General features: G+C 30.2%; 6 protein-coding genes across 16 annotated transcripts in view; 3 read left to right on the top strand and 3 right to left on the bottom strand.

Annotated features, from left to right (window-relative positions):
* The window catches only part of LOC116771019 (voltage-dependent T-type calcium channel subunit alpha-1G-like), a 21029-nt gene extending 14241 nt beyond the window's left edge, over positions 1–6788 (top strand). For both annotated transcript variants that reach the window (XM_061521291.1, XM_032662725.2), the window contains 13 exons: positions 1–23; positions 155–321; positions 392–506; positions 576–709; positions 1013–1161; positions 1465–1657; positions 1824–1973; positions 2111–2272; positions 2352–2570; positions 2706–2898; positions 2974–3543; positions 3840–4069; positions 4146–6788. The exon at positions 1–23 is cut by the window's left edge and continues 147 nt beyond it. In XM_061521291.1, coding sequence (XP_061377275.1) covers positions 1–23; positions 155–321; positions 392–506; positions 576–709; positions 1013–1161; positions 1465–1657; positions 1824–1973; positions 2111–2272; positions 2352–2570; positions 2706–2898; positions 2974–3543; positions 3840–4069; positions 4146–4922 — 3082 coding nt within the window. In that variant the 3' untranslated portion in view covers positions 4923–6788. The remainder of the gene's footprint in view (positions 24–154; positions 322–391; positions 507–575; positions 710–1012; positions 1162–1464; positions 1658–1823; positions 1974–2110; positions 2273–2351; positions 2571–2705; positions 2899–2973; positions 3544–3839; positions 4070–4145) is intronic.
* Positions 6789–66612: 59824 nt separating this feature from the next.
* LOC116773044 (uncharacterized) lies at positions 66613–67248 on the bottom strand. Its single transcript, XM_032665418.2, has 2 exons — positions 66949–67248; positions 66613–66807 (listed from the first exon to the last, which is right to left on the bottom strand). The coding sequence occupies exons 1-2, from the start codon at positions 67034–67036 to the stop codon at positions 66617–66619; spliced, it is 279 nt and encodes a 92-aa protein (XP_032521309.1). The 5' UTR covers positions 67037–67248; the 3' UTR covers positions 66613–66616.
* A 614-nt stretch (positions 67249–67862) lies between these two features.
* On the bottom strand, positions 67863–71590 carry LOC116772878 (luc7-like protein 3). 5 transcript variants are annotated; one of them, XR_009752592.1, is made up of 10 exons: positions 71298–71590; positions 70929–71124; positions 70733–70830; positions 70481–70632; positions 70235–70372; positions 69877–70110; positions 69611–69780; positions 69285–69370; positions 69016–69124; positions 67863–68313 (listed from the first exon to the last, which is right to left on the bottom strand). XR_009752592.1 is itself a non-coding variant. In XM_032665192.2 (9 exons), the coding sequence occupies exons 1-8, from the start codon at positions 71400–71402 to the stop codon at positions 69324–69326; spliced, it is 1140 nt and encodes a 379-aa protein (XP_032521083.1). In that variant the 5' UTR covers positions 71403–71590; the 3' UTR covers positions 67863–69124; positions 69285–69323. The 5 variants fall into 5 exon arrangements, 3 of the variants coding, with proteins under 3 accessions (XP_032521083.1, XP_032521090.1, XP_032521075.1); XR_009752591.1 differs by having other exon boundaries at positions 69016–69370; positions 71298–71589; XM_032665192.2 differs by having other exon boundaries at positions 67863–69124.
* A 432-nt stretch (positions 71591–72022) lies between these two features.
* Positions 72023–73156, top strand: LOC116776048 (charged multivesicular body protein 6-A). Its single transcript, XM_032669143.2, has 2 exons — positions 72023–72661; positions 72762–73156. Exons 1-2 carry the CDS (start codon positions 72359–72361, stop codon positions 73071–73073), a joined length of 615 nt encoding a protein of 204 aa, XP_032525034.2. The 5' UTR covers positions 72023–72358; the 3' UTR covers positions 73074–73156.
* Positions 73157–74794: 1638 nt separating this feature from the next.
* LOC116771253 (zinc finger protein 271-like) lies at positions 74795–88401 on the bottom strand. 5 transcript variants are annotated; one of them, XM_032663067.2, is made up of 22 exons: positions 87976–88400; positions 87657–87896; positions 87157–87304; positions 85700–85800; positions 83715–83786; positions 82754–82909; positions 82229–82432; positions 81809–81970; positions 81598–81728; positions 81296–81393; positions 80892–81030; positions 80567–80718; positions 79602–79769; positions 78895–79122; positions 78356–78536; positions 77681–77848; positions 77368–77535; positions 77110–77277; positions 76838–76998; positions 76579–76714; positions 76386–76470; positions 74795–76313 (listed from the first exon to the last, which is right to left on the bottom strand). In XM_032663067.2, the coding sequence occupies exons 1-22, from the start codon at positions 88033–88035 to the stop codon at positions 76200–76202; spliced, it is 3240 nt and encodes a 1079-aa protein (XP_032518958.2). In that variant the 5' UTR covers positions 88036–88400; the 3' UTR covers positions 74795–76199. The 5 variants fall into 5 exon arrangements, with proteins under 5 accessions (XP_032518958.2, XP_032518973.2, XP_061377160.1 ...); XM_032663082.2 differs by having other exon boundaries at positions 85742–85800; XM_061521176.1 differs by lacking the exon at positions 79602–79769.
* A 3858-nt stretch (positions 88402–92259) lies between these two features.
* LOC116772945 (extracellular serine/threonine protein CG31145) lies at positions 92260–143973 on the top strand. 2 transcript variants are annotated; one of them, XM_032665284.2, is made up of 12 exons: positions 92260–92495; positions 109946–109978; positions 122166–122495; positions 133240–133482; positions 135495–135619; positions 137234–137312; positions 139749–139841; positions 140470–140713; positions 141387–141467; positions 142161–142273; positions 142619–142759; positions 142943–143973. In XM_032665284.2, the coding sequence occupies exons 3-12, from the start codon at positions 122290–122292 to the stop codon at positions 143130–143132; spliced, it is 1515 nt and encodes a 504-aa protein (XP_032521175.1). In that variant the 5' UTR covers positions 92260–92495; positions 109946–109978; positions 122166–122289; the 3' UTR covers positions 143133–143973. The 2 variants fall into 2 exon arrangements, with proteins under 2 accessions (XP_032521175.1, XP_032521166.1); XM_032665275.2 differs by lacking the exon at positions 92260–92495 and adding an exon at positions 103846–104012.
* The last annotated feature ends 206 nt before the right edge of the window (positions 143974–144179 follow it).

The following is a 144179-nucleotide window of genomic DNA, read 5'->3' as shown; positions in this document are numbered from 1 at the left end:
ACGTGATCATATTGCATGTAACGGTATGTCAAAATATTTATTAGAAATGTGTTTAGCAGTTTTTTTAATAAAACCACGCATATATAATAAATAAAAAGAAAAAAAGGTTTGATTACATTTTAGTCCAACCATTGAAGCCTAGCAACGTTTTCAGGATCTAATCTTAGAAAAAATGAGTTGTTGCTGTCTTCAACTATAGTTATTAAAAATGACACACAATCAGAGATCAACAATAGACCAAAAACCCAGTTACCTGCTCCTAGAGTGCTAGCTACGCAAGCTAGACGAGTTTCTGCACATACAACTCCAATTTTACCAGATGTAAGTATTATGAAGTAACTTACTATCATAAAAGACGCCCTATCGTTATATTTCTGTATTTTATTTCAAGGTATCTTGGAAAGCGCCGGAAGTAGGAGCAGGATTTTCGTCTGACTCGACAGTAAGATTAGATGCTGTAAAATCTCCACATCATAGACTTTCTTTGACAAATGACTACCTTACGGGTAAGAAATTGCTAGAGTATTAAAGTAATTCCTTTTAAATGTTGTTATATGAGTAAAATTTGTTTATAGTAACGTCAGGTTCGGAAATCAAAGCAAGCAATTTGGCACCAGCAGTTGCTCCAAATGCACAAATACAGTCCAGAAATGAACCTGTACGAACGAGCAGTCAAGCCTTACCTCTCATTAAACAAATTAACGAGGAGGTACGTAATTAGATTAATAAATTTGTCTAGACATTAGTTCCAAAAACAATGTTACATACATTTAATTAAACAAATATTTACAACACAAAGGAATGTATAATAAACGTTCTAGATAATTTAAATGCCACTCATTGATGCATTTCGACCCTTTAGGAAGTCGTGTGGCAATTATTAAGATTGAGATCTTTATCTGTATTTACAATAACATGTCAGAAGAAGAGCTTTTTAATATAGTGAACTGAAATATGTATGTTATGAAAAGGGAAAGTTTTTGAGCATTTCACAGAAAAATGTTATTTTTAGGTGGCGATTAACAATAGTGTCTGCATATTTTCGTCTAGATTTGATAGGCGACGATTTCATTTTAAAGATCTTTTTCGATTTATGGAACCAACGGGATGTCTCAAGGAAAAAGAGGATTACTCTTTATACATATTCGCCCCCGATAACAAGTAAGGAATAAAGCAAAAAGTTTATCGAATTATTTACTTTACTCGATGTTCACGTGTACTGAAACGTAAAATAAATATTAGGCATCGTATCATGGTTGTATCCAATACATATTCCGCCTTTACTTACGCCTTTGATATACTTGGAGTGTCACAGTCTGTGTGGAATTCCAATTACGTGTCAGAGGAGATTGAAAATTCTGAAATAGGATATATTGCTACTTTCTTTATGAAACGAAGAATAAATATTGATTCATTGTTTTTTAATTATAAAATTTTTCTATTTTAATAATATTATTTTTACAGAATTAGAACACTTTGCACGTGGATGGTAACAAGAAGTGCGTTTGATAATATAGTTTTACTATTTATAGCACTAAATTGTATCACCTTAGCTATGGAGCGACCCAACATTCCCCCTGACTCTAAAGAAAGGGCTTTTTTGTCTAGCGCTAATTACGTCTTTACAGTCGTGTTCGCTGTTGAAATGTTTATTAAGGTATCTTCATGTCTACTTTCTCTGACCTTCGGTATTTTATAAAGATATTTTATAATAAACCCTTTAAAAGTAGATATTTAAAGCAATGTTTTAAAGAAGGTATCTGCAATATTTTAAAAATTATTTACACAAAAATATGTTACCAAATAAAAGAAAATATTCGTAGGTTGTCGCATCTGGAATGTTTTACGGGTCTGAAGCTTATTTTACTTCTGGTTGGAATATCATGGATGGTTCTCTGGTTATTATTTCTATAATTGATTTGTTAATGTCATTAGTGTCCGAGTCTAGTCCACGAATTTTTGGAATTCTAAGGGTACGTATATATCGATGCGAAGTGTTAATAATAAATAATAATAATAGAAATAAATAATGAAGTCTCTTCTACTATGTATATTTATTGTAACCCTTCCCAGTTGGTTACTTAAAAATTAATTTATCTTTATATTCCAGGTATTTAGATTGTTGAGATCTTTAAGACCCTTGAGAGTAATTAATAGGGCCCCAGGATTAAAGCTCGTCGTTCAAACATTGTTATCATCACTTAGACCGATTGGAAATATAGTTTTAATATGCTGCACGTTTTTCATTATATTTGGCATTTTAGGAGTTCAGGTAAAAATCAAATATTTTATGGTGATAATTTTATATTAATGTAGGATTTTAAACAGTTTCTTAATTCCATTTATTTTAGCTCTTTAAAGGTGCATTTTTCTATTGTGAAGGAGCAAGTATTAAAAACGTCAAAAATAAATCAGATTGTCTGGCTATTGAGGGTAATGTATGGGTAAATAGGAAATACAACTTCGATGACCTGGGTAAAGCTTTGATGTCATTATTTGTGCTTAGTTCAAGGGATGGTTGGGTAAATATCATGTACACAGGCCTTGACGCTGTAGGTGTTGATCAACAGGTAAGAAAATTAAACCAATTTTTTTTTCTTCAAATATTAAACTAAAAGTTTTTTTGTATACAAAGGCACAAAATATATATATATATATATATATAAATAATGAGATAAATTCCTATTGAAGATTTTCTTTTTCAGCCCATTGTTAACTACTCAGAATGGAGACTTTTATACTTTATTGCATTTATATTATTAGTTGGATTCTTCGTTCTAAATATGTTCGTGGGAGTTGTGGTAGAAAATTTTCACCGATGTAGAGAAGAACAAGAGAAAGAAGAGAGAGTCAGGCGGGCCGCAAAAAGGGCGCTTCAAATGGAAAAAAAGAGACGAAGTAATAAAAGATTTATAGAATAATAATAAAGTAATTACTGACTGTAATTCTAATCTACGAAATATTAATTTCCAGAAATGCATCAACGTCCATATTATGCAGACTACTCACAATACCGCCTTTTCGTACATAACGTAGTCACATCAAAATATTTTGATCTGGCAATTGCGGGTGTCATCGGTTTAAATGTTGTGACTATGGCTATTGAATACTATAGAATGCCACCAGCCCTACAATATGCACTTAAAATATTTAACTACTTTTTCACTGCCGTATTTATACTTGAAGCAGTTATGAAACTTGTGGCACTGGGCTTCAAAATTTATCTAAAAGACAAATGGAATCAATTAGATGTTATAATTGTAATACTATCCATAGTAGGAATAGTTCTAGAAGAATTAGAGACTAACATTATTCCAATAAATCCGACAATAATGAGAGTAATGAGGGTGTTAAGAATTGCAAGAGTATTAAAATTATTAAAAATGGCAAAAGGTATAAGGGCATTATTAGATACGGTAATGCAAGCTTTACCTCAAGTTGGAAACTTAGGACTTCTATTTTTTCTTCTGTTCTTTATATTTGCGGCATTAGGTGTTGAATTATTTGGTAGACTTGAATGTAGCGATGAAATTCCTTGCCAAGGTATGTGTTGTATAATGAGATCCAAGACTTTCGCGAGTATTCATTAAAATAAAACTAATATGTATCAGATTTACTACGAGAATTTTATTATTTTAAAAACTACACAATCCCGACGTTTCGGTGACTTTTCAGCAACCGTGATCGCGAGCAGACGAGATGTGATTATTACACAGTTTTTAAAAAAATAAAATTCGTGTAGTAATTCCGAAACATATTAGTTTTATTTTAATGTGTTTTATAATATGCATTATATTATCTTTAACGAATTTCCTATGTAACTAATCAATAAATTCTAGGTCTCGGTGAACATGCTCATTTTGCGAACTTTGGCATGGCATTCCTTACACTATTCCGTGTTGCAACTGGAGATAATTGGAATGGCATCATGAAGGATACTTTACGAGAAGATTGTGATAGTTCCGTAGATTGTGTACGGAACTGTTGTGTTTCAACGATTATTGCACCTATATTTTTTGTTGTATTCGTACTTATGGCACAATTTGTACTCGTCAATGTAGTTGTTGCTGTAAGTTTAATCTTTTACCATAATTTTTTTGTGAAATTTAAATCGAAAAACGATGTATATAAATTTAAACTTTCAGGTACTCATGAAACACCTCGAGGAATCACATAAACAAATGGAAGATGAAATTGATATGGACGTCGAACTAGAACGTGAATTAGAAAGAGAAGCGGATGATGAGGAAGATAGAGCTCTATGTCGAGCTTTAGAAGAATGTGTTTCTCCTCCACGACCTTTGAATAAGGTACCATCACTCCCAGCAAATTTCACTTACAGCGAACCCAAACAACAACCGATACCTTCACCTGCACGCAGACGTCGCACTTTACATTCCCATCATGCTTTGTTGCCGGCCGCTTTGCCTCAAAGACGAGCATCTCTGTCACCTCATGCATTTGGACGACGTCGACAGGATTCAACTCCAGAAACACCATATCCACCAGCGCTATACGAAGAAGAGGCACGATTTATAGATGCCGACGACATTGATGAATTAGAACCTGGTAGCCCACCACGACATGATTCCTTTTCCCAAAACCGAAGACAAAGAGTTGATAAAAGAAATTCTCTTCGAGGTGAAGAGGCCAGACTACTTCGACCTACGCCTATTTTGTTAGCAGTTCCTACAACAAGGCAAAGCCTTCGGCGAAATAGTTCAAAAAGAAGATCTTCTACAGAATCTGGAGCTACAAGCAGATTAAGTCAAATGTCAGTACAAACACCTTCTTCTCCGGAAGAAAATAATAAAGAAATTACTGAAGAAGAAAAAATTAGAATCGTTATAGCTGAACGAAGAAAAATAGATAATATAAAACCCGAACCGGAAGATGTGGAACTATCAGAGCGAGCTTCCTAGTCCAGGCGGGGCCGGCCGCTACAACACCACGAAGTGTATATATAGATCACACAATGTGATCTATTTCCAGTCCTTCCCATACCTACCTTCCAGACTAAAATGGGTGTGCTACGGAAAGTGTAAAGTTTGAACTCGGTTAAAACCAGTGAATGTATAATTATATATATGATTATATACATAAGTGATTTGCGTCTTGAAGTGACTACATTTCGACATCTCTTCGTGACCGATTGAATGATTGTATCCATGATCTGTTTGAGACATTTACCTTTTCTATTTCCCTAGAAACCTTTTGTTTTCCATTGCGGCCGGTTCGATTTCAAAAAACATAAAAGAGACTTCTTTACATTTAAGATTTATTTTAGATTATTTAGATAGTTGTTAGAACTAGTCAATTAGTGGTGGTGGGATGTTTTCTACGAGTGCTAAGGTTTTCTTAATGTGTTTAGATAATCTCTTTGTACGGTGCTTGCTGTTAAGATTTTGTTTGTTGTATGTAAAATTCACTTTTTATAAGTTTACGTCAACCTCAACGAATAATACGATTCTATTTTATATACTGTTTCTGTTAATGTTTCTTGTTTGCTTAAATATCAATACGGATGTTAGATTTAATTTACGTTTTAAGTACGGGTTTCGAATCATTGAATTTAGATTTTCATAAGTCAACGATTTGAAAAGCCTATTTATAAATTGTTTCACTGTTTAAATTAGTTTGTATGTACTCCTAGTAAGGGACTGCTTAGACTCGTAGCGAACTTTTTCTAGGTAGATCTATGTCAATCTTTATTATAAAAACGGAACCAAAACTTGGTGAATTGAATATTATCTTTTAAGACAAAATCAATATTTTCTGTAAAAAAAAATAAATCCTATTTTCATACAAAATCATGTACTTACTTATAAACTTAACTGGCGATGCGCACATCTTAGAAAGTAGTTTAAAAATAAATTACTGGATCCAACTTTCACTAATAGACTTCAAGTGTTAAAAATAAAAACTAGTGGTCTGAATAATAGATATGATTTAGATTAATATTGTTCATTAGCATTTTAATTTAATGCGGTGCCAAATTTACACTATTCATTAACAAATTTAATTCATAAATTAATAGTTTCTACAGATATCCCATATCTCTTATTTGATGACCACAATATCTAGTGTTGCAACTTTGTTAACGAAATGCCAGTAGTTTTTCTTAATATATAATTTATGATTATGTAGTTCTTATAATAAAGACGAAACTAGTTAGGGAAGTCAGCAATAAATTTTATACTTCAACTGTGCCTTTCCTATTCTATATATTAGCTTGAGAAATCGATGAAAATCAGACTCTGTATGTGTTGGGAGTCACCTAATGTAATATCTTATAATGACATCAAAGTTAATTTTGGTACACCACTTCATAATTTCTTTTACAAAATTGTTTTCTACTTAACATGATTAGGTGTTTATAAAATATTTCTAATTTCTAATATTGATATCATTTGTTTTTCGAGGAAACTTTATTATTATTCTGTCCCTATCCATCAAGTTTGTTATTTATTTACCTTAATTTAATCATTACGTCTTCCATCATCACGTATTGTAATTTTTTGATGTTAACAAAATAAATAAATTTTCTTTTTCATATCAAAAAAAGGAAAATATCATATAAAATGAATTGATTAAATGGAATTTAGTAGTGTTAAGAATAGTTATTTCGTGATAAAAGCAAATTTCGTGATAAAAACTTTAATTGTTTTTCGGTACCGACTGTGTAATAATAATTTTAAGATGTATGAACAATGTTCATTAGATGACACCCGTTAAATTTAGCTGGTGGTCTGTCGAATTATGAAAGTTACGAAATGTTAGGTTGAAAAATAAATATAAAAAACTCATCTGTGTTTCACTTCTCCCATATCATTATTTATAAGTATTGACTCATACTCTGATAGCCCGGTGAATAGCCACAAATCCATCTCTTTGTACTCATCATTATAAAGTTATTCTAGTAATTTGACAGAGAAAATTGGTATTTTGTAAATTGCTGAACAATATCAGTTCCATAAACCCAAGAGACGAGGTAATTGAATTTGGCTACAATCTGCGTGTCACGTCAGAGAGACCTCGTAACATTTACATAATTTCTTGTTGTTTTGAGCCATTGTATGATAATATAAAGTAATTTGAAATTTTTACAAAGAAATCACTCTACAAGAACACGTTACAAAATGCAATTCACATTTATATTAACACTGTGTAAGCTGATTGACTGCTGTGCAAAAAACTCTTACGAGGTAAAATTAATAATTTTAATTGTTTCACTAATAAATGTTGACACATTAAGTTTCCTTACAAAATAAGAACAGGAAATATACTTAAAGAGTGAGAAGAAGCAGTCTCTAAATTGCGACAACTATTTTTATAAGTAATTTGTTCTGTTGTCAGACAGTTCGGAGCCATCCTCGCCTTGACCCACAAACAAGTCTAAAGTTCGTCCGGAACGCTTCTGGCTATTGGTTTCCAGCCTCATATATTTTATCTTTATAGGGACAGTGAATGGCTGCTCCACATTGAGGTGTCCTTCATCTTATAAAAATATACACAATAGTAAATAGGCCTAGTGTATAAAAACATAATAAGGGTTAAAATTATCACTTATACATTTGTATGCTACCTCAACATAAAACTTAATTAAAATCTGTAGCATAGTTAGTATACAAAACATTTAATAATGCAATACAAAAATCGTATTTTATTTTAAAAAATCAAGAAAAATAATTAATGCATTGAATAGTAAATGATAAAATAATTAAATTATCCATTTCTTAATGTGAATCAAACAAAACAATTGATTAACATTTGGTAGGATTAATTAGAAGTTATAGCTTTAGTTTAGCTGACATAGACCGTTTAAATTCACATCTTCTGGACCAGTTTCAAAGAGATATTGAAAGTAAACATTATTTGTAACAATAAAACGAAAAATCATTTCTAAAAATACACAGTCAAATAATAGTTCATTTACAAAGAACGGACACCGGAAATAAACAAAAACAAAAGGGAATACCAAAGTGAATTTTGGGGAGAAATGTTTTATCTCTTGTTTTATATCTTTCGAGCCATCGCCTCTTTTGCTTATTGAAAAAGTCTAGTTACGACTGGTTACTGATCTGTAACGTGTTTAAGGTATAAAAAAAATTATGTAAATTATGAAGATGTAGACCAACTACTAATAATTACAATATGGTGTTGCGAATACAAAATTTTCTGCCTTCTATTTTATAAAAAAATAATGTGTATGTATCGGAGAACTTGAAATCTATTCCTAACAGATGGTTATAGTGCCGTAATAACCAGTATGATCCCTATTACATCGAAGTTTAGTAGTAGATATCCAAGATCTTTCCATTAACGCGGTGATTACGACTGTCCCATCTGAAAAGGGTCCAGACATGACCGTATTATAGCCCATCTATACCTCAATTTGCTGTTTACGAGCAGTTATTTTGATGATTTTTCGATTTTATTCATAGAAAAATTGTGTAATATAGAAGATATGCACAAGATATCGTGTTTATATTTTACGGTTATTAAACAAATATTAATTATATATTTCATATTAAATAGAACATTTTCATTCAATAATTCAAAAGCCTTGAACGCAGATTGTAGCGATTAAATTTCGGTAATTATTATTGTACATAAAGCCACAGAATACGGATACAAATGATACAACAGTTCGTAGTAAACAATTGTCTCGTACAAGGAAGGTCCAGTTCTTAAGTACGGTAACGAACTAAAACGAGAGATAATAAATAATTGCCGAAACTTAGGTTATTTTAAAGCGGTCTTGTTTAAAGTTACTTAAATTTACTATTAGCAGCAATGTTTGATGTATATATAATAATAAATATATTTATGAACAAGAATTTTAATTACATAATTTCAATTTTTTTTTTACCCGAGTATTTTTTTTATTTTTACATAAGTTTTTATTTATCTTAATCTAAAATAACCGGCTAGTAATTTTTAGATCACCCTTGCAATATGGTTATCAAGTTAAAACGCTTAATGGGTATAGCTCTCTAAAATTTAAAGTAAAAACTTAAAACATTATAACAAACGTGTGAAAACTGTTTCAAATACGTTATTACAATATTATTTCCTCTTCAACTTATTGTATCAAATGGAAATGTAATTATAGCATACATATTATATAGAAGCTTGTCGCAAAAAATATGTGCAAATACTTTTCAGCCTACTGAAAAGTAACCGAAACATTGGGAGTATGTAGTTTTTTATAAAAAAAACAAATCCCGCGTAGTTTATCCGACAAATACTAGTTTCATTTATATAGGTGCAAATATTCGACCATTTTAATGTTAAAATCGATCCTGGTATTTATTAACTTTATATGTATAAATGTTGTGATATGGCTTATGACGTTATAAGGCCTTAATACAAACTGAAGGGTGCATGACTATCATCCGCTCTGGTGCAAATAAAGCTAAAGAAAGCAACATTTTCTATCCCAGTAATAGCCTATTCACTCTTTGCTTTAAAACACCTAAATTGTAAGTAGAAGGACACTCAAATGCAGACGTACTGTGTCAATTCATTGCTAAGCGTATGAGAAAAGAGGAAACAAATAGTTTCATGCGGATGCGAGGAAGATATTGAAAAGAATGGTCATCTACCGTGCAAAATATTCGCCCGATAGATGGAAATTAAGAGTAAAAATAAAGAGCATTTATACTTTTAAAATCATCACGTCAATAAACACACTCAATAAATTATTTCAAACTGAAATACAAGTTAGAATGATATGTAGTCTTCTTCTTTAAAATGTATACAATATATTTGAATATAACCACTTGATTTCCATATTTCACGCTACTTTGTCTTAGTCTAAAACAAAAGTTCTTTCACAATCTCCTCCACGATTCAACGTTCATTTTCTTCCACATTTAGCTCTATTATTAAAACTTTTTACTCAAATTAAACTGAAAGGAGTGGTTATAATCCAACGTGATGAGATTTAATTATTTCTTAATTTTACTATAAGTAAGAAATTTAAAAAAAGACTTTACTTAAATTAAAATAAATTAAATTAAGCTATGAAGTTATAACTTGTTAGATAGTATATAAAATAACTAGAAATAGAAAAAAAAAGATATCATAACTCTAAAGATGATGAAAAAAATAATGATATGCAATATAAAACCTCTTTGATGACCAATCAATAACTTAAATTTAATTCTTATTAGATAAATATTATGCAGGCCGCTTCCGACCGCACCGCTTGAAAGTCGATGAGTGAGGCTTATGTCCAGCATTGGACCTCACGTGGCTGAAATAGTAGTAGTAGTAGTAGATAAAAATTTTAACCAATTTATATATTATCAAAGTGGTATGTTAAATCCCTAAAGCGGACCATTATTTTAATTAATAATTAAAATAACTTTGACAACAGCGAAATTCCATTGTCTTCTTCAATTTTGCATACCGAATAATTCGTAATTACACGTGGCATTTCAACAAATGACCTTCAGAAATTCCCATCTCACATTTTTCACTTTCTGAAAAGTATCTCATGACGACAAACACAAGACATCATTAAAACGATAACGAGGGAAAAGTGTAAAGTCGTATGAGTGAAAACGCGCATAGTTTCTAGTCATTCAAAACTTCTTGGATCATTGAAAATATTATCAAGCGATTCTCCTTTAAGTGAAACTTGAGTGATTTAATCGTGGATTTAGTTGATTCAGGGTGAAAAACAATCTTCAAATCCTCTTCAACTTTCATCTTTGTAAGTTAAGACATGCAAAATCACTTACTAAGCATTTTATCTCAGCACAAAAAGTATCAGAATTTAAATTTTACGTATGCTTACCGAAATCCAGAAAATATTTTAAAATTGATATCTTTGCCTCTAATTAAAAACGAAGAAAACATTGCATTATATGTTCTGTTAATATTATAGAATACTTCTATCTTAGTATTATTTTTATTTTTATCTTTATTCCGTAAACACAAATTACACGAAAATAAAATATCACACTTTTTTTACACAAAATCGTGCAAAATTGTTAAGGGCATAATTAATATCGCTTTTGGATCACAATTGATATGAAACACAAAGCTTTAATTAAATTCGTTTGTTTTAAGAAGGAAAACACAACCTGATATCGCAAACATTTTAATTAGAATCCTTTGTTTAATCAATTTTATGAAAACAGTTATCCAATGCTAACTTCATTCGTTACTTCGTTTATATGTTTCGAAATCTTCTTTAAACGTATTCTTTCACTATATTATATTATGTTATATTATGAAAAACGAAACTATTTCAAGCACCTTTTACCTACTAATTAAAAAGTCGTTTTTAAAATATACTTTCATAACGTCATTTACCAATAATCTTATTTCAAACGCTTTTAAAGTTACTACTAGAGGAGTGACGTCTTTTGACATAAAAAGTCTCGAGAATGTCAAAGTTTTAATCTGGTTAATGAGCACAGTAATAAGAGCGGATCCCATTCACTAACTTTCATACAGACACCGAGCTGTGGTATACTGTTCGTTATATTCTCATACATAACTAATTATAGCCAATGTGTTAAATATTTTTGAATAGACTTTTTGCTTCTTTTGTTGAATAATACATTTTCAACTTAATTTCAATTCTTTTTATAATAGATAAATTAAAAAGTCCATTCAAATCAATAGCGTGTTTATGTGAATAGTGTCATTAGATCGGGTTTGAAATCAATTAAGCAACAGGTCTCATCTACAGACGTTACTACAGTATTGATACAGTGATCGAGAACGGTTCCACGAACCCATTTATAATGTAGGAAGTTTTCCTTAATAAATATTTTATTGCGGTTTTAATTTGCCTGTACTAGTTAAAATTGTTTTAGCTATACTAAACTGTTCTATAACAAGAGCTTTCATATAATTATTTCTAGTCATAATAGTTGTTCCGTCTTGATATATTGTAATATTATTATAAAATATTATTATTATTATTTAAGATACATTTAGTAGTATCGTGTTAAAGAGTTGAAACAGGCTTCCCTGCAAACTACGTTGTGATCTATTAATAATTTTTCAAAGCATCTTTTTGTCTCGACGGGAAATTGATGAAGTGGAAAGCTATCAATAGAACTAACCGCCATCAATAGAATTACTTACAAACATGAAGAAGGAATTACATTGTTAAAAAAAACGATTTCCAGACAGCAGATTTCACGTGATAACTTATATAAGATATTTATTAATCTAAATAATTTAATTATAAATAATTATTAAAATAATTACACGTACAAAAAACAAGTGCAACCTTTGAATTACGTGAAATATATTTTTATTTATAAAGCTCACATTAACTTAAGATGACTGAAAATAGTTTAAAATAAAACTCAATTATGTTTGTTGATACTCAAATCAAATATTCAGCTACTAAAAAAATCACTTTATTCATACATCGTGTATTATGTGTTATTTACCTATAAAAAAACAATCTAGCCTATCCTACGTCATACCTTCTAAATGTACGTAAAGTGATTTGCTTGTGAAACATCATTTTGACAATTCTCCCCTGGTAGAATGCCCCTATATTCCATGGTTGAATGTGCCCTATGGTTAAAACACTATTTACGAGCGAGCGACACGGTGATAACTCATTGATAGCGCTCAAAATAAGCCTTTGAATTTCTGTGGCTACACCGACATTCTCTGCTGCATAAACAGTCATGCTCCAGTCATTTCTAAATGAAAATAAATATACGTGAAGAAATTTATATTACCATGCAAAAGAGAAAAATTTTCAAAGAAAAAAATACAGCCGACTTTAAATAGGAAAGTAAAGGTTAAAAGTAATTGCTCACCATGAGTAATAGTCACTTTTATCTAAATAATCAGAAATTTTTATTATCATTTTATAATTTTTCAGTCTTTTCAATAAATATCTGTATAATTATCAATAAATATCTGTTCTGTGGTCAAAGATTGTCTTGTAAGGTGATTTTATTTTCATTCTTCATTATTTTTATCTTATATATTCTGTATAGCCTTTTAACTTAATGCTTTATTGCCGTAAATATTTCTTGTTCTTTCAAATTAAGTACTTATCCTAGGTAAATAATTTTGTTCTTAAAACGTGGTAAACCAATTACACTAAGCATAATACGCCAAATTAGAGCACACGGTGTTTTTATTAAGTTTCAGGGTAAAAGTGATAAACAACAAGTAAATGTGACACAAAGAAAATTCAAAAAGGTAATAAATAAAAATCTCCTATTCCAGGTTTTAGGATGTGGACTTCACCTTATAGAGCCTGTTTTCTGAAAGATAAAGTATGGTTTAGCAATGTCGATGAAGTCGTCTTTTTGCTAGAAGTGGTATACTTTTCAAGCTTACCCAGTATATGATTCAGTCCCACTAACAGAGAGTCCATCTTTAAATAGAGATGACACCAAACCACTACTTTTAACGTATATACTTCGAGGCACATACAATACCTTTCTTACTTTCCCACAATTTCCTCATTCCCTACAATATTTCTATGAATGATAGAAGAGCAGCATAAAAAAATACATATATATATTATACTTACACATTACAAAATTAAAATCGTGACATTTATCATTAAAAAACTTACATTGTAATGAAATAGAAAGTGTCAACAGACTTTTAATTAAGACTATTGGTATGTATAATACATTAATTAAAAGACGGTAGCATTTTTAATTTTCTATACATTAGTCATTTAATAATACTAGAATAGAAATGGAAAAGAAAACAATTAACATTACATTTCGAATTAAAATCTCTAACATTTCATTTTCCTACAACATGTTTTATAGTTTGTATTATGTCAAACAGCTTACGGTTCCCAGCTCGTAAAAAGAAATTTTGGGAGTTGAAGGGCCATATTTCTATGGTAAAAGGCCAGATGTCAAATATAAAAATGAGACTTGTGTCTACCGTAAGTATAATTTTAAATTAAATAACTTTATTAACTCTTGAACTTATTTCGTTTTTTAACAATAACCGATCTTGTGGAAATCTAAATATGTTTCAGATATTCCCTATGCTGATAGAAAAGGAAACACAGTGTAGACTTGAGATAAAAAGATAACGTAATATTTAGGCTATTTTTCATCCTTCATTGTTAAAACATAATGGTTTCTTTGAAGTAAAAATAGTAAATAGATTACATGCTTTTAAATAGGCATGAAGAAATATTTCGACAATTATGTATACTTAAAAGCTTTCGTAATAAGATTTATTCAGCTTTTTTAACACGTAAATCTTAAGTTTCTTCAGAAATTCAGATTACCTTAGGAGTACGTATAAAATAAAATAAATCACTATGTCGAAGGTATGTGAGTGAAAACAAAAAAGACTTTGGAACACAAGACCGTCTTAAGAACTAATAGAGTATTATACATAAAAGCCTACCTGAAAGCTTGGAAAAGGTTGACCTGTTGCTGAATCGATTCGACACTACGAGTGGCGCAAACTCCCCTCGTTTTATTCACAAAACAGCCAGTCACTCAATGACATCTAAAAAGATCATTATAAACCTTATTTTAATATTCTGTGCCCTTAGTGTAACGTGTAACAGATAAGCGATACAAATTCTACTATAATTCTTTACTTCTATTTACTTTCTTGATTAAATTAAGTCTTACAATTTTAACTTTTATAACAAGCAGTTAAAAAGTTTCCATGCTCAACCTTGTTAAACTAAGCAGAGTTTCACTTTAAGTAAAATCATTACTAGTTTAAAAGTTTTTAATAATGAGGAAGGAATTTAAATGAATAATGCAACATACGAAATAAAAAATAAATAGTAACGTGTCTCGATATATGAAAAATATGTAGTTCTCTAGGACATAGCACGAGCAGTTACAACATACACACATGCGTACTTACACTTCATATAAAAGGAACTTAATATTGTGTACTTCTTTAGTATCACCTAACTCTCATGACACCTCAGCAAAATTACTTCAAATATATTACGTCTTCATATTATATGCCAAAGTTTTAATTTAATTTAGAAGCACAGAAATTTTACTCTTCAAATAAGACTTAACAACGCGCAAGAAAAAGTTATTACAAATGACACAGATTCGTAAGACGAAACCACGAAAAATCTTAATATTGACATATATTAACCAGAAATGTATGGAATTAAGGAATTACATAGAAGTCCTAGGAAATTTATGAAATAAATGCTTTCTTTACAAAAAATGCTTTATTACTTAAACACGTTGCTATATAGGCACACATACCGTAAACGTAATATAACCTTTTTTTTGTATACAGAGGAATGTGCTCAACACATATAAAGCCCTGCGGGGGCAGGGTTGTTTTTATTATATGGGGCATTATGTGGGGATGGTTAAAAACTACCTCAGAAGGTGGCAGCCCGACTCACTAAACCTCCGTGAGTTCCTGCGCTCAGCGAAATGGACGGGGCTGCGGGATCGAAAAATTCACCATAGTCTCGTTAGCGGCTGTCCGTACCTCAAACCACTGCTGTGGAAGAGATACTTCACTATACATATTTTCGCCTCTTGAAACCCTATAGAGGCGCACAACAGCCAAAGACCTTAAATTAAAGTATTGGTGGCAGAAACCCCGTCCGCCAAGTATTAGTCCTCTCAAATCATAATATAACTTAACCTAACCTACCCTCCCCTCATCCCGCTGTCCTCGCGTACCAACCAACATCTCAAATGTTTTACATTTCCGATCGCTATTTAGGAAATATATAGCTTTCCTATGAAATCTTTTATAATATAATTTATTTTACACACTTCCGTGCGATTTTAGGAATTACATACATTTCCTAGGAATTTTATATATATATCGGCGCAATACCTTTTATTTGAAAAATCAATATTTGAGGGTAGTTGAAATTATCAGGTGTCATCCGCATAATCATCTGCGTTGGTATAAACAGAGGCGAGAGTACAGATTAAGTGGAGTCTCGCTCGAGCCGTTGGAGGGATCGGACCTCTTCGAAGTAAGGGGTTCGTCAAACCGTCTACTCTTAAATACCTAAGAGCCTGATGAGAGTCAAGTATAAAGTCATTGATGATGTCAGTTATGCTGACGTTGCTCTTTTTAAAAACCATGGCTTGGACTGGATATATATTGACTCACAAAAGATATATTCCTAACTAGCTGTAGCCGAGACTTGGTCCGAGGGGAATAGTGTCCGTTGGCAGCATTTTTTTATATATTTTAGATTTCGGTTTATTTTAGATTATAATAAACAATATATAACAATATAACTGTAAAATATACAGGATATGAGACCCATGGCCATCTAGAATCAAAACATACAGTCCCCTAGAATTGTTAACACGTAACAGAGCCACATAAAGCTAACCGTGAGAAAAACAGATAAAATTTAGGATTCACACCACCACTTTTTGTGTTTGAGCTTCGGCTGTATTAATAGTCATCGCAAAATATGAGGTCACTGGAAACTGGACTCGTTTAAAACTAAACGGAGAATTGTTGAGATTCAGAGGAATCTTCGAAATTAATACACTATCACTTCTGCTGCAATCCGTTAAAATATCTGCTATCATCTATCAGGTTTCATTGTAAATTGATCACTTTTAATCTGGTACCCTTTCACAATTTTGGTGGGTTCACATTTCTTAGGAGCATCATGAGTACACTGACTTTTAAAGTTATTTTATGAGCTGGTAGTCCAGGATCACTGAGGGATTCTAAAAATTCTACTGGTTAGCTGGTAGATTCTTCATCTTCCACAGAGCTGTTAATAGAGATATAATCTAGATTACTAAAAGATCAAAATTTCAGCAGTTCCTGCTGCAACTTGATCATTTAGTGGAGTCAAAATAGGTCAGTCGTAAAGCCAGGAATTTTCGCAGGTTGATATTTTCATTGCATTTCTATTAAAGGATGATATGAAATTACACATTCATGAACATTTTCAACACAGGTTATTTGTTCAGACCAACTTTTTCTTATTCACAAAAATCACTTCTGTTAGAAATGTCTTCTTCTAACCCGTTCCATCTATAAATAGCATTTTTCCAAAGCACTATCAAAGCTGCTACACACCCGATCAAATATTAACCGCTGTTTAAGTATTTTGCGGGTTGAAATCTATTGCGGCTTCGATATTTCTGATATACGAATTTACTTGAGGTAGCATATTCTAAAGTTGAATAAAAAATTGATGTTCTGTTGAGAAAATATACGATGTCGAATAAAAGCTTGTTCATGGTCATTGAAGCGAAATGTTTTAAAAATATTGTTTTGAGAAACAGGATGAATGAAATATGTTTAGGGTACACAATGTTCAAGGTTCTCAGAATAAGAAATTATTAAATGATGTTTCAATAATCATATATCAATTATATCCATGGAATTAATTACCACTGCAGAAATTATGTTACACTTCGATGCTAGATTTATTGAATGGGAAAAGTGCTGAATATGCTATCGTTAGTCTCGATGCTCAAATGCTTTAAGAATCCCGAAGTCTAACAGTATTCTGAGCGATCTTCGTAAAGTGACGAATCAAAATAAAATCTATTCAATTAATAAAAGACGAAATAGTCTAATGAGTTACCAACCTAGCGATCACGTATTAAAAAGGATGTAAATATTTTTGTGTTACACTGAAATATAAATAAAATAAGTAATTTGGAAAAACCTTCCATAATTTCCATACCAATGTTAATTAAATAAACACTAGCTAACTTTAAGAGTCATTTTATTTATTGTCTTGTTTATATTAATATCTAGGTATAAGATATCGTCTTTGTTTTAAAATTAATTCTCTAATGACAATGCAGACAGCGAGTCTTAAGAATCTTAACATTTATTATGAAATCTTTATACAACAATTTATATAATATTGTTATAATTTAGGTAAATTTTTAATGAATATATATATATTACAATTCTTGTTGAATATATCTACCTCTTAATAGAATGTCAGTTTGTCTGTATCGTATCCTCGATACCCAAAGGACCTACGTTCGGATCACAAAGCGTATTAAGAAATTCAATTTTCTATTTAAGGAATAATGTAAAACGCGAGGCCGTTATACGTTTGTTATATAATATTTTAAATGTTCACACAAAACATATATAGAATAATATGTGAAGCCGTTTGAATGTTCTATATTATGTTACATTTTGATATTTCATTTTTATTCGCATGTTACAAACATACCAACACTTGAATATATCAAGTTTCGTACTACTAGTGGAAAACCGAATCAATTAATTTTTCAAATTGCGTTAAATTTTTTTGTAAATGTTGTTCTTGTGTAATATTAAAACGTTACTGCTGTTACTAAGAATTTTAATTGAAATAAGTGCTAATGAAAAAATCAAATCAAAATAGAAAATCTTATTAATATTCAATGTTATATATATAGCTTTAAACGTATCAGATGACAATTACACTATTTTTTCTTGAATTACTACCAAAATTATCCTGCAAGAAATATGTAAATTTTATATATATAATATTAAAATTCTTTTAAATTAGATTGCATCTGGGTAATAGATACCTTCTACTTACTATAAGATCACTTAAATAAGAAAACCTTGTGATCTTTTACAAGAAACTGTTTATATTCAAGTTGAATGTTATCTGTTTTCTAGTTCACCTTATGTAAAACAGATTCAGCTTTACACGTTGGAAAGACAAACGGAGAGAAGCGACTTTCATTTGTTCAAAACTCGTATAATGGGATGAGCATGGTTATTGTAAGTCCATGTATATAGTTTGAAATTATTTTTTGTTTATAGAATTAATACCATTTTTATACATCATGTTTGAATCATATTTCAATACGAATATATTTTTTTAATAACAGAAAGATAGGTAAATACAGGATTGAAAGTAAAAAATATATGAGGGTACCTCTTATCTCATTCCCTTCCCACTTAAAGCTATCAAACAATAGGAAAAATAATTATATATAACTTCGGCTAACAGTTCTATATATCCGTATTAAATATTATACGTACAGGCCTATCTCTTAGCTTTAGAAAGGTTGACCTGTTGCTGAATCGATTCCTCACTACGAGTGGCGCAAACTCCACTGTTTTATTCACAAAATAGCTAGTCACTGCATAAATTACAAAATTTTTCTTCAAGGAATTTAATTTAAAAATTCACACAACTTTGGACCTGTAAAAAATATGGGACACAGATTTTAATTGTTTTTCTTATTAAGGAGTGTTGCTGTTATTTCTTCTATTGTAATCAGCCATTCGTTTTAATAAGTTAAAATTTTGTACAATTTGTTAAATTAAAATGTTCTCTTTTAATTTTTTTTTTTTTTTAAACATCTGTCACGTTGCCAGAGAATTTTAAATATCCAGTTTTATATGGAGTTGTTAAAAGTGAAATTATAAAAACCTATAAGGTTTTAAAGGTATATTTTCAAGTGACAAAATAAATAAATATAAAACATAACATATAGACATTTTAAATTCTTGATACGTGTAGTGGTATCAATGAAGACCTTAAAACTTAAACCCTAACCTGAAGTAATAAAAAAACAGATCTTACCTCCAGATCTTATCTACAAAAATCATGATGTCTTATTATATATAATGTCAATTATAAACTAGTTTTAATGCAATTTAATAGAAGTCAGTTTAGTTATAGTTCATATAGAGTTAGTTGTAGTCAAGTTAGTTACAATTCCTATTCAACATTATTAAAGCTGTCGCTGATAAGAATGTTCGTAAGAAAAAAAAAACTGTATTAACACTATTATTATTTGAACATAAAAAAATCTTTCTTATAAAATAGTAAGTTATTTTGTACATATGCCAATATTTATGGAATCTGTATTATTGTAATTCTTTTTATTGGAGCGAACAGGTCACTGAAATCAATCATTCTGAGTTTGAAGGCGGACATCTGTATGAGCTTGAAATCAATTAAGCAACAAGTCTTGTAGGGCTCACTAGACAGCTGAGATCACTAGTCCATTAAGTTTTGGATCCATTACATGAAAGAAATAGTGTAGTTTAATTAAGCAGAATTTGTGTGTTTTACCTTGATTATGCATATGTTTCAACACTATTATACTAAGTTGCTCGTTTCGAACAAACATCGAAGCTATAGGAGTACGCAGGGCTTTGTGCAAGAGAGAATTTCAGAAATTTCAAAAAAAGAAGATTAAATTTTCTCAGTCTCATATAATTTCTTACAAGATAAAGGGAAGACGAAAGTAATTGTTATAATTATCGATTTATTAACACCTTTTCGAGCCAAAAAAAATAAAGTAACGATATATTTAATAAAAATGGAATAAAAGAAAATGTGGTTAATCCTTGTGGTTACATGTGTAGTGCTTGGTCCTCTCACTGAATGTCGGGTTTTGTTAGTCATTGAAATAAGTGTAAAAAAGGACCCCATCTCACTCGAGGATGCATAATGGTTTTCAATTCGATTTCCCACTCGGAAACAGCCAGCATTCAATTGATCTGCTAAATTATTGGACGCGGCAGTGCCGTGGACCAGAACAGTCTAGGATTGAATCCCCTGTAGAGCAATGTGCGACCAGCGATGCAATATTTCGACATGCTAAAGAACACTTCTAGCTACTCAAAGCAGACCTAGATACCTCACGCAAAATGTACTACAAAATTGTTGAATTTTTAAGTTTAAGTATTGTTTATTGGAAGTGGTTCCAATCGATCTTCTGAGAACGACTGGTACTTCACGGTCAAAGTAAACCCATGAGGTAGCTCAAAAATTACCTAGTAGTCCAAAAATTACCCAGTTTCTATCACTAATTAATGTTTTAACTTTATTATAATGTTTGTAGGTAAAACTGTTAATTTATATAAAATTTGATAGAGAATTCTGAATCAACCTAAAATATTACTAATCATACAGCTTTAAGGGAATCATTAACTATTTCTCTATATCTTGTATGTTTTCATATTCAGGCAACGTCCAAAAAGCAAGGAATTGAAATACAAAACATTTTTTTACAGTTTCCCCGTTTTAAAAGCTTAGAAAAGAATGGTAATAGGTTGTTGAATTCAAAATTTCATACAAACACTATCACTCTTTAATTATTATTTTTTTCATTATTGAATAACATCTTTATCATAAAGAAAATAATTTATTATGAATCTATATTTCTGTAATTAAAATTATATTACTATATATGACATATTTTTAGTAAACATACGAATGTTAACACACAAATCTGTCTACAGCTCCATGACTCGTTGGAACTTCTTTATTAATATCAACATGTAAAATATTTGAAAAAAAAAATTCTAATAAAGACGCCTGTAATACAAATTAACTACTTGCTACCCTCGCTTATTTATATTACGATCTCGAAATTCTTTATTGTGATAGTTGAAAATTTTATATCCATACAAAAAATTAACATATTATTACACTTTTGTAGCATTAATATTATTAATAGGCAATAATGAGAAAATTAAAATCACTTTAGAAGTAACCCGTTGAGCAATTACCGGTTCGAAACGTGATACTATTGATAAAAGCAAACCAGAACGTTGATCGTTGCTGTAATATATATAACAACGGGTTACAGTAACTGAATCAACTATTTAGTATATTTTTAACCTAAAAAATAATAATTGTAGCTCTTGATACACTTACAAGTTGATAGTTAAATATGTTATCTACTATAGATTGTGATGTTATATTTTTACCAAAAATAATTAATTATTACGTGGCAAATGAACTAAAAATATGCAAGGTTCTTGAAATATAAATGTATTTGGTATACAATACTTTCTAACAATACATATACTGTAAGACAAACAAAGCTACAGAATATTGTGAGTGCGTTGTTGAGATGGGACCATTGTTGTTTTTTTTTAGTATTCTGTGTAAAATAGAAAACGCTAACAATTTTTTATAAAACAAACGATATAGAGAAAGCAAGTTAAATGGATGGATGTGAATGATGTTTTTATTATATAAAAATTGCATTTATGACAAATTATTAACATTGAACCCGATACCACTTAGTATGACATCTATATATTAAGTCTTAAAAATCTCTTTTGTTACGTAGTTAATTTAACAATGACAATGCCAATGGTGATCGCTTTTAGGATATAAAAAATCTTTATATAAAAACATTTAGATGTACATTATTGCTTCGTTATAGCTAAATGATGAATATTCCTCAACATTCAATATATGAGGAATAATTCTCCTACATAAATTTTGAATTTCAATATGGAACGTATTGTCTTTCATTTCGACCTTCGATTATTCTAACCTTTTATTTTTCATATTAAATCCAATTTTGTGAACGTTTGTCTAAATTTATTATATTAATTTGTTCGGTAACTGAAATGAAGAACCGGCACATCGTCTGCTTTTATAAATTAGGGTCGTAATTATTAAATATAAATATGTTTATGTACTTTTGCAAAGAAAATGTCGCAAAATTAATCTTCATTCATAACATAATAGTCATCGTTACAAGCTTTCACTAATAGATTTTTAGAACATAGTTTCACATATGTTCTAATTAGTAGTAAATAAACTATAATATTGGGTATATTCTAATAATAATTTTAGAGAAAGTTACTTAAATAACTCAGTACGTGACAACGACAGTTTACACAACCGCTAACATTTCAATACAGATCTCGTTTAAATAAAATTTCAGGAGTATTTTGAATTAATTTAGACAGAGAACATTGTACTTGTAATCCAGACGTATGTACCAAGTCGTCGTTAAAGGAATATATCGTTGTGAGATTTTAATTAGTTTGAAGATTTTAAACTCGCGATTTTTTTATATATATTTTTTTTACTATGTATCCAAAAAAAATATGTTATAAATACTTAAAATATTTATATTTTTTATGAAAAATAAGCTAATGATTTACGACAGCTTTCAACATATGGTTCAGCTCGTAAAAAGCCAATTGAGCTGTAGATGAACCATTACACGCTTTTATGGCCAATAATCACGTGACGTTGAAAAAAAATGTTGTACTAATGACAAAGGACGAATACATGTGAGAAAGTTACCATCTTCGTGGTTTATAACACTTGGATATTAATATGCAAGACTCTTTTAGTGAAAAGGTACATTCGAAAAAAAAGATATTTGGAATATATAATTAATAATGGAGTGTAGTCTGAGCGATAACATTAAATTATTAGTATTCCTCATTCTTTGCTTCAAAACTTTTCTATTTTAATCATTAATTAAAAAAACTAAATAGTAGAACGAGGTTATATTCGAAAAGTAATGACAACAGCGTCTATACTTACATATTGTATGCAAAACTCTGTTCTTGTTCTTTACTTCAATTACGTTACCAAATTTAACGAAGTCAATATTACTCTTCCGTGTTTTAAAACTCATAAACAAGGCTTTTAAAGTTTGACATATACATGTAAGTTAAGCTGTAAGCCTCCGACGGAACCTGTTGCTGAATCGATTTCTCACAACGCGTAGCGCAAACTCCTCTAGCTTCATTCAACAAATTTATAATAAAATAAAAATAAATTTTAATAGTTCTTAGTTCAATTAGTATTGAATATTATTGAGGGTATGATTTCTCTGAAAAACGTATAATGGATTAGAAGTATTATGTCTAATTTAATCTAAACATATAGTCACAACACTTTCAGGAATGTGCTATTGCTTGAGTATTTCACCAACGTATTTTATTTGATATTCATTCATAAAGATATCCGAGGTATATAATAAATAGGACGTTATAAATCTGAAAAGCGAGACTGGCGTCAGGTGTTGACATCGTTCCGTGGTTCTCATAAAGCTGGCACCAGAAATTGCGTCTTCAACTGTAAAGAATAGACGAGATATGAATGTGTGTAAAAGATGTAGTAGAGAGCAGCTTTTATGAAAAATGCACTTAATCTATTTTATTGTCACAGTTACTTATTTAAACTCTAAAAGTGTATGTTCACATCCTATACGTGTGAGATCGTAAATCAGTTCTTATCATTAAGGAATCTCGCTATAATTTTGTCTGTGCATTTATATTTATAACTAAACAATGTAAGAAACACAATTTTAACGCCATAATAAATGTCATAAGAAGTTATAATAACCACCCCCTATATAAAATAATTTCGTCAAATGATTCTCCGGATTCGGGTATATAGTCTTATATTAGTTGTTGTTGTAAAATTTTTCTCTACTGACATAGAAATTATGACGTTTCCATCTAAGCATTAAAAGCATACACTTACGTGAATTAAATTTATTTTTCAATATTAGTTTGAAATATGTTAAGCCGAGTACATGTCAAAGTATTACAAAGACGCGAGATAAAGTTAAGATATACCTGCAGACGAAAGCTTTCATATAAACCTTACAAAATATATTATATATGATAGGCATGCGATAAACTCAGGTAATAAAGCAAGTCGTGCTAGTACAATGTTATTTATATAATAATTTTCAATAGTTTCACACAATTCTTGCTTTCAATATTTTATTAACAAAGCTCTATTAAATCCCGATTCAAAAACGTGAAGTATTCATAGAAAATAAGGTTCAGAGCATCAGTTTAATTACAAAATATTAATAAGAGAATAAATCCTTATCACATCTAAGTATCTGGAAATAGCTCACAATATGTGCGGGGTAATCTCCGGCTTGAGCATCAGATAGATTCGAAGACTACTAAAGATCCGGTTCAAGTAACTTATACTAACTGATACTGATCCCTGTGAAACGAGATAAACAATTTGATTCACGGAATACTCAGTTGATTTTTATGTTATTACACCAGACGACTTTGTAATATTCTTTGACTAGACACAAAGCAAATGGCCTAAAAATTTCAAATGTCATTTAACTAGTAAAAACACATCGTGAATTCGGATTTCCGATTAGATGAGAAAAATTAAATTCTGTTGCATTATACAAACTACAAGTTCACAGAAGATATCATTAGTAGGTACACTGATGTGGACATTAAAGGAAATGTAACATTTCTAATAAATAAATTCTCCAAAGCAACGAAAATTTTATACGTGTTACATGTATGTACATACATACGTGGCCTTTAAGGTTGTTTTTATGTATAAAATGGATATTTTACAATGTATATTCCTTATAATTAATTAATTTATTTATTTAACTTTATTTTCTACTCTTAAGTATGAAAATACACGACCTGATTTCTGAATTATATGAAATGTTGTTAAGATGATTACATCGGCACGATCATTTAACATTTCCAGGTCACCGACCCCTTCAATACAAACTGTCAATTAAAATGATATGTAATTTTCTGATTTTAAATAAGAACATGTCTCTGTAAATTATTTTTATTTCAGCATATAAATTAAGTTATTTTAGTGTATATTTTTCGTCCATGAAACCTTTATAGGATAAAAAAAACGTCTACTAAATTTAGCTCTATAACAACAGAAAATAACAAAGCATTACTATTTACATTTATATAATTCTAAAAATAAGATACTAATATTTGTTTTAATTTAGTTTAAGTTAATAAAATAATAAAATTATGTGTATTATTAAAATATAACATACTATACAATGTATAGATCTCGTTATATGATGTGCAATGTAAAATACAATGTATTCAAATAATCAAAATAAAAATTATAACAGGAATATTATTTAGGAATCCTAATTTGCTAGAATCCATGGCAAAGTTTGTAAAAATTCTGCATTAATTTTTTCTTTTTAATCAAGACACCTGCTTAAATCTCTTAATTAACCTTCTCTGTCATTACCTACAAATGTTGATTTTCTACCAAAATAATAATATATTATACACTCATTCCAAACATATTGGGATTAATGTATAAGGTTGTGGTATATAGGAATATAATATTATTTAATTTTTTTAAGGTTTTAATACTTACATTATTTTGAACTGCTAAATATATTTAAGGATAACATTTTAAAATGTTTAGTTTGTAGCTAAAGAGCACCCCTATTTCTTAAGTACACAGTCCGCGAGACTTAACATGCTTGAGCGTGTTTGAAACTATAACGTCTTGAAATGAGATTTTTAAACAGCTCACTGAATTCACACGGTCCGTAGTAACGTAAAAAATACTGAAGCAGTTTACAATACTTGTTAGAATTTCGTTTTAAACTGAGAACGCTTTTCAAAGGTTAGACTTTCACTTTGTACAATTTATAGCTCGGGAAAAATATAAAATGTAAGAGTTTTTTTTTTTTTTTACAATCATAGGTTGTGAGTAAAGCTGTGGAGTTTGCGCCAAACGCCTTGAAGAATCGATCTAGCAACAGGTTTTGTCCGTTTTCAAGTTTTATGTCTATACGACGAGGCCTCATTGTAACATTCACTAGCAGCACCCTTTTAGCCATAACATTGTATATCTATTGAGGGAGAGGTTGTTCACGGCGCTTCATTATAATTAATTTTGTATTCCTAATTTGGTTTAATTAAAACGAAGATTTTAATTCTCGTTGCGGGGGATTGGTTCAAATAAAAAGAATCTCTTTTGGGTATTACTTAGAGCTATAAGAAAATACATGATATATTCAAATAATCTTTTTCCACAATAAATCATTCGTAATGATAGATCTTTTCATCTCCTCGCAAGAAAAATATTAATTTTGAAATATTTTTTAATAATTTATTTTTATTTAACATTTTTTTTTGACTGTAATTATTTTATATTTTTAATATATGTTTAACCAAAAAAGTTTATACAATAACACGAGGGAACTTTCGTCTGCGAATATTTTATTTCTAATTAATTTTGGCAATGGTAAGTACTCTGTAATGTAAACACAGTATTCTGTAATGTATTGTCTAAAATTCAACTTTCATTGAGTTATGTTTTGAAGATTCGTTAAAGAAAATAAGTAATAAATAATAGACGTAAGAGTACAAAAAGGGCACTATATATATGATATACTAATTGCTTTAATTAAATTAATTGGAAGTATATCTGGCTCGAGATCCAATTAACAGAATAAAAATATCTTTAATCATTTCCTTGAAACGGTTCGTTAATATTGAATAAATAACTACGCATAAAATAATAAAACTATGTCTCTTGCACTTTAAATGTAGTGCAGAAGAAATGAATTGAAAGCAAAAAGGGGAATTGTTTAACAATATTATTAAACTATTACTAATTAAGTAATATCTTTTGATGAGTGGATAAAAATTAATAAAAATAATTTTATACAATTTCACAATAATAAATAGTGTATTCAAATGTCCAAACTAACAAATCCTCAGTCCAGCATTTTAAGCAAGATTTATATCTCCGCAGAAACAGAATCTACCAGGTCTTAAGTCAGGTAATATATTAACATTGTAAGTCGCCCGTAACAAATGTGTCTTGATTTGTCAAAGGTTTTCACAATATTACATTCTAAAAACTGTCCTCAATATCGTAACAAGTATCTCATAACGAAGTATAATGAAACGGCCTTTATAATTTCAGCCTAAATATTTTAATTCCAGAGAATGTTTACAGACGTTTTAAATTAACGCTAACTCTATAATGAAGTCTCTTAAAAATCAGAGTAAATAAATCCTTCCCAGTCCCCATTATGAATATTAAAAAAATATATATATTTTGTAGAAAGCTTTTTATATAATTTTTAAACTAAAATAATAAATTCTGACATTCGTTGATATTGTAATACAGATAAATAATAGTGTTACAGAATTAAGAAATATATACTTTTAAAAAACTGAAACTTTAACATTTAAATAATATCAAATATACAAACTTTAAGACTTATTTTTATTAACATAGTTGTCAATTTCCTCTGTTATTACCTATAAATGTCGTCTGTCCGTCTGTATCTATAAACACGTGTTTTCTGTTTGATGCAAAAGTACTACACTTACTCTTACTCTTTATAATTGATAATGGTTTATACACAGTTTTTGTATGGATGGAAGTGACCCATACAGAAGCAATAATATACAAAAAGAAAACTTATTACAAGAACTGACATTTACTTGCAAAGAATTACTAAATAAGTAATAAGGAACCGCAATTTTTGTCTATACCTATAATAACAGATACAGTTAGGTGTAATTTGCAATTATAAGCTAATGATAAATTGCGATTATACGACGTTACGACAAAACTACCAGCAGTTACAAATAAATTACAATTATTATTATTTTTTTATTTCTTAGACATCGCCATAGCCTTTTCATCCAATAAAAATATTACAATATATTGTTAAAGATTCGTAATTAATTTATAACATAAAACAGCCCTTTTCATTATTACTACATGTGGAAAGATTCTTTTATACATGGTTGGCTGTTTCAAATATGGCCGAAGACGTGCACAGTATATTCTGCCAGTGTAGTGTAGAATGGAGGATCCTTAATACTTATACATACAAAAACTTTGTTACTATGACAACCAGCTTTGACGTAGTCGCAGGTATCAGATAGTAATCAAATAAAATTGTCAAGGTAAAAACGACGTTGTTGTGTCATTCGAAAATTAAAAAAATTTCAATATGACAGTTTGTTTTCGTAATCATGAATATTTAATGTTTTTTTACAGAGTATCCTTATAATTTAAGTAATTACTGTTCAAATTCGTTAAGCAGCTATATGGCTACAATTAGGTACATGTAAACCGGGCAGGGTCAACCCAATTAGCAGAATGGTCAGTGTAAATATATTCAGAAAAGCTGCCATTGCTATTTTTTAACGAACTGCTTTATGAAGATCATTATTAATCAAAAATATTGTTGCTTTTCGTGACTTTTCCGTTTGATTCTGAGGTTAAAAATATCTTAAAGAAATGATATAAATTAAAATAATATAATTTAACGAAAATAATAAAAACATTTAAAAGTTTTTAAAATAATTCTAATCATAATTTACATTAAATTTAGTAAAAATATTTTGCATTTTTATTTTTGAATTAAATAAATTAATAATAACGGCCTTTTTTGAAATCGTTTAAAAATAAATTTCAATAGTAAAATGAGTATATTATTTGATAAATTTTCAAATGTGGAGGATTTACTTTAAATCTTGAAGTTTAAAAAATTCTATCATGCAAACGTCCCCGAGGATTTTGTAAACTGTGAAAGATACACGTGAGAAGTGATAGAGAGTGTTTATGTTGGAAAATATTTAATGTTCTTTTATTTCTGTAAAGAAAACTACGAACAACACTATTGTAGAAAATAAGACTCTTCTTATATAATCGGCTTCAGAGAAGATCTTATTCGTTTATTTCAATGGGGTCATCTCAGAAATTACTAGAGAGATTTCCGAGATTACTTTTGTTATGCAACTTTTATTATTCACTTACCTCTATTGAATGTGCATGTTCAATGTTCAAAAAAGCTTCGAAACTTAGTTTTATGTAGGGATGTTTGTGAAGCACAAAGAAACTCTTTATCAAACTCTTTTATCAACGGAAAAAATCACAATGCAAAGCTGTTTTATTTGAAACAAAAGAAAAGGTTTTAGTACAAGAACAATGTCTTAATTTTAATTAAAATTAACCATTAACTTTATTTCTATGTTATTTAAGATTTGAAAATTAAGAGGCCAATAATTTTCAACTCTACAACAATGAAGTCAAAACTGCACGAATCGTTGACCAAATGCAATAATGCTGTCGCTGTTGATTGAAAAGCCTTGTGCCTGTAAAGCTTGGCTGTGAAGAATAAATATTTTTTTTACGTATACAAATCTAGTTTATTTTTTCTCGCGTGGATATATAACACTAATAAATATAATAAGCATTAAAGTGAAATGAAAATGAAATAAAAAAGAGGAATAAACTTTAAAAAATATTTTGCAACAATTGTCATAACATCTGTAAATATACTTTTTTAAATTTATTTGCTTGTATGTTAGTACTATTATATACGTGTGTGTATCTGTGTTTGTTTGGTGTGCATGTGTGTGTATGTGAATGTGTGTGTGCCTGTGTGTGTATGTGTTTCTGTACATGTATGTGTGTGTGTACGTGTCTAGATAAAATATGAGCCCACTGACATAATAAATCTAAAACTGGAAACTAACTTTGGAGTTGAAATCATGGTTGATATAAAGTTGAGATAATTCATTTTATCTTTATCCGTAAAGTCTAGTCGAGATAAGTGTAAATAGTTGGAAGTCTTTATATTAAAAGCTTGAGATAAATCTAAGACATACTTATATTTAAATATTATCGCAAAATTAATTAACGCATATAAGAAAAAATATTTATAGAAGGAAAATATTGTCTTTGTTATACTAAATTTATTTTTCCACAAACATTCCTTCGTTTACATCACTTTTTTATTATAATATTTTTTTCTTGTAATTACGCTCTTTCGCACCGATTTTGACATATCAAGTAAAAAAGAATGTCAACTGTCAACGTCGAGACACTTTCGCACAAAGAGCTATTCTATCAATTCGTATACATATTAATGGGAATGTAGACGTCTAAAGGATTAACCTAACTTATAATGATAGGTAATTATTAACCTTTAGTTATTTATTTTTAAGGAAAAAAGCAATTATTTAAATTATTTTCTTTTATTACTTAACGTTTACGAAAACGCAAGTTATAAGCGACAATACAAAATTATTATACCATATTAAATCATGATTTAATGGGCATGCCCTTAAAGCTGGATAAGTCCTATTTGTATAGAAATGTTTCCGTAAGGCCAAAAGAAGCAATTTTATCATTACATTGATCATTCCGTAATATAACATTATATGTTTTACGTCAAAAAATTATTTCAGAAAACTATTTTCGGAATAAAATACGATTCGGTGCATAAATTGATTAAAAAAGTTAATTTATTCTTTGTGTTATGTTGTATTTAATTTTGCCTCCAAACCACATTCGGAAACAACGGAAGAATCCTGTACACATTGTACTAACTTACAAACCATGTATTTACAACTACTGATTTCTAATACCTTATTATTAAAAGTTATTTACGAAAAAAATATCTAAAAAACACACATGGTATTTTGAAATCCCACACAACACACGAAAGCTATAATAGCTATAATACTATTCAGTAGAATTTTAATTAATTAAACTTTAACATAATTTTTTACTACAGAATTATCTTTGTTGGAAAATAATTAGAGATACAAAAAAAAAAAAACAAAGAACAATGTTCTCTGCAATTGAGACTACTCACTACATCATGCTTTTATTTCAGTTGCAATTAATTATTTTGTAGATAAGAAAAGTAAGCTGCAGACGCTACAGTGCTTTACTATTTCTGAATACCATTTCTCTTTTATTTATATTTTACTTTTATATTTCAGTACAATTGACCTTAATTTGAATTGATTGAAATTTTATAAATAATAAAGGAAATTTCCTTTCTTTTCTTACCTTTTCATGGCTCCAAAAAATTTTTTTTGCTACTTTAATATTTTGCTGTACCAACACAAACGCACCGTTGACGTCCATTTTATAATGTTTCAAAGGTCATGAAAATGAAATAAATACTCTTTAAAAATATAAGTACATATTTTATTCGCATTTTAAAAAAAAACATTGTTTTATTTAAAAATGTGCACTCACGAAAATCCGAGATATCATTAAAACGTATCTCTTGATAGGAAACACTAATGAAAAAATGTAATTAAAAGCCTCTGCGTACAACAATATAATTTCAGAGAAGGTATCCGAAAAATTTACAGCAATAATTTAAGTAATGAACTTAATTAATTTATAAGACGACCCAAAATAAATAGTATATAAATAATAATATAATGATAAATTAATATAAATATACAAAATATGTTTTCACTGGTCAGATAAAAGAATGGATAAATAAATCTTAAAAAAATTATCAACTCGTTGAGCTGCGGATAATCCTGTTAACCTCTTTTTGTACTTAACATAATTAAAGCCTATTATGTCATCGATATACATGGGACCGGTAATATAAAAAAGTTCTCAATCTTAATATACATAGCACTAAGTATAAATAAATAATAAAAAAAGGTTACGAGTTAACAAACCTGACCAGATAATATTTTTGTTAATATTTTTGCTATGACCTGGACGACCTAATTATGACACATTGGTCTTTCAAATAAGTTACGTTTTTTTCTCGTAGTAGTTAACATTTATATTTACAGCACATCACTAGGTTGAAATCTAATATTGTTGTGTAAATTGAATCTTATCAATTACGAGCTTTGATTGGACATTAAATTTGATTGATGATTTATATGACACTTGTTGAGAAATGCTTGGCAATATGATATGTATAATTTTGATATTTGATACAAAACTTGTATATGATAACAATGAATAATTTAATTATGTAATATTAAATATATGTACATTCCACTATAGTGTTTTGTGCGACACTTTATTTTAGATACCATATGAAAGGTTTGAACGAAAGTTACATATTCTACATAAATGATAAAAAGGCAGGCAGTGTGTCTAAATATGAGTTGATACCCTAAATATTTTGGGATTAGAAAAGATGAGGATAGAAATTTAAAATACGAGACAGAGAAGGCTGAAGGGCAGTTAGGTTTTGACTCGCTCACTGGATGAAATTCTTTACACGGATAAACAAACCCGATACAGTACTTGTTGCAACCGTCTCTTACATTATTTCAAAAAAATATTTTGTATGTACTCGTACATATTAAATAGTTCACATTGAAATAAATCTGCTGTTATCGAAAATGTAACAGGTTCAAACTTAAACCGACTATGACATAATGCCCATTTTGTACAAATAGTGAAATTAAAGATAAACCATTCCCAACAAGTTAACCTAAATTCCATATTGAAAAAAGTGTGCAATAAAAACAAACATTACATAATGTTATTATGATAGCAATTTAAAAAACTTAAATAAATTACAAAAATATTTTATTAAATAGTACTTTACTAAAGAATAACATATAAATATATGTGTATATATGTGCATCCACTTCATTAGATATAATTCGGTTTAGTAAGATAAAGCAAAAATGTAAATATAATTTTCACCATATCACAAAACAACTAACATATTTTTCACGATATCATGAAAATAGATACTTTTTAAAGGACTTACTGTCAGAGACTCCCAAAGCCGATACCTCATAGTGTGTCAGAAACGTTATGACAAATTACTGCCTTGACATCCCTGAGAGTTGACAAGGCTGATTTCCTTCTTCAATCTCCGCCAATATCTTTCTTAGTATAGATTAAATATAACAATAATTAATTTCTTGTCTTGCCTTTACAATCAGGATAATTTGAAAAACAGATAAAATGAAAAACATAATTTAATTTATAGATTGCTAGTGAAAATATACTGAAATGGCTATAGATTAATCTTAACTATTATTTTTTTAAACAATACTATGAGTATATCTTTTTTTTTATTAAAAAAAGTACCCCCGAGACAATCCGAGGGGGAGGCTGAAAGATCTTTCCCCGGGTTGATATAAACGGCGAAAAGTGCTACCTACGTTTGGTAAAAAGTACAAACCTGGTATATCAAACAACCATAAACACACAATGGTGTTGAAGCATGACAATCTTCAGTAAGTTTTTCAACTTTCACTTCGGACAGAGTTAACCCTTATGTATCCCATGGTGAACCCTAGACTGCAAACTACCAGGAGTCCATTGACATCCGGACACGTCTTAAATGCTAACATAAAACAATCGACTTGGAAAGTTCACGACGACAATTTAGCGGACCTGTTACAGCTTCCGTGCTCGAAGCGGGAATTGAACTCGCAAGTAAAAACTTTCTAAAATACTGTTTACGACTACATACACGAGCAATATCCACCTCAAAATAGTTACACTCAAAAAACGAAGAAAATTCTAAAAAAAAATCTACGTATAGCTAATGCCCTAGGCGACAATAATCTTAGTCATCAATTAGCTAGGGCGTTAAGGTCAAGTCTAAAATTAATTCAAGAAATATCGGCGCAAACCGCTCAATATCACAATAATTTTGACCGGAAAAAAATGAAGTAGATTTTAATTAAAACCCTTTTGAGTTTTCGAAAACTATTTTTAAGAAAAAACGAGGAAAGCTCCTTTTGACCAATGAACGAAAATTTTAAAAGCACATATGAAGTACCAAAAAGTTTAACACTAAATGGGGATCCTAACGAACAAAAACCTGAAATGCCTGGCGTCGATTTCCACGGCATTCCACTAACGATAAAGGAAATAACTTGTCAGATGAAGAGAAAATCGTCTAAATCTGCACCAGGACGGGATGGTATCCCATATATTGTGTTTAAACAATGTTCAAGTGTTCGTAATCATCTTATAAATATACACGATAAAATCTGGTCCTACGGGAAAGTAATTTTTGTCCTCATTCCCAAAAAAGAACAAGTTACGGGTCCAAGAGATAGTAGACCGATACCAAATGATTAGCCAGTGTTTGTTAGGTAAAATCTTTTCTCGGTTCTACAATGAGACAGACGCGATTTATGCTTAACAACAGGTATTTTAGGCAATATCACCAGAAGGATTTTTTTAGTCGAGAGTTGTGAATCCCTAGAAAACAACACTTTGTGGTCCGAGAGCTTAATGGATGCTAAAAAAGCGAGAGGCAAATTACAGTTTGTTGGATAGACTTAGAGAGCGGGTCAATACAACATGAATTAATGCTATTCGCGCTAAGATGGTATGGTATGGTACTTTCCAATACTAGTTAGTATATATTACACAAAATTAAAGTTTTCCATAATAACTAAAGAAGGAGTTTCAAAAGCTTTTAGTTACAATGTAGAACTATTTAAAGCCTATTTGTTTATTCCAATAATATTTAATATTGTAATTAATATTTTAGTTGATCATAGTTATTACTAATAAGTAACAAAAAAATTGTATTGTTGGTTCAAGTTTAATAATAAATACACAGAATCTATTTAAGCCTTCGGCGACGATCTCAATACTGTCATGTAACCCCAAACACTGTCAAGTACTATTGGATGGATAAATTCTGTGCGTGGGAGGGATGGATTGACGACAAAACCAAATAAATGCCACTGTCTGTGTCTCGGTAGACGGAATACAAGATATACCTCATACGATCCAGAATTATCTTTAGGCGGTCAATGCGTTTCTACGGCTAAGAAAAGTGCTCCTTTTAAATTTTTCAGTCGTAAGATTGATAATGTAGGGCGCACTTTTTGAACGATCTTAACAAAGTCGATATAACCAACCGCCAAGTAACGTCAAAAAAGCTTGGATAGATAATTATCTAATATTACGTTTGAATTGGCCTTTCCTCGTATATGATTTTGAAAAAAACCTTTTGTCAAAATTAGATGCAAGCGTCATAAAGGTGTTGAAGGTGTGGCTCGGACTCGTGCTATTGGCTGATTCGTCAGCGCTATTCTGGGATTGCAATACTTTTGTGATCGCAATAATGAATCTAAAAAGATCATCGGAGCTCTATAAACACCTAAGAGTTTTCGAGAGACATGCTCTGGGGAAATCCCATGATGATGTCATTACATCACTCCCTTTTGGGACAAACAGGCCCTAGAGCTAGAATCAAGACTGCAATTCTATGAACAGTTTCTGATAGGAGCACAAAGTAGCAGAGTAGGGTTAGGATCAAGTAAGAAGACCAAAGATGTGGATTTATTAAAGACTTTTATTCGGTAAGACAAAAATGCTATTTCTATGCTTAGCATAAGATCCGTGCAATGAGTTTAGAGATGCAGAGCGAGTGGTTATAAATAGGAGATTTTTATCTCAATGCATTTCAGATGACTCTCACAGATCAGAAGCGGTTAGTACGTGAAGCGATTATTCTTTAAGAAGCCTGAACGATAAATGAAATAACCGAAAATAAGCTTACGTTTATGTTTGTAAGATAATATTTTTTGTAAGAGAAGGCACTAGTGAATTTAAAAGTGCTCTGTGCTAATAGATCTCACAGTTCCTTGGGAAACCAACAACCACAAAGAACATGCTATCAAAGTCAACAAGTATTAAGAGCTTACTAAAAACTCACTAAGAATAGGTTCTTAGTTAATTTGTACGCGGTAGAAGTAGCAGCGAGAGGTATAACAGCCAAATTTCTCTATAACGTACTAAAAGACTTGGGCCTGTCCAGAACTAGCACCAGTTCATTCTTGGAACGTGCGTCGAAGGCAGATACAAATGACTGATTGATACTTCCTAAAATATGGTTCGACGTTTATATCCAGTCGCTATATTTAATAATTGCAAAACGTGTTGGTATTTTTAATAGCTAAATAACATACACAGCTTCGTGACAGCGGTCAACCACATGATTTACTACACGTGACCGCTAAATTAGACTAGATGCAAACACAATGCAATATGAATATTCTTTTAGTTTAATATATTAACTTAGATAATTCTTAATATTAATGAGGTATATTTTTATAGACATACTAGCTGGTAAATAAAAGACCTATATAATACAATAGTACATGCATATATGCCTATATATGCTATAAAGTATATCGGAGCAATTACCTCTTATTTACGTAACTAATCATTATAGATGGTTATAATTATCAGGTGTTGTGACTGCACATGCACAGGTGGTTAAGCAGGGGACACCGGTCTGTTATTTACCAGCTAGTATGTCTATAAAAGTATACCTCATTAATATTAAGAATTATCTAAGTCAATATATTAAACTAAAAACAATGAGGGGTCATCATCGTTATAAAGTCGATTAAAATAGATTTGTCTCAATATAAATTTACCAAAACCCATGTTTCCTAAAACAGTGTGATATCGAATTGTCAAGGTAAATATTGAAACAATCACTTGTACATCAGTAAAAAAAATAATTAATATATTATATTCACTCAACTTAACTGACAGCTATTCATTAACCTACATACATGTATATAATAGGCGCAGTAAGTAAACAGTTATTTGCTTTAGTGTTACAAGTGGCGCCATTCATCCGTGCTAATCATCCTTAGAATTATTTTTATGAATAATTAATTATAATAGTAACCATTGTAATTTTGTGATGGTAACACTTAAGTATCACTTGTATTTGAAAACTACAAATAGTGGCTTAAACCATTTTGCAAGACGTTACTAGAACTAACGCTAAACGTTAAAAATCAAGTCTGAAACCGTCCCTCGAACGTTAGTCTTTCTGCATATCGCTCATTCAGACATCAAATAGTAAAATCTAAGACTTTCACGAGTATTCGTTAAAATAAAGCTAATATTTTATAATAATAAAAAAAACGCTAAGTTATCAGACATTGCTTAAAAACTTCAATAAGATGTACAAAATCATATAATATACTATAATTATTTTCATTATAGAATAAATGTATTAGAACAAAAAATATATTAATAATAAAAAAATATATCAAATAACTGAAATATTCTTTTTACTAGATTAAAAAAAAATGTCAAAGACATTTTTTTTTGTCCTTAAATCGTCTTATAATTTGAATTTGTTTTTGTAAAGAAAACATTAGAAACTCTAGAGGGACAGAATTGTCGTTAAATATCCAAAGGAATTTTCCTTAAAATATCCCTGAAAACCTTATTTTATGTTCGAACAGCCTCTATTATAATCTAAGTATAATTTATTTCATCTTATATTCATTGAATTAAAATAGGTCAAAGGCTTTTTTATGTCTTTGATACATTTCAATAACGCATAAATAAATTTTAATCGTCTTTAAAATACTCTCTTCAAAATAAGCTTGTTATTTAATATCGCTTAACAAACGGGAACAGTTATAATATTATATTGTATATTGTTATTATAAATTTCTTTAGTATAAAATACATACAGATTTGATCTCAGTATTATTCATTTCTTTATCTAATATTTCTATATTAATATCAAATCACTGAAACGAGAAGGAGTATTGTTGAAACATACAATAGGAAATAAAGAAATCAAAACTTATGATATTACACCAATAAATTTCATTTTTTTTAAATCTAATTATGTTATTGGAACTTTTTTACTTGTTTTAAAATACAAGTCACAACCATGTTATTTGAGAATGAAAGTAATTGAAGTAGTTAAAGTATTAAATTGCATTTGATGACAAAAGCTTGTGCTTAGTAGACTAATAAATCAATCTACCCTTAGTTTAAAGACTGTTTGAAAACTTGAATGAAAACTTAAATGAGATAATAAATGGACAAAAACTTAAATGAGATAATAAATAAACATAAAAAAATTATAATTAGCATTTGAAACGTCTATGCGAAGAAATATATTTTGCGTAATGTCATTAGCTAATACCTATATCTACTCTAAACTGAAATTGTGCTATCTTGAACAATGACAGATTCATTTACAAATGTTATGATTGGATATCTTCCATGAAGGTAGCTCTCTTTCTCAATTTATTTAATATAAAATTTTTCTCCATCATTCTTTAACTTAGTTAATATTTTTATCTTTGGGAGATATGAAGACTAAAAGGATATAAAAGATTTTTAGAGAAGAACTCAACATAATTGTTGTAATGAACGCATAATTTATTTCGCTATAATAGTATTATTTATGTATTTCCAGCTAGTGGATACAGAAATTTTGTATAGAAGCCTACACTAAGGAGTCCCATTTATCTCAGTCTTTCGGTCTTTGTGCCAAATCTTTTCCTTATACTCGGTGGTCACTCCCAAATAAAAAGAGCATCTTAAACAAAGTGTACCCAGTAGCGGGACCCGCCCACTTAATAGTAGTCTGTCCCGTCCGGCAGTTTTATACCAGATATTTTCTATTTTTAAACCAGATATCCGTATTTTGTTTATTACACACTTTTATTTGTCTCGCTTTTAGCCTAACAATTAATTTTTCTTGCCTTTTCTTGCTTTTTTCTTCTAATTTTCTTTCACTTCTGTAACACATTTGTTTGGCGAAACTTCTAAAAAAGCAAAAAATGTCTAATTGGTTTTGATTATACATTTTGGATTTTTTTAAGATCATTTCTAATTCAACAATTTATAACTATATACAACTTTTTATACATTATTTAGTTCTCAATATTTATTTATCATGTTTAGAGTTTAGACGATGTCAGGGAAATTAAATGGCTTAGAAATTGTCCATACTTGTACCTTTGTAAGTTATATGATTATATGATAAACTTCAATATTGCGACAAAAAAACATACTACTTCTACATGATCAGCACTACTATGACCGTATCAAATAAACCTTACTTTATAGGCTTCATATGTTTTCAGAATTTCTTTTACCATCACAGAATGCAGAGCTTTTGTTAGTAACCTGTCACTAGTTTGGTTTGTACAATTCTAGTTCACATTTTTATATTTAAATCTAGCTGTTTGAGATGAAGAGTTTTTATTGTATTTGTAGTAGTGTATAAAATATGTTCCATAACTCGCCATCGAAATAATAATTATGCTATAAGTAGGTGGTGTCAGCGATGGAAGATCAATTCCGAGATAAGGACCATTTTTTCTTTCATTTTCTGCAGAAACTGCCGCTGTGACATCCTAGCGAGCTCAATTAATATGCCACTACCCTATTTGTTAACAGAAAAAAGAAAAATATTTTGGTTTTGCCTTAAATAACTTTCTTACCCTACGCTTACATGTAAATGTAATTTAAATTAAAACCACCTACATCCCTTACTCTATTGTTGAAATAATCGTATACGAGGCGTGAACCCTTTTAACCTCTAATGAACTGCAAGTGCTACAAAAAAAATCACACTCATTGGCCACAGGCGCCCCCTGGTTCATAAGGAACTAACGTCTTTAGGGATCAAGAACACCACTTCACCAAATACCCACAAGACGTTCTGTAACGAAGTGCTTAAGAGCAAGGAACTGCTTTTTTTCTGTAACGAATTGCTTTTCTAAGGAAAATCCAAACATTATGATTTCATCGAATTATTTTTGTTGCCAAAAAACCCTTTCTATTTAATCAAATGGTACTCTTAATTTTTTTCTATCATAAAACTTAGTACAAGCAAAGTTAATTTTCAAATGATATTGTCATGTGGCCAAAACTTTTGATATTTTTGTCAATACCTCGTAATCTACAGCCAATAAAATTCGTATATTATCTCTACCAGCAAACTATTTATATAAATTCTTCAATAACAACATTTTAAATCTTCAAACTAGCATAAAATGCAGTATCTGATCAACGCTTTGCAGACAAAACTTGTGTGTAAGTTTTAAATATGCTGAAGCCAAGATGTTATTAAAACAGAAACTTAATAAATTAATCAAAGCGGGACTTTAAAATTATGTTACTGTTATTAAAGTAAGTTAAATAAAGGTAAAGAAAATGTAATTGAAATATTCCATTGTTTAGAGTACGAAAGAAACAAGCTTTAATTAATATACGTTATTGTAATTAAAATCAAAAGAAAACTCAATTAACTAAAGGCATCCATAAACATAATAATCTTCAACTCAGTACATCATTTAATAGTTGTAAAATTATTTCTAAGTAAATAAAAAGCGACTTCAAAAACATTATTTAAAATAATTAATAAGAACATGGGAACTTTGAAGCAAAAAATGGTTTTACACTTATATATTATTTCATAAGACAACTTATCTAATAATAAGTTCTGAATATGTGCACAAATATCGACTAAACTCCAAATGTATATAAACAAAAACAATTTTTATTTACTTTCCAAGAGTCTAATTTAATCATCATCAGCCTATACTGGTCCACTGCTGGACATAAGCCTCTCAAATTGCACGCCACTGAGATCCATTTTCGGCTACTTTTAATACCTAACTAAATTTATAGATTCATATTAATTCCTAACTAAACGTAAAGAATAATCGCAGTTTAATATCACTATAGGTGACTAAACGTGCTAGCGTAGTTATTTATTATAAACTTGAGTGCAGTTCCCATCCAAACCGCTCTACACGACGTTTTTCTATTCCGATATCATTATTTCTCTAAGGAATTTTAGATCGCATATCTTGTGGTCTTGTTTTTGCTAAAAATAAAAGAAATTGAGTTTTAGTTTCACACCGATAACTTATTTATTTAGTTATTTACTTTTAAGTTTAGTTTAGTTATTTTTTTGAATTTATTGAATTATAGGAGACAAAGAGGAGGTTAATTTAGGTTTAAGTTACTCTTAGGTCGTTCTAATTTAGTATTTAGTCTATTATATTTTGTTAGTCGTAAATTTTTTCAGGATTTCATAGCCAGGTCTATTGTAATCATCATGGGACCATTTGTGAAATTTACCCTTATAAATAAATAAATCGAAATCGGTTGTCGCTGTACTCGTTCATTTGTCGCACACATACTGAATAGCATTTAGTATGTGGCCTCCATAATTTAGATTTATATTATGGAGGCCATTGTCAAAACTATACATATATTGAAAAAAAAATATACATATATTGAGAATTTCTTCCTTTTTTGAAGTCGGTTGAAAAGGAGTTGCCTTAAACTAAAAAAAAAAACAAATTGATTTGATTTTGTATCTCTTTAGACGTTCCCTCATTTTTAAGAAGACTGAAAGTTCAGTCTAATAATTCCAGCCTCTATCATTTATAATTTTATTCTTCCAGCTTTCCAGAAATTTCCACTTCATTGCTATTAAACAACATAATAATATATTGTAGCACTATAACTATAAAAATCAAAAAAAAATCTACACTTTAACACAAGAAAATTTTTCCAAGTCAGTTTTTTTTTATATGAAATAATAACATTCGTAGATAAGCTACTAATAATATAAGTGCTTTATATACTTTCCTTAAGGGGTAATTTATTACGATATGAAGATAGAATGTTACAAAAATATAGCTTTTTTGTATCTCTATGTTTTACGTAATTAATACGAAAGGAAATATCTAATATGTTGCCTCGATAACGTTCAAATGATTGATGATCGCAACAATATTAATTATCGAAGTTATCGAAAAAGTTACACAAATACATAAATCCTTCTTGAAATAATAAAATGACGTTTGTCATTCAAAAAGACGTATTGTCATTTTAAATAAGAAATCAAAGAATGTTATCCTCATTCCTGATTGACATATTTATGACATACCGACAAATCAGTTTAATTTAAATCGTAAATTGAACATGAGCATTATTTTAAAAGGAAAGTTATATTAACATAATCAACATGGAAATTATGAAGCCATCGTATCACACGAGAACGATTATTGATCATTTATATTACAACCTTATATTTATATTGTGACGAAGGGTTTCCAGCGAGAAAACAACTGAACACAGCGGGAAATGAGTTTGAAGATACAGACGAATAGTTGAAACATACAGACGACTAGCTTCAATATCTTTATTATATATATATATATTTTTTGTTATACAATTGTGAATAAATTAAAAGATGATTTTAGTAATTCACGCGTTTTAATTTTTTTATCACAAGTTTTAAAAACATTGTTAACCCTAAGTAAAACACTAAAACTTTTTATGAAATTGTTATGTATTTAATAATTTGAACAGAACTTTGTCTGTACTTTGAAATCTATCGAACTGCAACTCCAAGGTACCAGAATGATTAATTTTACTTTTACTCCAATATATACAAGTCCTTGATACAAATATTAATAAATCAGATTAGATATATCCGGACAAACAGAAAAATTATACAAAAACGTCTTGGAAAAATGGTACTTAAAATAGTTATTTTCGTATAGCTGACTGATTTTGTTATAAAATATAATTGTCAAAGTATTATCACACTTTATTAAAATAATAATTTCAACTAATAATTTTTCCTTGAATTATTACAAGATTAAAAGAAACTGTACATACATATTCTAAAATGTAATAAAGGTATAATAGCAATAAGTTTTTACTATAATATTTTTGCATTTACTCATTAATTCTACTCAATTGCCGTAACGGTAAAGTCAATCTGCAAATGTGATTCAGCAATACTTGTTAGATTAACTACAGAAACACGACAAATTAAAACGAACCTGAAAGCACTTTTAACTAAACCGTATTTTGTTCTATTTATATTCTGAAAATTTATGAAATTTACCTCGAAAATTTTTGTGACTACTTAACAATATGTTTCAGGATCTGAATTTGATGGATTCAAAACTCATATTAAAACTGTTTTGTAATCTAAAACTTTATTATGTAAATAACATAAAAACTCTCCCTTTTGTTCGATTTCATTTGGTACGATGCAGAGTTCTAAGGACGTGAGAACATTTTTCCGTATACTGTGGCAAATATCAGACGGTCAGACGACGATGAAAAGTGCAATTTAAGGAACTTATCTTAATGATGGAACGGTGAAACGGACAGCGGAACGAAATAGTTCTTAGCAGCTCGTCAAAATTAATGAACCAACAGAAAATAGCTGAACTAACAAAAACTAGGAGAGATGTATAGAAAAGCAAAACTACTTATTTAAAAGTATCTTTTAAAACAAGCGAAGCAAATAGAGGGATTTCACAAATTTACGTCGATGTGCGTGTCTGTACATAGGTACATATGTATTTGTATCTCTCTGTGGCATCGTAGCTCTAAAACGGGTCAATATGATAGAGATTTCAATGTGTTTTTTTTTTCATTTAACAGCCAATTTTGTTGCAGTGATTATTATCTAAATTTCATTATTACCGGTAGCGATGTAATAGTGTCAGCACTTTTCAACATAATTTAAAGCATTATTCGCGTATCACTACTTCATTCCTTCATCTCTTACATGACCGTTAATGAATAAGAGGTGTTGCAAAAACAGTATAGATATTCAAAAACCAGCCTTTTTTTAACGTCTCTCATATATTTAAATTACAATAAAAATATCTATATTTCCTTCATTCTAAGCAAAGTTAATGGAATTTGTATTGATATAATTTTGTATTATATGTATAGTATACTTATGGGTTATTAAACCTTTTATGGAGAAATTACTAAAATTATAGATTATTAAATAGAGATAATGTAACATATAATTTCAGGTTAATCTTCTTAGAATCCCCGTAGCTCAGACTGGTACTAAAGCTCTCAAACATAATTCAACTATTTATATTATTTATACCACCAAATCCTAATTGCTTGAATAAACTCTAATGCCCTCGTATACAAGCAATTAATAAAATAGGACTGCGTTTTATTCTATAATGGCATTCACGCACATATCCATAACATAAAACTAATATTTTACCGATTTACTACGCGAATTTTATTATTTTAAAAACTACATAATCCCGACGTTTTGGTTACTTTCAGCAACCGTGATCACGGGCAGACGAGATGTGACGGTAAATCCGAAAAATATTAATTTTATTTTAATTAACACTGGCGAAAGTCTTAGATCTCATTACACATCAATAACGTTTATTTTATACTGTTGCAATAGACATTCATATAATATAATGAAATTTAAAAAAAACAACCATATTAAAAAGAATATTAACTGAATTTACATAAAAGTATACTTATTATATTTTGTAACAAAATCTCTCATATTATTAAATAAACTAAACGCATGTTTATTTTTTATTATTCGTCGCTATTCAAAGTTGCGCTTAGTACCTAATAATATTTTCATGCAGAATTTGACAGAAAAGTAAAAAGTTCTCTAAATTCTTAAGTTTATAGGCTAACAAGCTCAAGTATATTTAAAACTGTACAGCGGTAAGTAATGAGATTTAAAATCTGCAAACTCAATTCAAATACGAAGCTAAGTAAAATAAAAGAATATTTCAGTCTCCAGCTCAGGGACTACTGAAATTTCGTAGTATAGAAATTTAAAAATTATAAATGCAAAAGTTTCTAACAATGTATTTATGGTTTTATCAAAGTATTATTTCCTTCAATTATAAATTATTGCATTGATTTTATGGTTCTCTACTGTAATAAATAGAACTTTAACGTTATAATGTTACAGACAAAAATTTGTAAGACATTTAATACAAACGAAGTTGATCAAATATTTAGTTGAAATCGAAACTAATATAACTTGTTAAACGTTGGCAAATGTAATGATGTCCCAGCAAATTCAATGTACATATATAATAAGAATAAAAAGGGGTTCAGTGACAGCCTATTCAGTGAACAAAACAGAGTGGAGTTTGCGCCACGCGTCTTTGAGAATCGATTTCGTTACTTGTCCCTACAAAGTTTTCCCGCTAGGACTTCAAGTACAACACTTTCATCAAATGTCCTAGTATTTCCACTAACTGTTATTAAACATATGAAAAGTTAATTGTTAGTTATTTCCATCAAGTATTTAAATAAATCTCAAGGCAAATGTGAATGTGCATGGCCTACATGCATTTTATCTCAGAATCATTTACCATATATCGTAAAATGAATAATCATTTCGGTTTAACAAATAATAAATTTAATGTAACAGTAAATATATAATTTCTGGTTATAGATTTTAAAATAAATAATACAAGCATTTAAAACTAAATAATAAAGTTGTATAATTGAAGCATCACACATACTATTACGTACTAACGTAACAGAACCATTTTATTTTAGTTTTTTACCTATTTATACTTATCACCCGTGATTGAGATAGAAATATTAGGGCAAAATATATCAACATAAATATAAAAGATGCCTAAATTTTATCCGTCTTTTTTCTCATTTACACCTGTCTAATTTAATTCAGTTATTTTTGTTCAAATCTTTTTTTATATAACATTTTAATTTATCCTCGATTCAAAAATCAGAAAAATAAAACTCGTATTATTCGGATTTACTACGCGGATTTTATTATTTAAAAACTACATAATCCCGACGTTTCGGTTACTTTGCAGCAACCGTGATCACGGGCAGACGAAGTGTGAATCAGAAAAATAGTTTTTAGGTAATTGTTTGTAGGTACTAGAATAGTTTACAAGATGTATATTATTAAAAATTGTGATATTGATTTGAGTAATTAATAAGTAGAACATGAAAATCAGAATACATCTTTATATTCTTAATTCTAAAAGAATATATTTTTGTTAACATGGGAAAATAAGACTTAGAAATTCGTAGTTTTTCCATTAAACTTTCAAAGCCCTTTAGGGATCTTTGTAACCCTTAGCGATATTTACAAAGGTCTTCAAATAAGGACCGAAAACTATAGAGCTTCTTTGTTTTGCTAATTGGCTAAATTTACTAAAATAGAAAAAGACTTAACATGAATATAATATAAGGCAATATATCATTTATGAAAACTTATCATTTTTGAGGAAATAATTTCTAACAATTTATTCAGTAGTCTTGTATCTAGTTTTTATAGTCTAGTCAAAGTTAAAATTTAAATTCAATTCAATATTGATTTAGCTTTACAAATTAAAACTCTTGGTAATTAGCTGAAGAGTCTTAATTCTTGCAAAGGACGCTATGATGTCTCAGCCAGCAAACTTCTTCAATTAGAAGAGATGTAGCTTTTGTGTACATTTTCGCTTTATTCAGCATGATTTTTTCGATTTTCAATTGCCTTTCAAGGATCATTTTCGACATTATGGTACCTTCTTTTTCTATATTCCCAAAGACGTTAACTGGTAAGCCTCTCTTAAGGCAAGCTTCTTAAAAATCACTCAGTCTTTGTAAAAAAAAGTTGATATGTTATATGTTATGTACACAAAAATATAATTATAAAGAAGACGTACAGGAAAATCAACAATGAAACCTATGTACATACACAAGCATTCCTATTCGCATGGACCCAACATACAGGCTCATATAAATGCAGGAATAAAGTCACATACACTGTTTTATTTAGTAGTATTAATCGATAAATTTAGTTAGACATAAAGACAGGTTTAAAATTTTAAGCAATGCAATCTTTTCCTTCGGATAACAAATGATACTTATTTTTAATATATTTACATATACATATACATATATATATATATTAAAATAAGATACCTATTAATTCTATGTTATTACTCTCCAACAGCCTGTTTAAAGTAACGGTGCTTTATAGTCTATATTTAGGTAACGAAGTAAGGTAAGAACCCTTTTAGTTAATCTTAATGGACTATTAAATATGCCAATAAAATGATTTTGAATTAATGTAAACCAAACTAGCCGTGGCTTGTGCGTGTTAACAGAAACAACATTTTAGTCATTATCACACGGCGACTATTATTTCTTTACCAAATAAAGCTTTACACAATTCAGTGACTTAGAAGTTTAAAAAATTCCATCGCAATCGAGAAAACGAGTTAAGGTAATATAATTAAAATAACATTTATTAATTTTATTCTTTAACTTTATTCATAATAAATCAGATGTATAATTTCTGTTGACAAATCATAGACGGTTCAGGTTGAAACTTTAACTTTTAATTTCATTAATGACTAGATTTTTTTAAAGAACTTATTTTATTTCCATAGAAGTCTGTTAGGGTAATTAAGCATCGGGACTACTGTCACCATAATCACGCTCACAGATTTGTAATTAACGCTGACGGAGTACCGACATAAATTTAAATCCACTTTAAAACGACTATGAGAAAGCTTATCACGAGTATGCGTTGTCATACTACACGTGAACAGTTTACCGTTCATAAATATTGGCATCTGATAATATGAATATAGGTTTATGAAGGACAAACTGGAAATGTTTAATTTCCTAGAAATATTCTATTTAAGAGCAAAGGTATAATTAGTTTAAAAAGTTAATAAAATGATTACTAATATTATTTAAGCGAAAAAGAGTTACTATAATGATTTCCCTTCATTCTCTAAACCTACAAATCATTGAATAAGCAAAGGCATACTAGCTTTTTAATTTTTCTATGTATATAACATAAAATAGTGTCTTAGTAATATTTGTTGCATTAATCCGTTATGTCGAGGTTTGAGAATGTTACATCTCACAACAAAAAACACAGTAACTTCATAATTACTTTCAACAGATCAAAAACACAACTAACTTAGTCATAAAAATTAACATCGCCACGATAAGCACAGCGGAATAAACTATACTTATTTCATTTCCCGTACACTTTTTATAGGTCTCCTTTATTTATTAAAAACAAGCCCAAATAAAACTTGTTAACATACTTTTTATCAATAGGACTTCTATTTTTTTATAATACATTTTCATTATTTTTAAATATACGATCGAGGGCTGTCATCAAATGAGTTGCGAGGTCATTGAAATCGAAGGGAAATCTTTTTAAGTGACTACGGCTTACACAAAGGACGGGATCCTCATTTAGTTGCGACGGTGGCCACATAAGCTTCTTAAACCTTAAGACCCTTCCCACGAAGCTATTAACAATGGATTCAGCTTTTACACGCACCTACTACAATATCTATTAGCACTGGTATACAAGAAATATGTTCTAGACACACACACACGCTCTCTCACACACAACACACACACACACATAAAACATTTTAGCTTTATTTATATTTGCTCTTTATCTTTTTTTTTTCGATTTTAATATTCGTTGTATTGCGTTGCAATTCGATTCATACGTGATGATAATATCAATACTACACAGATGCAACTCGTCACAGAATTCGCGTTAATCGGATGCCACTTTAGCTACAGATTGCGTCATAACATAAAATCATATATGCCCCTCGTATAAAATGTTCGAATGTAGCTAATACAATGAATAAATATGTATTTTCTCTCAAATTGTTTCATAAATGAGATATTATTTGAGTGAGTTAAACATACATTTAATATATTTTATTTATAACTTATGACGCCTGCACAGATTTCGCTGAAAATTAGTGGGGAGGTAGGATAGAATCAGGACACGGATATATCGTACTTTTTATCCAATTCGACAGATAAATAAAAAATAATAAGATTGATAAGATCCAAAACAAGTAACTCTAACGCGGAACAGAGTTCATCGGGTTACCTATACATAGGTAATTCTTAACTTGGTGCGAAAGAACTCGCGGGCAGAAACTGGTATTTTTAATGAATTTACATTAAAAGAGTTAGATAATAAATAATTGCACTACTTAATTTGTAATATGTTCATTTTTATATTTTGCTGATTTGTCGATTTAACTAGATAATAAAACAGATATATACGTACAATTATATGATAATATTGTATACTAACTAACTACAAATCACTTAATACTGTTATTTTGGCCTAAAGTAATATAATATATTTCTTGCCATATTAAAAAAAAATTTCAAATTATCAATTTACGAGCAAATCATTTAACAAATATTATTATAACGGATACAGTGAAATATAGTTTATAAAAATTCAAATTACAAAAATAAAAAGTTCTTAAATTAATATATAAAATTTACCAGATTTATGGTCACTAAAGAACAGTTTGGTTGTTCTGCATCTAGCTCGATAAATTCGTCTGATATCAGCTGACTTAAGCTTCTCGAATAACTTCACAAGTCGGACTGAAAATGTGCTTTTTAGTATAAAGCAAAGTGGTCTGTAACCAAAAGCTTTGGTAAATTAGAGGATTTATTAAATAAATATTTTGCTGTTAACAGATTAGCCGTTTCAATAGTTGAAAATCTTTACCTAAATTGTGTTTGGAAATGACAAATAACATACTTAAACTAAAAATTTTAAAAAATATATGAATCAAAAAGGATGTTTAAACCTGAAAGAGCTCTGTCGAGATATCTCTGTATCTATCTCTAATCTGCTAGTTTATTCAAAGTATTTTTTCTTGTCTACAAGGTAATAAATTATTACGAGGAAAACAAGGCTAAAACCAGTGGCGCAGCGGTAGAAATATATTCTAAACGTTGCTTTAAATAATAATCTTTGTTTCGGGTTCGTTAACTAAAACAATGTTTGCTATCAATATGATTCAAATATTGTATTACTCACTCGCCAATAATTGCTTGCAAGAAATTTGAAAATGTATTCTCCGAAATATACTTCACATCTATTCGTAATACAGACGAGTAAACTAAAATACATGCAACAAATGTTACCTTTTTAAAGCTCCGTTAGACGTTAGCATTTCACAAAACTATCGTTCGTCTGTTTTATAAAGCTATTATTACTGAAATGAGGCACTTGAGAACAGACGCGGCAGTTATAGAATAACGTTATAGTTAGTTTTCACTAAACAAATGTTACAAATTTCTTATTCGCATCAAAGAAACTTAAAGTATCTTTTCCAAGCTGCAACATCTTCCACATTACTCTAATGTCGCTTTGTTATTCACTTTTTTCTTGGTGTTTTTCAATATATTTTTCTAGCATTTAAATTAATCAGTTCCCTGATGTGAAAACAGTACATACAATTACAATCTTGTCGGTCATTGTGAATAGGAATTGAAACAAGATGATTGGTATTTTAATTATTTTTTTGTTTACTATATACCTAGTATTTGAAACTATTCCAAATCGTCTCTCCAACGGGTGTTGTTTTCTCAGTAAGTTTATATTAATACAAAAATATATATTAATTTAAAGAAATTTCAAAGCACTGTCAATATCCGACTTAACAAGAGTAATGTATGCGTTCTTATAATTAATTTAATCCGCTCTTAACTTCAACATAACTCTAGCAGTATTTCATTCACCAATCGAGATTGATGAGAATACATCTTGAGATAAAGAAACTTAAAATATAGTAACTATGGTTGTGTTTACTAAGTAAACAGACTAACAGCAAATAGAAGAAGTGAATTTTTAATTATTAAATCATATTAGAACAGTTAATGTTTATAGTAATTATTTTTTGCGATATTTTATTTATAGAAATAAATAGTTTAAAGGTGAATAGATTTACAAATATATTGATCCATAATGGTACATATATAGACAAACTAGTGGACGGATAAACATTAGTTTAAGTACAAACCATTCATTGAATCAAAATGAAAAGAATTGCTCTTTTCTTAATTTAAATTTTCTGGGCAAGATAAAACTCTATTTTGATTTATAATATACAAATATAAAAATTATTTGAGTGTACATTTGAGTAATCGGCGTCTTTAACGGCAGTGTTATAACTTCAATAACATTCAACATCGCTAAATGTGTAATAATCATTAGTTCTGTCGCAGATAATCCAGGCTACAATATACTGAAACGTAGAAACGTATTATCTTACGTAAATTGACATCTAACTTCGAAGACGAGAAAACAAATGATCTAGGTTAAGATCATTTGGGTTCAGACGTCTGAGAAGTTATGCAAATATCAGATAACCCATAATTTCTAATACATTTTGAGACGTTCAATGCTTCGATACTGAGAATTTAAATTTAAATGCTAAGTTGACAATCCATAGTATTATTTTGACTTAAACCTCAACATGAATCCGAATTTAAAAATAGTAATGATAATTATACGTTACTTAAATATAAAAAAGTAAATCCTTCTAAGAAAATCTGTCTAATGAATGTCTATAGCTCTCGTTCCTCAATTAACTTGAGTCGCTAATACTTGAAGCGATCGTAAATCATGACGACGTAAACGAGCTTACGCCCGAGCTGCGACTGTTTCCCGAGCATTCACATGTCGCAACTCTACTTCATGTGATAGAAAACAAATAGTTTTTATATTATGTTATAAATATATAATATAAATATATACTCATAGATCTACTCGCATTTGTAAAGTACATATATGTTAAATTGAATAAAATGAGGACAATAAATAACAAAAGACACACTTATAGCGATTGGTTTATTAGGTGATTAAATCAAAGTAAAATTAAATAATTTATTCGCTCTATTACCATGAACTACCTGACTGTTCTCTGGACTGAATGATCACCAGATTGCCCTGTTCAAGTTATCATCATCCGCCTCACAGCATCGGGGTGAATGTTTGTCATGCCTACATTTTCATATATATATTACTTGCGCCAACTATGTCATAATAGCAGATATTAAAACTATTAGCATTAAATTCACAATGCAAAATCTGAATAAGAATACTAATTCGTTGTGCTTCCTCCGTGCACCGTTGTCTTCATTAATCTAATCTAATACACTTGATGTGCAAGTCGTCTACCTTTGCAACGCTAACTATTTTTAACAAACTAAAAGACATTTATTCATTATATTTCTAACATTACAATAAAAGCAATGTTGAATTCCATACTTGAAGTTAAGGTCATGTACTAATATAGAGAGAAATTTAATCAACACGAATAGGATTCGAAGCTGAAACTTCAAAATTGGATAACCAAAAAGCTTCCTTCAGAAAACCTATTAGTGTCGTTGAAAATTTCATTCTATGCCACCACTGTATACTCACACTATATATATAAGTAATTAACTTCTTTGTATTAGGTAATTATGATTATATAAAAAAGCAATATTCGTTATAAGACCTCTTTAAGATTGTAACAAAAAAAAACATCAAAGCTATAGTCATAAAATAGGTTGAAATTTAAAATTTTTCAATATCAAAGCTTTATTGACGAGGCTTTTGAAGTTGTAGGCACGGGAATATGAATTTTGCGGAGTCTGTAGAAATTAACTATTGAGGCTCGCCATTCCAATATTTTTAAAAAACTAATCACAAATGAAACAAAGACATTTTTCGATAATTAATTTTATCTCATATCTTTTACCTATTCGAAAGGTATCTTCTTACTAAATAAAGGAGTTAAGGCACAAAAATCGTATTGTCAATATACAAACCGAGTTAATAATCTTGTTATACATATATATATAATACACCACGTAACATTATTCTTCTAAAAACAAAGTTAAAGATATTTCAAACGATATTCTCATGAGGTTTAAAACTAACCATATGACTTGAACATTACTTATGTTACTTTAATGGTTAATTAAATAAAATTTACATATATTATCAAAATTTCATCGTTAATTTTAATAGTTTCCATATTAACTATCATTATATTTATATGATTATCAATTGAAAAATAATAATATACTTAATTTTACATAAATAATAAACAAAATAAATTCATTTCTATACTTCATCGTAAATACTTTTGAGGCAAGCAATATTATAAAATTAAGCTGTAAAAATTTCATAAAAGTAACATCAAATAACTAATTAAAACGTAGTATTTCAAAGATATTTTTATTACTTTAATATAATAAAAATTAATTGCGAAATATTATGCTGATAATAACTAAAGCATACTTTGAATAAAATGTAGAATATAATTAAAACATTTATACGAAATAAGTTTTTGTCTAAGTTCTATAAATAAGTGAGTATTATGAGAGTGAGTATATTTTTTAAACGCTAAATAAATTGTGTACAATCTTCAAACTGACTTAAAGATTTTCATGAAATATATATATTTTTTTAATTGATTTTAAAGGGTTCAAACAGAACGAAAGAAATATTTAAAATCAAAATAATCGATACCAAAGAAATCGGTAACAAAAACTAAATGTTACATCACTTTTAGATTTGAACATCCTTATAATGTTTATTTTAGAGAATATTTTTCAAAACCAAATATAAAACAAACTTTAAACTTTCATGTCCGAATCAAAAATATCGAACTACGAGACTCAATCCACAACAATTTTCTCTTACAGGTCCGTTGATAATAAAACCATATATATTGAATATTGTTCAGATGATATTATTTTATATATTTTCGGTTCGTTTTTGGTACATTCCGAATTGTCGAATCCTTGTACTAGCCATAACAATAACATGTGACTCACGGCACCATTTCTACTTTTATATTCCTGTTGTTAAATTTTATGCGTCTGTTGTCCTGCATATTTCAACTCTAATAGATACAGTATTTATTATAGCCACATGTATAACATACAGAATAAGCATAACAAATAAAATTGACAATTGTTGAAATGTCAAAATTAAGTAACTTTTCTTCAAAGGAACTTATAACGAATTGCTCGTGGTGTATAAACTCTTGAAAGCATATGACACAGTGCCTATAACATTATTAGAGTTCAACTTAATTTAGAATGAGTGAAAAGTAATTTATAAACTTTTCTGGCCCGTGTCAAATTAAAAGTTTTCAAGCAACTTAACAATAAAACCTTCTGTAGTAAAAAGTTAATCTCGGCCACCTGTCCTAGAAAATCACTGGTAAGTATTATTTTCGTTGAACGATTCGGAGGTGACGGATTTCAAAAGGTCAAATTAATTTATGTTTCTTTAATAAAAACATTTTTCTTCCTTAACATACAATATTATGAAATTTTTTTATGATACCCATGAAATTTAAAATGTCCAGTAACTGTACGACTTGCAACTTTTTAGTATCGCTTTCACAATTGTTTTATTGTATAGATGAGACAAACAGAAAATATTCCTATTACAGAACTGTGTCTTCTCTAACCAACCCATATTTTAGATTCTTATTTATTTCACATTATCCATGTCCATTGATATTTAAATGGTATTATAATAAACTAGGTACCAGCCCCGGCTTCGCACGGGCTCTAAACAAAATATATAAAGTAGCCTATTTAATTATGAGAATTATTCAAATTATATTATGATAACTTTCAAATGGTATGCCCGATTTAAATGATTTCAAAAGTAATTTACAGATACTGATGTAGACTTGAAAACGTAATTATTTATTTTGATAAGACTTAATAACGTATTTATGTATATAGCTTTCCAATTAACGCTTTAAGTTGTAGAATGGATATAGTATGTTATCCGTAAGGTACAGACATATGCCACCGCAGACTTTTCTATTGACATTTATAAGATACACAATTCCACCATATATTATTTTGTTATATTTCAAAGACTTTAGGCAGCTTTTTCGTTAAAAGCTATCAGGCGGCTCATGTTTTCCCGACATCTTCAACAAATATCGTTAATGTACACACAAGTAAGTAAGAAATTATATACTAAAATCTTCCTCGAGAATCACGCTATCGAGTGGTGATAACTGTTTGATAATCGATGCAGTAGTTTTTCCGTTTATTGCGCACAGACGGACACACGCGCCGAGGGACTTTGTTTTATATTATATATATGATGATGATGATGATGATATTGATAGCAGTGGTTCAAAGTAGGTCAAAAATGTTACCTATTGAATAGCAAACTAACTTCAGTTCCAATATGTTCTGTTTCTCAACCTTCGAGGAAAAATGTATTCATAAGTGTGACGAGTACTATTAATGTACATTTTTATACAGTATTTTTTTGTACAGTCATGCTGTTATTTATTAATGTTGATGAAACTTTACTGATAGTTTCGAAATTTAGTTATTCGAGTATAGGAGAAGTATATTTCTATGTAGAATTTCTAAGGTACTGTAAATTGTAGTATACAGTCAATCAATATATTATTATAGTATTGTCAATTTCACAGCTATAATGATGCGATAGAATATAATTTTCGGGACATAGTTGTGAAAATTTGCTTGACACAAAAGTGATTCGGGCTTAAGTTTTATAAAAAAAATAACAAAATCGAAGGATACGATTGACATACGAGAAACTTCTCATGAGAGCTGTCAGTAAAACTACAATACGTTCACATGGGACCAGCGCAAAAAACAACCTAAAGTTGACAAAGAATAGAATGGCATGAATTATTAATATGTTTATTCGTTTTTTTTTTTGTGTCATACAAAGACAGCTGTCATTTATATGTTTATACATACATCTGAGTATAATGTGATCTTATGTCGTGAAAGCAAGTTGTAAAATAAAGACTATAATTTTTTTATATATTATAGCTGATATAACATTGGCTTATCATTATTTCTTAAAACTGTATACGTATATTGTATACACACTATAGGTCAAGGGCCCACGACAGCCATATCTTCGTTATTTAATAAAAACTAAAAATTTCACCAACACAGATAGAAAAGTTTTGATTGTAGTTACTTGTGCAGGTAAAAGGTGGTAAAGGTGTATAAAAAAATATTCGATTTATAAACTTCACCCTTTTTTTAATTTTTTTCCGGATATATGCAGAAATCACGCTATCCATTGCCGGATACTTTATACTTTAAAAAGATGTTACCCCCTGCCAGACACCGCTAAACTGTAATAAATTATAATTGTTTTTTCGTTAATTATAACAATTTAATAAAAAAATTATTTTATATATGTTATTTGGGAACACATAACCACATGTTACCTCAATATCCAGACAGTTTTAATGGTGTTCACATGTATCCAAATACATCGAGAGTCCATTGGAGGTGCAAGTGCAAGTGAGATAGGGTAATTAGTCTATTGCGATCGTTTAAGATTTTCAAAAAGTAAAAAAAAAAAATAAACAAATTTATTCAGTTTATAGCAATGTCATAGAAGTAAAAAAATATATTTTAATATTTTTAAATACAAAAAAAAAACTTTTTGGTATGTCAAAGAAAAAGGTTATTTTTTTTATTTGTCCTCCACATAGTCGTATATTTTCGCTAACTTCGTCGTCGCTTTTACTCCAGCGAATGAACTCAACCATCAAAACTTAATAGTCGTGTTCTGTGCTTATCTGTGTTGGAGACGTGCACAGAGAAATTATCAGGTTTCATAAAATCACGAAGACATGTCCTTTGTCTTGCTCTACTACATCATATCGCCCATATTTAATATTAATAGATTATTGAGGGAAAGGGAACGCTTCGTATGTCATCTGAATATGCAAAACTTGTTTGCTGAGAAAAGAAGTACTACTATTTATATTTAAAAAATAATAATATTCTGTTGCTTGTCTTAATTTTACGATCCCATATATTACTTCAGCTTCTTGTATATCAGATAACATAATTCAGTGAAACTGCTGTGTAATGCAATAGTTAATAATATTGTATTGTAGAATTATTTTTGATCAATCTACCCCTAAACGACATGGAGATTAATTGGTTACTTAGAGCTTTGGTTCTTTTTAATATTTTACGTGTTTTTCATAACATTTATTCTTCTATTTTTAGTGTAGCTATATGATAAAAAAACTGTTTTTATTTTTAAATTATTGGACATATAGATGTATGACCTCTGTGGTTAGACATTTACTTTATTAGTTCGTATCTTAAACAACTGGATTAAATAAAGAAAATCATTTACATTAATTTAGATAGGCATAATGTTATATTTTATTATTCCTTCGACTAGATCGTCCGTCGTTAAGATGTACTTCACAAATTTCCGGTAAATCCCTTGGGGCAAGAAATATTATATTTTAAAAGTGTCGTAAAGAATATTGGTCTCGCGAGTAAATTGTATCTTCAGAGCAATTTCCCGGAACTTTTGCAATATCTGAACTGAGTAGATATCTCGTTCGAGTAGAACGCTCGCAAGGAATTCTTTGAAATCGTTTTTTTCTATTTGGGTTCTGAACCACCAATCATAACTTTATGAAAATCTATTATGTAAAGCCAGTATGCTTTGGCTTGCGACACCACGCGCCTGGTTTTGGTTCATAACGGCAAAATTTATGAACTCATGGTAATGGATGGATTTCAGCATCTGCAAGAATTTCAGGCGAAAACAGACAAGAGGCATATTAATATATATGTACATAAACCGATATTAAATAAGTGTACTGTGTACACACTTCCCATTGCATAATACATAAATAGATTAAAGTTTAACAAAAGTTAGATGTTTTTATTTCTTTCCATCTCTATTTAAATTAGACAATAAAACCCAAAATATACGAGATCATTCCTTTTATTCAAGCGAAAGTTTTGAAAACTAGACAATTCTGTGTTTTACTGTGAAACATTCAATTCACTGTTTATATTTGTTGATAGAAAACGAGCGCGTCGCTCAACAGGTGACAAAGTGGGTATAGGAGTTGTACGAGAATTTCATTTTATTTTCTACGTAACTATGTCAGCGAGGTTTTTATTGAACCTTTTTAAGCATCTAAATATCCTGGAATCAAATAGTGTGGATAAGTTAATAAAGCTTTATTGGATTGTTTGTTTAGGTTCGTTTGTTACATAGCTCGATGGTCTGTCTATTTAGTTAAAACGTCCTCTTCTTTCTTAAATTCGTAACTACATAAATTTTATCATATTCAAAATTCTTTCAATCCTCATAATTTGTGTCCAATTAAAAAACAGTTATAACGATTTTAAAAATACACTACGCTATGTCATGTAACGATTAGTGTAGCATTTATTTTATAACATTACTATGGAAACGCGCAACAACGCTAACTCTGTTTCACCGATATTAAGAACCACATCAAGAAAGCTATCTTTCAAATGAAAAAAACTTCATCGAAATCTCTACATTCGTTTCAGAGCTACTATTACAGAGACACAAAGACATCGACGTGACATTTATACCACCCTTCTTTAAGCATCGAAAGATAAAAATATTCTATGAGAGATTAACGTAAATTTCATCACTGATTTGATTTAATATAGTAAAATAAAATTAGTTGTAAAGTATTTAGAAATATAGTACCACATTTAAATGTACATAAAAAAACAGTCTTGAACATAATAAAGACGATCTGAACAGTAAATAAACACGTGTGAATCTAAAATATAATTTCATCAGAAACAGAAGACGAGTTTAAAAATTAAAATATTTTATAGATACAAGAATTAATAATATTATATAAATGGCTTTTTTGAATGATTATACTTAAAAAAATATTAAAAATTAATCAGGTTATTAAAAAATACTTAGGAAAAGCACTTGAATTTCTTTTTAATCATCATTTTAAAATAGGATTATAAAATTGTGTTATTTGTGATGTTACCCATTGACTAGTTCATAAAAAACCTAATTAGACGCGAATTAATAAAAATCATACATTATCATGTGTGTACTTTGCCAGTTATCACATAATATTATATCAAACATTTTTTTAAATACAATGAAGTAAATAACTTTTCCTACAACTATGTACTCCTATAACTATAGATTACACAGTAAAACCAATAAAAGAAGATAACCGTATAAAATGTATAACTATATTCTTTTATCTATTTTCTCTGAAACAAACAATTAGAAGAAGTCAAACCGCCTTTACAACAATTGAAAAATAATAAATAATTTTTAATTATTCAAAATGAATTCATTCTGAATTTTTTAACTTACATATCTGACAAGTATTCGATTTAGGATATCTAGATAAATCTCGTTCCCATCTTCACACAATAATTGGAAAGGAGAATAAAAAATCAATAGTAAACAAGATATCCAACTGTCAATTTTACTTATAATCGGAATATTCGAGCACAAGCGGCTTACATAAAACATACAATAATTCACGTGACTGACACATGGAACATACACAACAGTGTTTGTTTAAAAACACACGAATACTTCGAGATACTCGTGGAAAAAAAGTAGAAATATAGGTACTATATAATAACTAATGTCAGGAATAGGCCTGACTAGCCTTTATTAGCCTTGGCTGCTCTGTCGACTGTCTTTCTCTACTCTACTCCCCAGTGCGAAAATTTAAGCATTAGGTTATACAGAAAAAAAATCTGAAATAGGAATCCGAGTTTCAACTTGGCGTTAATAGCCAAAATACAAAAGATATCGAGAGATTTTCCGTCAGAATATAGTTATTTCTCAAATACTTTAGTTACTTATGCTGTTCCAGACGTCGCATACAGCATACTAAAATACGAAACTTACAATTACAGTATGATTACCCTTGTTTCCAGCAGGACGTACGAATTTTCGTACATCAAATCAAAACCGACTAACCAAATATGTAAAATTTCTAAGTTTTACTCATATCTATGTGTACCTATCTCATTTCATATTAAACAATTTTTAGTGAAATTTTCAGTATTCGGATTTGAAAAAGAAATTACTTAATGAGATCTAAGATTTTCGCGAGTATTCATTTAAATGAAACTAGTATTATTCGGATTCGGGCAGACGAGGTGCCCGTGATCACGGTTGCTGCAAAGTAACCGAAACGTCGGGATTATGTAGTTTTTAAATAATAAAATCCGCGTAGTAAATCCGAATAATACTAGTTTCATTTAAAGAAATTACTTCTATAGCATGCTCTTCGAAACAGGTTCTTACGTTCTAACCAATACAAAACTATTCCATACCCTACTACAGCACTATATTCAACCGTATCAGAAACATTATTATTCTTTCTACAACTCACGTTACTCTATTCGCAGAAGCAACGTAAACTTCATGCGTAACATTTCTATTGATTGTTATTCTGAAACCTCACATCAATGTTACGAAAATTAATAATTTTTAAGCGAAATTCAGTTTCATACGTACTCAATTTGTTATTCAACATTGACATTTTTGGTTATTAAATTTAACTATTCATACAAATTGAGCTTGTTTCTATCATAACATAAAATTATCATTCAAAAATTGTAAAATTACCAAATAAAATACTTCCGACGGATAAGAATGCTTTCACTTGATAGAAATATTATTATTTGTGCAGATTATTTTATTCTTATATTGAAAAATATTCTATTTAAAAAAATTATAATAATTTAGAGGTTATAAAAAATTTGATTTTGTGTTGAATATAGGTACTAGAATTTACGTATTTGTGTAATCATAGACGTACTCGCTAATATGTTTAGTATTGGTAAATGGTAATACCTATTTTTATTCAATGTTATAACAATTTCCAATGTATTATTTCAGCAAAAAAATTATGATATTCAATAAGAAGCACCTGAAAGAAGTATCTGGTATAAGGTTGTGACAAATTATAGGCTTAATTCTTAATGAAATACACAATAATTTTAATTACTGCCACATCTATACATATAATAAAATCGTTCACGGGGTCTATTCTGTACATTGAAAATAAATGAGAATATATTCCTATGGGGGTATTATATAGGAAGAAACAGATGCCAAAAATATGATATTTGTAATTCTTGTATGTATGTCTGTCTGTTGTAAACTTGTTACTTAAAAACTACTGGACGGATTTCAATAAAATTTTATATGGGGCTTGCTGATCACCTGATGCAACGTTTAAGGTACCTTTTACCGCGGAAAAATGCCGCATTCCCATGGGAATATTTCTAAACTTCTTTGAACGAAACTTATGTAAAGTTACTTGCATTGAACACTTAATGGGTTTAATAATGATATGTTGTATTTAATTAATGTACTAATTTCCAAGGAAAAATTTAATCCAATCGGCCCAGTGGTTTAAAAGTTTTTATACCAATGGCAGTGCCACCTACCGGAATCAGTTGTAATCATCGCAAAATCTAATTAAATACTTATACAAGATAATTTAAAATCATATACAAGGCGGTTAAAGTTTAAAAAAAAGTTGCAAATTTTAAATTGTATTTAACAAGAATTAAAAATCGATAGATAGGTAAACACCACAGCGAAGTAAACAAATTTATTTTTTGGGACAATGCCAAAAATAGTGTCACCTACCGGGTCGAATAGTAATGGCATTTAGAACTGACACAAAACTCTGCTACTTATATAGATAAAATTTCAACTAAATCAGCCAGCCGTTTAATAGTTTTCATACCAATAGCAGCGCCACCTACCCGGTCAAGCTGTAATCGTCCCGTAAACTAAAGAAATACTTTAAGTATAGTATAGGTACATACGAATATAAGTACATACGGATTACAAACATACTTACGCCCGTTATTCCTAGGCCTTATCCATGGTTAGCAAAACACCATTAAACCTTTCTTACTTACCGTGCGTTCACGTACACAGAGTGAACTTGTATGAAGAAATTTTGTATTAATGTACTTTTCTACGCGAACAAAGTCGCGGGTACAACTAGTTATTATATATAGTTGTAATTTATTGATATCACAGTGGCGTGCACAGAGATTTGGGATAGGGTAAGCAGAATATGTTTGAAAAAAAATACCAATTTTCATCATAATTTCCTCCTCTAAACCATTGATAATAATGAGATCTTTGGCAATTATTCATTTAAATGAAAACTAATATTTTCGGATCACTACGCGTCATTATTATTTTTAAAGAGCAGACGAGATGTCTGCCGTGATCACGGTTGCTGGAAACAACCGAAACGTCGGGAGTATGCAGTTTTCAAATATTATAAAATACGCCAAGTAATCCGAAAATATTAGAGTCATTTAAAAATTGATAATATTCGCGCATAAAGTAACAGCAGTCCGATCAGAAAGAACGTCTATATATTTTATGAATCTCTCAACTACCTCTGAGCCAAGAAAGTACCTTAGAACGATTACGATTTGTTCATCATCACTTTATAAAAGGTATTTAAATCGGAATATCCAGTGGAGATCCAAACATTCTTATTATTATTATTTAAAAACACCAAACAAGGAAAACAAAATAACTTATTTCTGTGTACACAACCTGCTAGCTAATTAAAACTATCATAATACTTTTTTATAAAAACGAATAACATTACCTTTCTTTTAGTTCACTCTCAACTGGTCACACGCCTTCCCTTTGTAAATATTTTAATTGTATCATCAAATAACAACAAACGACAAATTCAAAACTCAAACTACATTTGAAAATGTACTCGAAATTAATTTCGTTAAACACACACCACCAGATATTATTTTCCATAATTTGTTTATAAATTAATTCACTATTTACTAATTAAAACTTATTCACTTGCGCTTAGAAAGACAAATGACAATAGTCAATAATAACAAAATGGCGAAAAAAAATATACGAACAGTTTACCGACCAATCAGAGTCCCTTTTCATTTGATAATTAAAAGACTTTCTACGAAATTTTAAACGAAAAAAAGTGCAGTGCTTCTCGAATACAACCCACCATAAATTTTCGCACACAAATATGAAAACATTTCTACATACAACACGAGATTTGTTGATCGTCCTTGAGAATTTTTATTTGGAGAATAAGCAGAGAGTGGTTGTGCTTACCGCCGCTCTGGCTGCATAGCGGCGCCAGCAGTTAGCAGTGGCCGATCGAAAATGTTAGTTTTTACGGTGATAGATGGCACTTTCAAGAAATCGTGAATCAAATGTCATTTTAAATGTCTGTAAACATTTGTATTCCGTAATGTATGATTAAAAGTATGTAAGTAAGAATTAAACAATATAAGTTTAGTTGTTATATGGGTAGAGTATGCAGTGCTTATTTGCACCTATGGTGTGCACGCCACTGGTATATCATTAGAGAGATTACAATGTTAACTATCCTCTTAAGACCATATGCAGAATATGCATGCTCCTTTATTTGTCAAAAGCGTTATAATGTTATTTTATTGATTATTTTTAATCTATAGTACGCATTTTCTACACGTTTAAGGCTTGTGCAATGTGTTATATCTCTCCTAAACTATTATTAATCACAAATTATTATTTGCATTTTTCTTATATCTTCAACTATGATGAAGAACCATCAGGTCGTCGCTGCACGAGCAACCCCAATTAATACTTAGTATCATCACTCGAGACGGTATATATATTAAGGTTTAATTATTAAAAGACATTCAATATGTGATCTAGCATCGATCACTATTGTTTCTTAGTATAAGTTGTACTTTGTAGTTGCAACTTTTAGTTTTAAATACACTATACGAAAACCATTGGTTTCCCCTCCGGTTGACATAAAAGTAATTTCTTCCTTGCTTCAAAACACGCAAGCTTATGCCGTTTCTTTCCATTCTCATGTCTTGTGACAGCTTGTGACATTATCAAACTGAGACTATAAAACAGCGTATGTTATTATTTCAGTCACAGCTATTGTAAAATAACTCGGGAGTGTTTTGTTTTGTCAGTCACATTTCGTTATTTTTTTTTCCTATGTATTTGGTAAAAAATTAAATGAAACGCAATAATATTTTATCTTCTTAAAAATCTACTCATAGACGAAAATAGTCGAATAAAAATTGCAGTCATCTAAAGACTCATAAAAAAATCTGAACCTTAAAATATACACGGGTTAGTTTTATTAATGTATATTTTACTTATGGAATTAACTCTTGTAAATTGCATTAGGTATCTAAATAACATATATGTAAGTATATCAAATATCACAACCCCTATTTACATAAAATTTCACAAAATAACCTTCTGCAATCTCACTGAGTAAATATTGTGTTCTGAAAACTGTTTCTAAAGCCTTTGTTTGTCAAATATGTTTATAAGGGTTGCATGTGTTCTCTGCTTTAAATAACAAAGCAAATCTAAAGTATGCGTGTGTTGAAATGTAAAATATTTTAAAATATAAATATTTTATACATTGTTATTTCTCAGGATAAAAAGTGAATAATAGTAATCGTGACTATGTAATAATATAGATATTAAGATGTAGGTATTTCTGCTTTCATCTAGCTAGATAGGTATAGCTTCTTAAAAAAATATACACGCTATTTAAAAGGGGGACGATAAAATCTAAATCACTCAGCGTATTAAAAATCCAAAGAACAATATACCATGGAAACAATGTCGTAATATTACGACAAAATCTTCGTATCGCATAAGGTTTTAATAAAATGTAATATTTTAATGAGCTAGTCACAAAGACTAGACCGAATAAATTAAATTTTTAACAATCAATTAGACAATCCGGGAAAATTGCTCCCGCGCTATATATTTTTTACCAGAATCTTCTATAGTGAGATAAAATACTTAAACTAATAATATGTTTTGATAAATTTGAAATTTCTAGATACGTCTGCTACCACAAATCACAATATGTACCTACTAAATTATTTATAGGTATATTATATTTTCCGCCGTTTTCTCGGGTATCTATAAATTTCTCCCAAAGGTATTAAACAAAATAAAAGGCATTATTTTTAACAATGATTATCGAAATATTTGTAAAAATCTTTTAATCAAAATAATTTAGCAAATTAAATAGATTAATCGGCTTCGAAACCCCTTAAAAAATAATATTATTCTTAATAAAAAGTAATTTTAAGAAATCTACATTAATAGGTATATTTGATATTATTACACTATATAAGGTAAACATTAAAAAATAGGGTGATATTAAAAATATTTTAATTTAGATTTTGTAAATTTAAATTTAATTTTATAGTTTTTATCTTTTGAAAAGGTAAGTCAAGTAAAGCGTGGTTCTTTAAAAGTCAATTGTGGTTTATACAAAGGCTAGAATAATCGTTTAGTTGCGACGGCGGTAACCGTAGCTAAGCTTCTTTAATGTTAAGCCTTCTTTAATCTTTAAAGCCTTACGTTACATTTCTGAGATTACATCCTTTTTTTAAAAAATCTTTTACATGTTTCTTAAAATAAAGTTATTTTTTCTTTCCTTCATATCTCATTGATTTTCTATTTTCGTTATAATTTTGAGTTTTAAAAGAACTTAAATATTATTTTATATCCAACGAATAACAAACATAAAGTCTCACCGTTTTAAATAAACGATAAGGTGTTCTAACTCTGATGTAAAAAAAAACAGACGAGATGAAATAAATGTAATAATTTAAACTATTATTTATCCTTACTTCCAATCGATAATAATTATTTAAAAAAATTGTTACCTACCAGATTGCGTGAATTAAAATGTTAGAGTCAATTGAGGTAAAACAGCAAATAATGAAGAGCCACAAAAAAATTATAGCGTAATACAACTCCATAACATGGCTGAAAGATGTCTCTGGGTAACAACTTATTACTAATATCTATTTATCTATCGAATATGTAGAATAATTTTTAAATTGCCTTAAAATACGGTAATGTTTTTTTTTGTGAAATTTTCATATCACACATGATAAACCAAAATTCAATCCGCATTTAAAAAACGAACTTTTTTGAAACTGACAATCTTGTAGCCCCTAAGTCAGGCATTTCACATTTGGGTTTTAAATTTGACAGTCGCTCCAACAAGAAAAATCTAGTAATATCCATTAGTCATTTGTCAGATCATTATCTGTAGTGTAATTTTAGAATCTTAATATAATCGTACTAGTAGCTATTCATATCAGAAATTATAAATATTTCTGAAATAAATGTAGTCACACTTACCCGTCTTATTTGCCAGTGAAAGACATAAATCGGTCTAAAAATTCCAGAGGCAACTCGAAAAACAGACAAAAATTAAAAATATATATTGTTTTGATATATGGATGCCCCAAGCTCATTCATTACATGAATTTACTATGAAGATTTTATTTTAATATTACAAACGGATACTTTTTTTTCATAAACTTATTCCGTATTGTAATACTCACATTTGTATAAATGCATTACGCAGAAGATTTTGATATCTTGTCTTATCACTTTCTTTAATTATTATCAATTTTAAAAACGGGGTATTAATTAAAAACACAATATTAATACTATTTATAAGGTAAGCCTTACACTACCAATAATTTTATAGAAGCCCACCTCACATTTAAATATGGTAGTAATAAAAATTCAACTTGAGAATAATTCTAACATCAGAGTCCGCAGGTGGTTTGTAAGGTTTATGTTGATCTATTTATATAATATAACTCAGTAGAAATCCTCAAAAGGCATTCTACTTTTTGATAGTCTTGATAGCAAGACAATAACAGTTACTTTTGCTGTACAAACTTAAATTTAATGTAAAAACGAAAGTTTCAAAGCTCTCAAATGAAAATAACATTAAAAACAAACATTTGTAGGTGGGTGCAATGAACAATGTTGATTTGTAAATGGTTTATAAAACAACCACAATAATATTACAAATAAGAAATCATTAATTGAGTATAAACTATAACTATCACAGAAAAATATTGAATTATGATATTTCTATAACAATTTGATGATCAAACAATATTGTTTAGATAATGTATGAAAAAATATCTTTTGTTAAATAAACCTACAACTATAAATAATGTAAGCAGTTCTATATATAGATGTGAATCGGGACATATATTTAGGACTTATCATTTTTATTTCATATTATTTATACAAGATTATTTGCACACAATTCATTATTCAGGGTTTATATTTGTATCGAAATGTATAGCCAAAATATCAGGTGTTCTGAGCAATGCTGATGACATTATTATATTAGCTGGCGTCTTCAAATTACTGACTAAAACTTCGGAACCATCTGGTTTCCAACCTTTGAATGTAGCTTCAAGTGTTGATTGTTCATATGTAAGAATGTGGCATGGCTGGCCTGCAATGATGTCAATCTTAAATTATACTCAATTCATAAGAAATTATATTAAAATAATTATAACCATCCACCGGTTTTTTGTTTATAATTAGACGTCAGAAGTTTACTTTAGTTATTAAACTTTCAGAACTCCTTATTCACCTTTCAATTCACTAACATCCCTCAAAAAGGACTCTCTTAGTTGCCTTCTTGCTTCCTGTGTTAACGCCGACTCGTTTACATCGGTCATTTTATTATTTTAAAATAATATAATCAATAACAAACTTTAAATTGTCATAAGAAATGTCTATTTGAGATTTAATTTGAAAGAGTGAAGACAAATTTAAGTCATAGTAATTAACTTCTTCAAACAAAGCTATCTTTATGGATACCGTTATATGTATAAAAGTTAAGAACTTTATTTTTCACAAAAAACGTGAGGAATTAACAATTTAATTTGTTATTGTTAAACGTCAAACAATATAGATGACAAATAAATATGACAGATTAAAAAATATACAGTAGAAAAAAATATTACATGATATGTTAAATAGTAATAATAAATAACGGGGTTCAGAAATAAGGATTTTTTTATTGCTTTTGTTTAATAACTACTGAATTTAATGAAATTTTAGAGTGAAATGGTAAACTAATAAGGAATCCTTGGATTTTGATACTGAATCTCAAACATGATCTTACTGTAAGTACTAAGCATCCTTACAAATGTAGACTTAATTATAGACATTCTAACATTTAATAAATTTTTTACCTTACTTCTTTACTTTACTTTTACTTTGGTTTTTAGTTACTACTATATATTTATAAGCCAATGTTCGTTATAAAGTTATATGAACTAATTAAAATCTTATACTATGCTTATAGTAACATTTCAAATATCATTTTCCTTAAATATAAATAAAACCTGTATTTTTTTATTAATGGTTCGTAAATAAAATGTACTGAGATTGGTAGAGAAAGTTCTTAACACAATGGCCAATTATATTATCAATAACTTTTTTTAATTATTTTACAAGGCTTGAAATAATAATAGGTAAAGGTTAATAAAAAAAAACGAATTTAGAATTATATTATTTTTATTCATATTAATTCCTAAAGGTTCACACTTTATGTAATACACAACAAATCAATCACAATAATCATAGCAAATAAAAGTTCGATAAATACCTGAAGTCACTCCCTCAGTGGAATCTGGTTTACAGTAAACTATATTTCCTTGAGATGAATCATTTGGAGGTAGCTACATTATACACTTTTATAACGAATAAATAACAATATTTATAACGTGATAACGTTACGTGCATTCATTAACCCATAATGGAATTGGTAGAAAAACTTTATACACGAAACTATTCTATGTCACCTTGAAACCGATGTCAAGTGACGGTATCAACGTGCGACGCCTCTTCAGTGGTTGCCGATTTCTTTATTGGTTGGTTCTTAATTTCAAAAGTACCTCATTGTCTGTGGTCGCGTTGCCCGCGTCGATCTTCGTCTATGGTTCCCACACTGAAAAGTCCATCGATACGCTAGTAACAAGAATGTGAGTACATTTTATATAGAACTAACTGCCATCAATGAATTTAATAGAAATAATTCGTGTATAATATATTTTTTAATTGATCATCAATGATGGCCAGTTACTTCCATTTGGGGTGAAGGGTATTAGATAACATTATATATGGCATCAAGTAATGAGATGTTTGGTATTAATTAAAAAATATTAATAATAATTCGCTTTAGACTTGTTGCCATATGAGGGTACCTGGAAATGCACAGTTGATGATGTAAAAACAGCATCCTTGTGAATGAGAAGCATATAGAACATGCTCCCTTCACATCGCCATTCATAAAAATATATCTATGATGAGACATAAAAAAAATTAAATCCATTTTATACGGACGCGACCAAAGCCCTAAACGGAGATCAATGACTTGAATGACCCTAATTCCCATTCACGAAAACCTAACAAATACCTTTCGTCGAATCGATCACCGTAAATCCCGAGCGAACGTAGCAACTAGAGAGACGACGTCGAAACATACATAAAAAGTACCTCGAAAAGACGACCCAAAGTGTACAGCTCATATAAAACCTTATTGGACAATCGCTAGTTCCATTCACATCACACATGTCATGATATGAGAGATCGCGATTGGCCAAAAAGTCCCCGCAGCAGGCAGCAGCTATTCATAATACGTGTTAAATACCTGCCAAGTCCGTCGGTGTGACGACAACTATCGAATCGAGATCGCAACAGGGCAATACTCCCCATATGTTTGCCATAAACCGAAGTTTTATTTTGGTATGTTACTAAAGCTGTAAAATAACAGTGTTCAATTTATTACTCAATAATGTATCAAATTTTTTGGGGATGATTGCTTTACGGATAAGGAAATGCCGTTAGGATGTGAGTGTTCAACGTTTCTGGAGTTAAGTTTTGCGGGATCGTAGTATTGCGACATTTTGTTATGCTTACCGTTACAAGGCGCTTATGTGATACCTCAGTCAATCGGGGTCAGTGACGTTCACGGGATCGACGTCTTGGGCGATCGTGAGACGATCCTGAAAACGATATAAAAAATTGCATTACTACTATTAATACACCAACACTAACACAACACAAGTTAATGTATATTCATTAGTATGTCTGCCATATTAAATATGAATATAAATTTCTCTCATCTAGTCTTCATTCTATATTAGTGTAGTTTCAAAAGATTTTTTTTTAAAGCATCCTTAATACATTCTAGTACATTTAGAATACATAGATACATAAACATGTAAGTCATAGATAGGTCTTACTTCTCTCTCGGCGGTGTTTACGCTCTCGGTCCCGTTCCCGTTCCTTGTCCCTTTCCTTGTCACGGTCCCGTTCCCGTTCCTTGTCACCGCGATCACGCTCACGGTCCCTGTCACGATCTCGTTCGCGATCACGATCCTCGTGACGATTATTTCGTTCTTCACGATTGGACCTCGAAATATAAATAATATATTTAGGTTTATTCTATCTATGGAAGTGAGCTAGGTTTCGTTCTACACTATAGATGATTTCTATCTCTTTCACTCACCGATGACGTTCTCTATCTCTTTCTTTATCTCCCCTATCCCGTTCCCTATCCTTGTGGCTATCTCGCTCTCGGTCCCTCTCCATCCTCTCTCTGTCCCGTCTATCTGACCCGAGTCCACCGCCCCGTATGCTGCGTTCTCTTTCTCTTTCCTCTCGCCGCCGTCTTTCCTTCTCCTGTTGTTCCTTTTCACGAGCTTCATTCATCTCTTCGTAAGCTTGACGTAATTTATAGTATCTAGAAAAAGAAAATAATATTTGAAAAAAAAAATATTACCTTGTTAATGACGTGACTAATAGAAATTGACAAAAATATTATGTGTGAATATTAAATAGCTAACTAGACAATGTAACCGACTAACCCAACATGTTGTTTCCCGGAGAGGTGATCATCAATCCTCTGCTGTGCGTCACCAACAATTAAAAATGCTCCACATACAGGACACACTTCCATTTGCTTCTCTTGAGCTGCTGCCAATTCCGCTGTCATTGACCAGTGGCTAAAATAATGTTTTATTATGTTTCAGATTATTATTACCTATTTTATAACAAATGTATTTTTTATCATTATTTATAAAATAAAATAAGTAAATGTGATTTAAATTTACCTATTCTCCTGTTGTTTCAAAAGTTGTTCCTTTTCATCTTTCAGTCGATCACACAACTTCATGAGGCCTTGTGCCTGTTCTACATTACCACAGGACCCAGCTTCCTCGGCTTCTCTCAATAAAGCAGTTATCTTTTCAGATAGCAGCTGAACCTTAAGAAATATTTTGCTTTTAATTTAGACTTTTATGTTTAATTATTGATAGCACAATTGTCTTTATAGGTGCATTAATATAGATGCTATTTTATTTTACCTGTTCCTGATTCTTCTCGGTCTGAGCCTGTGTCATGGGAGGACCTTCAGGTTTTGAATTCATCAACTCCAGTCTTTGTTTACCTTTTTGTATTTTTCCTGTAAAATTATTGACAGTTAATTATATTTAAGACTATATTATGTTATATTAAGGACTATACATGAGTTTACTTCTATATTCATAAAATGAGTCTTACTTTCTACATCGCTAATCATGTGACGGCAAAATCTTAAGAACTCTTCAACATATTGAGCTTTCTTATATGAAGATTCTGCTCGTTCGAAAAGATCCTTTACCTCATCGTCATGGACTTTTGGACAAACCCCAAGATCGGCTCTTGTGTTTACAAATAAATCATGAGGGCAGAATTTTACCATATAGTATTTACAATACTGTAAAGAGAGAAATATTATTATATTATTTAACAAAAAATCAAACTTCGCAAAGGTTTTTTTTGAACTCGAAATCATGTACAAGTCATTTCAGTGCTTAATTTTAATATTAATATAATTAATAATTAAGCAATGTATTTAGGAAAAGTATTCTTAACATAACTATCACTCACTTCTGGATCTTCCCAATTTGGTTTTTTAATCTTTTCATTTGGATTTGTATTACGATGTCTCCCCATTAATTCATCTAACAATTGTGCCGCAGCAAGCACTGCCATTGTGTTTAATGTTAAGACCAAATCTAAAAGACTACCTCAATAAAACTAATATTTAAACCAAAATACCAAGACCACGTTTAATAAAACCAACATTACACGTGATTGTTATATTAACACAAATCGGTAAGGCTTTGAAAATTACAATTCAGCCATATTTAATTGTAATAACTTCTAGAGTATCAAGACGGATAAAAAATTTGAATGATAATGTGTATAGTATAGATAAAAAATATAGACATTACTTAAATTTTTCATTCAAATAATTACACTTTACTATAACAATAATTAAATATTATACATTCAAATATATTTACAAAAGACAACAATTTTTAGAAAAAGATAATAAAGCTTATGCCTAACAATTGCTAATAATAAGCAAAGAAAAAATTAAAACGTTTGTACAATTACATATTTTTTTATTTACAATCAAATCAATAAAAAAATTAATAAATATTTAAGATTAAATGATATTTTACATTTACATATAACTAAATCTGAAAATATTTTGTATGTCGGATTTATTATTTATACTTAGAATATATTCGATTTTTTAGAAAACATAGGTATAGTGTACAAGTAGACACTTACCAATTATTTGCCCCCCATTCTTAATTAATAAACAGAGTTGTGAACCTTTTTCGGACAAACGTCATAGAAACGAACAGACTTATCTCTGGCCTATGGATATGATAAATGATAATGAATATAACGTCAAACAAGTTGTGGCCTAAGGAAAACACCTTGTTAGTTGTTTTATCTGTTTATTGTGATTACCATTTTATCATTACATAGGTATTATTTTACAGCTTCAGATTCTACCAGCAAGTGTATAGATATTAAGGCAATATAAGATTCATATGATGTTAAAAATTCCTACCTTGTAATTAAAATTTTAAATAAGTTTACTACTTACAGTAAAAGTGCTATAGAAGGACATTTTTATTTAACTTAGTGAAATGGGGGGTTTATTTAGTAAAAGTAAAAAGCCTGTCAGTAGGGTTACCGAACAAGACAAAGCTGTTTTACAGCTTAAACAACAAAGAGACAAGTTAAAACAATACCAGAAGAAAATAGAATTAAATTTGGAAAGAGACCGAAAGTTAGCTAAAAAACTATTGTCGGAAGATAAACGTGATAGGGCAAAATTATTGCTGAAGAAAAAGAAATATCAAGAAAACCTTTTAAAGAATACTGATATCCAACTAGAAAAGCTAGAACAACTTACACACGATTTAGAGTTTGCTCAGATTGAAGTACAGGTAAAATGATTGCTTTAACTTGTAATTGTTATGTGCATAATATATAATTTCAAATTGTGATAGTACTACATATCCAATTAAATTAATGTGTTTTTTCAAGGTTCTTGATGGGTTGAAAACGGGTAATGAAGCTCTAAAGAAGGTTCATGAAATTCTTAATATAGATGAAATAGAAAAAATATTGGATGAAACAAAGGAGGGTATAGAAAAACAAAAAGAAATAGATGATTTAATATCAGGTCAATTAAGTCAGGAGGATGAAGAAGATATTGAAGCCGAGCTTGAATCTATTCTTGATGTTAAGGACAAATTACCTGATGTACCCATGGAGACACTACCAGAAGATGTGGAAGAAGAAACTCCAGAAAGACCTCAAAGGGTTAAAGCTAAAAGAATTGCAGTTGAGGCTTGATTGTATTATGTATATATTTCCAGATTGTTATATTTTATTACTCTATGAAATAAATTAATTAAAATAAATTCTTATTTATACTATGATGTTGTCTTTGAAAAGATATTTACAAAGTAAATAGTGAAAATGCATTATTTACTTATTGGCAGTATGTTCAAGGCCTAGTATTCTTAATGAGAAATCTCTTTGACTGCCACAGTAGTCTATCAAACCTTTTTATGTTTGTTTTTTGCCCTTGTTTAATGTGACTATTCTGAATGCCACATTGTATGGATATCATGGACAACATATTTTTTGTTGTGTGTCTCAGTAACTTTCTTACATGACCTGGAACATTTCGCTCGCAGTGAACTGGACCACCCATAACTAACTAATGATAAAAAAATTGGTTTTAAATTTAAAAAAAAACCCTTTTATAGCTAACCGAACTAAAAAATAGGAAATAATTTTCAATTATGTACAAAGAAATTATATTAAAGTGGTATAAAGTCAAACAATCATTCATAGTTAATCACCTCAAAATAAAATTATAATAAAATTTAAGTTATTAACAGATTAATTTAATTCAGAGTAAAAAGTATGGAGACATTTTACTAAATTTCATATAGTTCCTCTTCATAGATTTATAAATTGTAACATTCAATATCAAGTCACTTCTGGAATCAGGTGAATATGAATATTCAGCTCAAAGATTCCGTTACATATATACATACTATCCAAGCTAATAAAAACGTGTTAAAAATTTAGTATTTTAATTTTATGTTTTAAATCTTTTCTTGAACATAGCCATTACATATAATAAAATCTTTCATTGGGTCAATTCTGTACACTGAAAATAAATGAGAATAAATCCTAGACGAAAAATATGCCAAAAATATGATTTTTGACATTTTTATCTGTCTGTTGTACACTTATAACTTAAAAACTACTGGACGGATTTCAATAAAATTTTATATGGGGCTTGCTGATCACCTGATGCAGGATTTTGGGGTACCTTTTACCGCGGGAAAATGTCTTATTCCCATGGGAATATTTCTAAACTGCTTTGAACCAAAATTATGTAAAGTTACTGACATTGAACACTTTATGGGTTTAATAATGGCATGTTGTATTTAATTAATGTACTAATTTCCGAGGGACAAGCCATGAGTTGTATCGGTGTAGATCTGCGTACAACGTTTTACTCATGGACCGTTATATATAGCTTTATCTCGAGTGAGCAATGCAAGAAGCTTGTTTATACTCCCTGAAACTGCTAATACGACTTCTAACATTGTTTATGAAGAAATTTTGGAGTAAGGTACTTTTTCTACGCGAACGAAGTCGCGGGCACAGCTAGTTAAATATAAAAACTGGGTTTTTGGTATCCTTAGATAAATTGTGTGTAACTAAAAATCATATTAAACAGAAAAATCCACCAAATGGGCAAATGCATTAATTGCAATTTAATGATTATATTAGCACCCATCAAGCCCTTAAGGTGAAAATGTCTTATATCATTTTGGAGTATAGATTTTACGTTTTTGGACCAATTTAACCCAACACAGCTAAGAACCATCGAAAGGAAAATGGATTCCATATTAAAAAGGGGTAGAAATCAATAGATCTGCTATGGAGTTAAACTCGAAACACCACAATTTTTGGAACGAGTTATAAAAAGTATGAAGAGTATTAGCCTAATACTAAATTAAATATAAAGAGCAATTGAAATAAAAGACACATTTCTTTTACATTTTAATCTCATCCATATCAAATTACTGAACATAATTTAAGATTTTAGTACTTACTATGGTCTATATAAAGTTTTTATCTTCTATAAAATATAAATAAAAGTGGCACCACCTGAGAGACAATGTTTATCATATTGATGGTTTATCTCGCTGATAGCACAGAGTTATAAAAGTAACTAAAGTAACGTACCAGGTGATTTAAAATCGTAAAATCCCACAATCTAACACATAATATCTCCATAAAATAGCATAACATAAATGATATATTTAACTTATGTATACTATATATAACTATGACATAGGTCTTATATTTACATTTAATTACAAACTATGATATACAAGCTGTTACAGTGATCATAGAAGTGATTACAACACCACTTCTCCTACTGGTGGGTCAACTAAGCTAAGCATATAAACCACCAGTAACATCTATACAATTCCAGCCTTAAGAAACTATCAATTTATCACACGTTGTACTGTACATAAATGGCAAAGAATAACTATAAGACTAATGATTAAAGTATATGAGAATAAAAAGTAAATAAATAAATTATATAGTGTTATAAGTATTTCACCGTATTGTTTTAATAGACATCTTGCTCCCTGGTCCCTATTTACATTGTAAATAAAATATTTGCAAAATAAAAAATATAACATACAAATGTATGGGTGTTAAACAAATTGCTTTTCAATCTCTATAAGCCGGAACAAAAAAAACCATCTCATAATATATTGTGTATTGACCAAGGCTTACAACGAGGAATGTATGTATTGCATTAGGTTTTAATATTATTTTGCTTTGTTAATATGTTATAGATGCAACTGTATGATAGATTATTTAATTGTTACACAGAACTAGGTGTTAGGTGTGGAAACAGTTGTTACTCTGATAAACTGCATATTAAATGTAAATAGAAATGAAGACTTGTATAAACCTTAATATAAGTAAGCTCTAAATATAATATAGGATTTAAACCAGAACCACTATCTTAAATCACAAATTAGCTGTGTTATAAAATATACTAAATCAGACTATATATTACATAATTTTATAAAGTGCAAGCCGTATGATTAACATAAAAATTATATCGTATTTTAATTTATAATAAAACTAATGAAATATTTTCTTTACATACTAGTTTACATTGTTTACATCTATAGTATTCACATCCGCAAACATTTTGAAAAATAGTTTTTATACTTTAATTTAGTTATTTATATTAATGAACCACCACTACACTTAATATATAGTTCTTTCCAAGCGAAAAAGTTATTTGATGTAGGTAACTGGACATTAACTTAAACGTAGCTTCAATTTTGCAGAGTTTAAAATTTATGGCCAGTTAAGTTCATATTATCTGTCCAAGACAGCGATATTGGTGTCCAATTTAGTATGCTAGTAATTCACGGACACTGGATGGTGTGTTATCGTTCCACTGTGATGGGTATTTGTATGTGTGTATGTACCGGCAACAGATGGCGTGCTTGTTGTGGGGCACGTTCTAACTTCCTGTTGAATAAAATCTTTCCTAAGTTACACTATAACAATATATACTTAATTCATATGTATTAAATACATTACCTGGCTAGTTATTTGCATCACTGCTGTATTTGTTGGCTGATTGCTTGTGACATTCGTTTCCGCTGGTCTATTTTCTGTTGTTGTCCTGGAGTGATAAAAGTTACATATAGTCTGGGTATAAATTACGTTTAAGATTCGATGTTAGAAAAAAAAAAACTATATTCATTTCATAAACATGTAGAGGAATACGTACCTAATGTCGTGCTTTCGTTCAGGTCTATCAGCGTCTTTTTCGCATTTTGTGAAATCTCCGCAATCATCTTCTGGAGCCGTTTCAGCGGCCGGTGTTTCAGTGTCCGTGTGAGTTCTCTTATGTGTTACTAGATGACCTGTAGAATAGAATATAAGAAACATCATTATTATATACAATTTTCAATTTTCGAATTAACTTTTGTTTGAAAATAATCTAATTGGAGATTAGGAAGCAACTGCTAAGTAACTGGACTTTTTACCTTTGCACATAAACTCTTTGGAGCACACATCACATCGGAACGGCTTGTTAGCTGCGTTGTTTTTGTTGTGAGATCGCTCATGGAATAATAGGTTGCCCTTCAGAGGGAAGGATTTGCCGCATTCGCCACAACTATATGGTCGCTCGCCACAGCTGTGAGACCTGACAGAATGTGATTGTGATTATTTATCAATGTTTGCACATACAGATATTAAATGATGAAAATTTAAAACTTGATTAGATCCTGTAACAGTAACAAGTTTTCCTTAATACCTCATGTGAGTAATGAGATGTTCTTTTCTAGTGAATGGTTTGGAGCACACTTTGCAGGCGTGCGGCGTGTCGCCGGTGTGTTGCTTTAGATGGTTCGTCAAATGCTCCTTACGGGTAAATGTCTTCTGACAGAATTCACATCGATGTGGAGATTCTCCTGTGTGGATCCTATAAAATAACATGAAATCAACGTCAGATTTTGATAGTTTAGGTTGTAATTTGATAATGAGTTTTGATTAAAGTGTATCAAGATCTCACCTAACATGATTAGTCAAGTGTTCCTTCCTCGAGAACGTCTTGGTACAGAAGGGGCATTTGTGCGGCGTTTCGCCGGTATGAAGATGAACGTGATTCGTTAGATGCTCTTTTCGACTGAACGATTTGGCGCAGAAGGTGCATTTGAATGGAGTCTCACCCGTGTGTTGTCTATACGTAATAAATAGAACATTAGTCATACTAAATTATATTACATATGAACACTGAGAGAGGAGCATGTTGTTATGTTCTATGACATCATATCCATATAAGAAACGTTGTTGTAATGTTTAACTTTATTCTAGTCATAACATACCGGACGTGAGTTACTAGATGTTCCTTCCTGGAGAAGGTCTTCTGGCAGTAGGAGCAGGTGTGCGGGGAGTCGCCCACGTGCTGCCTCACGTGCTGGTTGAGGTGTTCCTTCCTCGCGAACGCACGCGGACAGTACGTGCACTTGTGAGGAGTCTCGCCCGTATGTTGTCTGTACAGAGTACATTCCGATTACAATTTGTGGGAAGATACGCCCGAATCGGAATGCACAATGCAAGGGCTGGGACTTCCCACAAATGACGTTGTTTTTTATATGGATATGGGTTTAGTTAGCGCATGCGATTGTATGTTATAGTCAAGCATATACTGGTTAAGTGTTTAAAAATGTGTTGGTATTTATAGTAGTGGAAAAAACATATGAAAATAAAGCGCCCTTACATTATACGTATAATCAGATAAAATAATAGAAATGAGAGAAAGTTTTATTTCTATTTATCGCTAACACCGATAGCAGTATTCATATAACAGAACTCCCACATATATTCCAGCCAAAACTAATTTAACCCTAAACATTTACAATCAACACACCGTAAAAGATAGCCATCACCGTAATATACATGCGTTTAAATTACAATAAGCTCATTGCACGTCATATGACATCCATAACGTACGAACACCAACGGTTATAGAGTAAGCCTATTACAGTAGTTTTACTTACCTAATGTGATTAGTTAAATGTTCTTTTCTAGTGAAAGATTTGGAGCAATAAATACACCGATGCGGAGATTCTCCTGTGTGTTGACGCACGTGGTTGGTCAAATGTTCCTTGCGAGTAAAAGACTTCGTGCAGAAGGAACATTTATGTGGAGACTCCCCAGTATGCTGCCGGACGTGGTTTACTGTACGAAGAATAATAGAGAGTTTGGATTTATAATTCTTTATATAACATGAAAATTCTGTATGTGGAAATCAATGATTTAATATATAGATGAGAAAAAAATAACGATCCTTTAGGAATCTTCATAGTGTTGAAGGTTTTTCTATCGCAATCACACAGACCAACATTCATAGTAATAATTTCTTTGAACATTAGTAGGAAACTTACAGAACTAAGGGAATTTATTTTATACGATCTTTAAAAACTTGGTTACAAATTAAGTAACCTAATAATCGGTACTAAACAGATTATATAACAAATTTTAATAAAAATTATTTAAAACCTATAGGATAAAAATCCTATTTTGCATTCAAACTGACCAAGATGATCCTTTCTAGTGAAAGCCTTAGGGCAGTATCCACACTGGAATGGCGTCTCGCCAGTATGTTGCCTCACGTGGTTCACGAGATGTTCTCGCCGTGTGAATGACTTGGCGCAGTAGTTACAGCGGTGCGGAGACTCGCCCGTGTGTTGTCGCACGTGGTTTAAAAGATGCTCCTTACGGGTAAAAGTCTTCGAACAGAAGTCGCAGCGGTGGGGAGTCTCACCTGAGAACAATTTTTACTTTAAGTCTAGTTACTACACTCTAATTCAAGGCACAATTATGTATATACATAAAATAAATTGTTTCACAGTTCGAAGCATGTATTATGCATTCCTTAGGTTAAAAGCGGTGATTTAAATTTTAAATGATTAATAAAATAAGTTCTATACAATTCAGAATGTTCGATATATCTAAAAAAGAACAGTAAAAAGAGATTGTCCATGTAATTCAAAATGTCTTCCAAGTCGCAGTTGTAGAATATTTCGTTTCACGTGTCTAATTCTGATCTTAACAAAAATTGTAATATATTTTTATAACAAAACTCTATAAAATCCCAAAATAATCATAGAAATACACGAACAAATTTTGTGGAAACATATAAGATTAAATTGGAAACCTTATAACGAGTTGCTTAAGAAAACTTATGTGTTTATTGTTGTATGCTGGTGTTGTAGCTTAAATATAATGTTGGTATATACTAACCAGTGTGCCACAATATATGATTGGTGAAGTGTTCCTTTCTGGTGAATGATTTGCCGCACAGATCGCATCTGAAGGGAGTATCGTTTGTATGGGATCTCATATGGTTCACTAAATGCTCCTTCCTAGTATACTTCTTGCCGCATATTTGACAATGGTGCGGTGTTTCACCTAGTTTTGTGGGGCAGAAAATAATATGTTAACAATCAATGATGCAACTATGTTACAAGTATTGCGTATACGTCTGCCGATAGTTCAATGGGATGGTGTTAGTAATGATTTTTGTACTTATATAATTTTTTTTTAAATTTAAATAGTTGAATCATTAAATTGTTCTACTTTCTGCACCACTGTTACTACCTTTAGATTGGTGCAAGCTTCGGTATTCCTTAATGTGTTACATAGTACGGTAACCAAAGTTAAAATAAGATTTTTTGAAAAGAATAAAATATTTGTTAGGAATGTCAAAAATATACATTAAAATTATATAAGTAAAGAAATTGTAAAACATGCTTCTATTGGACAACTAACATCGAATTGGCTACTTAAAATAACAAGGTTAGGATAAATACATAATAGCATAGGTCCATCGCTGATTCTTATCATTCATCCCACGCATCTAAGACAATCCCATCGCTTATCGTACATTAGTGCTATGTTTGATGCCACAATAAACATTTATATTCATCGATTTGAATTTTAAATAAAAAATCAAACATTTCACTAGTTTAAAAGATAGTAAGCAATAGCAAAAGAAATAGATTTTTAATTCACATAGAATATGTACTTACGTTAAGTATTGCTCGTGACTGCACCGAAGATATTTTAATACTTGCAGTTATATAGTATTCATACTCACCACTTAACGTGTTATCCTATAGAAGAATCTGTCCAAGGTCTACCCTACGTCTACGTAGTGACTGTTATTTTGTATATGTACTGTCATATTGTATCATAGTTCAACGTACCGGTATGCCACATGACGTGGTTCATGAAGTGCTCCTTCCTCGTGAAGCTCTTCTTGCAGATCTCACAGCGGTGCGGAGTCTCGCCCGTGTGTTTACGGACGTGGTTCACCATGTGCTCCTTGCGAGTGAACGTCTTGGCGCAGAACTGACATCTGACAATATAAATCATTCTTAATTAATTTTGTTATTGCTTTGAGTAAGTGGAAATCGGGTATTATATTAACAGAAAAATGCTCAGAATACTAAATGTATTTTTCTTTAGTTAATAATACCGAATTAAATAAAAGATGCTCAAGTACATTCTATAAAAATAAGGAGTGTATACCTATAGGGTGTTTCTCCAGTGTGACTTCGCACGTGGTTATCGAGGTGTTCCTTACGCGAGAACGTCTTGTGGCAAGTAGAACAAGCATACGGTTTGTCCTGAGCAAGACGTTTGGCCTGGCGCTCGGTCGGATCTCCCGCTGTATACACAAATGTATTAGAATCACAAATAAACATACGGCCGACTCGACGCTATGTAGGATAGAGTATGGACTAGCAAAAATTCGATATATGTATTATGGCATATATTGTCTATACGTGCCATAATATATTTTTTATTCATTTATCAATGATTTTAGAGAGTTTTTTTTCTGTATGTTATTCTAATTTTGTTTGTCAACTTGGGAATTATGTTTTCCGGCGGCGTCATATCTCATACATATAAGAATATACAATTTGTCTCACCCAAATGACATTTCCCATGTTTGGACAGTTCAACTGGATTAGCGAAAGCGGACCCGCACACTTGACATGTATGTGGTTTGTTTTCGCCATGGTACCGTCTGCGTAAAAAACATATTATTACGTATATATTTTTATATATACACTCCATCTAAAATTTTTACGTTTTATATATAGAATTCATCCTAAAAAATAAGTCAATAAATGACAACCCAGATCGGTATTTCAATAAGGCATTTCTATCTATATACAGATGAATTAGTATGCATTATTATTTCATATTATATTTTCAATGTATTTATTACCTGTGTACTATAAGTTGATATCTGAACTGGAATATTTTCCCGCATATATCACAAGAATGATGGCCGGGAGATGACTCCGCTTCCGACATGGCAGCGCTAGTTCCGGCCTCAACTTCCACTTCGTTTATCACCTACAACAGAGACCAATATTTTAAATAATGACACATTAAATAATACTTGTAATAATAATAATATCATTGTTAAACTGCACCTTAGCTTGGGGTTGTCCCTCAGTGTTTAATTTTCCAAAGACCTCATGATAGGCTAACAACTGTGATAAATCTTCGACATTAACTTTATACATGGTGTGTAGATCGTGTTGTTCGGAGCCAGTTGATATCTTTACCACAGCGCCTTCCATACCCATCGCACTCTGAAAACAAGATGAATTACCTCTTCACATTTTTTTTTCAATATCAACTGACTCCAAGAAGAAATTTATTAATTGAAAGTCTTTTTTCCTCTGAAGAATATTCTTACAATGCTAAACAAAAACAAAATCAGATTTGGGTTCAAGTGATTAGATAAGTAATTTTCAGATACAATTTAAAATATTCTCTATTCGGAATCAGTAAATAAGTAACAATTAATATTGGAACATAAATATATTATTATGTGATTTGCGACAGACCTTAAGGTCAATGCCCTTGATGTCTTTGATTTCGGCTGGTATGGCGAACTGTGCGGTCTCCATTTTAGTTCCTTTTTCATCCTTGACCGTCAACGGGTCTGCGGCGCTAGTTTCTATGGAGGTGGTACCGTCGGGATTTTGAGTCACAAGTATGTTCGCCGGCTCGCCCGTGGCCTGCTCGATGCGAACCACGCTGTCTAACACCTATATTAAGAATTTTAGAGGAAAAGAGTTGAAGAAAATTGTTATTTTAAATCGGCTAACCCTTTACACATTATATGACTCGTGGTCTAAACCCCATCAGTTGAGATATGTGTAATGTGTTGAATAATACTGCTCAATATATTAACAAACTATAAACATAGTGTCGGAAGCATAAACAGTGAATAGAATTTTGAATATCACATGTACGTAATGAAAATTTCATTTACTTTTATAACTATGAGAATGTAAAAAATTATTAGTAGCAATCCCATATCTATATTAGATTTTTTTATATACAGTATATTTAAAATGTTTATTTACCTGATGATGTCCAACAATCTGTTGCAGTTGGTGTACAGTGAGTGTATGATCTGTGGGCATCTTTATAGTCTCGTGTAGTTCTTCTTTGTCAACCAACTTGTTTCCGCCCGGCTCCACCACTGTTACTATCCCATCCTCGCTCACAGTGAGCTGGATCTATGAACATTTTTTTACATGAGGCTTGCCGGTTTATTTCTATCAATTTCTTTTACTTATAACTTGATGTTTCATATTATATTTAATAAGCTGATATTTTTTTTACAAGGAAATTCGCCCAAAGATATGAACATAATGTTTACAATCGGGATTCTGATAAACACCATTGTACAATTTATATGATTAAAAAAAAAAAAGTTAGTCAGAATTTAAATTACAATAATTAATTATGAATATAATAAAGTAATTCGTAAAAAATATTTTTTAATATGGTTTAGACTTTTCATAGTAAATTATAATTATTTGATGTTAAATAAATAATAATTAAAAATATTTATATATTAAAACATATACATACATACATTAACATATATATTTCTTTTTCTCCCATAAAACTTTCAAAGGATTCATAACACTAATAGTTCTTGAAATAATAATTACGTCAGAGGCTTTAGTATAAACTATGAACATAAAGAAATAATACATATTATAATATGTCGATATAAGCTCTCACACAGCACTACTGTTACTTACCTCACTGACCTGTTTATGATGAAAAAGCCGCGTGAATATAGAAAATTACATATTTAATAATAAAAAAGCTGCATTAACATACAAACTTACAAACATAAGCTAGTAAATGCATCGTGATATTAATGTTAAAAATATTAATTGATAATGTGAGTACATATATAAACATGAAGCGCCGACAGGAATGTTATATACATAAAATGTATAGCACGTGTATGTGAATTATATAATATCCGTGATCATATAAATATTTGTATATAAGTAATAAACAGACCTGTTGATTGGCGTGGTCGGGTCTTGCCATGGCTAGCTGTTGTTGCATCAGATGCTGCTGCGAGTGGTGACCCTGGATGTGATGTTTTGTTTGTGATTAGATCAGAGAGAAAGATAGATATAAAAAAACGTGTTGTTGACGTTATTGGAAAAACTCCAAGTATTTACATAAAGAAATGTAAACATTGTATTCTATAACTGAAGATCAAATGTTTTAAAATATATAGAAATAAGAACAAGGTATTACTCATAGATTAGGTGCTTAAATGGCTGTGATTTAGTTAATTAGAAAAAAATATCTAATTATTAAGAATAATTGGTATCATAATAGGCCGTTGATGTACGTTTTTTTGGTTTTTGAAATGAAAAGTATTTACTATTTAGCTATTGTAAGAAACATTTGTATTACCCTAACATGTTCTCACATTGTAATAGGTAAAACTATCGTATTAAGCCAGATATCTCTGGTGAAAATTATAAGTTTCATAAATAGAATTTGAACAAAAGATGTCTGCACTTGCGTGTAATTATATTTAAATTTACAATTCTTAGACTATCTAAAATAATCGCAATATTATAAGTAATGATTTGTAATATCATTGTATTGACTAGTATGTTTTTTGCACAGTTAAGTGTTAATATTTTATCACACTATGCAGACAAAGTTGAGGGTACCAGCAAGTTAAGAAGTATATATTACCAGTATTAAGGTAGAACAAAAATAGATACATTGTTTTCTAAGTAAATATTTATCAGTTAAAGCATATTTTTTAAATTTAAAATCAAAAATGGAAATATAATAATTTTTAACCTCACTTATTTTCACATGACGTGACACTAAAAACGAACTACATAGTTTGGAATCAGATAAAGATAAATCACTGTCCAATACATTTTAATTTAGGCCATAATTATTATTTAATTTTTTTTTATTATTTTCAGCAAAACTTATGACATGTTAACTACATTGTTGTGCATACTTTTGATTTGTTTGTTGTTGTTTAGAATACACACACGATATGAGACTTCACAAGAATATGAAAAAGTAGTTAGATCGTGAAAGTATAATAATTCCTAAAACAAACTGTATGTTATAGTACAAGTTAATCCCACATTAACTATTAGTAAGACTGACCATTTTTGTTAGACCTATTCGAATTTTAATTTAAAGTACTACAAGTACGTCCAACGTCACAATGTTTGTTATTGGTTAATAAAAAATGAATAAATATATTTTTGAAGAAATAAGAATAATCATTTTAAATTTTCGATTCATGCGTGTGACTATCTACGACGATACAGAGGACATGCTGTTCAGACAACATTTAGATTTAGATAAAATGTTATAGAATTGAAATGAAAGTAAAACTCATAATATCCGAGTAGTGGAACTACTTCATGCATCCATTACATACCTATGTCTATGGCGTTTACACTGAGCCAGTAAGAACCTGTGCCTACTGAATGGTGAATATAGGTACCAACTCGATTTGTTTAAAAAAATCACTCGTTCTCCAATTATAGTTTCCATGCGTGAAGAGACATATGTTAAAAGTACAGTACAGTAAGTACAGTACTGATTAGACCGAGCTATATGACATTTTATATTGTAATAAGGTATTCCATCTAACTACTTGCTACACAACGTCTTATACTTCTTAACCGTAGTTAGGAACTTGTTGCTTCACCTTGTAAGTATATGATATACCAGTGACCCTACCATGAGCTAGCATCGCTACTCCACATATGGTCACTTTATAATATTCTAATCATAAATCTCTAGCCATGATAGTATAAGCTTAGGTTTATGAAGGAACAACATGAAATGCTCCATATGAAGTGTAACGATGCATGCTTGTGGTACAGTCCGTGTGTTAATTCATCAGTTCCAAATGCACAGGTACCGATAACCACCATTAGACATCAAGTATAGCCAACAGCCGACTATACAACAGCGTATGCTAGCCGTCAAGACGACGTGTTTACCATGTCAACGTTATGTTGTACAAACTCGACCCGATTGGGTACCTGCGAGGGTGTTGCCAGCGAACCGCCCGATTCACCCGACCCGTGACCGACCAGCGAATCTGGAAACGAACACGTTCATATCAATATATATATATTTTTTTTTACAGCACAAGTACCTTAAAATGTATCCTAATAATAATAATATATAAAGAATGATATTTTAGGTTCTCTTTGTTATGCCCTACATACAATAAGTAAAAACAATGACAGTAAGTAGTGACCTAAAAAATGATGATAAATAAAAAAAAAAGTAAAAATTTCAGTGCAAAAAAATTATGGCCAAGTATGTATCAAAATGTGTCTAGTAGAACATAGTGTATGTATAAAAACACCATAAAATAAGAAGGTAGATCGCACATTAATAATCAGAGACAGTTAATGGAAACTAACTATTGAACAAGATTAATAATAAGCTATTTTTAAATTACACAACAAGACATTTATGTAAACACATAAATATCTTTTAAATAATACTAATGTCACAAAACGGACTGTGTCTCAGATGCTGTACCGTTTCCTATTTATGTTGCTAGCTGGTACATTTAGTTTCCCACCATGTATTGTTATCTACGCATTTATAATTATTATATTCAGAGTGAATCTAAAGTTTTAGTTCTCAAATACTTTATTTGATACTAAAATGTGTGCAGACTTTAAAAGTTATTAATCTATTATGTATGGCATCATTTTATGTGCAACAACATAAATTCTTTTCACAATATTAAAATGTAAACATGAGGTAAAAATGTCCTCCACTGCTGCATAGTTATATCTTTTATTGCTATATTTTCATTGTTTTAGATTTCAGGTTTTTTTTTTGTAATAAATCTATTTAAAAAAATATTAACCTTACTGAGTTCTCAGTTAAAGTTATATGTAATAATTATTTTTTTTGAATACAAGTAATTTAAGCATATATTCAATGAGAATTTAAATATAAATAATATGTATGTTAGACCCTACTATCTTTTAAGAAAAAAAGTTCTGACCTTCTGTAAAGGGCTCTTCAAATACATGACATACGTGAGAACTATCAACTTATCAAACTTTTATCTCTAGATAATCTGTTTAAGTTGATATAATCAGCATTGGGTGAAAAATTATATGAAATCTTCTCATTTGTAGTGAATAATATATAAATTTAACTAAAAAAAACCACATTGGTTATTCTATCTGTCTAATTTATGTCAATATTGAACATGAGATAAGAATTTTTTATGCAATACAACTATGTCCGATATCTATGACAAAATTGTGACAAATATTTGATTATATTTGGGTATAAATGTGTGAATTACTTATTACATAAGTTTTAACATTGTATTATAAATACTATAATATGTTTATAAATCTATGTGAGTAATAATATTCATAGACGTCATTACTTGTAAGGATGTAATGTAAACAATATTTACCATGTCCTTGTGTTGATTGAGTTGCGATTATCTGGGAGACAGGAATCTGTTGTCCCGCAGCTGATACTGTGACCTGGGGTTGTCCTGCATGACCTAGTATAATACTAGGATCACCATTCAAGATACTAGCATGCGCTTGACCTAGATCCTGAAATGCTTATATGGTTGAAATTAAACTGTAAGTGACAATTTTTTTTCATTTAGTACCAGTGAGTTCATTTACTACAAATGAGTTATTCACTTACACTATTAGTATATATATATATATATTAGTTATTCTTATACAGCGAATTATTCTTATTATTATCTATAATATCTGTAACCACAACACTAACAGTAATATAACCACAAAATATACAAAAAAAAATTCATATTTCTAATAATAATTTATTTTGTAAGTTTATTCCTAAAACAAATAGAAATAATAGAAGCTTTAGACAAAAACAATGGAAGAATTCGGTTTTTTAAAACAAAATTTAACAAGCAATAATATAATATACCTGTACAGGTTTTCCATTTTCAATTCTTGCACCAGTGGGCACGCCATACACTGACACCTGAGGTATTGGACCCGGAAACAAATTAGTAAACACCCAATATTTAGCTACGCTTGACAAAGCAACGTTTACTGCCGCCGAATTGACCCGTAAATCAGTGGCAGATGTTGTGGGAGTTAAACTGTTATTTTGTGTTTGCTGCTGCTGTTGCTGCTGCGATGATTGAACTCTCTGAGTTTGAGGCTGCAATAATGATAAAAATATCATACAAACATTTGTTTAATAAGACAGCTTCCATTAAAAAACAACAAACTATGCGAACCTCAGAATTGCCTGGTGGCTGGCCACCACCCGTGTTTATATTGTGGTGATCCTGATTCATTTTAAGTCTTTATAGATTTGATTTATCACTACACTAGGTATAACAGTTATGAAAACATTGCACTTTTTAGGAATTTACGTATCGGCATTGTCATAATTTGACTGTCATCGAAATGGAGGCGCGGGGGACGCGACAGACCGCCATTATGAAACTTAGCACACAATAACATTTTTCTCGACGATGGGTATCACTATATTTTCGATTTTTTAATAGTTTCACACATACAAAAAGAGTCTTATCCTATGATAAGAGATATACAACTTTAAGTACTAATCACTTATTTTGATAAAATGAATTTTAATAAATAGATATTATCAATTAAACACATTCCCACTATGGCCGAAGAGAACGAAAGTTTGTCATATACAATTCTGCCAACATCACATTCGGAGATTTTGTGGGAGTTTTTTGTTAATACAACATAATTCATTTAAATTGTAATTTTTAACACTCTCGTCTTGTGTCAAGAGAAAATAACTTAAAATTTTATACTACATTAAAAAAATACTTAAAAAGAAATTAAGATTAAAATGTATACTGTTTGTTTTAGTACATTCTGTCTTTCGATACTGTTCAATAGATGACGTTAGCAGCGCTGAAAAGACCAATGCTGACAACCTGGCAAATGAACATACGTTTAGTAATGTATGAAATATTCGAAATAGTTCACCGACTAAAGATAAAATATTTCAAACTTTGTTTAAAAAGTCAATATTAAAACTTATTTTAAAAAGTTAACTTCTGCCATTTAACTTTTAAATAATAAGATAATTTTCTTTACTTAAACATTAGATACAATAAAAATGTACATATGCATGAATTGTGAATTTTTAAGTTGGTATAAAAATATATATATATATATATATATATATATATATTATAAATAATTTATTACCAGGATATTTCGTTCAATAAATTTAGTAAACCGAGAGCAATGTCAAATTTAATTAAATTAAGAATGACCAATTCCGAAACATACGTAAGTCTTGTTTTAATATAAAGGGTATAAGTTAAGTCATTCAACTTATACCTTTAGTTAGTTTTGTAAATAAATGTGTCTCTAATGTGAGATGCGATACCTTTTTGAGTAATGTTAAAAATAGTCGTTACAAATTTAAATTCATGTCAAAAGTTATAAACGATATTCTACATAAAAGTTTATTAATATACATATGTACAAACTAGAATTACGAGATTTTATAAATTACTTTTCACTAAAATAGAAAGCACAGTTATTAAAATTTACTTATTATGACTATTGTATCCATTTTTGTTTTAATGAAAAAAATTTTCGATCTAAGTTAACTACATGCAATACACCTTTGCATTTTAAATTGCGAAAGTCCGTGTTCCTATTTGTTGTTACAAGGTAAAAATTCAATACAGATAACAAACCATGTCACAAAAAATTTTCTTTTAAAGAGTTTTGTCAATTATTTTCTCCGATTTCATAATGCATACATTTTCTTAAATTTTAATGTTTATACATATATATAATAATATTTTTTTATATTACATTTAGTAGGGATTTAGTTTCGTTTTTCGATTTAATTTAATGGAGTTGAAGAGAAAACAATATTAAACATTACCACGCAATTGACTTTTAAAATCAATAAAAGGTAATATTATTTGCTGTTAGTATTTAAGAATAGCATTTCATTCTGATTAAAGCGACTATTGTTGTCTGAATTTATGTTTCATATTATTACATACAGTAGTTTGTTATTGTTATTATAGCATTATAAATTTATATGGTAATAAAATGTTTTTTTTTTGTAATTGTGCATTTAAATGTAATGATGATAATTTTATTAAATTGCTTATAAATATTTTTAACTTCTTGGTAACATTTTCTGTGTGTCATACAAAAAGGCAAAGAGTAACTATTAAGACCAAATAAATTGTGCAGTTAACAAAGATAGGGTCACGGACCCTAAGAGCTCTATCACAGGGGACTTCCGCTAAACTATTTCTACCTAATGAGGGATTGTGATTTTGCAGAAACTATTTTTTTGGCAGATAAGGTTTTTTTTTGAATTCCTTTCTGTTCACAAATACTTGACGTCAAGGATTTATAAAAAAAACGAGGATTATTTTTGACCAGTAGTAAACAGTTTAAATTACATATTTTTAACGTCTCAAAAACTATATTTACAGAAGTTTCAACTGTTTCTTAAAATAATATAAAATAAAGGTCTCTTAAACTTCTGATCGAATTAAATTAACCCTTTAAAAATTGTTACATCGCTTGTAAGAGGGAAAATTTTAGAGAATAGAAGCAAAATCCTTCAACGTTGGAAATCAATTGTGCATGCATATAATTTAATCACAATTGTAATCTATGATAAATTGGATATCGTCAGTGCAATTTCCTATAATCATCCAGAAAAGTTAAAAAATAAACAAATAAATCGGTACAATGTGCAAAATTTTATTATTTTTAATGCTCGATTAGTGATGCCGTAACAGAATAACCAATAGTGGAAAATACCCGTACACTTTAATACTTTACGTAAAAATATGTGACAATGTGTAAAGATCTGTTCATATTTTGTCTACGGATTACGGATTCTTATTACTTGGACTTGACCTTGAAATTAGAACTAGAAATATCATTTTTTTAACTTTTTATCATGGTAATTATAAAGTTTATGGTCTTAATTACATTTTTTAGTTCGGTTTTAGGATCATCTTTTCGAAATAAAATAATTTATATGTAGACTCGGAGATAGTGTTTATTAGTGCTAGGATAATATTAAACAAATATCTCCACTATATTTGCAGAGATAGTGACTAATGATTAACATGGAATTTTAAAATGATTCTCTTTAAAATTGATAATATGACAATCATAGGTACATCTTTCTTAATCTTATGTCAATATGAAATTTGTGTAAATTCACATTAACATTGAAAATGTGTATGGTGATTTAGGATTGCACTCCAACGATCCCTTGTAAAATTTAAATTAGAAATCTATTATTTGTAACACATCATTGTTTTACCTTTAACAACTTCGACTTAATATTTACGATAAAAATGATATCATCTTGCTTAAAACGTACTAAAAAAAATACTGTTGAAGGAAAAAAAAACAGGAATTTCTATTAAGTTGTACTTATTGTAAAAGAAGATTGTGCAATGTATATATGTATTTGGTTTGCAGTGTTCACAGAGGGTTAATTTAGAAGGCTTCTTAATGCTCATCGTATAATCTAAAAGGTGATTCATACGGATGACTCATTTGTAAAAGTTAGTTTGTGGATGAATAAAAAAAAATATTTTATGATTTAGTCAGAAAATATATAATGTAAATTATGATTCAGAGAAAGAAATATATGTAATCTGTTTTAGTTAAAATTATGGAACTATAGTCTAAGAACAGAAGATGACTACCAGAAAGTTATATTAAGGAATCTGTAAAATACTTACGAATAGTTTTAATAAACAAAAGTACTATTAACGTTCAATGATTAATTTCATTTAGCTTATTGTCAGTTTGTGTTAATTTTGCTTTTAAATTTTTAAAATTAAAGGATTGAAATCCTTATAAATCAATTGTCAATTGTCGTATTATTTCATTACGGCAAGGAGTTGATACAGTTAGACTACTGGTTCAGTATTAGTCAACCATACCTAAGAACCATCGCAAGGGTATTATCTTTTAAATGAAAAAAACCCCATCCTAATGGGTAGATCCGTTTGAGAGATACGGTGTCAAAGACGGATACATCGACGTCTAACTTATAGCACCCATTTTTTTGGTTCGGGTGTTAAATAACCGCATAGAACTTTATATACACATTTTGTACAATACGAATAAATGAATATTAATGAAACTACATTCTAAATTGTAAGATAAATAAAACGAATAATACGATTATTTAATATACGGTTAATATAATGTGTCTAACATCCTTGACATATTTTTCACATAAATAATTTATGTTATAATGTTAAAATGTCCTGATTTTTTTTTAAATTAAGAACATGCCTCTTTCGACTATAGCATTCATTATAGAGCTATCATTGTCAAAAATGTTCACGCTCTGCTTATTTAAGAACGTGATATCCATAAAGTACCGTTCCAATATGACAGGAAACAACAATAGTCCTGGTCTAATTATTTTAAACATTCGTCCACGCGAACGTTGTAGCCAATAGGAACTTCGTGCGCTTCGTTTTCTACCTCAATTCTCAAGTTCCCAACTCAGTGATAACTGCGAGGCTGTGTGGACTGCGCGCGTCCGTGCCAGCATTCCTCGTAAATGTTTACGACAAGTTCGTCAACTTTATAACTACATATAAATAAATTAATCTGTATGACTTAAACTGTAATTAAAGTGTTGTAATTGTAAAATAATACATTGTTTTAATATTTGAATACATTTTTTTTTATTCTTCGTAAAATTTCTACGGTGTTTTGTTTGAAGATACTATTTGCCGGCTTCTATTCAAAGGTGTGTATGCATTTTGATAACGTTTTATCATCCAAATCTCATTGTATGTCTATTTTTGGTGATAATTATTTAGTCTATTTAATTTTATGAAGGAAGTCACTGCGGTTTCCTACCACAGCATTTAATATGAACTTCGATTTCCTTAAGAAATCTTATATCTGCTGAAGAAGGCATTTGTATACTGAGATTTATGCGAATCTTATTTGTCATTGAAAGTAAAAGTTTTGGTTTAAATTTAATACATATTTATTATTTTGTATATACGTAATTCTTGGAGTCATTACTTAATATATTTATATTGTTTACTGTTTAGCCCATTTTACTTAATAGTTCTATTATAATATCATTCGTCATATCATGTTAAGAGTTGTAAAGTAATTCAAATATCATTTAAAAATATTTTTATATTAGTATATCCGAATTATTCGTGGACGTCACTTTTGATACTCAAAGAAATTAAGATTATGTACATATATGTAAATTAATTTTTTTTTTATTTTGCAGCCGTTGATAAAAATGTATGTGTGTTCAAGCGTTAATTTTATGTTTATAATATGCACACATACACATTACATGCTATACCATTTATTACATAAGATTGGTAATCAGTTAATAGTTTCATCAATATTTATTAATTAACAAAAAATAGACTTTCCCTTCCACATATACGTATTATTATTTTAAGTAAATAAGCAACGAAAGCAAGATGACATAATAATATAAGATCTAAACAACAATAAGAAAATTATTTTAACAAAATAAACAAGGAAAATTAAGATAATAGTTTTGTTTTACAAATCCAAGAACATAAATGTTATCCGCTTTCAATAACGGAATTACAACCGTGACCGATGTCTATTGGTAAGCTCAACGAGCATAGTCTTGCCAGTTTACATAATTCAAATCTAGGATGCAGTCCCACATTACGTAATACGGGCTACAATGAAAGTAAAAGCTGATGTCGCCCACCGTACTGCTTACAACTGGTCTGTAATACGACTGTTTATTGTAAACATGCACTGTTTATAAATTATTGCTTTTACTGTACTTCAATATTGTTCTATACGTTTTGATTGTTCTAATTATCGTGAAATTTCATTGTTATGCCATAACGTAATCGCATTTGAGACATTTTTCAATTATAATAGCAATGGTTTCACGGTTCTCGATCAGCAATGAACAATTTATTAGTTACGATTTAATTTTAATGTAATAATGATTTTTGAATCTCATGAATCATGAACGACACTGCCAGATGAATTCGTCTATCAAACTGAAATCTATTTTGATTGAAATTCCATCTTACACCAAGTAAATGTTTTCCAAAGTAACTTAAAGTACATTGTTCGCTCCGAACTTTGGGCCAACTTCACTATTGACTATTTACTTATTCGGCTTTCAGTTCAATGATTATGCAGAACATAGATATTCTTGATATCACGTGATTTATAAAATTATATGTTATTAAATAACAATCAAATTTTTTTTTAATACGCTTGTTTTCTATAACAATTTTTGATAATTTTATATAGTATATACTATTTTATAACATCGCAAAATGTATACCCATGGTTCTATATCAGTATTATAGTCAAAATGTTAATTTTAAATAAATTTCGTAATAATAAAATACATTTATAAGTAACATGATATTGTTGAAGTATTGATAACGTAACACAAAACATATTTCAAATACGAATGTCTGTTTTGTTATTTCCATTGTATTAAATTCAAAAAAAAAACAACATTTTTTTATATTTATAATATATATTACATAAAAGGAAACATTAAAAAATATTTCATTTATTCGGATTTTAACGCTTTTGTTAATTCTCATTAATATTCATGAGTACAAAATATGGAGCTTAAGAGTTTAGATTGTATGCACTAACCCAGAAAAAGCCTATAAACTCTTTCAACTAAGATGTCGAAATTGTAAGTAGTAGGGGACTTAGACGCAGGCAAACTCCGTTCGCCTGAGAAAGAAGGAATCATCGCTTTGTTCAAATTATGGAGTAAATCTATTACAATATATAAAACTACATATATATTTTTATTGAATTTCGTGAAGATTTAACTTTAAATACGAATAAATAAGGTATTTAATCTTTTAAATAAAACTCTTTGGTTATAATGTTGTATAAACGTTAGTGAATTTCTGTTTTATTAATAGGTATGTTGCTACATTCGTGTTCTTGAATCGCAGGAAAACTGAGGTATTTTTGCGAATGTAATGTTTGGTAAACATAAATTCTGTCTGGGATGTCTACTTAACCTGAATACGTTTAAGATTTTATATTTATATGAAACTGAAGTAACGCTTACATTATTTTAATTAAAGCAAATTTTTCATAGTAAATTATGACTTATATGTATCTTCTAAAATAACATAATATAAAAATTCTAATGACAGTCTTTTTTTCTTTAAACGTTACACATATATTATTTCTAATAATTAAAACCTACTATTAATTCAATTGTTTTATTTATAGGTATAAAAGTAATATTTAGACAAGATCTTAAAACATGTTACATGTATACCTACTGTTTATTCAATAGGCGCCTAATTTAAGTAACGTAATTGTCTCTTAATAATGAGTTCGTTTGAAGAGTTATTGATAACATACAGAGTTAATAGTGAAGGTAATAAAAGTAACTATCGATATAATTCCACGTCTTCTCAGCATTTAAATAACTATAACTTCATTAAACTTCCATTACGTATGCTAAGTTAATTTTAATGGTGCTAACAGATAAGACAGGGACATTGTTCTGATTCGCGCTTATGATATTTCTAAGTTATATATATACTAAGTATAAACGGAAGTAAGTATGACGTTTCCAAAATAATTATAATTTGGTTGTTCTTTTCGAATATTTATTCAATTTCATTTATTTAACGTAATCCGCTTAGAATATTTAAATATCGCGATAGTAAAACAAATATGTTTCAAACAATGAAGTTGTAATTTTTTTTTTATTGTATATATAAAGGACATGTCAACGTGTCAAAACGAATAAACTTAAATCCTACTTTGTTTCCAGGTTTTGCTCGAGTTATTTTGTTTCTTGGATACATTATATAGTTTGGCAAATTAAACCTAATACACGTGTTCAAAGTTACTTTCACATGTACATTTATTTGATCATCGTTTATCTTTTAGATCATTACAATATAATTTTGCAATATAATGGTTGTTATTTTTTTTTTGAGATAGTAACACCCTGTATGGAAATTATAACTGGTGTAACGATAAGGCTCAAAAGGACTCGTATCCAGAGCCGTAAAAACATTTACAAAAAAAAAAAAAAAATTATAACTGGCAACTCAATGGGCAGTGTTGTGTGTTAATAATGCTTACAATTAGTTTGCTTAACAAATATGTCAAATTTTACTCTAGAAAAATACATCATTGTGCTCTACTTATTTGTATGTTCCTAAACGAAATTTTCTACTCTGAACTCCGTGTTCATGAAAGAAGTGTCGAAATTATTGAGCAAATCTGTAGATACTTAGATTAATTCTGTGGTTACAACAAGAAAAATAGTGCGTAAAATCTATAATAAAAAAAAAATCTTATGTTGCGTAAACGCTGTAGGCTGTTGTCAATATATTGAGTAGAGCTTTATATCTTCTAATAAATAAGCAGGATATTATAAGGCTTGAGTAAAATTATATTAAAACAATAATAATCGATATTACTTACGAGTTACGACCTATTCCTGCATAACAGCGTTTGTAGTTAACACCTACAATTCAACTTATTTTATAGGGATAGATTATAATTTATTAATTATTTATTTATTACGTTTAAGATTAAATGAATAAAAAAAACTTATGACTGCTCTTAGAAATCAATCATTGTATAAATAAGAGTGACGCCGAGTTGATTTCGGTGGTCATGGTACGGCCATGGTGGTATGAATTACGATATTAAAGATTATGTAATTAGAATATTTTAAAATACATAAATATGTTTGTTACCAAATTATAAAGAAACTACTGTATCGATTATAATGAAATTTTACTATAATGTTTATCATAGGGATAGATTATTTATTACAATAATCAGAAAAATACACGGTATAATTTTTCTCGGAATTTCTTTACATCACACACAACCGAGACATCGCAGTAAGCATAGTGCAAGTTTTGCATCCTTACACTACATACGGATCGTTTCCCATTTCACATTTAATAACCTACCTACCATACGTTTTTTATTAACCTATGTCAATAGTATTAACATGGTAAGGTTTAAGAATAAGTTACAGACGCTCAGTGTGTTTCGTGAAACTGTAAACTAAGACCAAACATACATATGAGGTGATAGAAGTTGTCTATCATATATTCCTTATAAATATACGCTTATAGTTTTTCATTTAATCCAATACTAGGGATGATACTAGGGATAAATCACAGGATTTTTTTTAATTTTATATCATATGAATTGTACTCGCTGGCCTGAACTCGCTGATCTTTAACAAGATATCAATTACCTAAGATACTTCAAATTATTTTTTAATAATTTAACACGTGGCTTTGAAATTGCAGAAGCATTTCAATTTGACCGATAGGCAAATGTATTAAACATAATTAATTTACTTTTTTTTAATTCTCGCTATCGCGTCTAGTGATACTAGTTTTTTGCTACAAGTTTACGTTTAAATTACTGTTGTAAAAAAAGTGTATTGATAAATTAAAGTAATGGAAATGAAGTAGACTTTTCGATTGGAAGAAGTTAGTTTTTGTTTGTAGTAAAAAAATAAAGTCAACGAGGTAGTTTTTTTTTTTTGTAAAAACGAAAAAAGACTAGAATGTTTACAAACGAAATAATTTAATATTGACTTTTTAAGAATAAAATTTGTTATGCCTAAAGACTAACTTTATGGTAAATTATTATTACTATATGTGACCAATTCAAAATACATAAAATTAAAACATGTCGGATATCAATCAGGCGTATAATGTGCAATCGATAAAATTAAAAATAAACCTTTATGCTTATAATTGTTTTAGTTAAAGTGCATTCCTGCATTTAAATTTGTTTATATATCATTAATTTGATTTGTCATGAGAATATGTGATAGTTGTTAACGCAGCGCTATACGTTGGAACATTGAAAATATTTATTGTACAACGATGTGGTAAGCATTTACGAAGGTTTTGTAAACTCACACTATACCTGATAAACCTAAAACATTTTGAAAATTCAATATAAATTATATTCTAAATATGCTAAAAATATAAAAAAAGTTCCTCTTCAACGACCGCTCTGTATAAAACAGGTGAAGTGATAGATGTTTGACAGCATAATTCTGTCAACGAATTATTAGGTAAATAAAGGTAGGTGTAGATCATCACTCTCACGTATAAATTAGTTAAACTTTGGTTTACCGTCGAAAGACTGTTGCCTTATTAATATACAAAGGTTTGAAAAGAGGACTTTTTTCTTATATAACTACAAATATAGTCAGAATTTTAATTTAAATTATAAAAAATTTTGCTTGGCCAGTGAAATATGCATAATAAATGGAGCATAAACGATGTTATCTTTAGATTGCATTAATTAGAACTTTGATTTATGATTGCTCGAAGGTTTTAATCGTTCTGATTATTAAATACTTAAATATTCGATATTTCTATACAAGCGTTCATGTGATAAGATCTTGATAGACAAACAAACGGACAGAAAAGTAATTCAATCAAATTGAGATATTTGACATTTAAAAAATACTTGTCATATAAACTTTACTTTTTGTGATTACCTTATTCGACAACTATAATAATGAGAACATTTTAAAATCTATATGGTCATGACGAATTCTTGGAAATATGGGAACGGAATCTTTCTATAAATTCTCAATATAAATAGAGAGTTCTATATTTAAAAATAATATTGTTTTTTAAAACGTAATTTGTATGACAAAGGTTTTATGAAAGTTTGTTCAGATATTTTTGATTAAAAATTAACAAATATCCATCCTACGTACCTACAACATACCTATATACTTTGTCCTCGATTTCACTAGCAGTTGTCACATCAAATAATTCTGAATGAAACATTGTTTGCAAAATATTTATTAACAATAAAACAACATAGAAAATCCATTGAGCTGTTTTCACCGGAAAAAATCAGTGTACGTAATTGGAAACGTTTTGTAATTAACGTAGACAAATAAACTATGTAGATAATCATTTTTATAATGTCAATAATACTAAGCATTAATTTATGTTACACATTGAAAGCAAAATAATTTCTTTATAAATACGTTTGTAGTTTTACTTATTTCTCGGAACGTAATATTTGTAAGAATAATATCTAGTATAAAGATCACGTGCGTCATGTTTGGAAGCCGTGCGTCGTACAATGAAAACAGTGCATAAATCTGCCCCTCCACATGCTATTTGTCAGTCCGGACACGGGGTCATTTGGAGACAATTGATTCATCGAGACGTGGCAAATGTCAGGCGTGATATGCCCCGACTTGGGAATTATAATTTTTATTTAGATTAAGTTTCATACCAAAAAGAGTTTAATCTGATTTAACGTCGATTCTAATTGTGTTAAGGTACGCTTTAGAATTGCATAATCTTTTATTTTGAGATTGACTTTCACTAATTAAGTTTTTTTCTTCCTGTCCGTTTACTCAGCCACTACGTACCTACTCGAATGATATTTATTGTATTCTGACAATAGATTATATTATAGGATTATATTTCTTCTACAGACGAAGAGAATTAAATTTTTTTTAAATGATATCTAGATAAAAGTTATGGACTGGTTATATAACCGTACCGGATTACGATCTTAATTAGTTTTCAGTTTAATGTCTTTTAAAATTTCAGACATTTATAATGAATTTTGTTTTTAGATATAAAATACTTATGGAAAATTAACTATTTTGTAGGTCATTTTCTATTAACCTTTCATTGTAAACAAACCGAAAATATATAACACACACACACCCATATATATTTGGATTACTATTTTCCCAGTAATCAGGCCTCGGTAATAATGAAACCATATTATAACAGTAATGAGATTTGTACCTAGCGTTATGTTATTGTTACACTTACTCTATATTATAGGAACCGTAATGCCTCTTGCCAGTCAGTTGTAACGCGAACCGTTAATATCAATTGAATGACTTAACTGTCATTTCGATGTATGGGACTAAATTGTATATTGTGTTCATATGAAGAAAGTTTCAATATACAACCTCCTTTATAACAATCTATTTTTTTTAGTTTGATAATTCATCGAGGTAACTTTAATCTGTTATAATTTTATACTCTTTGCACGGATGACGGCCATGTTTTAAACGAACAACAAAAATAATTTTATAGCTATTACTGTGAAAAAGTATTAACTTTTTTCACGCTAGATTATGACGGTGTTTCTCTCGTTTGTCTCAACCGTCCACACATATAAATTATTAATATGATTATCCACTTAGATTCTAATCACGTGAGCTCAGTGGATATAATAATTAAGGACGCACAATTGCCAAAACGATCAGTTTCATTCGCTGATATATTTATAAATGTCAGGCGCAGCTGCATCTTGTTAAACTTGGAATTGCATTCCAATAAACAATCTGTTGGTTGGTACCAAGCGAAATAAATTGATGCCCATTAAGTGCTGATTTATAGACAATCATCACTTTCCTTAGAACAACAACTAAAGAACATATACAGGATCACTTCTAAAAATTAAAACTCTGCTAAGCTCGTCTAAAATTTTGACATTGCATAGAAGTAACAAATTCTATATACGACATTCTAATCAAGTCTAACACTGTCCATTGTGTCGTATATATACTAAGGCTTCATTCAATTTTGAATGACCTTATACATTTTTTATGAATTTCCTGAGGTATCTTGTTTCAGTCAGGAGAAAATTTTAGCTAATTGAAGATCAAAATAAGCAAGTCGATTCCAATAAAGGTTTTAATTTTACTATTAAAAATAAATATGTTATTTCAATGCATGTAAATAATCCATAACTAAATAATAAAATGATATCTTTGAGACAGCCTTTTATCAATATCATTGAAGTTTCGTTTAAAAGCTATAATAATATTTTTTGCAAAATTTGTTTCGGATGTTTGGGAAACTTGTAGATCGCCAAATTTATAACAACATGCAATAAAATTATAGCATACCTATACATAATTTTAATAATGTATTAATTACAAACGACTATTAAAAATTCTTTCAATATAAGTTTTTTTTGATAACTAGGAATATTTCAGGAATTTTATATTTTTTATTTAAAACAGTTTGAAGTATTACAACGATAAGTAAAGGTAAGGTACTGTTGAAGGTGAGGTCGCTTATAAACGATAAGGCCTGTGACACCTTTTTTATATTTATTTTGTGTGCAAAAAGCATGGAATGGAATAGTTCACAATATCTTTCCGTAAACTTTTTACTGAACATTGTTTTTGAACAGCTTGGAATAAAAAATATGTTGTGAAAATAATATTTGGAGGCATTTGAATGGTTTTAATTATATGGAGGTATTTGTGTTTTTGGCTTTAAAAGCATGAAATCTAGGTATCTTTCAAGTATACGTTTTTATATAAATACTTATCATTGCGGCCCTGTGGCTTTGTTTGAAGTTATTTATAATTGTAGTAAATTTCTTTTTTTTAAATTAACTGTTACAAGTTCATTATATTTGTCGGCATTACAAAGTATTGTGTCTCCTTTGTGCAAAACGCTCTTTTTAATAGGAGTAAATAAAACAGATTTATATATTTTTTTTGATAAGCCTTGATTCTATACCTCAGACCTCATTTATCATTTTGATTACCTTTCCTGATTAGTATTTTAGAGCAAATGTCAAATTAATTAAGGTTCTTATTTCGCGACGGTATTTAAATATTATCATTAGTGTAATTAAAAAAAATTTTTACGTGAAGATAAGAGGAGCGGCCTCCAAATTAGTGGTGTTCTAGCATGTGTAACATTATGTAGCAATATTTCTAGGCTTGGGTGTAACCTTGACCCAAACAACATCCATTTCCGAACGATGATTCTACAGATAATAAATTTTTTACATATATTAACAGTAATTATTGCTATAACAATTACATCTGGAAGTAAAATTCCACTTATGGCGTTTATTCAAGCAAACCGATTTAATTTCACCGGTAAATAAAAATGAACTAGTTTCTAATTTTGCAACATTAGTTTCGCATTCGATATAACTTATTCCTTAGTTTGTCAAAAATACATTATGTAAAAAACTCGTCTCATATTCATTGATGCGTTGTAACGTAAACATCTTATCAGAAACTTCGAGAACAACGTATTATCCTACATTATCTATCAACCGCTTACAAAAGGGCGGTTTTAATTTTGATTTGTTTGTTTGTGTGCATGTGTGTTCCGTTTTTGATACGAGGAAATCGAAATGGATTACCTCGTCGAGTGTTCAACATGCAGCGTCAGTCGTTTGCATATTTTAACCTCCATTTCTGAACGATCGAAAAACCCTCGAACATATTAAAAATATTTTATCTTATATTTTAATATACGAGGTTCTGATATTTCCTGCTAGTGCTGAGTCAGTCATGGGAGGCATCCTTTATAACGAGTTTATTTGTTTTATTGTCTGACTTTAATATTTTAGAGTAATTTAAGGTGTTTTGTTACGACTTCAGTTACAGTTCATTATCCGATTAAATTGCAATTACAGCTGATTATTATTCGCTCTTACTGGGCTATATTAATTTCTTACGGATATATAGTGGGCTATATTAATTTCGTACGGATTAGTTGAGAATTTATAAATATATTTATATCGCTAATTAAATAAATACATAAAAATATTTCTTTTTTTTAAATTAAGGTAATATTTTTTTGTTCTTTTGTTTGGCATTCGAATTATCTATCACTCATAATGTAACATTTTTGTTTCCAAAGACAACGATAAGCATAACAGATGTAAAAAAAGGTATGGACCTGGTATTTAAGATTATAAGGATAAAAACATTTCACAACTACAACTGCCGCATCCATTAGTCGCATCAAAGATTCGAACCGGTGTAACAACTTTCGACTCGTCCCGCGCAATTGAACTATTACGTCACTATCAGCTGACGGGTGACATTTAATATTACAAATACTGTTACTTTAAACGGGTAAAAGCAACAGTGTCCATAGTTCAATATGATACATTATTATGTAATTAAAATATCACTTTTCAGTATAGGTAAAGACCTTTGCTTGATGATGATAAAAAATTGCAATATTAGGAATTCTACGAAACTTTTACTTTTTGTGTTTAATATTATAAGGATACAAAATTCAGCCCATCTTCGATTCAAGTTATTTATTATGTTACAAAAATTTCTCCAATAACCGGTTTAAAATCGGACATCAGTGCATTTAAATTAATTGCGTCAAACTCTAGATTATCCGGTTAATGCGATATTATTAGTATGCGTCGTTTGAATTATTATTTTTTGGACTCATTTGTATGTTGCATTGAAATTAACAGTTGCCTTATAAAGCTCTTTCACTTACGACCTTAGCTGTATCATGTTGCAATATACGTATATATTTTTTATGGTGTAGATCGTCAGACGTTATCAAAATAGTTGCTTTACGACTGGACTTTACTGCTTGTGTTGCAAAATTTAATATTTTCGTGCTATAAAATTTCACGTCGCCAGCATTTATCGATATGTAAATACGTGGATGTTGATGTCCAATCACTTTATGTATTTTAATCTAGATGAGCATCTTAGATTTTGATTATATAATAAAAATTACCATGGTAATAAAGTTAAGAGTTTCGTTTGATGAGTAACGAAATAATTATCATAAGTTATCTGTCAGTTTTTATACAATAGACCTACTAGGAATGCGCTGGTTCAGCTGACGTCATTTGGCACAATGCCAGCAAGGCCGTCAATATTTTCATAGTTTTAGGAATTCCTAAAAGATTTCCTCGAGTCATTTGAAAAGATATTCCACAGATATTCCAATTAATATACGAGTATGTATTAAAAATACCATATGTTAAAAAAAAATCCCTACATATTCTGAAAGGAATTTAGGCAGAATCACCTATTTTTTTATTTCGATCACCATGTGCTTGGTCATATCTAGTTCAAACTTAAAACAAAAGACAGTCGAATAACAATGTGTACCACAATTCATTAATATTCCAAAACAATGTGTATAAACCCGTGGTTATGTCATGAACAGGGAGAAAATTACCTAATATATTGATATGTGGTCTGAAAAACAAGCAGAACTTCAATTTTCCAGCCAACCTTGCCCCACGGCCGGCGACATTCATTCTAGTAATAGCTCGCGCTGCGTGGGCGCGATCTTTCTTTACAACAAGATTCGCTCAAAACAACTCGAGCACCTCATTTTACAGCAGTTTCGAAGTTTATATTTCTAACGGACATGTGATTGATATTGTTATATTTGGTGTGCTGTTGTGTCCAAGTCATGCGCTACATACAGTTCTGTGTTGTGTTGATATTCAGGTATTTCGCAACTCAATTTCTATAGGAATACTAAGTTCTCTGACTGAAAGTAAGCGATGATATATATAATTTATTAATTTAGGCTCTAACATATCAATGAATAAGTAATATAATTGACTGAAAAGAAAATAATTATTAATTTTATGGCATATTTTTGTTATATGGACAGGAGTTATTGGAAAATCAAATAATTTATTTGAATTTTCTTAGAGTTTACTAAGGTGAGTGTGATTTAAGTTTATTTCATAACTTGTGCAGTTAACGGGTTGTAATAATAAACAGTGACCATACCACTTAATATTATGAAATGCTTTTCATGAGCTTAACACGCTCCACTCAGATAACAGTCTTATTATAATATCATAAAGATAATTTTGCTTTGAAATATCTCCCCATGTAACCTTATTATATACGTTTTGCGGTGTCAAAATCGTCTGTAACATTTGCTTAGATAACTTATAACACATGATGGTGTATTTTATGTATTTAAGAGCTTTTTTAAGAATAAATTTCATTTCAATGTATAAATAATGACAATAGAATAGAATAAAATAAGAGGCACGTCAACCTTAAACTTAGAAAGCTGTTGGCTAACGACAGTTGGACATTTTTAGAATGAAGTGAAAGTGTATTAGAATATATATATATTTAAGGACGCGTAGCTTATATGAAAATTTATACATACATCTGTATATATAAAAGAAAGTTGTGTTAGTTACACTATTTATAACTTAAGAACGGCTGATGGGATATGGTTGAAAATTAGTGGGGAGATAGCTTAGAACCAGAAGACGGACATAGGATATTTAATTCTTTTCGATCGAAAAAGAAAAAACTTAATAAAAACCAATATCTGGTTTTTTATGCCCTTTAGGGCGGAATACAGTTTGCCCGGTCAGTCATACATATATATCTAATTCTGAAATTGACGCGGACGAAGTCGCAGGCAAAAACTAGTATTGATATATAAAACAAAAATAAAAAAGTAAACTTCAATGTCATTTATAAAAACTTAAAAAGAAATAATAACATGAAATGGTGACTTCAAACAGTTACAATGATGGAAAATAAAATATAAAGTTATGTGTAAATCAAAATGCTAAACGACAATTACAAAGAAATTGTTGAAAGAATTAACAAATTTCACTTATAATTTTTAACGGAATATGTAACTTTCGCTTACGATAACAATAAAAATAATAATAACAGTATTGTTTGTGTAAAAATTATATATAAGAATGTCTGTACGTGAATATATCATTAAATGGCTTTACTGTTAAACATTATATCCAAAATCATGCGATTTTAAGACGAACCAAAGAGATTTTTGTGTATATCATGATAATTAAAATATTTTTTTTCCTGGTCAAGCCGTTACCTGTGAAAAGCTTGCAAAAGGTTTGCAATACTTCTTAGAACGTTCTCAGTACTATGAAATAAGTAAAATCTAGGAAATTGAGTTGAAGCGTAAGAAAGTAAAAAGAAAAATTAAAAACTACCTTAATTATAAACTTCTATGTACTCTTTTGTAAGCACGTTTCAAATAACTGTCAGTTGTTTGACATTAGCTGTCAGCTGTTTGGACAGATCACACAGCTTTAGTGTCGTTTACGAAATTCGACAAATTTTATTAGTTATATTATACTTTAATTAGTTGTATTGTGGAATTCACAGAATTTTTAGTAATCCATGGTCGGCATTATGAACGAAACAAACAATTATAGACCTTATTAAGGTTTCTAGTTAAGGGTTAAAATTCTTTTACATGACTGGACAATCTGTTTAGTATATACATATGTAGGTATATTTATACACCTAGTTTCTATATTATTCAGGTGTATTTTTAGTGATGATATCATCTAATATGACAATTGTAATGTACACAGCGTCGTCACAGTTTATTGTAATTTGTTTGTACATACTTTGTACACGTAATAAATATAGTTTGTGAGGTTATTTTATATAGTTTTACATAAAATATGAAAATTATGGATAATAACTGGGTTATAGGTAACCAATAACCTAATATAGTATAGCTTATAAACTAGGCTATAAAAGAATGTCGTTTTTTATAAAAACCCATATAATATATTTGGCATAAAATTTCCTTTAGGTTTCGTTTCTAAGTTTAACCAAACCTCATAAATAGAGACAAAAACGACAAATTTGTCTTTTTAAAGTGAAAATAACCTATTACTGCTCGATAGGGCTTTATTATTTTGAAATCAAAGACACAAAAATTTTATTACTTTGTATAAATATTAACTTAACAACTCGATTATGTCTTCTTAAAATCACGATTAAGACAATATTATCTGAAGTACGAGAGAACAGGATTACAATATGTAAAAGATGATATCTATGTTCTTTCACATATTGTATCTACTTTATCTCCTTAATATATTAGAATTGTTAAATACATGTTTTAATTATGTCATTGTCTCATTGAAAGTACATCGATTTTTTTTTACATTTGCTGCAAAATAGAAATAGAGAAGTAGAGTAAATAAATCAATAACATAAGGTTGCTTTTTATTAAAATGTACACTTACATAAAACTACTATGTACGAGCTCGCTTAAACCATTACATTTCTTGACATATGAACTTTATATTCAACATGCGAAAATATTTCTTAGTTAGTTATGATAAAGTCTATGAGGTAACACCGTTTATGGCACGCAAGTTTTCAAACCTGTCTCCGACCTTGGTTCTTAAATAACCGTCAGCAAACCGGTAAACTTGTAAACAGAATGTAATATGACATTTGTAGTAAAAACTAAAAAGGCTACGTTAATCATGTAATGATATCTAAGACCTTTGCAAGTAATAAAACTGCTATTTTATATCTAATTTTAATAAAACTACTATTTTTTAATTTACTACGCGTTTTTTTTTTAAACTACATACTCCCGATGTTTCGGTTACTTTGCAGCAAATGTGATCACGAAATCATTAGTTTTATGTATACGTTAATCTTATATTATATAGCACATCATAATTCAGCTCTAAATATTATTAAACACTTTTTGTTTCGCTCGTTCCTTCCTGTTTAAAACTATTGTCACACTATAATGTATTGCACCAGAGTGATACGGATAATTTCTTATTTAGTTTTTAATCTGTGTTGAAGCTTAGGCGTGAATGATTCAACGACAAATAAATATATACAATTACTTATATTTTTAAAACTTTTTAGCTTTGTTTTTAATGAATATTGTTCAGTTTAGTCAAAATATCTTTTTCTTCTATATAAAGTCGCCGGTGTGCAGTTACAGTCTAGTATTAGAAAGAAGACTATTGTGCTGTTGGTTACTGTAATGAATCTATAAATAAGTCGCAACAATAGTTATGTTGTGCGTAATTATATAATAAATAACTAACTGACTCATCTGTTAATGTAGAGACAGGTAAACATCATTTCTGTTTAACAATCCTTAACAATATTATAAATGGTGTAGCGAGATTGTTTTTTTATATCATAACAACACGCGATATCAAATTCTCTAGTACACCGAATCGTCAGTTTGTCGCCTTTGTGTCTTTGAATAATAAATGAAAAACGTATTTTATTGAGGACACAGAAAGAATTTAAAATATAAAATTGGTCTAGTTCATTTACGATTTTAAATATGAAGTGAAATAACTTTGTATGTATATGGATAAGAAATAATTTTTATAAAGCAACTATAAGCTATTCAATGAGTTTTTTCAAATTAAAAAAAAAAAAAACCTTTTAAAAAGATTTTTATGTTGCCACATAATCAATAGTCTCGCAATTTCCTTAAAGAATTTTATTAAAGCAACTGCAATGTTAGAATTTTAAAAAAATTGGCTATACTAATTTTAATGATAAAATCTATATACAAATATATAATATTTAAACTTAAGATGAGTCAGCGCTTCTATATATAATTTGCTTTAAATGAAGGAAGACATTTCCTTGACGTTAAAGACAAGTTTTTTTTTAATAAAAACTCTTGGACATCATTAACTTTCTACCGTCCGATAGTTTATGATAGGTAGTTATATAAAGTTGTTAATTAGTTTATATTGTTGTAATATGCACGATTACTACGTAGTAATTGATAACGTCCTTTGATATCCTTATCATTGTGCTACTATGAATGATATTATTATTTCCTTATAACTGTCACTCTTTATTTTGACAGACACAACTGACAGATGTTATCAAAAGATCGTCTCATTTGTGCCGGAATTAATTTTTTTTTTATATATTTAGTTCAGTTCTTTGTATTTTTTTTACATATATTAAACATAGTTTTATGTACTACTGACGTCATCTATATGATAAGATGGTTGAGATAGAGACTTTGTTTTATTGATCTTTTTACAAATAGTGTTATAAGTATTTATTAAATTTAACTTTCATACATGTTTTCAGTTTTCACCTCCGTTATTGTATCTAACTTAAATTCCTTAATCTATTCATCAAAATATAGTTACAGAATCATTATTTATTTTAATTATTACTGAAACAAATACAATACGAGAAATAGATAAAGAAATACAAAGGCTTAAAAATAGAACAGCATTGTTTCGACTGTGTACTGTATTTAATTTACATTACATTAACAACGTTAACAGTATAAGATTTTCATTGCAATAATGAGGAAGGAGGAGGTTGTATGCATAAATAAATAAATAAGTCTTTAGCGAAAATCCTTTCATTTGGCCGTCAGTGTTAAGTTAATATTAAATACTTGTAATAAGCACGGAACATTTCTATCCAATTGTCGGTATTGCTTTACGATGCCATCAGCAAAATATACACCTAGCATCCTTTAACATTAATAAGTATTATGAGTAAGGATTTGCATCATCCATTGTGCCTTGTGGTATTACATTGGCGTTACAAAATATTATATGCGTAGTGTTTAAGCAATTATTATTTAAAGGCATCATGAACTTTGACGGCTAGTTCAAAACATTTTTTGTATACGAATTATTAAATTCCTGAGCGTTACATAAAAAAAGGTTGTCGACTTTTTATTTTCTATCATCATTAGTAAATGATACCCTTTCACAAATTACTACTCCATCGGAGACTCAATTAAGGGAAGTTTCTTCCGATTGGCTCACTTTATGTTTGATTTTACGTTTTTGCTCTAATGACCAATTCGGGCTGCACCCAAACCTCCTTAATGGTTCTGGGCGCCTGGTATTTAGTCATGTTTATTGATGATTGAGTATCGGTTATTAATATTTATGACTTCCTTCATTTCTGATTACACTAAAAGGCAAGGAAGTTTATTGTTTTATTGATAGTATTAACTTGGATTATAAGTAATAATCATTATAGCGAGTTTCCAAAATATGTAATAAATGTACTTTTATTACTAAATACATAATGTAAGGTACCAGTTTAGTGTTATTTTATATTCTATAAGGCATAACCATTTAGCATTTTTATATAATTAATTTAAGAATAACCATTTTTGTTCTTCATATTTTTTCAAATCGAAGACAGTTTTTATTTATCCGACTATATTATTCTTTGAATATGATTTTAGTATTATTTTTATAACATAATTTATGATTTTGTTAAAACTGTTTTATGGAATCAAACGAATGATTGAATGTTTTTAAATGTTTATCGTAAAAAGCTTCGGGTCGTTCAGTTTAGTTATGATGAAGAAGAGAAGAATATTATATTTTATTTATTTATTTAATATCTCTTTAGGTCTCCTGAAGCTATAATGTTTGTAGTGGATGTGACTTATACAACCATATTACACAGATTCATACTGAATTGATATTAGTTTATGCCAAACATGAACTTGTTAAAGAATTTTTAAAATCACTTCAGCTTCTCATACTGGCAAGATATGTAACACTACAAAAAAGAGAAAAAAAAATAGATAAGATTTTCAAAAATGGAATCATATTAAAAATAAAAATCATTTGTTTCAGGAATCTGGGAGCAGGATTGTTATTTTGTTTCAGGTAAATATAAAAATATTATCCACCATAATATCAACTGATAAGTAACAACTAAGAATATATAACTACAATACAATATCCACGGCTCATTTCACATCCTTATTCTGTCTGAAGATCTCACAAGTGAACAATGTGTTTATAGGTCATTCCCACGGCGCTAGTTAAGTAACTGAATGTATCATGATTTTTTGTACCTATTTATGGAAGCCCAATTAATACTAATGACGTTATTATTTCTTTGTATAAACCTTTCATCAATTTAATACATAATTCCTTGTATTTTCAAATTTTTTCTTGGAATCAGATATGAAAGCTTTTTTAATAAATCGCTCTCTGAAATCACAATAATTTCAACAATGGCTTCCTCCAAATATCTTCCTAAAATATTTAAAGCCATTAATTGAAGTGGGCTATCTTGTGTATGACCATTGTTGATGTTCCTATATTAATATGCCCTTACGTGTACACTTTTTTTGTTGACCTTTCAACGACTATAGCTGTGAGAATTTATTTATAACGTAGATTTAATTTAATACAGGATGGAATATTAATATTTTGATAAATAAATAGCGTCTAAAATAACTTTTCCTTTTTCAAATTGTCCCAGTATAATGACATTGTGTCTGCTAGCTTTATTCAGCGTAGACTATGTTTTGAAAAAGGTTGGATCAAAATGGTTGCTATTTTATATTGGTTTTGTTACTTTTAAAAATATATTCAGTTTAAGCGATGTAACTATAAATGTCTTGTATTATATATATATATATATATATATATATATATATATATGTGTGTATATATATGTATAAAATAGAAAATAATAGAAAAAATATTTCTAAACAGCAACATACAAAGTATATAGGTTCGGCTACAAAAAAGTTGACAAAATGTTTATTATGTAAAAGAAGCTGTGTGTCGTTTAAATAAGAATTAGCACTAATCGGAACACGGTCATTTAGAAATTCCAAGCTGATACTTATGTACATAAAACTTTTTCGTATATATTGCTCAAAAGACGAGCGTTCATGTAAGTATATAGAGCAATGATAGAGCAATAGATGTGAAACTATTCACTTATAATTTGGCCTACCGTTTTGTTGGAAAGTCACATTACACGTATGAGTGAACTTCACTTGCAACTTTCTACGACCTGTGGGTGTATCTTTAACTAAAGAAAGTATTGTTTGATTTCGACGGTTTAGTAGAATGACGCTAATCCTATATACCCATTTCAAATCTTCGAAACTTGCTCTATAAAACACACTTCTTATCTGTTATTGAACAATAAGATGATGTTGTAACTTATTTTATTACATAATAACTATTAGTTCGTAGACACGCATTCTGAACAACCAGTTTTATAATAAAATAACATAAAAAACATGCATCCATTTACACTTAAAGGCTTTAATTACCTATAATAATGAGAAGCGATTTGCATCTATACTATAAATTTCGTATTATGCATGTATGTATGTGCATCCTCGTAAAGCTACCAGAATGCGTAACATCGCGTGCGTGTGTGCCCCGTCTTTTCCGCTTCCTAGGACGTGTGAATTAGAATTATTAATTATGTGTATCAAGTATAAGCATAGCTACTATACCTATATCTATATTAGATTTGATGATATTGATTTTACGTCCTTAAAATTAGTTTTCGTAATTATTTTTCTAAGACGAAACTAAAACAACAGTGATTGAAAATATTTCACATAGTAGGTGTATTATTGTATGCACTCATGCTTAATGTAGATATAAATAATAATAGTTTGAGTACATTTGGTTTAAGATCAATGATTAAAAATCCTACTTGGTACACAATTTTTTCATTATCAACTCGTTGTTATCAACTGACGTTTAAGTTTACAATTATTTAGCTGTAAGATAGTGTTCATAATACATTTCAAATCCTTTGTTGATATCCCATTAAATTGTTATAGATATCTCTTATTTGTTGATTAATTTTTTATGTTTCATACTCTTTGTTGAATGTGTGAAAATTTCGTAAAAATTCACGACTAGGTATAAAATTAATGGTAGAATGGAAAAATAGTTAGCGGCCTGTTTTAGTGTTAAATAAAAGTATCATAAGCAAATACCGCAACATTCATGCAGTTTGACATTGACGGCCGGAGAATGTTACAAAATAAAGTGTTCTTGAAATAACAGGTTCCGTTTATAGTTCACGTGTCAATACGTGACGGAATTATTGTCTCTGTAGAGAATATAAAGAGAAAAATATTTTATCAAATGTAGGCAATGAAAAACATCTGAATATGTGACTCGTCATAAATCTTTTATCGTAACTAATCAAATCCATAGACCGTATTATTTCCTGGCCGCCGACCGTATCAAGTGCGATTTCACGGTAACGAATAAAACACAAATATATTGAAACAACCAATGCTTGTTGCTTCTGTTGTTACTCATATTACTTGTACTAATCTTTATTGGGTTCAAATATTATCAAGCAAATAATAACCTGTAAAACAAATAAAGGGGAATATTTCATTTATTTGAACGGTTCGCTTGACTCCAGATTAAATTATATTTTGTTTCGTTTATAAATATTTTTTTAACATAACATAGGTATATACATATATAACAAAAATACAAGAAATGAAAACCGTATAAAGAGTACTAATTATAGCAAAACTAGTTTTATTCCGCGGCCCTGTCCGTGGACTTTGTGTCGTAATTTAGCTTAATATAAATATCGCCATATATTTAAGAGAAGATGAAAAGATGCAAGATTATATTTACCACAGGATTACATCTCTTTCAACTGATAAAGAGGCCCAAAAAATATATACTATCAAAGACAAACAGAGTAAGTCATAGGCAAATAAATTAAAGCCATGAATGGTAACAGGAACTTAATTATATTGTGATTATGAACAAGAGACGATACTCAATTGCCTTGTGATTTGTTATCTGAAATACTTTTCTAATATCCGAATATTTGAGAAAGCCATTGTTTTCATTGGCATTGCGTCATGATTGGGGAATGACGCAAATATACCGATAATAAATAATAGATCGGTACATTATGGTTATAGGGTTTGCCTTTTATATTAAACGCTGTCACAATCAAAATATGTACAACGTCTACTTTGTAGAGTTAGTAAAGTTTCCAATCTTTATTTAACAATATATTTAATGATTAAGATTCTAAATAGTTGAAATTATTAATATAGTTTTTCGAATTCCTTTACAACGACTAATACGACTTTTATGAAGTGTATTTGCATACAAACTACGCTTTGAGGTAAAATTATAATGGATATGTTTGTCGTATCTTCGGAAAGAAAAAATTAATAAAGACGAAAAGTATTTATTGATGTGACGTTTGTTACATTAATTCATTGTTTACGGTCGAGGGGCGACGACATCCACGGCGTCGCGTGCCAAATTTTTGATGATACATTGCTATTCCTACAATTGTAATTAATTCTAATTTTGACATCATATAATTAGCACGATTAAGATGTATACAATTTATTAAAAAAGCAATGCCTCTTATTATTAAAGGAGCATTTTCATCGAGACTTACTTCAAATAAGAGCATTCTGGTCACAAAAAGTGAAAAATTCTTGTGCTGTTTAGACATTACCACTATTTACGTAACATTGATAATTATTCCGTTGCTTTCGATAGTTTCCCTTAAGTGACACACAAAATATTTTATGATATTAGTGAGAACATTTATGGATTTATATAAGCAGTATTTAAAGAGTTTGCAATATAGTAAATCACTCATATATTATTTAGTACTGTCCTGTAAAACAAACGTTATCACAAGTATGTGAAGTTACCTCAAATAATTCGTCACATTATAAGAATATTCAAGATATTTAAAACAATAGCCATTTAAATTCATACGCTGGTGTTAGAATTCTATATATGTAGTTCTAGGTCAAAATTCTATTGTTGGAAGATGGCCAGATCATAATACGAATGAATTTGTACGTTAACACGTGATAACGTTTGGATTGAAGAAAGGTTTATTATCGTCGATATATAGGTATATTTTAATATAAATAGGGTAAAAATAATATTAAACCTAGTATTTTTGATTTATAATAAATAACTGAACCCTAATTATTTCACTAGTTAAAATTTATTAGAAATAAGATATTTTATTCATTGCAAATTTTTTGTAAATATTTCTGTCGTTTGTTTAATATGCAGCCGATATATAAACTCAACGCAGATTGAGACCTGTTGATTCTTCTGCTATGAAATTAAATTACGCCTGCTATGTAAATAGTTTGGTATGATAATGACTAATGAAATCTACAACCACCATACATGTTAAAAAAAAATTCTAATACCCTTAAATTATACATTGGTGGGTTTTTTTTCTAAGATATATAAATTTTTATATTACATTTTATTCTTTCTCAGATAAAGCGACAAATCAATATATTCCGCGAATGACACAGAATTCAAAACGTTATTGTCGTATCATTTTTTGAAGATCCTAAAGCCTTTTTCAAAACAAAACTGTAAAAATCAAGTTATTTAGCAGTTTTAATGCAATTTTTCTTTGCATTCACAGTTCAAATTTTTTATGTTAACGTAAACTATCAATGTTTTCAAATCTATTACACGGATTTCAATTCAATGTCATCAGTTATAAAATTTGAAATCTATTGTTAAGTAATTTTAATGCTTAATATAATATAAATATTATATTAGTCATAATTCTTAAAACTGTGTCTTTAAGTGAGCGATGGCAATTTTTTCTACAAACATAATTTATTTAGAAAATTACTTAATATTGTGGCATTAGAAAGATTATATTCGATTTGGTAATGAGTGCCATGTTTTGTTTAGGTGACTTGTAACTAGTCAATTTCATAAAAAAATTGCTTATACGTATATACTTTTATATTCATCGCCTCTCATGAAGTGTGATGTAGTTGAAAGTGACAAAAGGCACGAATGTTTACCTTAAAGTGTTTGACTAACAAATTAGTGAGGAAAATTTTGATGGTTCGTTCATAAAACAGTTCTTTTAGACTTTACATAATGTAAAATAAAATTATTCCCAGAGATTAGTATAATTATTTCTAGGTCAATAAATAAATGTTTGGTTGAAGTTTTTATAAAACTATTCTAATAAGAGTTCTAAGACCTTCGCGAGTTTAATCCATTTTAATGAAACTTAAATATTAGTTTCATTTAAACTATTCTAATTTTCAATAATAAAGGTAATAAATTTATCTGTTATACTCAAAGCAAGAAGTTTTCCATGCGTTTATGTAACCTTTAGCTGATAGTTATTTAAATATCTAAAATATCTATTTGTCATTGAAATATAGTAAATATGTTATTGTTGTAAAATTATGTATTATTTAAATTCTATTGTCATAACGTAAAGAATTTAACACAATTGAAACACGATTAAAACAAGATTATTATGTAAACTTCATAATATATTGTTTACATTTTTTTTTCTTTTAGTGTTTTTAAAAATTATCCATTATTTTAAATATAATAGATACGATTGTTTCTTTATGGCTCTGTATGGTTATTATACGTCTATTGAATGCAAACATGCTAAACGCGATAAATTCGTCGCGCCGTAACTGTTTGAAAAAATACCTCTCATTATGATGATATATGTGTTTTTTATTTTTATCGTAGATTATGAAGTTAGTCTTAAGTTATTTACTTCGACCATGAAGAATGCCTTTTTTTTTTTTGCTGGCCTGGAACCAGTGACATATTGTCGTCGGCATGTGCCCTTTTCATAAAAAGAATAATTATGTTTTGGTCTAAAAATAATATTTTATCCGACATTTTTATAACAAGTCACTTGGAATGAATGTGATCACTATTACATAGCACTCGGAAGCATTATATATTATTAATTTTAATATTATCTTATATTGATTCATATTTAAAAATAAATGTAACAAAATGCATATCTCACAAAATAAAATTGTTCTACATCTGAAGTAGATCGATGACCTACCATATATAGAAAAGATAGAATTTAATAGACATATTATCTATAAAATATTGTCGTATGTTCTAGAAACATCTCGTAACACGTGAATTGAATACAATAACAACGGGCGTGCAAGCGGTTTACGTACATACCTTGCTGCAAACGGAATAATTCACAGAATTTAAATTATACGATACCATTTCGGATGTTCTCTCTAAATTCCCTTACCGTGACATTGATAAAGATCTGTTTTACTTGTTTATATCCGTGAAAAGCTTATACGCGCCCTGCATGTATCATTTACTGTGACACACTATTGACAATGCGATTAAACAGCGATTTCTAATACATGTTTCACCGATATACTTACGAGTGCTTAAAATTACACACCAGACTTCCAGTTTGCAGAATTTAATTTTTTTTTATACTAAGAGATCGGCTGTACAATTAAAATAAACCGATTGATGTGTTATCTGTCAAAAATATTTTTATTTTAATAAATTAGTTTACTTGATATAGAATAATTATATGAAAACGAATGTTCTTATACGCTAAAAGATATGACTTTGATTTTTTTACGGGTCACAGGTTCTTTGTAAGTCTAATTATGTGACCATTGTGTAACACTCAATGTCAACATTATAAAGAGGTGGGAATGTGCTGAATATTTCGAGGTCTCCATCGACCACTCTGTAAGTGACTAATAAAGTAAAAAAAAATAAGAATATATTGTGAAACTGGATATTACGAACAGGTATTATCTTATCACTGTGATTATTGAGAATATTTGAAGACGTAACCCAGTTTGTATTATACGTAAAAATTCACTTTGAGTTAAGATATTAAACAAAATTAGCTTAATATCGAATATTAGATACAAGTATAATTTTTTTTAATACCTATAAAAATTAAATAGAATCACCTTAAATTACAAAGTCGATTAAATGCTTTGTAATCTATAAACCAAATGAATTTAACTATGACAGTTACATAATTTTAATTCAGAGCTACCGAATAATGAGAATTCTGCTAATTGCATTTCAGAAACGCAATTTATATTTATTAAATTGCATAAAAGAAATGCTCAACCAAAAGTGTACTTGGACTTTAAATCAGTCACTCAGCTATGGAATGCTCCAACGATGAAAGAACCTCATTTCCGCTCATGACTTTCTCAATACATTTCATTTAAATACTTTTCTGAAGTGTTCTAAGTGCTAACAGAGCCGGTATAATTTCCCACATTTGACACTCGTGAGCTCTTATTAAGGAATGCTCTTATTCAATTTAATCCGCCTAACTGCACATTGTTCTTAAATTCATTCATAAATTTTTATGTACGATATTGTGTAGTTTTTTGCTTATATATTAAAATAAATATTTCTCTTTTATTTTCACTATGTTGCTGAGTATATTTTAACACGATATAAATTCAAAGAAAGCAGCAAAAGTTTAAACAAACTTGACTTGACATCTCGTTTGCCCGTGATCACGGTTGCTGAAAAGTAGCCGTAACGTCGGGAGTATGTAGTTTTTTACAAAAATAAAGCACCCGTAGTGTATCCGAATAGTATTAGTTTCATTTAAATAATATTGTATATTAACAAATTTTCTTGCTGAATTTTTTGACTCGAAATTTACACGTTAAGAAAATAATTTTCATATTATTTTCTTAACGTTAATATTAGTTTGATTTAAATATATAGTGATTTTTATATTTTAAATAAAATACAAACGCATGGATTGATTATTAAAACCCGCATTCTTTATCGCACGGTATAAGAACAATTGTGTCGACGACATTCGTCCGAGCAATTTAGTTATTAACTTGGAGACAGGTAATTTGTGTCCTTCCTTTGTATGATGGACAATTTATCTATCACAGTAAATATTCGTAAATACAATATTCAATATAATTGATATTTAATTATCATAAAACATTAAATATTTTTATAGATATATTATTCTTTTATAATAGTCATAAAATTATAAAAATGCATACATGTTTGTATTATTTAAGTGCCCAGTATATAATTCAATATATTTCGTAAAAGATTGTATATGATAATGTAATTATTGCAGTTATATCATAATTTTGTGACTTTTTAAATATTTTTCAATAGTTCGTTTATTTTGTTTCAATTCATATGAATAACCTTTTTTTTTTAAATGATCTTAGTCTTATATTGTCGTAATATTTGCGTATTGATAGAATAATGAAGAGTAATAAAATCGCATTATGCTACGTAATGTCCTACTTCACACTAAGGTTTCACGTCACTGTTAACATTCGTCGAGATTATTATCTGATGTTGAATGAAAAATATAATATACCTACATGAAATAAAAAACTTAAAAATGTTCTTGAAAGATCCTTGCTGTAAATAAGCATAAGATAATAAATAAGGATTATATCATTAGATTTAATTTAGTTTTAGTTTAATATAAAGAATATCTATTACAAAAATAAAGTTCTGGAGAAAAATATGTAAAAAAAAAACGAAATAAATATGTACATACTTCTTGTGTAATTTAAAAAAATATATTTGTCCACATTATTTATGTCTTGCATAAAACTTATACAAAGACAATTTTAATTATTGAATTATATTCAGAATTAAAATAGAAAATAGTTATATAAATTTTTATTTCAATCAAATTCCTGAAGTACATTAAGGGACAATTTTTAATGTTTCTGAACTAATTATTATTGAAAGCTATAAATTAGAATCGAAAATCTTAATTACTAGACAAAATATTCAAATCAATCCATCTGTCAATTATTACTGATAACAATTACATTTAAGTATATCTGTTTGCTTTCTCCACACAGTACTCAAAATTATAATCTGTCCAACAAATAAAAACGTGGACCTTGGCAAAATATTCCACGATTCCAGTGCGAATGAAGCCGTTGCTTAAAAAAAGTATAACTCTTTTTTACTGTATACATTATATTTTATTTATTATATATATATATAATACTGAACAAATCCGTGTAATGGAGTTTGCGATTAAGATATATATGAAGTGGAATAGCCGTTGTAAGCTTTTGTTTATTTAACTACTAAAGCGATCATAGCGTGTTCTTGGTCTTTATGATTTTCATTGTGTGCTTCTAATATTGTCTTTTGTTATATTTAATTAAGTTACATCAGTAGTTTTATACGGATATAATATACTAGTCAATTTTATGTACTTATTTAGATGCATTAAAAGCATGTATATATCTTTTCTATAGAAAATTTCATTATACAAATTCGATTTTATTAAAATCGTTACACTTTGTTATACATACTACAAGCTGGAAAATAACTTCTTTAGGTATTTTTTTAATATAATATATGCATTGATTACTTAAATGATATCTTATTTGTAATATTAAAAGGCAATATTATCAAGTTAGACCAGATATCATAAAGACTGGCTTCAAAACCAAATTCGGAAATCCACACCGCTTGAGCAATGACGCGGTAATTGTTGCTTCATGTACTTATATTGTGACACTATAGGCGAGTGCATTTTATGACATTATGCGTGGCTGCTTTTGTAATAACAGGTGACACTTGTTATGTATTTAAGTGAAAAGTCCGTAAATTAGGGTAACAATAATATGCAAAAAATATTTATACTAGCTAGCTAGGTTTATAAATTAAGGAACTTGTGGAGAAAATTATCAATCAGATGTCATTATTAAAAAAATATTTAGCCCTGATTAAGGATCGAAGATAAAACAAATGAGCTATGAGTTTTCATCGTTTTACTGTGCATGAGTGTTTTATTAATGCTCTAAGTGCAGGTCTAAGCTAACTGAGATTGTATTCAAATAAATACGCTGCGGTCTCTCCTTGAGTTCATTAACTTAATTTAACTCAATCATTTCATTAGCGATTTTATCTCACTTATTTTCGTTTCATTCATATATTTTTTAATAATATTTCAATTTTGTTTCAATGGTGCTAACTAACTAGTCGCGAACTTATAAATTAACGAGCTGCGTGCCGCTCTGCACATCGGATAATTGGCAATACAGTCTTTCTCTCGCTCGTTTCCGTACTTCTTGAATCTGAAGGGCTGAGCATGACATACGTGGAAACTGTGCAACAATATATATTGTTTATATTTAAAACAGAACAACTACAACCAGATTTTTTTGTCGACAATATAAGACATATTTTCAGAATAGTATTTTACGTTTTCTGTTATGAGCGAAAAATTCCAATCGAATAACATAAATTTATATGTTTTAAGCGCCTTCAATAAATTTTTTTATCGAAGTAATTGGTACAAAATAATTAATAAAAATAACATAATTTACATATTAATTAATTGCATGTTCTTTGAAATTCATTGTATTCATAACAAACAAATATTACATTTTTCAATAGGTGAAAATTATATTGTATGTGTTGAGTGACGAGTAACGATGAGGTTGTATTGATTGATTCAAGCTCTACACTCCACACTAACTAGAGGCAACAATACTTTTTACACCAGCATATTCTGTGAGAGAGTTTGTTGAAATAAATCTCAATCGTGTCCGTGATAATTTCATCATAAGAATTTTCTTTCTGTTCATCAATCTCATTTTGGTAATGAAAATATTATTTTAAAAGGTTTTCTAACCCCGTGTTTTTATACTAGAAAGTTATAGAAAACACTTTTACCCCGAAGATGAAAACAGTTTTACAATAGATCGTGACGCACAAAAATATTGTTACAGAAGATGTTTTTAAGATCGAATAAATATTTTGAAGGTTTATTTTTATAAAGTAACTATTGTTAAATAAATAATAACTTACTTATTATTCAAAGTTGAGAAGTTTGATAAATAAATATTTTAACTTGTATTAAATTTTTGCTATTACAAAATAGACGGATAAAATTACTTTTGCAATATCAACTATTTATATTGTATATTTTATATAGAGAAATTATATTTGCTGAATGTCAATTATTACGAAATTACACGTTATATTATTCTAGTATAAATATGCTGTCGTCTGCAAATTTTTAACATCAATTTTCTTGTTATTTTGAGCTCTATGTCATTGTAATAAGCGACTAGTTTGAAGTTGGTGTCACATTATCGTAACACGAGTAGACCTCATGTTATGAAACCAATGTGATAAGCTGATGTGGCGGATATTAGAAACATAAGTGCGTCAACATTAAGATGTATTAACTTACAGCGGTTCATTATAATATAGTTAGTATCCAGCGTAAATTTTACCTCATAATGAAGTTATCAAATATATTCGGTGATGTAATGAATCCTTTGTTTTCATTAAATTAAAATCTTGAAAATTTTATAGGACGTTGTGTTAAGAACATACCGTTCACGTTGTGATTCATTTTCGTAGTCAATACATTGAAGACGTTTTAGTTTTAGTATAAAATTTTGAGGACTCTAAAATATTTTTGAATCTTTATTAAAGTTTAATATAATTTTTCACACCAATGTAGTATGATTGTAAAAAGCAGTTGTTTCAGATATAACATAAGATAGAAACATGTAAGTTTTGACAGACGATCCAGCTGAATGAGATATGCCCTTTGCATAAAAATTTTGCATTGTAATTTATGCAAATAAACGAAACAGTGATATTGAATATCTGAACTTAATCCGCGATAAAGAAAAATTCTAATATCCACGTTATCAACTGGCATTACGCAATAATGACATCTTGGTCGTGGGTAACTGGAGTCTGTAATAGTTCAGGCGACACGACCGCTGTCTCCTTGGTATTTGTATATGAACTGGCTAGTTCAGATCATCACGTTTTAGACATTTAAGAAATACTTAAAAAAAAATTGCTAATAGTTTCCGCGCAATTCTATAAATGATAAGACATGTAGCTGCTATAAAAAATTTCCACAAACATCTTCAGAATATTAAAAAACAACTTAAATAATATATGAAGGATAAGCACCAAACCTTGTCTTATTATAACCTAAGATGGTATCAAATGTAAACATAACCATAGTACAATGTCATGTTAGTGGAAATTCGTTTCCTCTTATCTAATCACATACCATGTGGAGGTAATGGACTAATAGAACCAAATACAAAATTTAACTAACAAAATCAGACTCGAAAATCAATAAAAAGGATAATAATAAAAGATTTATGTACAAAGTGACAGGCAACAAACAATAACATTTAACAAAATTAGATTTTGTCAACCTTCCGCGATGACCGATAGTTTGATAATGATGGCATTGTTGCAGCGGCAGCGGGTGGGTGCGCGCGCGCTTGAGGCGGTGGCGGCGCGCTAAACGTTCCCCTACGCCGGACCATGCGCCGGCGCATGCGACCAGTGACACCGCGCAGCGCCGACAGTACGCGCGCACCATGAATATGAAGCTCAAGGAGCGGCTCGCGCTCGCTCTTAGCGCATTTCTTGTACTGTTCACACTGATGCTGATTGTTGACATACAAATGGACTACGGCATCTCCGGACACAGGGTACCATTGCATGGACGTGTCAAAATAGGCGATGACACGGATAAAGGAAGATCGGCGTATATAGAGTTTAGAAAAAGATTTCTACAGAAAAGGTGAGCTAGTGTTGTGTTGGTGTGTGTTTTATTTGTGTCCCCGGTATGTATTATTCATAAAATTATCGGTTTTTATGTAGGCATACAATTTATTCGCTATTCAAATAATACTCCTGATAGTGGCCTAATACGGTGTAATAAGAATTTTTCTCATATCTTAGAGATACTATACCATTGATATTTAAAATAAACGTGAGCACAAAATATGACGTTATCTTAACTTATAAACTAATTTAGATAATTTTTTTTTTTAATATAATCGAATCGATTTTTTTTTATTATACTGTTTATTAGCATAATGCTTTTATATGTTATAAAAAAAAATGTTAAATTTTTATTACGTTTTATAAATATCATTACTGACGCGTTTATAAGTATTTATATAATTGGTAATAATTGATAGCTTCAGTACACAGTTTGACAGAGAGCGTCTTGTTGATAAGAACCGATGTTTTCTTGCGCTGTCCGTCTGTAACTTGTACACAAAACATCTGATATCGTCTAACATGTTTATTTGTGATACATATTTTTTAGTTATATTTAAAACATAGTATAGTAAATCTAAATTGACCCTTGTTAACATGTTTATACATTTTAGGGTATAGCAATTAATACCAATTATATAAACGGTAATTGAATTCTTTAAATGATCAATGTGTTTTGAAAAGATTGAATTTTTTATATTCCAATAATATATTATTTCTGTTTTGAACATTTTTATATATGTGAACGAAAACAATATAAATATTCAGTTCGTTGGTTCTCTAAGATTAAAATATAGGTAAATATTCATAATGTTCAGCTTAAAGGATGTTGCATATTAACTCGTTTAGTTTATCCGCTGCGATTTAAATATGAAAAAAAAAAATTAAAAACGTCTAAGTAATTGCTTTAAAATAATATGATTTTTGATAGATGTATTTGCCCCACCTTTGATTAACAACCGGATGAGTGTGATCATGTTACGTATAAAGTGTATGATCTTTAATTATTATGAAGTATTATTTATAAAGATAAAAATAATAAAAAAATCCTCATTGCATCGTTCTATGAAGCGTAGATTTAGTAAAACTGAAACAAAATCTCTTGACTGACAACCGTTTAACTAGTCATCAATCGTCTTAAGCGTAAAATTTTATTCTATTACGCGTCCAAGTAAATGATTATCAGAATATTTTTTGGTTGAATTTTATAAATTTTATGTATAAATTATTATTGTACATTATTAGTAACATTGAACCAACAATCCCTATAAATAAGAATCGTTTTAACTGGGTGACTTTATAGAATTATATCTAACATTACACTTAACTAATGTCATGCTTTCGCATAACGATCACAATACAACACTACTAATTAATTAATTTTTTTTTTTTTTTTTTTTTTTTTTTTTTGATGACGCAGGGAAACTCTTTTTACGAGCCGTCTCACCGGCCTTGGTGGGGCCGGAGAGGATGTGTGAGACTCGACCTGGGCAGGTCCCTACTCACTAAAACCACTGCGAAAGCCATCGGCCGCTATGTTGGTGCACCCCGGATCTGTCAGCGACAGGGCACACCAGCGACTGGCCGGTCCTGGCAAAGACCGGGCTTACTCCCTCGGAGAAAGGGGGTGATCCCGGCAATTAGGACCGCCCCGACGACGCCGGGCTTTCACAGGAGCCGGGTTACCAGCCCGACCCCAGCCCGGGGCGCAGGGGCGCTATTGGAGGAGGCGTTGATATCGCCCCCGGCGCGCCCCCGTCCGTCGTCTGCGGAGGGAGGGTGCATCAGCCGCAACCTCCCGTTCCCGCTCAGATGCCTCCTTCGTGGACATAACCGTCTCACAGAAGGAGGACACCGCCATCCAGGACCTGTCACTCTCAAGCATCTTCTCCGCGACACTCGAAAGCGACAAGCCCACTCCGCCGAGCGCCGCCACAAGGTCTTGGCGCTGCGCAGCCCATCTCGGGCACACCTCGAGGGTGTGCTGGGCTGAGTCCACCGCAGCGCCGCACTCATGGCAGCCTCCTCCCGGCTCTCTCCTGGCCACCCGACACAAGTAGTCACCGAAACAGCCGTGCCCGGTGAAAACCTGCGTCAGACGGAAAGTAAGGGGTTTGCGTTTCCGCCTCATCCAACGCTCTAGGACCGGACGGAGCGCAGCCGTTGTACGTTTACCGTACGGCTGGCCCGCCAGGTCCTCCCCCCACTCCCGCATAAGGCGCGACTCCCCCTGCCGGCGAACCGCCCGGATCTCCTCTGACGAAGGGTTCTCTCCGAGAGCCCTCCTACCCGAGACGTAAGAGAACACCTCGGCGAGAACCGACGCCACAAGATCCCAGGGCGGATCGCCAGCAAGAGCCGTCGCTGCGGCCCAGGAGACCGTACGGTACCCCCTAATCACCCTCACCGCGGGTGCCCTTTGCGCCGAGCGCAGTAGGGCCTTGACCCCGCGGCTCATCGGTCGATCAGCCCAAACGGGAGCACCGTACGTGGCTATACTCCGACAGATCCCAGAGTATAGCCGCCTGCAAGCTGCGCTGGGTCCTCCGAGGTTCGGGAGGAATTTCCCCAGCGCACCTGCCGTCCTCATGACCTTCGGCCCCAACTCCCTGAAATGGGGCACGAAGGTCCACCCTCCGTCAAGGGTGAGCCCCAGATATTTCATGGTCGGGCTCACCCTGACCCTCCCTCCTCCTATGAGAAGGGTGGCACCCGGCGGGGGTCCTTTCCGCCCAGTCCCGCGGAAGAGGAGGGCTTCGGTCTTGTCGATTCTGACCCGAAGCCCCAACCTCTCTATGCGGCTGACCACGAGATCAGTACCGACCTCGGCCAGCCGCGCCGCCTCCTTGTAGCTCCGTCCCCGGGATAAGACGAGGGTGTCATCTGCATAGCAAATGACACCCATCCCGGGGAGGAGGCGACTCCGCAGGACCCAGTCATACCCGACATTCCACAGGACAGGTCCCAAGACCGAACCCTGTGGAACGCCGTTTTCGACTGTCCACCACTCTATGGACCCCCTCCGGTTCTCGACTGCCACCCTCCTCTGGGAGAGGTAGTCGCCTATCAGCCTCCTCAGATACAGGGGCACTCCGAAGTACTCGAGTGCCACCTGTATCGCGCTGTGTGGGAGGCTGTTGAAGGCGTTGGCGATGTCCAACGACACTGCCAACACTACCTCTCCTCTGCGTTCCGCCTCTTCCGTCACCGCCCTCAGGCGTTTGAGGGCATCGACGGTCGACCGACGGGCTCGGAACCCAAATTGGGACTCTGACAGTCCCGGGCCCGAGCCTTCCTCCAGGTGCCGAACGAGACGGGTGGCCATTATCTTCTCCAGGGCCTTCCCCGCCTCGTTCAGCACACTAATTAATTAATTGGGCGAATTAATCTGAATCACGTTATATGTAAATGCCGGTTAATTATAAGAAAATTAATTTACTGATAATTAATTTGTATTGTTTAATTATTAGTTGTATAGCAAAGAATGAATGAATGAATGGAAAATGGCGTCAAAAATAACACTTAAATAGAGGGAAATTAGCTTTTATCACATGGTGTGTAATGGTATCCGGTTTTAAATGTGACAGCGAAATGTTGAAATGTTCAATCTATAGTATAAAAGGCATTTACAACAACAGTATTTCCTCTGTAACCATATCATTGTTGCTATCAAGTGTTAAAACCAGGATTTTAATCAGTTAGCGAAATTTATGAAGAATTAAGCTCATCGATAATATCATATACAATTAATTACTTCAACAATATAGACAATATTTAAATGTATGGGTATTTTTTTTCTGTATAATATTTGTATGAAAAAATTTTGGACCAATAACGTTCCAATTGCAATTTTATGTAATGAAAACGTTAATAAAGTATTGTATTTTACATAAAAAAGAAGTATTAAGTTGGCTACTTTAAAAAAACTATTACAAGTTTATATTTATTTATAAAAGGAATCTATTAACGTTATTAATGTTATACATCTAAAGAAGTAGGCTTTTTCGAGTAAGAAGTTTTTTGTCACTTATAAATATCATTTTATCGAAGCACAGTAAGTAGGTTTTAAACATTAATTTAGTTCCCTCATTTTTCTGCTTAAAGATAAAATAATTTTTGCCGTTGTTACGTCAGAATTTGCTCATACATTAAATAGGAAATTCCAAAAGATTTACCATTTCTTACATCAAATTAAACAAATAAATAATAAATAATTTATTAACCAATTAATTAATTATATTGATTTTAGGATTCCTAATTATCTGAAGTACTTTCTAACGAACAATATATTATTGTAATTAGCTCTTGAATTTCCGTTTCTTTTCATTTGAGATATAGATATTCACAAAGTAATCAAAAAGTTAAATGTATAATAAAAAAGTATGTATGTCTTTAATCCAAACATGTGGTAAATTTAAATAAATTATGTGTAAATGTATTCTTTCTCTGCGACTTTATATTCACGTACAATCAGGATGAGGAAAAATGCATTAGGTAATGAAATGAACAACATAACAAGATATACAACGGAATATATCTTGTTTACGTTGTTCCCAGTAACAAACAATGTGTTAAAAATAATAATATAGATTTATATTACAACGAAAATTCGACGCATGAATACTTAAACCTGAACATCTGAGTATAGTGAATAGTAAAGGATCTTGGATGAAAAATATTTTTTTAATCTGTGGTCGTTCAGCTACACCACTTTTATTGTTGCTGATAAAAGTTCATAAGAATAAGAATAAGATACTTTTGAAAGAAAGCATTTCGGTTATGAGATAACAATAAAATTAACATAACTTAAAATACACATAGTATATAGTGCAAGACCGACATATATGAGAAAATCAAAATAAGTATAAATGTTTTGAGTATTGTGACAAATAAATTTCTTATACAAGACTTAGATATGATGCTTTTTGTTAATGTTTAAAGTACATATCACCAATGTTTACGTCGGACTGTTATTTTGGTTAGCGCAGTGTTTGCAGTGTCTACGTCAGTTTTACGTTAACTTTATTGGAGTGACAGGTTTTGTTTAAGAACAATACATTAATTAATTTGTCACCTCGGCTGGGCAAATATGTTAAGTAAACGAAATATGAGTTTGCCACTCAATGCTTTTATTTCAAAGAACAATGCTTGTGTACAATCAAAAACGTCATATCTCCACAATGGGCCGGCAAACAAAAATCTTAACAATTAACGCTTACAAGGACTGGTTTTATTGTTCACGAAAGTAATTCTAGAAACCAAATATACAAATATTGTTTCATATCATCATCCGAATGTACAACGCATTGTATAAATTAAATTTAAAACTAAATTTGAACAACTACAATGTATTTAGTTGAAACAAATAATATCATTTCAAATGGAATATTTTCCAGCAAATTTTATTTTTATAAAAAAAAAAAATCTGAGTTTTTTAATTATTCAAAAATATCTCGTATTCTTTTCCTGAGTACTTTCCATTTATCTAAAATGCATTTGTATTATGAAGGTAATGGTATATTCTCTTTAACAGCTAAAGGATTTTCTTAACGGGATATTAAGAGTTTTTAAATTTGAAGTAACTCCCTAAACGGAATCTATTAAGGCATAGTCTCATTACCCGTTCAAACTCTTAGCTTTTGTTATCATAAGGGGATAACGTTTATATAAGCTACTAGTTATCTGTTATCCATGACTTTGCTCGTGAACATTTTTAATACTTATATGCATATTATAATAAAACAACGCTATTTAGTGCAGAACAGAACTAACGTTTTTATTTAAAGTAGTTTTGACGTTAACTAAACCATCACAGATGGCAGCACAAGTTCACAGATAACATTTTAGATATTACTTTTCTACACCCCCACTATATCTAACAATGTTATATTGATAAAAATCAGTATAATGAACAATTATTAACTTTAACATATGTGCTGAACCCCAACTTATCCAATAAATAATAATGCTTATTAGAGCACAAGCTCTTTGTAAGTAAGTCAGCTGGCATCTCAGCTGATGGTAAATATTTAACATTCACAATATTATTATTTACACATTCTCTAGAAAAATGATAACGTATGTCAATGTGTTTGCTTCTCTTATGAAAGATTGGATTTTGAGTTAACTTTAATGCACTCTGGTTATCATTATATAATTCAATAGTGTACTTCTTATTAGTTATTTCAAACTGTAAATTTCTTAAATAAAGAGATTCCTTACATGCTTCAGTTAAAGCCATGTACTCGGCTTCACTGCTTGATAAAGCCACGGTCTTCTGTTTCTTTGTCTCCCAAGAAATTACACAACCTGACAAAGTGAAACAGAAACCCGTGTAGGATCTTCTATCAATAGTGTTCCCACCCCAATCAGCATCTACAAATCCTTCAATGACAGAGTTCCCATCTGCAGAAAATTTTAAACCATAATGTTTGGTCAATTTTAAATATCGCAATATGCGTTTTACATATGAACAATGCTGTTTGGTATAGGAATTATTAAATTGACTTAAAAAGCTAACTGCAAATGCAATGTCTGGCCTTGTAAGAACCGCTAAATACATTAAAGAACCTATCATTTGTTGATAAGGAAACAATAACTTATCTACATTATTCTCATCTTTAGATGCATGTAACTTAGTCTCCATTGGAGTTTGAACAGTTTTACATTGACTCATTTTGAATTTAAGTAACAGCTGATCAATATAATCTTCCTGACTTATTGATATTGTTTTCTCACATTTATTTACTTTTACATTTACTCCAAGACATTTCTTGATTTCACCTAAATCTTTAATTTTAAAATTGTCAGATAAAACATCTTTTAAGTGCTTAGTAGCTATAATATCATTTGAAAAAATGAAGAAATCGTCGACATACAGAGTAACAATAGTTTTTAACTTATCCTGTGTTTTCAAAAACATACAAGGTTCTATCTTAGATTTAACAAAGCCAATTTTTAAAAGACATTCCTCTACTCTCTTGTACCATACTCTTGAAGACTGTTTTAAACCATACATAGATTTCTTTAATTTAAGAACTTGACCTTTCTCTACTTTCTCAGAAAAACCTTCAGGTATTTGTATATAAATGTCTTCTTCAAGAATTCCATACAAGAAAGCAGTTGTCACATCAAGATGTGTTATATCAAGATTAAGTTGAACAGACAGAGCAAATAAAAGCCGCAATGTGGTATGCCTCACTACAGGTGAGAAAGTGTCAGTATAGTCCACACCTTGAACTTGTGAAAAACCTTTCGCCACTAAACGCGCACGAAACCGAATGTTATTATCACAATCATATTTTTTACGTAACACCCACTTGCACTTTACAACTCTAACATCTTGAGGAGGATTGCTAATCTCCCATGCATCATTCTCTTTGAAACTTTGTAACTCTTCAGCCATAGCTATTTTCCACTGTTCTTTTTCAGGTCCGGCTAAGGCATCCTGAAGAGACAATCCTGTCACATCATCATATGTGCTCTCACCAGCACAAAAATTTGAACATTTGAACCTGTCTGGTTGCTTCCTCTCTCGTGTAGGTCTTTGAGGTCTAATCTGCGGGATATCTTCAGCTTCAGAATCACTAGGTTTATATGTCTCATCAACCACATCCAGAAATGTGTCCTCTGAGCTATCTGTGTGGTCAGATTCCGAGTTTGGTTCATCTATATTAACTTCTTCTTCCCCCACTGAATCAAAACTCTGAGAGGAAACTTCCATCTGACATTCAGATTTTGATTCCTGCTCTATTATAACCACATCTCTACTAGTCAATATTTTCTTTGTTTCTGGGTTATACAGCCTGTATCCCTTTATGTTTTCTGGATATCCAAGGAGAATGCATTTTTCTGACTTCTTGTCCCATTTCTTGCGCTTCTCTTTAGCTACATGGACCATTGCAGTACTACCGAAGATTCTGATATGGCTTATGTCGGGCTGACAGCCAGTCCATATCTCATACGGTGTCTTATTACCCAATGCTGCAGCCACGCTTCGATTCTGTAGATATACTGCCGTGTTAGTAGCCTCACCCCAGAATTCTTTCCCTAGGTTGGCATCAAAGAGTAAGCATCTTGCCTTTTCAACAATAGTACGATTGAATCGCTCACATAATCCATTTTGCTGCGGTGTGTATAGATTACTTTTTTGGTGTATTATGCCAGCACCTTTTAAATGATTGTCAAACTCTTTATTACAGTATTCTAATCCATTATCACTCCTTAATACTTTGATTGTCTTCTTAGTTTGATTTTCCACCTGGGCTTTGAATTCTTTGAAACACCTCAAAGCCTCATTCTTGTGTTTTAGAAAATAAACAAACACCATTCGACTACAATCATCGACAAACAACAAGAAGTATTTGGATCCTCCTATGGATATATTTTCCATAGGCCCACAGATATCTGTATGGACTATATCTAATAGGTCACTGCTTCTCTGATTGATACTCTTGAAAGGTAACCGACACTGTTTGCCTTCGCAACATGTATCACATGAAGATTTACCAATATCCACTTTTTCATCAAAAGACATACCCTGTACTGCAGTCTTCATCTGATTCAGGTAGTCTTTATTATGTGTCCTAATCTGCGATGCCATGTAACACCTGATACAACTGATGCAGCCAAATGTTCCTGGTTTTGTAAGTTTACTTTGTACACTCCATTTTCTAGTAATGCTGTTGCTACTAACTTATTATTTTTGTTATATACCGAGCAACTACTATCAGAAAAAGATACCTTGTTTCCTTTGCTTATGAGTTGGCTGACTGATAGCAAGTTAGTCGCCAGACTTGGAACACAATAAACGTCTTCAACCATAATTTCGTAATCAATATCACCAGTTGTAGTTATAATTTTCACATCGCCAGAACACAAAACTGACAACTTTTCACTGTTCGCAACGATAATTTCCTGTTTCTGATCATACGACGCATTCATAACCAAACTTTCATTTGCCGTAAGGTGTACACTGGCTCCAGAGTCAATATACCATGCATTTTTACTGAAATTCCCGCTCAGGAACACAGCACTAAACGCATTAGACTGCATTCGGGGTTTTTCCTTGAAGTTCGACGCGTTATTTTCGTTATTAGTACATTGATTTCTATAATGGCCTTTTTGTTTACATCTGTAACATGTCACGTTTGACTTTGACGTATCGGCAGTGCTACCAACATTGACATTTTTTCTTGACGCCATTTTATTTTTCTTGTACTTAGAATTCGAACGAGCTGCGAACGCGCCGCCAACTTCATCACGTTCCTCTATGGTTGACTCCATGTCTAACAATTTCGATTTGATAGAATCAGCCGTTATGCTAATGCCTGAATGCTCAATTGCCATGATCATCGGTGAAAATCGATCCGGCAATCCTGCTAATAACAATGAGCCTGTCCACTGGTCATTTATTTCAAAACCCGTGCCACTTAATTTTTGAGCCGTGTCAATAATTTGAGTCACGTAGGACGTCATTGAACTGCAGTTTTCCAATCTTATCGAAATTAGATTCCGTAACAGATTTATCCTTCTTGAAAAACCGTTGTCATCGAATAACTGTTGTAGTTTATCCCAGAGTTCTTTCGTTGTTCTTACACTTTTCACATGTACAAACAAAGACGGGTCGATTGTCATAATCAATTTTGCTCGAGTTTTCTCGTCGTCTGCAGCTCCTACTACAGCTCCTTCTGGCTTTACACAATGTTTCATGCCTTCAAGGATTAGGAAATTCTCTGCCGCGAAGCTCCACTCGCTGTAATTTTCCCGCCCGCGTAATTTGGGTACATTTACCAAGTAGTTTGCCGCCATCGTAATTCTGAATAAAATACTTTTATTTCACGAATGTCCAGCCAATCTACACAACACAGTGTAAACGCGTGTCGAAACAGTCCTTTTAACACTCGTACCGTGACGAAATACTTGTTAAAACACTACTTTTCATTAATTTTCTGGGCCCATAACCTATAATAAAACAACGCTATTTAGTGCAGAACAGAACTAACGTTTTTATTTAAAGTAGTTTTGACGTTAACTAAACCATCACAGATGGCAGCACAAGTTCACAGATAACATTTTAGATATTACTTTTCTACACATATACTATAACAAAAACTAATACGTATTATACTGAGTGGGTAGAACCATTTTTTTTTAACTGTTATAATTTTTTTATTTACTTGTTTATTTATGATTATAAAATCATTGTATTATTTAAAATAAATAAAACTATGATTTTCTATGATATTGTTTTTTTCTTATTCGATATTTAAAAATTGTTATGTAAGAGACTACTGGGTTTTATGAAGTACAGCTTTAAATAACCTGTTATTAGAATTAATAATTGAGGCTCTCTTTTACATAACGGAAAAGACAATATAAGTATCAATCGAACCACTATAGTACACAAAGCAATTAATTTGCAAAATATTAAGGTAAATAGTAAAATTCGCAAACACAATCGGTTGATATCAATTGGAGCTTTTCTTAAGATTTTGAAGGGCTCTTTATGTTATAGTGCTTTATTAATAGACTTATTTGTTATTACCTTTGTCATTGTAAAAGGATTAAATTGAAAATATGAAATATAATAACATCTTTAGTTAATATTTTATGAGTTTTATAAGGTCGTCAGATGTATTTGAATTTCATAACATATGGCAGAGAACTTATAAGGGAGAACTTATAAGTTTGACATGTGTGTTTGTTTATTTTGTAACTCCTAAAGAAACAAATCGTTATTGATAACGTTTTTTGTGTAGTAATGGTAGCAATGGTTCACGAGAGTACGAGCAGTCGGCTCCGAGTGAGACGAGTGGTGGCGACGCTGAACCTAGGACGCCGGCGACACCTGCTGATAGATTCGAGGACCTGCAGAGGATACTGGTCTTCCAGTTGCAGGGGAAGTCTGATGACAACCCTGTGGTGGTGCCACCCCATCGAGATCTGAACGTCTTAAGACCCGAGAACCCTACCATCGGTGAAATGGAGGACTTGGAACCAAGGTAAATGATATTAACATCCTACACACTCTTTATAAATTTGTTTATTTGAATTGCGCTAAACTATATCAAATATAATATTAAACATTAAAGAATACACAAAAAATAATGTCCAGGATAAAGAATATTAATTAAAATTATTCTGCGAAAAACGGTCCCGAAAAGGACATTATACGGAAAATTTGCGAAAGTTGTCGACAGCTGACATCTACAAGTACAATTTATGGAGCACAGAAAGTCGCCGAATTAAGCGTTACTTACTTCGTTATTGCCGCAATTAAACTTTGATAAAATGAATATTGCAGTTAAGATTCAACTTGCCTTTGATATGAATGTTAAATTTTAATATATTACTTTTATTTCATAAGTCTCCGAGCCAATATTTTTGATCGTTGGACTAAAATGCAAGTAAAAAGCTAGATTGTAACGCGAATATCCCATTTCAAGAATAGCTGAATATGTCTCGAAAGCCGTCTTTTCATCTACTACGGAGCAGGCTCAGAGCTCTGAAGTATGCATCAAAACCAAACAGGTTGGCCGACGCTTGACGTAATTTCATGAAAGTAAATATTAGACAAAATCTCCTAGGAACACGGCTAGTGGAATGAAAAAACACGCCCGTTCTCTCAGTTTTATATTTCTTGGATATAAAGGGATATTTTGTGATATAACTATAAAAGGGATCATAATATCATACTTCTACGATGAACTGATTCTATAATGTAGCAGACAAAGTGACCTTTTTTTATCTTGTAAAACGAATTTCACCAGCTTTGCTGGGAATCTTATTTAAAATCCAGTTACAGGGCTGCCTTGAGATAGGCGCGGATCTTTGACAATAAAACTAAATGGAATGAATGCATGAAGGCTTCCTCAAACGCTGTACCAGATATGACTATATTCGTGTATCACTAAAAAGGGGTTGCTTTGATGTATGAATAATTTTTGCCACATTTTTACCTCATATACGATTTTTTTTTATATCAAATGGTTAAATTCTGAGCGACATTTTCTTTACTGCAAATTAGAGACTCTCTAGTGTGTGGTTTAAACATCATTTATTATGTATTCTTACCTGCGCCAACTGAAGGACACAAAAATGTTTTGATATAAGAATGCATATGCTGATATTATACGAGTTTTAATAGGACTCATAATGGAACTTGCATAATTTAATGTCACTATAATTGTATTACTATATAAAACTGCTTCATTGGGTTCTAGAAAGATTTTAAGCGTGAAAAATTGTACCTATTGGAACTATACAAAAATTATAAGTATATTCACACTATTTACCTTCATTTTAATTATGTATTTATTCTGTTTGTAATTAACGACTATTTAAAAAGTCATTGTTATTGTTCGCGATTTAAAAAAGAAATATAATAAAATTTTTTTTTAACATTAATAATGGTTACGTAAATCTAAGCTCATAAAAAAAAATTATTTTTAAGAAGATTGTCCACAAGTCTAGCTTTAACAAGGAGTGTCTTTGATGGATAAAATTTTACTATATCGTGTTTGGGAATTTTCTTTTCTTGTTCATTTAATCGAGACTTAAATTCAAATCAATCGACAGTTTACGATTCAACTTTTTATTAAGAATAACGATTTGACGGACGCAAATTCACACAATAAGAGTCAATAAATTTCCTAGCAGACGGTTTGATTTCCGAATGCAGGTTATCGGAGTATGCCACAAATCGAGAACGTTACATGTAGGCTCCTTAGTATTCAGTGTCGCACCGTCGCCTGGAGTGCCGCCGCAACCAACTCACGTCCACCCATGTACCACGCAGCCAAAACCAACACGCTCAGGAAAATCTTCCATGTAAATCTCGACATTAACGACCAGGTTTAAGAATGTGTGAGGGACATAATAAGTAGCTATACTATTGGATTCACTTTTAGATCTACTTTCCTAACACATTTTTATTTAGGGTCAGGATGCGTCGAGTGATATTTATTTAATGGAATGTTATTTTACAATTTCTTATACGTGTCGTTTGTTGCAGTGTAAATGCCTCAAATCTGGAGAAATTTCAATTGAAAATAGCGCAACACGAGCTCTATGAAGACGGAGAGCCGCTGGTCAGCGCCATTCTTCGCGACATGACCTTTGAACCCATCCTACATGTTGGTACGTGACATATAGACATCTCATCTTAATTTTATAACATGGTTTGCTGATCATCGAGTCTTATAAAATAAACAAGGTCACAGCGTCTTTTACATTTTCAGACAATTGACATGTTTCAGAGCCAATCTTGTTGGCTTTATAACATATCTTGTAATACTTACATATCGTAGAGTTTAAACAATGTGATTTTCAATAATATTATTAAAATGGGGTTCTCATTGGTTACACAACTAACCGAAGCTATGTTTACTGCCGTGGCGTTTTTGTAATGTAGAATCAAAACCAGTAGTAAATTCAAATGTGCCGAATTGCAACACGAAACAATCACCAAGTAAAACTAGTTTACTGTATTAAAATAGCGACTTCATAAATTGCAAGTTACATTCCATTTATGTGCTATAACCAAATTTACGTTTAAATTATTAATCAGCGGACCTAAAAACAAAGATCTCTATTTGAAGCATATAAGCATGTGAGGACTTGATTTATCTGGAGATGATTCGCTTATAATAAAGTAATATATAATGTAATATGTTCCATTATATAATTAACAATATAATGACGTGTTACTAAAAAAACATTACAATGCATAGCATAGATAGGTTTATTTTCCTTTTATATTTATGTTTATTTTTTTTATGAATCTATATATAATACCTAATAATTTTAATCCCAGTTTTAACTATGCCATCTTAAAGTTAACACGCAGTTTTATGTTAAGAAATATAAAGCTATAAACATGCATGTTTTCTTATTGTAAATTAACATTTATTGTGTTAAAACAATCTCCTTAATGCTTAATATTCATTATAAAAAGTGCCAAATATATACATATGCATTATAGTATATAAGTAAAACGTTATTCAAACAAATATGGAAGACCGAATATGTATTTGTAGTACCAAATATGGATTTCATCACAACAATAGTGGACCTTTACAAAGTTAAGCAGTTCGTATGTATATTAAATGAGGGCTGGTTCAATCAGAGGGGCTCGTCCGGTGCCACAACAATCTCGCCCTTTATTTTGAATTGTGATTAAATATTTAGATCACTAAATGGATTTCATTGTTAAAACACTATCACATTTCAATTTCCTATTTTTAGTATCCTTTATAATTGTTTAATGTATGCCACTCGGTCGGTTTATTGAACAACTTTCAAGCTTAGCCTTAATATCTAATTCATTTGTTGTGAAGGTCATACTAAATGCTAGACATTGAGTTATTTTAATTGAATTACATATTTATTATACAAAATAAATAATATTGCTCTTGTTAAGGTCCTTTGGTATTTTTACCAGCGACGGAACGTAGGGGTTATGGTGAGAAGTGTCTGTGGGTTAAGATAGGTTTTTTGATATTTTTTTGAAAAAAATATTGTCTCAATAAGTTCTCTATTCTCCTGGTAACTGTTAGGTAATGGTTAATTTCAGAAGTATAAAGCTTAAAATAAGTACTGGTTAATTTAGACACATCAATACAGCAAAATGTGGAATCTTTGTTAAAGACGTTATTGTTGCTATAAACTGAATGTTAATTTCAGCTTAATTTTTTTAAGTATTCAAGTTGAGTGTTATATAACAGTGAGATTATATGAAGTGTTATCTTCCAGAACAAAAGGAAGGAGGAACGCAACTGAAGCTCATCATCGACTATCCAAATGGCGTGCAGGCTTTATTCAAACCGATGAGGTGAGAGCAATATTTTCAATATATTGTGTTGTTGGTCCAATATTTTTGCGCACTTTGGTAAGTTACGAGTGTGTTCTGAACAAATTTATAAGTTCCGTCACCTTGTTGAGATCCATTCAGCAAACTTCGAGAAGGTTCCCGATCGGCTTAGAGCCTTCTTGTCCTGAACAAGCGCGAGTTTTTCCGACTTCTATATTCTATTGTTGTTATATCGTTAAACTATACAAGAGAACATATTTTTGTTCGAAGTTAGAAACGGGGATAAGTTTTTCTAAGTAAGTGTACTCATACTTCTAAGTAAGTGTACAATATTATGTTCGAATCTGAATGATGGACATAAAATATAATAGAATATTTTACGATGTAAAGTAGAAAGATAAGAAAGTTCCATTTTAATAAGCAAATATAAAATAATTTTCTTAATTTGATGTGATGATGACTGGTAACTTTAGAATCCCCTAAAGATTATTGTCAGTCGGCCCCCGGCACATATCAAATGTCAGGAGCTTTCAACACTTCGCCGTTACTTAGGATATGCTAAGAAGAAATAAAAATTAAACAAAAAAAATACGTTGGCGAAAGATCGGGATCAAACAATGAAGGCATCGGTTAAAGAAAATGTTTTATAAGAAGTCTATGTTCACAAGGGATTACCCTTTGACAAGTGATCTTTGTGATACCGGCGCTATTTGCTTAGGGACAATAAATTGCGATACTGACCCTCCTTGATAGGTTTATAGGTCACAAGTTTATTGAAGGTATGTGATTAGTTCTATCTAGTAGGACGATTTGAACGGAAAGTTTATTGCCGAGAGATAAGAAAGAGACTGCGCCTTTATTTGCTCTATGATAGTATATTTTTTAATATATGATATATAATGTTATTCTAATAAACAAGTACACTTCCTATGGATGTAAACGGTTAGATATTTACAATTTAAATTATTATTGTTCCGTTGTTTTACTTTGTGTGGACATTTAAGACATCGCAAACACGTTATCTTTATATAATATAAGAGAAATATTGATAATGAAGCGCCGATAAATTAAGTTAAATATAACCATAAAATATTCTTAATAAAAACCATATAGAATTATATTTTCTATTACAGAAAATAAAAAAAATATTCAATACTATAAAGGACAAAAGCAAAATCTGTATACGTGATTTAATTTCTACCGTCTGAAGTTTGATTATTTCACAACACAGTGTCCTATATATTCGATTTAAATTGTAGAATTGAGTGTAGTCGGTAGCGTCATAAATCGACCGGCTCCCTGGTCATACGTTACCTGAATCACTGCTATCTAACCAGCTTCGATTCCAGTGACTTTTAAACGTTCCGCATCCGTTCCATTGATTAAGTACTAAATTTTAAATGATTTAGACATTCATTTTACATGCCATTATCCAATGACACTAAATAATTAATATATTTGAACATGGAAAAACATCGCGTTGTTTAACGTGGGTTTTGTTTTGATTGTTTAATTATTTCCGCATATTATCTTTAATTTATATTATTATAGTTCTTAAAGACAATATCCGAAAGTAATAAGTGTGATAATAATCAATTAAACATATCGTGTAAGCGTTAAGTATTATTTGTTTTACTTGGCCACAATCAGAGTTTCCGATGACTTAATAGTTCTGAACACTATCGGCCTATTTGTTATCAGGTACAAGTTCGGATTTAATGGATGCAGGAATACTTAAATAAAATGGCCGTAAAGTATTCATTACTCGACGTTGTGTTATAAGTACGTAACGAGATAGACTGTCAATTTTATCTCATAGATTGCCTTGTTCTTGGATGTCAAATAATATAAAGTTAAAAGCTATAAAGATTTAGATTTAAATATAAGAATATTCTAATTATTTGTAACAGTTTTTTTTAATCTGATTCAACCCCACCGCGGGGTTATCTTAGTGCGAAGTCGATAAGTCGAAGTCTTATCTCGTTACTCGTAATACTTTGTTTATATAATTTATTTATTATTCCTGTTTGTGTAACCGTAAAATATAAACGCAATAGTAAATATATTGAATCGGTTAATAACTTTTATATGTGGTGTCGTTAAGAACCCGTAGCCGTAGAAGATACGAGTAAAGTAAAGTTTGCATTGAAAAATTTTTTCGTATAATGATTATGAATCTTAAAATCTCTGTGGAATATTAAGTTGAGCTGTGCTTGTTTAAGATAATCGCTGATGGTACTTTGATCACAGATGCCGTGTCGTATCTTTCAATCTGCCGCCTTACCAACATTTATCCATTATAAAATTAACTGCTTTCTGAAAGGGACAAAATATATCGAGATATTAGATTAACATCTGATCTGTGGGCTTACTGGCTTTATAAAACGTTTTTTTTATAATAAACTAAAATGTTTGATAAATTTTAAATATATCACCGTATTTTCTTTAATTTCGTAGGTTCGCCCGGGATGTACAAACTCTACCTAATCACTTCTACTTCTCAGACTATGAGCGGCATAACGCTGAAATTGCTGCTTTTCATCTTGACAGGTATGTTTAATAAAAAAAAAACTATTAAATTTTAAAGGATGTTGTAATTTTAAAGTAAAACCTTACAAGCTAGAGTGACAAATATGGTACATTAAAACCTCATCGGTTAGTGCTTTACTTAATTAATATGTAATGTTGAAGATGTAATAACACACTGCAGCCTAACAGAGACCAATTACAAACAGCAATTTAAACTAATTAGGGTTGTCACTGAATCTGTATAGATCTTTGTAAGCTTACCCCCCTTAATGTATACTACAGTAGTAATTTAATGCGGTTAACTTCTAATTTGAACTAAATAGAGACATTTCATTCTATTATGAAACGTTCAATGCATAAAAACTTTTTGTTTACACTCTTTCGAACACTACTTAAGAATAATTCAATAAAAACTTGATATCCCCCATACGTGGTGCGAGCTAGAAAAAGATGAATACATTATGAAAATGAAATATCCGTACGTTAAAAGGAAAATCAGAAATTATCTCTAATAGAAGAGATTTTTTACTCCTATATAATAACAAGATAACAACGATGTATCACTTAAATATATTGTCCAATTGAATTATATTAAATCTGTAATCTAATCAAATTAAGGAAATTAACTGACCGGATACCCTTTAACCAGGATACTCGGTTTCCGTCGAGCGATGCCGGTGGTGGGTCGAGTTGTGAATATGACCACTGAGATCTATGACGTCACTGAGGGAGACATCTTGAAGACGTTCTTCGTATCTCCAGCGAACAACTTCTGTTTCCACGGCAAGTGTTCGTACTATTGCGACACAGGACACGCGATATGCGGCAATCCGGACATGTTAGAAGGCAGCTTTGCGGCTTTCCTACCAACCTCGGATCTAGCGGAGCGTAAGGTTTGTTTTGGAATTTATTAATTTATATATACGATTAAAAGAACGTCACATAATTGATAGAAGTAATTAAGAGATGTAACGGTCGTGATATACATATGACTATTGCGTAATGCCAGTCTTATTACGGAGAATAAAAAAGTGGATTATCCTTTATATTGTTGCTGTGTTAGTGAAATTTACTTATAATATATATATATATATATATATATATATATATATATATATATATATATATATATATATATATAAAAAATATCAGATGACACATTGCAACATATTAAAGTGACACGTTTGATTTGAGATGTATTTATGGTATTTAAAAAACTCGCATTGCTTGCAATTGTAATACTAATACTAGTTCAAAATGATTTCTCGCTATATTTGTGGGTTAATTAACGGATTGGTTGAATAATGTGAAAAAAACATTTAGTATGATTTTAATACCGGTAAACATCAAAGTATAATAAAACGATTTTTATACATCTTTAGAAAAATACGTAACATATTTAAAAGTTAATCTTTCTATTCGTTCCTTCTTAATTCGTTAATGATTATCATTTTATATGAGTATAAATTTCTAGACCTTATAATAATAAGATCGGACCATATCTGTGGTGAACTTATTTAAGTCGAGGGTAGATCTATTATAATAATAAAGAGATGCTGTTTGCAGGTGTGGAGACATCCCTGGCGAAGATCTTATCACAAACGAAGGAAAGCTCAGTGGGAGCTGCAGTCCGACTACTGTGATACGGTAAAGAAATCGTGTGATCTCATCTCAAACGAATATTATAAATTTTGTTTGAGAAAAATCCTATAACATTTGTCTGAAGTACAATAATGATATAGGAAATTTTATTAAAATGTGTTGCTTCTGTAATTGGTTGTGACTAACAAACGTATATACGAATGTTTATATTGCTGATTTTAATGGAATAAATAAAAAATTGCTAACTTATAATCAATCATATGTTCTTAAAGATTAATATGTTACCTTTGGAAATTAATTTTTTTTTTTTGGAAATTAATGACTATTCAACATTTTCAAAAGTGTTTAAAAATAGTCAACAAGTTTTTTTTTTTTAATTATTAAATAATTTTTAATCTCTAATTTATTTTGATAGTAAATACAAACAATTGTTTTCAGCGAAACCGTTCTTTTATTACATCTTTTTAATGAAACTTCAATTCTTTAGGCTTTTACTTTTATCACATTTACAAGTGACTTGGTTCTAGAACTTGCTATTTAAATTTCATTATTTTCTGTTTTGAAACGTATACGTTGATATAAATCGAAAAGACATAAAAGCTTTATGACGCTAAGTTACTTAAATGAAATAAACTTACTATATTCCACACACATTTCTAAGACGCCTGCTTAGTTCTTGTTAAAATTTATCTAATGTGTATATAAAAATTGTCATAATCATTTTCTTGTGTTAATAAGGTCCGCAGTACTCCGCCCTACGACTCCGGCCGTCGTCTGTTAGATCTCATAGACATGTCGATATTCGACTTCCTCACTGGGAACATGGACAGACATCACTATGAGACATTCAAGTATGTATGGAGTAACACAATTCAAAATAAATTTTTTCCTAACTAATATTGTAACGAGATCTAAGACTTTCGCGAGTTTTATTCATTTAAATGAAACTAATATTATTCGGATATACTTCGCGTGATTTATTTTTGTAAAAAACTACATACTCCCGACGAGCAACCGTGATCACGGCCAGACGAGATGCGAATATGTAGTTTTTTACAAAAATAAATAACGCGAAGTATATCCGAATAATGTTAGTTCCATTTAAATAATATTGTAAGATACTAACAAATTTTCTTGCTGAAATTTTTGACTAGAAATTTACACGTTAAGAAAATAATGTTCATATTATTTTCTAGAATGTTCGGCAACGAGACTTTTACGTTGCACCTGGACCAGGGACGAGCTTTCGGTAAGGCGTTCCACGACGAGCTCAGCATACTCGCGCCACTGCTACAGTGCTGCACCGTTAGACACACTACGCTTGCAGTCCTTCTTAAGTAAGAAATCTTTCCTTCTCTCTGTCTTGAAACTATCTTAATTTAAACAACATCAAATCATTTTGATTCGAAAAAGTTTCAAACATATGTACGTATGCTAAATACACAATTCTTATGTATTATAAAGCTCAGGTATAATATTTTCTTAGAAAAAATTGTATATTATATAATTTTGGTCTAAAGATTCCATAACGGCGTGCCACTATCGAAAGTGCTCCGAGATTCTATGAAAGCTGACCCCGTGAATCCCGTGCTTTGGGAGCCTCACCTGGCCGCGTTAGACAGACGTATAGTTACAGTACTGGACGCGATCAGGAAATGCATAGATAAATTAGAAAATCCTCTACCGAATGAACTGAACTCTGTCGTGTGACATGAAACTATGATGGTGTGATGTGATGTGATGTGATGTGATGGAAACATTAAGTGTTCATGACATGTGATTTGTGATGGTTTTAAGGGAAAGTGCAATGGAAGGACTCACTAGTCGGTCTCGTGTTCCTGATGGAAATGTCAATGCAAGTCTTTGGTCGACGAAAGACTTTATAGATTTAAGTTATTGTGCCAAAGATTGTCCAAATGATATCTTCGATTGTATTCAGCATAATTTTAAAATCATTCCACTGGTTGAGCCATTTTTATGCCAAATAATATCTTTGTTTGTACAAATTTGTACCGCTTTTTCGATAGATTTGTTTAAGTGTTTGTATATTTTGTTAAAAATTAAGTGCAAAATTTTTGTACATAATAAGTTTAATGCAAATTATTTAATCTGTACACATAAATATATATGTCGTTGTGAATCCGTTACCAGCTTGAAGCTCAAGAAACCACATATCAAATGAATTTGGTGATGTTTTTTTAATTATTGTGAATTTATATATATTAAGATCGTCTGTTGTTTTTTTTTTCTGGGACTCTGTATCATTCGTTAATTATCTGTGATCTCGGAAAGAATCATGTCCTAATAATATATTTATTACATTAAATGTTATTTATATTTAGTCCTAAGTTTATTTTTAATATAATTATAGCTGTATTAAGACCTTCTTGATTATATTTTTAATGTATAAATGGTTTGCTTGAGGCTCAGACACCGCATGTAGACTTGCCAAAGACGTAAGCGCGATCTGTTTTAAATGTTGTATAGGCTATTTTTAATATAAAATATCGCGTGTTTTTCTTTACTGTTAATAAATTTTAAATGAAATATATTTTTGTTTTTTTTTTTTATTTTTATTTTAAATGTCCATTACACAGTTAAAATAAACAAATTATTCAGTTAATTCTGTGTAAACTAAAATATGATGCAATTGAATTGCGTAAAAACAAAAATCTTACCAAAATATGAAACAGTAAAAGTCTATTCTATGAAATTTGTTATATAAAGCGGCCTAAGGGTCATCACATAACGGTCACA

The sequence above is a fragment of the Danaus plexippus genome, chromosome 8, assembly GCF_018135715.1.
Source record: "Danaus plexippus chromosome 8, MEX_DaPlex, whole genome shotgun sequence".
NCBI classification, from domain to species: domain Eukaryota; kingdom Metazoa; phylum Arthropoda; class Insecta; order Lepidoptera; family Nymphalidae; genus Danaus; species Danaus plexippus.
The sequence above is the reverse complement of the archived record's forward strand: the minus strand, read 5'-3'. Positions and strand labels throughout refer to the sequence as shown.

Coding starts and splice junctions, on each gene's coding strand:
- LOC116773044 (XM_032665418.2), bottom strand. CDS start 67,036: ATGACCGATGTAAACGAGTCGGCGTTAACACAGGAAGCAAGAAGGCAA. Junction 66,808..66,948: donor GGATGTTAGTGAATTGAAAG/GTGAATAAGGAG, acceptor ACATCATTGCAG/GCCAGCCATGCCACATTCTT.
- LOC116772878 (XM_032665192.2), bottom strand. CDS start 71,402: ATGGCAGTGCTTGCTGCGGCACAATTGTTAGATGAATTAATGGGGAGA. Junction 70,633..70,732: donor CCGAGAAGAATCAGGAACAG/GTAAAATAAAAT, acceptor ATATTTCTTAAG/GTTCAGCTGCTATCTGAAAA. Junction 69,781..69,876: donor AGAGATAGAGAACGTCATCG/GTGAGTGAAAGA, acceptor TTATATTTCGAG/GTCCAATCGTGAAGAACGAA.
- LOC116776048 (XM_032669143.2), top strand. CDS start 72,359: ATGGGGGGTTTATTTAGTAAAAGTAAAAAGCCTGTCAGTAGGGTTACC. Junction 72,662..72,761: donor TTGCTCAGATTGAAGTACAG/GTAAAATGATTG, acceptor TGTTTTTTCAAG/GTTCTTGATGGGTTGAAAAC.
- LOC116771253 (XM_032663067.2), bottom strand. CDS start 88,035: ATGAATCAGGATCACCACAATATAAACACGGGTGGTGGCCAGCCACCA. Junction 77,278..77,367: donor CACTTGACTAATCATGTTAG/GTGAGATCTTGA, acceptor GTTATTTTATAG/GATCCACACAGGAGAATCTC. Junction 76,471..76,578: donor GAACGAAAGCACGACATTAG/GTACGTATTCCT, acceptor TTATCACTCCAG/GACAACAACAGAAAATAGAC.
- LOC116772945 (XM_032665275.2), top strand. CDS start 103,975: ATGCGCTACATACAGTTCTGTGTTGTGTTGATATTCAG. Junction 104,013..109,945: donor TGTGTTGTGTTGATATTCAG/GTATTTCGCAAC, acceptor CATTTGTTTCAG/GAATCTGGGAGCAGGATTGT. Junction 133,483..135,494: donor ATGGAGGACTTGGAACCAAG/GTAAATGATATT, acceptor CGTTTGTTGCAG/TGTAAATGCCTCAAATCTGG.